At 44.4% G+C, this 125,840-nt stretch overlaps 1 protein-coding gene across 1 annotated transcript; it reads right to left on the bottom strand.

Moving 5' to 3' along the window:
* Window positions 1-4,370: 4,370 nt before the first annotated feature.
* Window positions 4,371-72,299, bottom strand: RASGEF1C (RasGEF domain family member 1C). The gene is made up of 14 exons (XM_061456983.1): window positions 72,045-72,299; window positions 31,779-31,958; window positions 30,069-30,191; window positions 27,394-27,531; window positions 22,003-22,215; window positions 19,862-19,936; window positions 16,242-16,337; window positions 15,061-15,163; window positions 14,890-14,969; window positions 14,168-14,263; window positions 8,654-8,749; window positions 7,880-8,003; window positions 5,799-5,871; window positions 4,371-5,314 (listed from the first exon to the last, which is right to left on the bottom strand). The coding sequence occupies exons 2-14, from the start codon at window positions 31,950-31,952 to the stop codon at window positions 5,290-5,292; spliced, it is 1,416 nt and encodes a 471-aa protein (XP_061312967.1). The 5' UTR covers window positions 31,953-31,958; window positions 72,045-72,299; the 3' UTR covers window positions 4,371-5,289.
* Between the last annotated feature and the right edge of the window lie 53,541 nt (window positions 72,300-125,840).

The following is a 125,840-nucleotide window of genomic DNA, read 5'->3' as shown; positions in this document are numbered from 1 at the left end:
TCTGCTGCCATGCTGTGAAATATGAAAGTTAACAACCATCAAGGTATTTCTCATAATTTTAAGTACTTATTTTTCCATGTTGCTTAGATCTTAAAATCTCTGTGATCCAGGTAACAAATTCTTCACTGTTTCAACTTCTCTAGAGGATTAAAAGAATTTTCTTGTAATAATCTTGTTGGATGGGTAGGGAAGCAGGCTCTGCCCCAGGTGAACTTCCTACCTTACAAAAGGGATGTATCCCAGCATCAGAAAACTAAGACTCACAGGCTCAGATATGAATTTGCACGTCAGCTTTGTACAGGATTTCTGCATCCTGCTGTTAGTGTACGTGCTGCCATACAGACAACAGATATATGTGCGCCACAGTTCAGTAATGCCCTGCACCAACTACTGAGGTAATTTCACTCCACCAATAGTGTTAAAAAGAACAAAAGAAAAGAAAGTCTTCAGCTCACAGCTTCAAGCAGTGACAAAGGGGCTTTTCCCTGTCACTCCATTCTAATCCCATTCTGCAATTACAACAATAGAAATAATCAGTTCATAATCAAAGAGGGTTTAATTTCCAATGAAAGAGACATCTGAGACAGAAAGGCTAATTTCTACCAGTCTAAAAAGACAAAAAGGTTCTTAGAGTCAGACAGTCAAATTTTGCTTACAGACGTGAATGAATACATTGGATCAGATTTAGTCCTTGAATTTGCTGCTGAAACTTCAACAGCATCAAAGAAAGCTTTTGCTAAGGCTGGATTTTCACCCTACTCAGTGCACCTGCCCATCTGAGAGTTGCACCTGCCTCAAAAGAAAGGCCAGGGACTATACCAGTTGTCAGTGCAAATTAATCCCTATGAATAACTTAAAACTGTAGTTAATAATTGCAGGACTGCTCCGAAGCCCATAAAAATCAACTGGTGCTTTTCCTCTGGCACATCGCTGTGCTTGGGATCAGTCTTATTTGATGGAACACAGCCATTGTTAGGCCAGACACGATTAACTCTATAACATCTTTACAATGATATGCATAACTGTCTTTTCTACTAACGTGTCTTTTTACTGATAACCCCAGTTACATATTCAGTAATCTAAGCTCTGTTCTAAACTGGATTTACAGTCATGTGGAAACCAGTGCTCATGTGCTTTAAGAAAAGGTGTGTAAATTATTGCAATAAACCATGACAAAGTAACCAAGGTTATCAGTAAGGGACTAACTTGATTTGAAGTGAGCGATTATCTTATCACCGCTGACCACATCACAAAACATTTGCAAGCTGAGAAAAATATCTCTATGCTTAAATTGCTTCTTATTTGAAGTGCTTGAGCAGCTGTGTTCACACTTTGATAAGTGCCATCACTGCAGTGGCTGGGATCACAGTTTGCTTCCAGACCTCCATGTTCTCTATCCACACAGCGAACTTCCAGCCAGCTGCATGACAGGATTGTGTTCACAGCCTAACAGAGGGAATAATGACAGGCTAAACTTGGTGTACTTCTGGTGCACGGCATTCTCGTGTGCTAGATTTACTCTAAGAGGTTTTTGCCCTCAAAATTCCATCACGTCCACTTTTAATTAAGTAATGTGATTGATGCTGATATGAAAATGAGGGCAAGATTGTATGAAGAAGTGTCTTTTGAAAGGCATTGAGCAAGTTCATCTACTGACTTCAACACAACCTGAAGGCACACAATTCCCTCATTGTTCTTCACCAGGCTTTTTATCTAGACCCATGTTGCAGAATGGCACACTCTAGAAATGAAAAAATCAGACTTTTGCTACCACTCTGATTACACTAAAGTAGGAGCAGAAGTGATTTCATGTATTTGGGTCTTTTAAAATACTTCTGTGCACACAGAAGCTAAGTTAATGCTTCTGAAGGACTCTGTCATATATTCACATCTTACTAGCTTAGGGTTTTGGTACTAACACTACAGACCTATAGGTTCAGTTCTGCTCAGCTCTCTGTGCAGGATTAGTTTAAGCAGCTGTCAACAAGGAGAGTCCACTGAAAAAAAGTGGAATTAGGAAGCTATGACATTACCAGTAGTAACTTGTCTAGATGTTAGTGACTACATACTTTATGGTGCTTGGTTTGAAGTGATACTGCTTTCTTTTCAGCACAGTAGGAGTTCTTTGCACATTTATAGCCAGAAAACACTAATCATTGGGGTGCTTTTCCTCATTGTTCTGTAATGTTAATACATTTTTGGAAGAAGTCTGTTCCCCAAATTATCCTTCTTTGTTCTCAGTTGTACTCACACTTTAAAACCTGTTGGTGAAGCAAGGCTCTAACCACCCTCCTGTCCGGAACTGTACACCCTAGTTAGGCCAACTATGAATTACAAAACCAACTGACAGCTATAACTTTAGGCTTACACTGTATTTGTATCAATAGGATTGTAGCTGTGAAATTGTGTGAAGACAAGCTATGATTCCTAAAGCCTGTTTTTTTAGGAGTGCTGTCTTCTCATTTGAAGTTGCTCTGTACGCTCACATCCAAGTCAGTTTACAATGAGCAGCCAGTGTCTCTGGAAATACTACACATCAGTATCACACACCTCCTTAAAGCAATAACAGATTTGATAGTCCCCAAATGATGTTTAGCACCTCTGAAAAAAAGACCTTTTAAATATGTGACTACATAAAGGTTTAAATGTAATTTAGTGCTTCTGACAGTCCCACTAAGCCCTTAATATGCACCTAAATCTGATCTTTATGCTTCCACTTTAAGCACTGAGGTTTGAAAGTTTTGGACTATGAAAGTGGTTTAGTTTGCAACAGTGATAAACTTTGTGAGACCTAATTTAACTCCTCCTTACGAAATTGCCCGAATTAATGGAAACTGCCCAAGAATGTAAAGTATTATCTGGAGCAATTACATTTTGATTCATCCTCAGGTGTTACAATCTCAGCTGTACCAGAATCTACTGACACATTAGAAAAGGAGTGAGGATTTGCATTTTAAAAAGCAGGTCTGAAGAAAGGGTCCATCCCCCTACATTGGGTTTCCGGTGAGTAAACCAACATTTCCACTATGAAGTCACACTGTGCCTGTTAAAAAGGATGCAGATGTTAATAAGAAAATGACCATTTAGCAAACACACTTAATGTTGTCTATATATTTATGGTTATTGCTCTGGATTTGGTTGGAATTTGACAGGCTTTTAATGGCATCATTTTGGAAATGGTTTTGCTTGAAGGAATGGCTCTGTAGTATAGATCATGTATAGCTCTCAGCTCATGTGCAAAAATTAACAAACACCATATTAACAGTGCCACTGGAATAGTGATCATTCCCTGGCTAGAATGATGCTGAACCATCCTTACACTTAGTTCTTCCATACAAGGCTCCAATAAACACAGGACATTTTTATGTTCCGCCTGCTTGAATTCATGCTCTGATAGACCTATACAAGAAGGAGAACTGAAATCCTGTCTGTGCAAATCTAGACGCCATCCTGTTCATCTCAGTAATTACAAGAGCAGTGGATTCCAAGTGGCCATGGCCCAGACTGCACAGGTTTTCACAGATCATAACCCAACCTAAGAACTGCACTGCAGCCACTACAAACCTTTAGTGTATCACCTAGAGCATGTCTGAGGCTGCTGCAGTCCTGATCATCTCAATTGTCAGAGCTGCCCTCAGAAATGCCTCACGTTTCAACAGCTCAGGCACGTATAACTCCTGAGGCCTGGCAGAGGGCAGGAACTGTTCCAGTTTTCTGTCTTAAAGACATAGCCAGGTTTTGTGAGTAGCCTGATTTCTCAAAACACTGCAGCCATTTGGAATCACTCTGTATTGAAGTGAACTATTACCAGTCACTAAGAAAGGGTTACATCCTCCTGTTGTAGACAGAGAAAGACTGGAGCATCTGAAAAGGCCAGTATCAAGTCAGTAATAAAATGCAAAGTTCAGTATTATCTGGCATTTAGGTTTCATTTAAGCTTTCTGAAGTCTTTTCTGGGGCAGGTAGGAACAGTCCTTCCACGTACAAACAGTCTACTGTTAGGCCTTAGTTTTGAATCCAATATCCATATAATTCATTATCATTTAATAGATATTACAGTAGCACCTTGATTATTGTACAACTTTAAACACAAGATGTAATCCCTACTTTGTATTATCTGTAAGGAAATGGTGAACATGGTTTAGATCCTAAATATAAGAGAGAAAAACAGTTACCTACTCATGAATGACAAATTCTTTAGTGTATTCATTCTAGTCTGAAACCCTTTGTCTTCTTAAAGCATACCATGTAGTTCCCAAATTCAGAGCAATTATCCCCCCCCCCATCCTCTTAGTATCACTTTGCAGAATAAAGAGCACTGAATTAATTGGAACCTGACAGAGTTTTTTCAAATGGTAATGCCATCTATCTAAGTGTGGTAGAACCCTCTAAAAGATGTAACTTCACATCAACAAAATTAGAGAATACACTAAGTACATTAAATAGGGGTACGTTGAGTCCAGACTAATTTGCTTCTTCAGTTCAGCTTTAGATTCAGTGGGGGGGGCATGTCTTTAAGCAAAACCATCTACACTCTGCACCCTCCTCAGATCTGCCAAGATTCACAGTAAGAAAAGCAACAACAGTGGTGGGAAGAATAACTAAGCAATAGTCATACTTCGGATTGTCCTCTGTTAACACTCACGACTGGCCCATGCTGCTGTGGTCTGTGTATGACATACACACGTACGTATGAGTGAGCGATGTCAGTTTTCATCCGCTGGAAGCTTATACCTGTAGCAGTCAGTGCTTTGTTCAACAAGGCCAGGGGACTGCTAATGTAAGATTAAGTTCGTTCTTCATTCAGCAATTAACCAGATTGCTGCTGTGTCTGTGTTTGATTTAATTTTACAATCCTCAGAGGGTTTAAAGAGCTGCAGTCTGAAGCACCTGCTTCTGAAATATTCACGTGTGGTTTTTGCTCTCCTTTTGACACACGTTCCTGTTCTCTTTTGCAGTACCACAGTTCTCCACACTCCTGATTTCCTTACGTTTTCCTTCAGAGGCAAAAGTTACAGCGATCCTGACGCGGTTTGGGCACAGCCACATATAGTCTGTTTGTCCTTCCTCTCTCTGTCTTGTAGTTAGAAAAGCGTCATTGTGCACACAGTTCTGTCGATTGCGGTGGATGAAGCCAGTTCATCCATCATGTCAGGCAGTCAAAAAACCCAACAAAAAAACTCAAACAAAAAAAAATTGTCTAAATCCCAAACAGGCATCTTTGGAATCAGTAGTGCAAAACGTTTGTGGATTTCTTTCCCTTGACCTACTGCAATAATCTCTCAATCTTCAAGTCTTCCCTAAAATAGTGGATCTGTAAATTTAAAACATAAGAACAGTGAAAAAAGGCAAATATAAAGGTGGGTGTTTGGGTTTTTACATCACTGTCTTAAGATTCTCGCTTACACCAAACCATTACATGTCTCTTATTAAGTTGTAAACTGTAGGAAGATCCAGTTAACCCAGGGCATTTTTCATCTACACAAGGCTTCTTTTGCCTGGGTACATACTATATAAATCATAGAACAGTTAGGGTTAGAAAGGACCGTAAGATCATTTAGTTTCAATCCGCATGCCATGGAGAGGCAGTGCACGTGTGGAGGGTATTCTTTCAGATGTGGATAGTTTGTGATTACAATTAGTTTTTATCAGTGCAGCCTCAGCTCTGAAGAATGGTCTTAAATGGAAGAGACCTCCATCAGAGGTTACATTTTAAATGCCAGCACTTTACAAGCTTTGTCTATCAGAGCAGCATTTTGGAGGTACTTCAGAAGTGAGCTGATAAAGTAAGTGGTTACCTTAACGATTTCCACCTGTCTTTTTCCGTCTGGTTTTCCGGGCTTTCACTTTCATAGGAAGCCAGATACAAACCTGGGAGAGGTAGATATGTGTTATTCCAACAGCAGCAGTAACCCCCTACCTCTCTGCATCGTTATATGTCCTGTATTGTACCCAATAGCATGAGAGACTAAAACTTCATGGTCTACCAGGTAGCTGGTAATCAGTAGGACACCAATGGTGAGCTCACACATCTACCTTTGGAAAGCTGTTTGGTTAATTTTGATGGAGCAGTAAAGGACCTCAGAGTTAAAATATGTTAGCATGACCTTCCTATAACAATATTAAACAGTTAAACGATCTCTGGGTTTGCATATAGAGATACAGGCCTACCTACTCCATCACAGCACTGCTACCAGAGTGGTATATGAACATTAAAAAAGAGAGGCAGTGGGAGCTGACAGCTAAATAAATAAACTTTAAAATAAGGGTATTCCCAACACTTAACACAACTTTATCTTCCTCTATCTTTTTAAAGCTTATAGGGATACGCTATCTTAAATGGATACGAAACACCTTCAAGGCAAGAATGAGTTACAGAAACCAGAGAAGAAACACAGTAGAAGAAAATAAACAGGTCTTTTACAGTGGAAAACTTTGCACTGTAGGATGCATTTCATGACACCGAGGTGTGTCTAGGCTGTAGAGTCTCCTCTGCAAAAGCTGCTGGTGCATTAGTATCTCACCGTCTTCACAGATTTTGTTTTATGTAAGCTGTGATTTGCATCCACATGCATTTCCTCATTTGGCTGTTGATGCTTTATTCTTTAATGCTGGAACCATCTGAGAACTCAAGTCTGTGCTCCAGTTAATCGCATTTTAATATGCAGGTGTTGTCCCACCATTCTGCCACACTGTGACAAGCATAGTACGGCTGCATTTCACATACCACTGCTGCAGCTCTAATACGTTCTCCCACCTACTACTCAGGGCAGGTCTTTCTGCTCTGCACTTCCCATGGGTAGCAGGGGAGGCCTCCTGTGGCTTCTGCAAAAGGCGTCTCATGAAAGCACTATGAATATGGGGGAGGGAAAATCTGCAAGCAATTAGTGGGCTGAGGTCACCCTTTTTTGGTCCAGCAGCCTGAAAGCTGTACTTTTATCCCTAACTTTCGCTTTCTGTCCCTTTAGAGCCTAAACCAAATGCCTCCATCCTATCTCCTTCCGATACCCACTGCTTTAATCACATTAATTATTCTATTTTGGCAGTCCTTCTTAGGATTTCGGTAGGATTTTTGAAGCAGTATTTTGTGTTCTGAAGTAGTCTGTGAAATAAAAGCTGTCTTGGTCTGATTAACTTGGATTAGTACAGAAAACTGCCTAAGGAACCACGACAAAATAAACCCTACGCAAGTATAGCTGATGGGAATACAGCTACAGACAATTCAGTGCGTGACAATGTACCAAGAGGCAACTGAGACAAACCAATATGAAATGACACCGTCTGACATGCTGGATACGAAATTGAAGAGGACAGATAAATAGAAAAAGACAATCAGAGAAATAACTTCAGAACAGGGGTTTTGAAGCTGAAATTAATTCCTAGAAAAGATTTTTCTTAAAACTGCTTTTCTGTAGATAACATTTCTGTGCTGTAGAGAAAGAGGTCAGCAGGACTGCCGTCACCCTGGGCTGTGCTCACTGAAGAGATGACAGCCTTGGTTTGCAGAAGAGATTAGTTCTGGCTCCATCAATCACTGAACAAGCAGCTAAGGGACAGCTGACATTCACAGCAGTCCACACTGGGGTTGTGTGGCCTCTTTTCATGATTACAAAAATAGGGCTACAATGGCAGCTTCCTAGACAGTGCCTTATAGAGAACTTATGGACAAAAGGAAAGCAATCAGGGAGAAGCTTCATGAGCTGGAAGGTTGTATTTGCAAAACCACATTGATAGACTGTGCATAAACAAGCTGCATGACAGGAAAGCTAGGAAAGAACCAGGGCTGGTCAGTAAGAGAGATCAAAGCATTGATCAGGGTATGGATAAGCACTGGTGAAGAGACGTATTTTCAGTGATTAGAGACTGTAGAGAGTCTTACCATCCTCAGTGAAAATGGGAGCAGTATGCAAGTAGTGGATGATGTTCGGGTCTTGTTCGAAGGGACATTCCACTTGCTTCCATGTTATAAATTCTCCTACTTGCTTAGCCAGTTCCAGAAATTTCTGTAAACATAAACCCATTCCACTTAGATCCAGTAAAATTATCTCACTCAAACAACTCCATCCGAGCAGAAGATTGGGATCCAGGATCCCTCATGCCAAGTAGAAGGTTACTATGAGAAAAGAGCCTTTTATGGTTTAGATGGGTACATTTTCACAGTTCATTTACAGGGGAAAGAGAGAGGAAAGGGTGCCCTACGTTTCTTCTTCTAAGCCATTTCAGTTTGCACTTCAATGAAAATGTATCCATGAACAAAGCTCTGGGTTATACATGTGTACTTCAGAATAGAGGACTTAAACTTTGATGGAAAAGGAAGGAGCAGAAATAGATATACATTACATAAAGTAGAATGACTCCAACGCCTCACAACTCTTTAGGCCTTCTAACAGTTCTATTTTAAGGTGCTTCATGCATTACTCATTCTCACAATGCCAACACTGGAGGAGCAAGTTAGAATGATCTGCTTGTAATGTTTATGTAAAATATACATATTAATTCCTTTAAAAGCATCCTGGGATTGGTTTAACTTTCACACAGTCACTTGAGATCATCTCTTTTGGCATCTTTTGTTGGTCTGCACTGAAATTGCACGCAAATGGTCTCAGGTAGTGCTATCAGAATGGGATAGATAAAGGCGGTTTTGAGAGCTTACTTCGAAGTTGACATGTCCATTTGGAAGGCGATTAGCACATCCTTCATTCAAAAAATAAATGTCTTTGATCAAGAGGCTGAAGAAGGGGATCACAATCTGTGAAGAGAAATGACAGAACTGTTATCTTTCCAGTTCAGTATTTTCTCTGCATGAAAGAAGAACTCAATCAGGAGAGAGGAGAAAAAAAGAAATATTAACTTTTTGGTGTGCTACACACTTAAAAAGGAGAACAGTGAGGGGCAAGCAAAAGAGCAGTGGGGTACAGAGACACTTTCAGCCAGCAGGAGAACATACGTTGAAATGAACACAAACTGAGCACAACATTCACTGAGCAGAATAAGACTAAGAAAATACCAATAACCCAGTTTATCATCAACAGCATCACTGCCTGATGACAAGGCCAGACAGCAAAGAGCAAAATAAAATTACAGAACTCTTCCCTTCTTTGTTGGGCCTTTATAAGCAAAGATGTTGAATACACAAATGGAGCGATTTAAAGACAGAATAATTGCCTGGTGATTGAGGACTTGTCTACAAGCAGTTAACCAGGAGCTGTTTCGTTTTCAACAGCTCCACACACGGGTACCTCTTGATGCATATAATTTCCTTCCTGGTGCCGGATTAGTACAACCTGCCTCTCCAAATTAACCTGCAGACAGCGGGACTGAAAATATTAAGTTAGTTGACAGGAAACTGCCAACAGTAGCCAGAGAGATCAATGTAGTGCTTCAGATAAGCCCTGGGCATCATCCGGGGCAAAGTGGCATATAGCAGTGATCCAAGCCTTCTCTCTAACCCGTAAGTCACATCATAATTTGATAAGGGAAATGTGTTCTTCTAGGTAGGACTCTTGAAATTACTGGAATTACAGCAAGGATAAATTTGGTGCCCAATGTTCTACAGCAAAAGGCAGTAACCACACTCCTGAAGTGCATCCCCAGCACTTCAGCAGAGGTGCAGAGAGCAAAACTGCCTCTGGGTCCTTACATGTCACAAGGGGAGAAACACAACACAAAGGACCAGTCCATCACAAAGCTGATCCCCAGGGTTCTGGGATTTCCCACAGCTTTTCTGGACAACCTGCGCCAGCAGCTCACCACCCTCACAGTAGTCATGTTCTTTTCCATCTAATGCTGTACATCCGCTGGAATAGGATATGAAATGGACATAGACCAGGATTGGCGGCTGTTATTTTCCAGTCTATAGCCTTCAGAATGCAGCAGTGAGTGTGAGCATGTCATAGATGCAAAAATACTTACGGAGGCAAAGAGTCTGCAAGCTGCTACCATATCTTGCTGGGAAAATGGAAGCCAATTTCTGTTTAAGCTAAAATAGGACATGCAGTAAGCTGCTACAGATCTGCATCTCTGCTGGCTTTTTGTGGGACGACCACTGATACACTCTACAATGTCAATGCAATAGCCATAAAAAAGCCTGGACTGACACTCCAAGAGCCACTGGCATTATCCTGATAGATCCCATTGATATAAGAGTGGAAACAAAGCACAGCATAACCTCCTAAAATGCTGAGCACTCCTGTCAGGGTGAGGTGGAGCAACTTCTAGTCAAACTGAGCTAAGTGTGTTTCAGGATTCATTTTTATATCATCCAAACTAGATCCATCAACCTAAGGTAAAGAATACAAATCAGTCTGTGTGGTTTATTTCCTACCATTAAGGTTGCTAACTCTGTAACCAGTGTGGTCTTACAGGGTTGAAAGATACAGAGAGCTGAAGGCAGACACTGGTCCCCAGCTAGAAATCATTGCCAGGTTCTGTCTGCATTGCTTTTTGCAGGCAGATGTGAGCTTGTTCTGCACTGCCTGGGAGCTAGGTCACCATCATTAGTGGTACTAAACATAACCAAGAAGCCTTGCTGAGATGGAAGGTATATGGATGTGGGCTCAATGGCATGCTACAACGCCACCAGTCAGCTCAGAGCATGGGCAGAGCTTGTTCTCATCTGCATCCAAAAGGCGTCAAAGACGTACCCTAGGATACCAATTCCCTCCACACTGCCAGGGGATTTCTGTCTTTGAGTCACCATTTATTTTCCCATTTTCCCTGTATGTTTTGTTTTCCAAGGAAAAGCAGCAGAAGTGGATATAGTTACACTCTAATGCTGGCTTCAATCCAGGCACTTTGCTAGCATAAAATCTGGGTTAGTGCCAGAAACTCGGATTTCACTCCCTTTTGATTCCCCCCTCCTTGTACCATCCAACCCACCCACATGCTGAAGGACAATTGCCTCCTGCAGAAAGAAGAAAGCTAATGAGATCAGACATGTTCTTCCTCCAAGGCACCAGACGGCAACAACACACAGTACTGCACTGTACATACTCCTAACGTTTCAAAGCCAGAGATGTGTCATTAGCACAATGCAGGGTTTCCCAGTGGAATGACTTAATTTTGGAGGTGGCATAGGTCAGCTGACTGCACAGATAAAACCAGGCTTCATTCCTAACAAGTACACCCCTCTGAATTCTGCATGAAACATCAGCCCTGCTTCATTACCAGTTCTCTCGACCTGCACTTTGGCAGGTTTATTTCTGCCGCTGTACTGCATCTCTCCGCTTTGAGAGCTGCATTGCCATGCCTTTTGACAAGCCTGCTCCTGGAGAAGTAGTGAGCAGTTCTAACTATGCTGTTTACACACTGAGAGAAGGGCTGGATCTGAACACTGCGGAATGAGGTTAGGAAATCCTCCACGGGTACACCGAGATCCTTCTCCTACAACCTGAGCTGCAGTCTCCCACGAGCAATCTGAGGATGAGGATGAGTGATGAAATCAAGCAATGTTCTTTGTGCCCGAAGGCTGGTGTCACATGGGGGATTCGGGTGAATGTGTGCACAGAGGAGGGAGGATGTCCCAGGTCATTGCCTCACCCCGTCTCCCTCTGAGGATGTAATTTAGCCCCTGAGCTGTGTTTCTGTTCAAGTGCTATGCAGAGCTCAGCAGCCAAGACACCAACCCCAAGGGGAGCAGAGTTTCTGGTGAGTCTGCCAGCTAAATGTCAGCTCCTCTGAGCCCACAGGCAATTCTTCTTCCTGTGAGACGTAACCCACTGCTTATTCTGTTGGTCTGTGACAAGAGCACCTCTCCCCTTCCCAAGCAGACGGACTGAGCCCTGAAGCCTCTGTCTGTGCTTCTGGGGTGGCCACTTGTTGAGAAGAGGGGCAAAGAGGACTGGGATCCCAAACCCTTGTAAGCACAATTCAGTTTGAAGATAAATCTTTCTTCAGAGTGAGCTTTGCTGTGTGTTTGCCAAGAAACAACATTTTCTATCAAAAAAGCAATCGTGTTCTTCCAGTCTCATTCAAATGCACTAAAACAAAGAACTGCTCATCTGGCATACAAAAAGAAACAAAATTCCTCAATTCCTACAGCAAAAATTACATGATCTGCTGTATCTGACATTTTAAAATACCCACTGTGAGCAGCTACCAAATCATATGCTTGAGCATTTTCTTGAACTGATGTTATCTACACAGGGGAAACAGAATATGGGCTTTTTCTTATGTAAAATAGATCCCTTTCAATGCAATAACCTCTCTGTTCCTAGTCTTACCCAGCTAGGGGTACAGATATGATGGAGACTGATAACTTCCACAGGAAATTAAGTCAAACAATAAAGCAACTGGTTTGAATATATATGATGGATGCCGAAGAACTAAACTGCAGAAGCACCTCAGACTGGTAGATGCTCACTGCAGTGTGTGTGAGTTAAAAGGATTTCTCTGCCAGCCACACACATCCATCTCTTCTTTGCAGAGAAGTGCTTTTCAGACCAACTCAGCACACTCCCATTGCAGCTGAGTCAGCCTGCGACCAGATGCTGATCTCATTTCACTGTAAATGCCGTGAGATTCCATTAGCTTCAGCAGATTTACACAAATTTACAGGGATGTGAGATTAGCATCTGGCCTGGCTCCTCTGCTGAATGAATACTAAATTACATATTATGCTTCTTCATGTGGTATCTACTCTACCTTAGCCATGCTCTGTGCAGAGATCACCCATTTATGACTACGTGCAACTGCAATGTTAAAAACAAACCCTCTTTCATAGAATCATAGAATCATAGAATAGTTAGGGTTGGAAAAGACTTTAAGATCATCAAGTTCCAACCCCCCTGCCATGGGCAGGGACACCTCACACTAAACCGTATCACCAAAGGCTCTGTCCAGCCTGGCCTTGAACACTGCCAGGGATGGAGCATTCACAACCTCCCTGGGCAACCCATTCCAGTGCCTCACCACCCTCACAGGAAAGAATTTCCTCCTTATATCCAATCTAAACTTCCCCTGTTTAAGTTTTAACCCGTTACCCCTTGTCCTATCACTACAGTCCCTAATGAAGAGTCCCTCTCCAGCATCCCTATAGGCCCCCTTCAGATACTGGAAGGCTGCTATGAGGTCTCCACGCAGCCTTCTCTTCTCCAGGCTGAACAGCCCCAACTTTCTCAGCCTGTCTTCATACAGGAGGTGCTCCAGTCCCTGATCATCCCCGTGGTCCTCCTCTGGACTTGTTCCAACAGTTCCATGTCCTTTTTATGTTGAGGACACCAGAACAGCACACAATGCTCCAGGTGAGGTTTCATAAAACAACAACAGAAAATTGAATGGAGAAATAAGCAAATGAATAAGAAACACACTGGGGCACAAAACAGGAGGATCCTGCACTAATGTCTCATCAACCTGGTTTTTGCAGCACCAGTGACATCTCAGAAAGCTACAGATCTGCCATGAACACCGATTAAACACTTCAATTCGTGCTCACCGAGATGGCAGCAACAACCAAATGAAATGAAAATTCACAAGGATAGCATTTCACCCCACATTTGCTGCAGTGGGTTCAGACTAGACCTCAGGAATTGTGGTAGCTCAGTCATCTCTCCCTAATGTAAATGGAGAACCACCTCATCTCGGAGAGCTGTGCCCTTTGCTCTCTATCTCAAATCACAGCTGCACAATAGGGGCTTGTCTGCACAGGGGCCTGCCTGGCAGAGCTGTAAGGAAAGCACAGATTCACCTGGGCTGCCAGGCGGATGCTCCATACCAAAATAGAAGTCATTTTAGCTCGGAATACCTGTTCCATCGGGTTCATCAATCTGAACAATGTGTATTTTCCAGGGATATAGAGATTCAAGGCCACGCTGGACGGGGCTTGGAGCAAGCTGCTCTAGTGGAAGGTGTCCCTGCCTATGGCAGGGGCTTGGAACTGGATGAGCTTTAAGGTCCCTTCCAACCCAAACAATCCTGGGATTCTATGCTGTGTGTCCTGCCCTCTTTTGCTCCCCAGTACCCGAAAACAAGTCCACAAAAGCCCTGTGATCCATTTCAGAATCCTTTCAGCCACCTATTTACACTTCCAACTTCATTTAGCAATGCACAAGCCTTGCATGGGTGACCGATGGAAGGGAGGAAAGCGTTTGCATTGAGTCTCTGAGTCACCGACTCTCAGCCGCAATGCGCACCATCCATTTGGAGATAAAGGGGATGCGGTCCCACTTACCTTCTCTCTGTTGCTGTGTGCGGTGAGGGATCTGTGAGCAGCCCCCCGCAGTGCTGTTCTGTAGTTATAGAAGTTACCAGTAGGGTCCATCTGGTGCTGGATACAGGAAAGAAGACACCTTGCTTAGACAGTGACATGGGTCCTCTGAAGAGAACTTTACTTTCAGCTGTAGCAAACCCCGAGCAGAGCCTAGCCTACATCTTCAAACCCCCATATACACACCCGTGAACTAAGGATACTGGGAGACATCTACACATCATGGCTGTTTGTACCTCTGATTTTTCTACTAACAGCTTACTAAGCTTTTACATGAAGAATAAGGACTGCTCATTTTATATATGCCAAATCTTGGAATCCTCAATACATAAAAAACCTTGGGCCTTGTTCATTCAACACCCAAGGTATAGCTGGGGAGCTTTACATTCAACATTGTGCCCATGGCCAAACAAAACTGGCATCAGTGGAAGCACTATGGCTTGCATATAGTCTTGTATTTTAGTTCTGGTTTTCCTCCTGTTTGAGTGTTCTGATTCCCCTCTAGATATCAGCAGCTTCACACCTTCCTCACTATGCCTGGGAAACTTCAGCCGCAATCTGGCCTTCTGCCTGGGAATGTATCTGCAAACATCTCAGACTGGGATAACAATGTGAAAATGCACAAATGAGGAAGCCCAGAATACAATTCAAGCAGTGTATCAGCATGTTTGGTTTGGGTTTTTTACCTCAAGGATGAAAAATTTGGCTGTTTTCACTTTTGACCAAGTCTTCTTTAGCCTGGAAACTGGACTCATGTTCATTCCAGCTAAGAGGGAGAAAGAGGAAAAAAGAGCCATGGATAAGAGTCAGGTTTCCTTTTTCATCTCTGACAGCTGACAGTTAGAAGCTGTACTTACAAATGATTGCCATCAGCGAATTAAAATTCCCTATGTTAAAGCACTCTCGGGCAACATCAATGAAGAATTCAATGACTTGGGCTCGCTGTTTCTTTTTTGCAGGCTGCAAGTTAAAATAAACAAGTATCAATAATAAGCATATGCAGAATTGGAGGGTGTCTTAGGCATTTGTTCCATACATAGCATGGGTCCATCCACACACAGCTTGGGCCATCTGCTGTCAGTCACTGGCCCCATTTCTGTTCCAGCAATCCAGGGGATGCTGGTGACTGGCAGTCTCTAAAATCAAAGCTTTCATTGCAGTGACACAGAAGAAATTCACAGCAATTCCCTGGCTTGCCTCAGTTAATGTCTTAGAACTGGAACAGCAGCCAAAACAGCCCTGAAGCGGTGGCTCAGCTCCCTGCTGGCCTCAGTGAGCGCATCAGCACAGACTTTCCTAAAGGCAGGATTTCACACCCATGTCACAGCAGCATCTTTGTCGCAGAAAGACTTTGATTCACTGCATTAATCCCTATCCCCTCTTCTGGCCCTTGCAGCAACATGGCCAGGCCAAATGGTAGCTTGCATTTTAAATGTATGTTTTTATTGCAGTGGAATCACCCCACCTTTTCCAAAGATGATCTTCAAATGGCAATGCCTTTGAGTCCAGGCTGTTTATACTACTACTGTTCCTCCCTTCCACATCCTTTTCAAAGGAGAAAAATATTTTGTTCATTTTGATGGGGCCAAGTTAAACAAACGAAAAGCACTACCAAGTTAAAAAATGACCAGCGACAGTAATGGGCAGCAGGACAAAGAGCCCTGCAATGGGAATTCACACACGCAGCAGACCTTTGGGATGACAGATAACAAATACTGCTCCACTAGAATCTTTTCCAGCAAAAATCTCGCAGGATAATTTAAGGCAGTTTTTACTCTCTTTTTCCCTGCAGGGTTCATTATTCCACACTGTGCTCCTACTATGTCAATGAGCAGGGTATCCCCTGTGTGTCGCCAGCTCTGTTTTGCAATATGTGTGTCATTTATCAGGTTGGTTCTGCGGGTGCAGTATTTCTAAAGCTTGCCATCAGCTGCTGAGCTAGGTCAGAAGAAATAAATCCCCAGTCTGCCTATTAATGGAGAATCTCAAACTGGTACATCAGGCACGTGGTAAAACATGCCACACGCTTTTGACTCACCATGCAGATTTCTGTGGCCACAAGATAGCAGAGCCTATTGAACCATTTCACATAGGCCTCCAGGTTACTCGTCTTTTTCTGTTCACTGAAACAAGTCTGGAGAGGAAGAAACACACAGAAAGACATATAGCTGTGTTCCAGTTAGCTGATGGCCAAGATAAATACTGCACAAAGGTACTTATTGGCCACATGGAAGACTGTGTATTATGAGCCCCTTTCAAAGACACTGGATAGGTGGATGGCTGGCAGATGCACAGGGTCTAGCCGAGTGTCACACCACACAATTCACAGTAGGGTACAGAAACAGCCCCATTTCACCTGCAGCAAGTGTTCACTGGCAGTCTGCACTGCCCCTGGGATACTAACAGCCAGGGCACTGCAGGATTCAGACAACAAGAAGGATGTGCAGAAAAAGTAAGACAAGCAGAGTCTTCCACAGCACGCTCAGCTTGTGGTTCTGATGGCAGCTGTGGTTCTGATTCCTTCCCTTCAGTAAATGCCATCACCCACAGCCCTTTTCTGGAGGGGAGAGGCCATCATTTAGTGAAGTGAACAAGAGATAAGCAGGAGAGAACACAGTTCTATTTGCTTCTTTATGGGAAAAACATTTCCCTTACTGAGTTTTCAGGGTAATAGGGTCTCTAGTGACCACCTCTGTCCTGATGGCTGCTCTTGAACAGGTCACTTACATGCCAGAGATGCTTCACTGATAAGAGCCATTAGAAGAAGCACATTTTTCACTCTTTTTTTTTTTTATATGAAAACTTAAATAAGTTCCCATAATCAACACAGGCAATGGAAGCAAATAGTTGGCTGAACTCTTCCAGTTCCTTTGGCACCAACAGGTAATTTGACTTCAGCGGAGTGCTAGGGCAATTCACACCGCCTTAAGATGTTGCTTGGGATTATAAGAATTCAAGTCCTTTTCCCATCCCTAAATCCTTCCACTGCCCATCCAGGAGCCACTGCTCTTTGGAGTTCAGGTGATTTATTTATTAACATCCACTAGAGGGTATCAGAGAATACCGAATTTTTGGTTTATTAAGATGGTAATTTCCCGGAGCTACCATAAATAGATGCCACTACAAAGAAAATCACACTGCATAAGCACAGATCCATGCATGTCAATGGGATTACCTATATTATGTTAGTGACCTTAAGAACTGGGGCTTAGTATGATTCCCAAGGTAATTCAAAGTAAGAAAACATTCACCTGTGATTCTGTATACAGCCGTGTTTAGAAACAGAAATCACAGCACCACACTAAGGAGCAAATCTCAGCAAGCCTGAAATTCCCAGCCACCTTATGAGTAGACTACATATACAATAAAAATATGTATTTTAAAAGCATCTCAAAAGTAAATATCAGCAACCAGCATATAAATATCAAACAGTGGAAGCCCAAAGCAGCTCCAGTCTACCCACAGCAGTTGCTTTCATGTGCTCTGTGGTATTTCTTATTCCCTGCTATAACAAAAAGTACATGAAACATAGGCTTTGTTCTAAATATGGTATTTACATCTCTACACTGCTATCCCGTGCCAGGGCATAAGAACCACAGCTAATACCACAAAACTTGTTAAAATGTGCCACAGTTAAAGTTGAAGCAGACTGCTTTTTAAAGGTTAAGCTTTATAAATGGCAATGATATTTAGCACCTCCCTAGCCTCTTCCATCTGCAACTCACGCTGCTTGATAAACATTCAGAAGCGAAGCCTTTTGAAGCCCTCGTGCAAGAAAGATGTTTCATGTGATCTCCAGCTGGAGGGAATTCAAACCAGAACTGATTCCCTCTTCATGGGCTGGGGAATGATGCATTGCTTCACGTAAGGTTTGTGCCTCTATGTACAGATCCCGTATGATCCCTTGGCTATACCTTACCCTGGTGTGAAGGCTCTTCTAAATCACCACTGGGACCTCTGGTCAGTGCAGGCAGAGGGCAGAGAAAACCTCCAGACTACTTCTGCTTTCCTCAGCACTGCTGACTTCAAGCCCAGCAATCTGTTAGTGCCATTCCTTGTGTGAAAATGTAACAGCAGTTTTGCTTTAGAAGTAGATCCTCCTGGGGGAAGACGTTGCCTTGAACTTAGAAGCAATGCCGTGGTGCATCCCTGCTTTGTGCCTGTTATTATGCACTTCATTGAAGTCACAGAACTGCCACTGGGCAGCACTTCAGTGCTCGGATTTGCATCTGAAGAGCATGCATAACTGTCGAATAGCTTGTCATAGTCTGCCAAGATGATTTGCTTGGATTCCCCACCCCACCATTATTTTCAGGCTCTCTGCTTCTCATTCTAATCCTTCCTGTCCACCTCAGCTGATGTTTCCTTATGTTTCCCCTGTAACCTCAATTTCTCTTCACACCTTGGTGGTATTCTGTGCTGGCTTTGCATTTGCAATTCCAGATACAGCTACAGGCACTGTGCATACATTATTACTGAACATTTCCTTCTTCCTCTTAGCATCCCTTCTCTGTGGCTTTATGCAATTTAATTTCAGTCACTGCTGCCTCCTTCCCAGTCTTCCAAAATTCACTCAAAGTTAGTGCCTCGATTTGATCTCTTCCATTTTACTTCACAACAGATATGACAGTTGTTCACTTTCAGTCCTGTCCCTCATCTTTGCAGCAGGCTGTTCAAATCTCACCAGGGTTGGTTTGGTATTTGATGCTTCTGACACCTTTGCTCCCTTGTGGTTCCTTCCTAAAGAATGTGATCAATGCTGAGAATACTTGAAACACCATTTCTTCCTACTTTCCCCTCCCTGAAACCAACTACAGAATCTCCACAACTCCAATAAGAGAAAGAGCCCTATGTTGCAGTTCTTAACCATCCATCCATCCATCCATCCATCCATCCATCCATCCATCCATCCATCCATCCATCACCATTACAAGCTGTTCTGGTGGTCTTTGGGCAGCACTATAAACAGAGGTCTTCCTGTTATGTTCAGCATCCAGTGATGAAATTCTGCTGCTGATGTTATGATCTCAGTGGGAGCCCTTATGCAGTTCAGGGGAAGAATTTTCCACCCTCTTCCTTTGCTGATACTATGTGAAATCACAGACTCTCCCTCTCCAGCCAGGAAGTTTCCTTCCTTATTGAGGCACTCACTGAAATGCTGCTTCAAACTCCACTGGAATCAGTGGAAAGACTCCAACTGGCTTCCACAGACTTGGGATGAAGCCCTGATCAGCCACTCCATTCCCTGTGGTGCTTTGGGTTAAAAGCTATTGTGTAGACGCAGAAGACTATGTTGATTCATGACGCACTGAGTCATGACTGTGGTGTCTGGGCACACGCTATGGGCATTACATCACGTCCAGAGCCTTTACGCCTTCAACACTGGGAACAGACATTCCCTGGTTGTGCACAGCCACAAACCATCTGCCCTGAACAAAGCAGGTTAGGAGGAACAAGCCAAAAGCAGAACATCAAGGTCATGGCCAGCCTCAGCCTGGGACATACTCTCACCAGGAAGGAATGGCAAATACAGGCTGTCAGTTGGCCTGTCCCTGGCCAGCACATACCCCAGCCCCTACTGTTGTGGATCTCATCACATTGGTTCATCTGGAACAAACAGTGACCACAGGATTCACTTTGCATGCACAGAAACCATACCTTGGTGCCATCCAGAGGGTCTTTATGAACAAATGCCTGCACAAACTCCTCAGGTCCAATGTGACTTAGTCTTTCCTATTGGAAAGAGAGGGAGGAAGAAATAAGAAAGCACCCCAGAATCTTTTCTGTTTCTCTTGGTAAGACTTCCCCATTATCTGCCAGCTCTGAATGGTGTTACTGAACTGGTAAACAGCCAACTAGCACCAGACAGTAAAATTCATAAGAACAATTAAGAGTTATTTCAGCAGAAAGGAGAAAATGAAGAGAAATAAGCATCATTACTGACAAGCCATGCTAAAAGCCCCCTCCACTGCACAGAGTGGAAGGTGCTGGATGCACAGGGCTCCATCTGGGATCTGGCAAACCTCAGTTCTGTGCCTCGGTCACACAGACCTGCTGTGCTCCAGTGTTACTCAATAGCCTTGTTTCCCAGTTCTTAAAACAGCAGTAATGCTGTTATCTGGTAACCACAGCAATCTTGCTTGGCTGCACACACAATACTCTTGACCCTGCCACACCACCCATTGATGCTCAGGTGATGCCCCGGGGTGGTGGCTCTGTACCATAGGAGAAGGAAGGCATTGAAGACACATGTGCTCACATTAAAGGCATCGCTTACACTGGAGAGTGTCTCAGGCATGAACCAAACCAAGAGTAAATAAAGCATCCAGATCTCTTAGTAAAAGACAGACCACGTCCATCAGCTCCTGAAGAAACCTGTCAGTTCCAGCCACACTGGAACTTATGAGGCTTTTTAATTCTCTTAAACATGTTTATTAGGGAAAATCAGTAGGTTGTAGGCCACAGAGGCATTTCAGAGGAGGTATTTGGGAATTCCTACAACCCAAACTTGGGACACTTAAGCAGCAATAAAACAAACAATAATTTGGCTTAAGTGAAGATTTTATGACTACCCCTATGCTATTTCTCTTGAATTCTCACCTTGCCACTGATAATTGCATAGGACTCTTACCAAGAAATAACTGTTACTAATAGCAAATAGTTCTTACTAACAAGTAAGCATCAGACAGTTTCAGTGCAGAGCAGTTGGTGTACCGGATGCTGTACGTGAAAGAGAAGGTAGAGAGCACTGATTGCGGTACAGTGGGATGAAAACCTCTAGCTGCATCAGTTTTAGAAGTGCAGCAGTGCTCCACTTACAGGGAACATCCCTTGGAGACAGTTACACTGTGAAGGGGAAAAAAGGCAAGAGAAAACTCTAGGCAAAAGGACTTCTACTCTCTGCCTTAAGTTGTTTAAAGCAAAGAGAGCCAAAGTTGCATGGTCTGAAAACTAACCAAAATGAGAAAACAATCCTAAATTTGGGGTTTCTGAACTATTCCACTTCTTGATAAATAGAATACCAGCTACCTTCAGAATTCCCAAGGCTAACTTCCTTGTTTTTCCAGCCTTCCTCTCAAGGATGAACAGTGTCTACAGGAGGACAGGCAGCAGGGAATCATTACAGCATCAAGAGCTCTGCAGATGGCAGCAATGTTTTATGCTCTTCTGCAAACATCCAGGTCTACATAGAAGACCTGAACCTGGGAGAAGGGTGCATAAGGCAACAGTCTGCCCAGCACCTTGGTACTGCAATTGGAGCAATTACATCAAAGGCCTGTTTGAGAGTGGATTGCAGTCAATGAGGGAAACAGCAGGGCTTCGTGTGGGTGTATTTGGACATCCTTGTATGTCCGTGAGCAAAGTCCCAAAGGGAAGAATGAAAAACACATCAGACAATGTAGATGCTTTGTGTATCTGTAGGAATGGATTTGAACTGTTAAAAATGTCTTCCAGATTAATAGAAGGGCTCATGAACAGCCATTTGGGTAGCTCCCTCAGGCTGTGGGGCTCTGAACACTGACAGAAGTGAGAACCCTTTAAGCTTCCTGGGACTATGATTTGCATTTCTCAAATCAGCAAGCTGAAAAAGCAAAGTGACCGCTCCAGGATGCGCAGGAACACTCTGATCTCTAGCTTGCTTCCCAAGCATCTCTTAACCTGTCAAACCCTGCCTGCTGCTGCACTGCTGCTGCAGCATGGGATGTGCAGATCTCTTTTGATTGTGTCTGGAATACTTAGCAGCTGATAGCTTAAAGTAATATCTCTGCCTGCAGAAGTTGGGAACCCTTCCCACTCACCAGCTCCACATGTGTCAGCTGCTGAGCCAGAGTGTAGGGGTCACTGCAGACACTCAGGATTTCTCTCTGAATTGATGGAGGTTTACTTTTAAAGGCAACCAGCTTATCAGAGACAGCAGCACTGATCTTGACAATCCCTTCTTGCCCGTGGCTGAGTGTTGCAAGCTTCTGGTTCAGGGTTTGCAAAAGCTGATTCATCTTCTTCCAGTAGGCCTGGAGAGACAGGGAGAGAAAGAAACATAAACCACCCAAAAACCCTTGACAAAGGAGTGGTTTGATGCTGAATTTTCCCTTCTGCAAAACACTCCTAAGCCAGCAACAGGTTACTGCTTTATTTTCAAGAAGCCTACTTCAAAATAACCAGTTGGCTTAATTACAGTTCAGTGCTTGGACCACAGAAACAGACTGCAGTCAAGAGAAGAGGCAGGCAGGACTGATGGGTTGGGCTGGCACTGATACTCACGTATTCCTGCCAACATCAGGATCAGAGGAGAGGTAATACTGCAACATGAGTTACTGCAGCTTTCTGGAGCACAGCAGCATTTGGTTCTTACCCTGTATGTCAGCTACATGTGGCCAAGAACTCTACCTGTTAGTGGTGCCTGCTCAACTCTTATTTATTAGGAATAAGAAGTGTTTCGAATACTATTCTCTCCATCCTTTTGAGATGAAAGCAGCAGAAGCATGCTGCTACTTGCTACCCAGCTGGAGTGCTCTGAGCGTCGTGCAGCTTTGAGTATTTAATATCCAAAATGTTAATTGCTCTTGAAGGAAGCTCATATCATATTCCAAGCACAGCCATGCACTCAGCAGGATAATCATTACAAAGCTGCTCAGGTTCTTCTCAGAGCTGGAGCAGCTCTTTACAAACAATGAGCAAAGCCTCCGGCCTTGGAGGATGGGCAGAAAGAAATGGAGACATCTTCAACTCTTCACAACTGGTAGATGCAGACATCGTAAAATTTATGAGATAACAGAGAACTGGTGGATGGGCTCTGAAGACAAGGATCGATTGGAAATGTCCTTGGGCAACAGCCTCTCATGGAGCGTGAGGTGTAACCTGCTGCGGAACATGAGCCAGAGAAAGGAGCATCAGGCATGGCTGCAATGGGTGCTTGCTCAATTTCAAACAGCACAGTCACTTGGGAAGACAGTTTGCAGGCTGGTCCAGCTCCTCTTGCAGCACAAAGACCCGCAGTGGAGACATCCTCTGGCTGCTCACAAGTGGAATAACTCCTTGCTCCCCATCCAAACAGAATTTAGTAACGTCAAGTTGCCAGTAACATCAGTTTGTAATCCATCAGAGTGAATCCATCAGAGCTGGCAAGGAGCCCTCTTCTATTACATCTGTACTATGCAGCAGATGTACACCCTGGCACCCTCCACACAGTCCTCATCATCACAACAGGGACTTGGCTGGACTGTGCCTTCCCACAAAGACCAACACACACCTGTGTCACATCCCAAGCTGGACACAGCCCAAGTGAAGCCTTCGGAACTACTCCTGAATCCCATGGATTAGATCCAGCCTTCATCATCTTTGCAGTTTTGTAGGCTCTGGATAATCTTCAGTGTCAGGCATTACTCCTGGTTTAGGTGCTCAAGGTACCAGAAGCCAGAGTCAGTGCTCTTCTTACCTACACAGGATCCCATCTGCACAATGGGAGTAGCATCTCCTGCTACTTCAGAGTGAAGAATAACATGCTTATATCTACCCTGTTTCCATAGCACTCTGTGGCTGAAAGCCTTTATAACATCCTAAGTGCATCAACTTTTGCTGCAACACTAACTTTCATACAGCTTTCCTAGCAGAAGGTTTCATATTGCTGAGGAACTTCTCATTTCACTCAAGGAAGATGCTCTCTTGAGCTGGGCTAGAACATGGACCAGATAAGCAGGATGCAGTCAGGCTTTTTTGCCAAACAGAGCTTCCAAGTTTGAAGTGAAGCAAGTACCTAGAAGGTAGACGGGACCTGACTTGGAGAACAACACATGTTCTATTTGGAAGCAAATCACACAGGAGGAGTGAGAACTGGGTGAGAAACAGGTAAAAATAAAGGACTTAAATCATTTTACATCATTACAGTTCTAGTGTCCTCAACATAAAAAGGACATGGAACTGTTGGAACAAGTCCAGAGGAGGCCACAAGGATGATCAGGGGACTGGAGCAGCTCCTGTATGAAGACAGGCTGAGGAAGTTGGGGCTGTTCAGCCTGGAGAAGAGAAGGCTGCGTGGAGACCTCAGAGCAGCCTTCCAGTATCTGAAGGGGGCCTATAGGGATGCTGGGGAGGGACTCTTCATTAGGGACTGTAGTGACAGGACAAGGGGTAACAGGTTAAAACTGAAACAGGGGAAGTTTAGATTGGATATAAGGAGGAAATTCTTTCCTGTTAGGGTGGTGAGGCACTGGAATGGGTTGCCCAGGGAGGTTGTGAATGCTCCATCCCTGGCAGTGTTCAAGGCCAGGCTGGACAGAACCTTGGGTGATATGGTTTAGTGTGAGGTGTCCCTGCCCATGGCAGGGGGGTTGGAACTTGATGATCTTAAGGTCCTTTCCAACCCTAACTATTCTGTGATTCTGTGATTTTTTGAAAAGAAAAAGTCATTTTTTCAGTTCTTGTCTGTTCATGATGCATTTTAGCTCCAAGGAAGAGAGTCCCCTTGCCTTCTTCATGTAAATCCTCACTCAAACAGATGGTCACACTTCTGATTTACAAAGACTGTCCTGGACCCAAACTACTGACCACCATCTAAATATTTCTCTGTTTTACATCCAGGTGTGTTTGCAAACCTCAGCACAGCTTATGGAGCTCTATGAACAGAATGTTATTTTTTAGTGAAACGCAGATAGTGACATGTTTGGTATTTTGTGAACATATTTTGTAAATCTGGGGGTGGGGGGAGCAGGCATAGAACTGAAATCCAAGTTTTCTACTGAACATAAAACATTTGGCTAAGCTCCTTTTAGCTGAAAACCCAGTTCTCTTTCAGAAAGGAGTTTGGATGAGAAATCTTGGACCAGCGATGTCTATGCAATATCAAATTCCTCACTGGATGAAAAGCCAAAAAGCAGCATAAAAATTGCCTGAAAGACATGCATCTTAAGCAATCTTTCAATAAATTCTTATCAAAAGATCTAGTTTCATCCAGTTTTGTAGAAGATTTGGCACAAAAATGTGGCTATAGACGACATAAACAAAGACTCAGGTAAGCTGAAAACCTAATAAAGAATGAAATAAGAGACACTTAATAGACACAGAAGGAAATTACAGCTCTTGAAGAGACTCACTAAAAGTCAGTCGAGTGCACCCTTGCCTGGAAAGCTTTTCCGTGCATGTTGGGGGAGAAACTAAAAAACACCAGTCCTGCTTTTGCTCTTTTAAAAGCATTTCCTGCCTTTTTAAAGCTATTATCACTAAGTGAAAACAACATTGTTCATTACCTTCAACATGCTGGTAATTATCTTGCCACCAAGTGACCCCCCACTGTACAGGGGCTGCATGCTGGACTCTATCAACCAATTTCACTTCACTGCCACATTAACAGTCAAAAGCAGCATACTACTGTTTCATATTTAGAGGAAAAGCTTCGTTCTGAAGTGGGGAAGTTGCTCTGAAGACCGCAGGCCTCAGCAGGTGGCTCAGGAGCTCAAATTTTAATTAAAACTTCTAACTCTAAATGCAAATCACAGCACTTCCTAAGGAACGCTTCTCAGCATGGACCCCTTTATACGCACATCACAGAGCCTTCAGAAAGTGGACTCCACAAAGGACAGCAGAATACACTGCAGGGGAAAAAATCCTGCATTGACCTACATGGACTTGATGACCTCACAAATCTTTCAGTCTTTAATTTCTGCAATTCACAACGGGAACAACTTCCTTCCGAACCGCTACCAGGCACCGCCGCTCTTTTGTGCTGTCCCTTAAAAAAGGAGATTTGCATTTGTAGGATATGAGCTGTTTCTTGAGTTCATTATTGATTTTGCTCAGCCATAATTACTTGCAATTACAGGGCTTAGTAATATCTGAAAAACAATGATTTGAACCTAATGTAGTCTGAGGCCCCCCAGCGCCATAAAGGCTGGTGCTGGTACACAGCTATGCACATCCCAGAGCAAAGGTGTGCTCGGGTTTGCATCATTTTGTGTGCAAACAGTTGATTTTCAGCATTTATGGCTCTTCACCAGGACAGCTACTGCTCTGAAAGGGCACCTGCAAAGCCCCTGTTTTCTGCTCTTTTGGGCTGGTTCCTTCTTTCCAGTGGATATTATTTTGGTGGGGCTGTATGGGTTTCTCTCACTTTAGATGCTGAAGCACTGCAAGGCACCTTTCTTGGTGGTTGGCAGGAGCAAGCTCATTGCCTCTTCCCCTTCAGAGAGAAGTTTTACTGCTCTGGTCAGGGGAATTGAGGCCACCTCAGCTCTTTGTGAAAGTCCTTTGTGTTCCCTTCGCCCACATCCAAGCATCACACAGCTTCCCCTTCTGTCCCACGGGCTGGCCAGCCCAGCCGGCCGATCCATGCCAGCCTACAGCTACCCCAGAATGCCCTGGTGCCAGCCCGGCCTAAGAGCAGCTGCTTCCACTTCTCTCCTGTTTCATGTGGGTAGAAAGGTCCAATTTCATTTCTGTTCTGCTGCAACTCTAATTCCTTCCCTCTTCTCCCCATCCTGCTCCTTCTTAGCCTCATGGACATGTGCTTTTTGGTCTACTGCATTGCACCCATCTGTGGCCTGAAGCCAAGCCTTGATGTAGCCAATGGAACTGAATTCTTCCACATCCCATGGTTAACCTAAGAGTAATTAGAGACTCCCTATGTACTATTTGTCCTTATCCTTATTATTTTGATGGGCTTTGTGTGGTACTTTTAATGTTTCTCAATTCATTTATGGATTCACCCACCTGAACTGCAGGCAGGTCTCCCAAAGACTCCATTCGCTGTGTCCTCCTCTGCCACACATATGGCTCCCACATTTGAACACCAAGACCATACAGCAATCTAGAATGAGTTTCTGCTCAGCAGGCCACCCACTGTTGCCTCCTGCCATTTTCATGTACTCAGAGAAACTACATGTCCATAAATATTTGTTATCTTCTTTGAATGCAAGGACTGTCCCTTCTTATGTCACCATCTAAGCTAAACAGGCTGGATTCAACAGCATCCCATAGGGATCTGATGGGGATTCCAGTCACATTACTCAAATGGTGTCACTGCCATAAGCTGAGAGATGGGGCTTTCAGAGAAGCTACTGCAGGTTTTAAATGTTAAAGGAGAACAGAGTATCCAGGATGAGGCACGAAACAGATTTGGCAAAAGGAAGAAAAGGAGGAACCAAGTGGGGAAATGAATTTAACATCTCCACCCAACATCCCATGTCAGACATCCTCACCTCATCGCACGGAGCTATCCTGTGAATCATGTCTTTGAGATGGCCAATCATCCGCTCTTCCTGAAAGTCATACGGGAATGTCTCTGTCCACTCTGTCAGCAACTGTAAGATTTTGGGTCCAAATTTTCTGATCCGAGCCTGAAATGGAAACCAGGAGGATGGACAGGGATCTAAACACGTTTACCCCCTGAGGTCTCCCAGCAAATACACGTGTCATTGAATGTGGGGCCAGGCTTTCAAAGAAGGCACTTACGGTTGCACCTGCAAAACCTGCACACATGCAAACAGATCGTGTGGTGCACAAATGATACATTTTGGCATGCAAAATATACCAGAAATCAGAGGCAAGCACAACCGTCTGTTTTACATGCAGATTCAGGTATTCTGCACATGCAGTTTATGGTTGGATGGACATTTTGTTGGTGCAACCTTTAAGCCTTTTTGAAAAACATCTGTCCTGCTGATTTGAATCACACATTCTTCCCTTTTGTACTCACAACCCTCCTACACTTTCATCCCTCCCACACTTTCATCCCTCCCTGAAAACTGATTGGAATGTATTTCTTGACCAGCAAAGGGGTGGTTTTTGCTTTTTGCTGTGTGAAAAAAAACTGCTTATTGACCAGTAGCAGATGTAATGTGAGGAAGAAAAGATGGACAAAACACCAGCGTTTTAGTAAATGGGCTACTCATAATGGTGCTCTCTTCCCACTCAAGGTCATGACAACACAAGGACACCCATCACATAACACACAACTGATGCCCACTTTACTTTTGCTATAGGTTTATCTGAGGATGCAGCAGTGGGAATAGTCGGGAAGATTATGGGGCGAGGAGGGAAACATGGGGAATGGCACAATTCAAAAGACAGCCAGTGTGGCTGCTTCCAAAGCTTTCAGCCTCCATTGTCCAAGAACACGTGAAAAGGAAATTGCGTTAAACAACAAATGACATTTTTATTTACAGAAAACAGAGCCAAACAAACAGCCTTCATCTCCGTCCTATGCTCTGTAGCTAAAGTGTACCCTGTAATCAGGAAAATTTATACTCTTGAGCTCCACCGCTCTCTGCTTCTCAACCAAGGTGGTTAAAATGCGTATTTCAGCTTTCCACCAACAACAGGTTTCAATGAACCACATCTCTAAAAATAGCTGCTGTCAGCTAGCATTAGGCTCATGCTCAAAGACCAGCAGGTGGCTGCTAAAGGGAAAGCTTTATTGGAGACTACAAAGGTCTGGGGAGACATTTGCTCCAGCTGTGTAAACTGCTATTAGGAATGGAAGGAGAGGACTTTGTGCGAGTCACAGCACACAGGGGATGGGAGGTCGCTTGTGTGCAAGGTTTCAAAGTCAGCGGTGCTCTCAGGAGCACATCAGCTGTGTCTCACCAACTCTGTGTGACTCAGGCCAGGCCACATTGCAGACAGATCTTCATAACCATACAGCATTTCTCATTTCTTGCAGAGTTTAATGTGCAGCAAAACTTGTCAGTGCTCACATTTTAACCCTCCTAAACTTGTGTCTGTGGTGATAGCATCAGAGAACAGTTCATCACGCTTCAGAACAACTGTTTTGTTTGGTGCGCTTCGTGCAGGTATTTCTATTAATACCAACTGTATGAGCAACCCAAGTGTCAGATTTGTGAGCAGTCTGGCTAATTGCTCTCCACAGTTAACACATAGCTCCTGTTACTCATGCAACCAGTTGCCTGCGTAAAAACAAGCACATGTGTTGAGATGTTGATGATTCAGTATGTGATGCCAAAAACACTGTTTCAAAGCTCGAAAGGCTGATCTTGATTGAGAGTCATTTCAGAATTCTGGGGGCTTTGGAAACTTGCAACTAATGCATGTTCATCTTTCCTCCGCTGCACTGAAGGTGCATCTCCTGCTCTAGGTAATGCAGGCATAGGTCTTCATCAAGGCACTGAGGAGAGGCTGGGTGGAATCCAGCACTGAATAGGATCCTTTGGGATCCATCTCCATCGCACTGCCTGTGGGACTGCCAGAGGATGCACAAGTGTTGTTACACACTGTATCCGTCTGCACAGTCCCCAGGGCAAAACAGGATGAATGCCGACATAGCAACAGCTTGGATTTACTCACTGTGTTACCCTGACACAGCCTCACTACTGCTTTAACTCGTTCCTGGCGTGCCAGACAGCGCCGCTCTGCAGCAGGGCTGTGCGGGTAAGGACCTGTCAGTGCTGGCAGCGGGAGGTTAGGGGGTAGTTGCATGCCGTTATGTAGTGTTCAAAGTGACAGGTAAGGCCGAGAGGAAATATTACTGTACCAGAAGCAAGAAAGCAAAAGGGCAGACGCGCTAAGTACAAATGGGAGAGTGGTGTGTTGACAGCGTGTGAGGTGTACGTCCTACCTCCTTGCATCCCCAGGCTCCATCTGAGCCTTAAAGAAGTTAAGAAGGAAAGTCACCTGGGAAGACTGAGACAGGGGGAAAGGGAAAATTAGAAGAAGATTTGAAGTGACTATTGCCTGGAGCACTGCTCTTGGACATGGATACTAGGATGTCTCAATGTCAGGATCTCAGCAGCAACTGTCATCCTTTATGAGCAAGTTTCATTCAATCCAAAAGGAGGTAAACGACACACACCAGATCCCCAGCATTCTCTGCTCATTGAAAATACCTCGCATATCTCTGCTGTAAAGATAAACTAACCTTGTCCAGCACGGGGTCGTCCAGCCGCTGCTGCTCAATGCACTTGTGACAAACACGGGACAAAAGCTCATGGGGTTCAATGAAGAGTCTGGAACTCAGCAGGAATGTAAAGATATAGGCTTTCTGCAGGAGACAGACAAGCAGACCTGCTGTAAGCACCTGTACAGTGGTAATATTAGCCATAAAAACCCCAAACTCCAAGGTTTTTGCATTTCCACTGGGATAGACCTTTACGTCTAAAAGACATAAGGATTTCTGGCCCTGAAAATGGAACTGCAGGAGGCAGCAGCACCTCCTTCCTCCACAGCACTCACTTCCACTTCCAGCCTTTGGCTGCCTAAACCCTATGCAAGCATCCAGCAAAGACAGTGTGTAGGCCACTCTATGGGACTGAGTCCAGGTATAGGAGACAGCACAACCAGGAATACATGGAGGCCAGTGAAAGATATACATATAGACACTTGGGCACCTCTGTGCTGTACTGGGTTGTGAGCTGCAAGTGCCACCGGAACTCAAACCTTGCAGCTCTCACCCAGCCTGTTTTAAGGAATCTTTCATTTATTCTTCTAACTCCCCAAAATTAGTTTCTATCAGCCAAGCCATATAATATACAACCCCCCAACTGGGAAGCTGTGGGAAGCAAGACTGTTGGATCAATCCTCAGATTATTTAAGGTATTCCAGCAGTGAATTTCAAATATATGCATGAATTGTCAGCTGTTTGCATCCTCACCTCTCCTGGCACCTGAATTATCTTCTTTCCCCCAGACCCAGCCACACTCCTGAGCAGCAGGTATAATATTGCGTATCACACATTGCTTAATGAAAACCTCACAGCCTGATCTGCCCATTACCTATTTTTATGGTTTTTCTATTCTTTTAATTGATATGCTTTTTTACTACTTATTTTTAGCTGATCAGAAACTGGGGGTAATTTAAAACACGCTGTCTGCTCTGCAATGATAGCTTCCCTAGTCTTCTAAACTGCCCAAAAGTCAGTGCTACTCTGCTTTGAAATACAAGCTATTCCATAGAGATAAATTAGCACTTAAAAGTCTTCCAGTCAAACGCCATCCTGAATTCCATTGAGGATGTGCAAAAAATCCAGTGAAGTCAATGGCTTACAGGACCATAAACCTGCTTCCAGTTTAGATCCTCACACTGTTGGTGAAGAAACCCTGAATATTCACTGATTGAGCACGGATTAGGATCTGGATTACACTGACCAGTGCCTGCAAAGTTGGTGTGAATATATGAACCTATCAGAAGGAGCATCTCTGCTGTCACTGAGAGAATGCTTTGCACACACAGACAAACCTGGATGACTTCAGCAGCCACTGAAATTCAGTTCATTTAATGCGAGTTCAGACTTGAAGTTTTTGCTGCAGCCTTCATCTAAGCCTCTCTGGGATGCATTGCTATTTTTGTAGTGCTACGACTGCTGTATCGCTGATACATCACCACCACAGCTCCCCCTTGCCCCATTCTCCTATGTAAAGGCAGTATCAACTTTGGGATCTGCTTTTTCATGGGAACAATTATAGAGCAGTGCACCAGCATTTAAAGCAATGCATCCATTTACCAAGCTTTAATTGTATGCAGCTTTTAAATTAGCCCTCTTAATTAAAAATTTAACACATTTGCACTTTTGCATACAGTGCTGCCCCAATTCATCAAAATGAAACTGTTTATTACACTGTGAGTTGCTTACTTCAGGGTAGTAATCAGTGGTAGGTATCAGATGCTGGATTAGAGCATCCAGAGATGCTGAGGTAAGGTTTCCATCCTGGAAGATCAATCCTTGTTCATCTTCTTTTGAAGTATGTAGATGAGGGCTGAAGCCACATGGGGTAAACATACTGGTAGAACTCAGCGTTTGGGGCATGCCTCCCTGCAACAGAGAAACACCCGTGTGAGGGACAGGATCCATCAGATTCACAGCCACATCCACCTCCTGGTCGATCTGAAAAACACAAGCCACTAATGAGAGCTTCCAGGTCACCAAATTAACATGGTCCCTTCATTATAACCTCTTTTATTGTTGTCACTGGTAGATCATACCTGCAATGGGAAATAAACAGGACATTTTGATTTACACTTTTAGGTAGAAAGTGATGGCAGCTACTTTGGGCTTCCACCCCAAGCAAGAGCATCCGTGGTGATTCCCTGTCAGTCCCACATAGGAGGGGCAAGATACCTGGGATATGAATTCAGCAGGTTCCCAAGCAGAACAGAGCTGGTCATTTGAACCTCTGTCCCCCTGAGGATGAGGCAGGGAGGTTTTAGGGTGCCACCTAAGGGCTGCTCAGAGTGGACCTTGAGAAGCGCTCTGTGGCTCCCATGGGACAGAAGAGTCAGTGAGGAGGTAGAAGCAGGAGTAAAGTCAACTGGAGAAGGATGGAAAACTGAAGGGAGTTGGAGGGAATGGAGAACATAGGAGCTGAAGAATCGATTGGAGAGCAAGGAAAAGAGGAATGAGGAAGAGGAAGAAGGCAGACACCTGCACTGTTTTTGGAGCCTCAAGTTAGTCCTAGGTTCTATGTCCTAGATTTATACTTAGGTACTAAACGTTTGAAACAAGCATCATGGAACGGTTTGGATTGGAAGAACCTTAAAGCTCACCCAGTTCCATGAGCATGGAATGGGCATGGACACTTTCCACTAGAGCAGGTTGCTCCAAGCCCCTGTGTCCAACCTGGCCTTGAACACTGCCAGGGATGGGGCAGCCACAGCTTCCCTGGGCACCCTGTGCCAGCGCCTCAGCACTGTGTGAGGTCTCCACGCTGCCACGTGTCTGTAAGCCAGGCAGGGTGTGAAGCCCTGGGAGAGGCTGGGAGCTGGGTCCCAGCACTGTGGGAGATCAGGCTTTATGAGCAAAACTTGGGTGACTTCACCCTTCAAAGAGGAGACCATTCCCTGGTGCAGTTACTGCATCTTATCTCCTTGTGAGAGGCTCAGCAGGGCTGGGAGCACGGACTGCTGTGGGCCCTGCAATCAAACAAAGAGGAGCCCAAATGTCAAAACCAACAAATCCCTGCCTTGACTGAGAAACAAAATAGATGGCATGGGTTTTAGATTCAAGGCCAGCATAGCTAAATGTCATCCCAGACAGAATGGAAGTATCTAGTTTTAATGAATGTGCAGATATGCCTGTTAATAAGGCTCTGAGAGCAAGTAATTACTGCTTTTTGTACACAGCTCAACCTCTGTGTAGTAAATGGGAGAGACTGCCAAATCCCATTTGTTACTTCTAACACGCTCCGTGTTACGTCTTGTTTCTATGGCAATAATCCCCAAAAAGGATTGCATGTCCATATAGATCAAGAAATAAATCTCGTGGACATGTAGCTGTCCAGATGAGGAAAAGGAAAAGTTACAAGAGCTGGGAACTTACAGGACACATCTGGCTTCAGCATAAAACAGAACTCGAAGTAGTAACTTATTCAGTGCAACCCCTCACTGTCAATGCCATTTTTATTATTAAATAGGAATGTATCTAAACAGAATGTTGCCTGAAGTATTGCATCTTATTACATGAGAAATCTTGCTGAAATACACAGTAATGCTTCTTAAGAAAAAACTTACCTTTTTCTTTTGAACTGAATAAACCCAGCTGTACAAGTGTCACCGAGACATCTATCCTGGGTATTGCTAAGAAATCACATTGGATTGTTTGTTATGGAGCTTACCATCTAATCTTGGTTTTGGCAAGGCCTGTGTCATACCTGAGCTGGGTGCCTGGTTGCTACCTCACTTGCCACTGAAGATGACCTGAAAGCTTTAATTTCATGCCTTTTTGCTTCCTGTTAACTAACACTGTTATGTTCACAGCAGGATGAAGGCCAGTGGCTCAGAGAATAATAAATTCTTGCACTGCTAAGCTTGGTAATAACTAACATGAACGTCTGGCAGATGGGAATTTAGGACAGGAACTTCTCTGCTTGCAACACCTGATTCCTGTTCTGCAGAAATCAGAAATGCAGTTTCTGAAGTACCCTTTTCAAAAGTACTAAATAGAAACAAGATCTGGCTTTGAAAGAGCCCAAATATGGGATTACCTGCACTAGGCAAAGACGAGGTTATGCTGTCAATCACCTGCAGAATACAGAACAACAAGGGAAGCACTGAGAGAGGAAAACAAACAAGCAAACAACCTCAAGGAGATCTGTCTTATTGTACTGACAGTGGTTTGGGCGATGGAAAGGCAGGCGTGTAGGCAGACAGACCCTTCTCTGAAGAGCACGGTGACTGGATGAGAGACAAGATGGGAAATTCCAGTTGAACCTAAGAGAGAATCCCCCCCTGAGCACCGTGTGAAATTGGAACAGGGACCTGGAAAGGATGCTCAACTTCTATCTTGAGCAATCTGAGTGAACTTTGAAGTTAGCCGTGCTTCAAGTGGGAGCCTGGACCAGTGACCATGAGACATCCCTTCTGATTTTCTTGTGACTAATACAGGTCTTTCTCAAACTGTTGCAGTACTGCCCTATTTCTGGGCTTTTTAATATAAAACTTGGCAAGTAAAAATCAAGTCCAGCTCCTTAGATATTTGTAGAGAAGTCCATGTTGGGCACAAAACCTTTATTCCACTTTTCCTGGAAACAACAGCTTGCATGTTGTTAACTTCTAGAAAACCCGTGCCCAAAGCAGGAAAACTGAGCAGGACACAGCTTAAAGGATTGCCTTGCACATCCTTGCTTAAAGGATTTAATCATGCACATCACATGGGCCCACCAATCTGCAGGAGGAGAGGTGCAATGGTCTAGAGCATGGCTAACAGGCTGTGCCTTCCTGGTGCCAGGCTGGTGACCTGGAGCAAAGCCACAAGGGTACGTACCCCACCAGCCTCCCCAGCTCCACTGCTGCTGTTACAAACATCCCCATGGCAAGTGCAGTTAATGCTTATGTGGACATGAAATGTTCAGGAAACATTTCATGTGGTTTTCAGCAGCTTTGATGTGATAAGTGTTTTATCCTTTATCAAAAACTTAATCATGCTGTTTACTTTTGATCTTCATTTCATCTCTGCCTTCCATCTGCTCTGCCTCTCTCAAGGGGAAACAAGAGCTGGTACCATGTGAGGAATGGAGCGGGGCTGCAGACTTATCTTCCCACCCACTTAACTTTCAGATTAACAAAACAAATAAAGCCCTTCCCACTCCTGGGATGAAAGGCACAAGCTTTTGACAATCTCCCACCAGAACTACAGGAGCTAGAGAAGATGCTAAGGAAAGGTATGGAGGGTGCAGTGTCCATCTGTGCCATCAGTGTCACTCACTGTCCTGACCATGGCAGTGGGATCCTCCTTACAAGAACTCAGGATGTGCAAGTCACTGCTCAGTGAGCATGAGCAGGGGATAAATCAAGGGTACAAGGGACTTATGGTCAAGCATAATTTGTCAAGGCACAGGCTTTAACAAATATACCTAGTCTAGGCTGAGTTAGATTAGTTCTCACTCCCATCTGGGAACAGAGATGGGAGATGCCTTCCATCTGATCTCAATCCTGGAAAAGTCTTTATTGATCAAACTTACACCAAAACCAGAGTTCAAGGAAACGAAGATGGATCACACTAAAACATTTTGGAAAACATCTTAGACAATTCTTGACCAGATTTAGTAACCACACCTATTAATCATTTCTAATCTATGTGATACTGGGAAAGCTTTGCTGAAGGATTTGATCTGCTCCAAAAGCATCAAGGACTAAGGGATGGAACAGAAGGAAAATACAAAGAATCACAAGCAACAAGCATCTTCTCTAGATGGATATTGTCCCAAATGATGTAACGGACCACATAGAGCTGTGGCTCAGAGCAGACATGCAGATTTCCTCTCCTTCAATGTTTATTTGCAATACGACCAAAACCAAGGCCCTGTTTGTCCTAATTCACATACAGGTCAAAAAAAGTTACTGCTGTGATGGAGAAACAGTAGGATAGGAAAGTGGAGCCAAAAGTGATGCAGTTAAAACCACAGATGGGAGAAGAACCAACTGCCAGTCTTATTCACTGGGCTTTGGGGTCCAAGCTTTAACAAGAAATACCATCTAGGTAGCTTGGAAAAGCTCTGACTCCTAAACTGAGAAACAAATAGATACTGACTGAAGAAGCAGAAACAATTGTGCTGTGGAGCAGGCTGCACAGTGAAGTCACATTCTGAACCCTCCCCATTGACAACTTCATAGTTGCTAGGACTCAGCTGTTTGCAGATGCATTATTGGGCATGAAGACACTTTTGTTCAGAGGCCCTTCTTGTCTTTGCCTCGTGCTCTGTTTGGGTTGGGACACAGCACAAGTCCTTCAGCTGTTTCCCATGAAGCACTCTGTGCCCCATTCCCTGGGGAACAAGCCCTGCTCCATGCTCAGCCAGCACAGTCATGTGTCATCTGCCTTGGTACCTGCCCACTGCTGTCATACAAGCCTAAATACTGGTAAGTCAGCAGAAACTTCAGTAACAGATGCTCATTTTCCTTCATGCTACTTTCAGCAATCTTCCAGCTATTCATCTTTGCAGACAAAAAAAAAAAATAATCAGCAGATAACCATAATGAGTTAAAATTCAGATTTTTCTCTATTTCTTTTGTAGGGAAGGAAGAGAAAAAAAGAAGAGAAAGAATTCTAATGGTTCAGAAAGCAAAAGGAAAACCACTGCTTCCCGTTGCCAAGGCCATGCTTATAAATGTTTTTTTCAGTAAAAGTACCTGGCATGAACAAACTCAATGTATTTGATGCTGATGTAATTAGGAAACTGGCAGCAGATGTAACTTTCTTTTCACCTTTTCTTCACAGGCCATAAAACATTCAATCTACAGGGCACGAAGTTGCGTGATTGCAGAAAACTCAACCTGCCAATCTCAGTACTGTTGGAAATGGTTAAATGAGCAATATAATGAAGCGTCACAACTTAGAAACACAGAAGAATCACAAGGGAAAAGAACCATGGGACAGGAAAGATGGGCAAAACATTAAACTACAATATTCTCCAAACCCAGTAACTCCGATTACAACTCAATATGGGCTGGTTCCTTCCCTTTTCCTACCCACTCCTTGCAGCAGCTGAGGCACTTTATTGAGATTCCCATGAAGGAGATTGCAAGAGCAGCAAGTGGATTTAAGGGATTTGGGTATCTAATCAGAATTAGTTCTGATTCTATTTCCTTTCATCCCACGTGGTTCTCACCTCTTACTCATCTCCTCTCTAAATCACTCCCCTAGAGAATTCATCCCCACAGTCCTCTCGTGTGGAGCCTCCTTTGGGTATTGCAGATCAGGAGGGGAAGGAAAACAACTGATGAACGTAAACCAGCAATTGCAAGAAGCAACCCTGGGGAAAGTAAAGGGAAAGGAGAGCAGAGCAGTGGGGAGCAAGAGGACACTCTACAATGTGCTGTGTATGGCACTCCAGAGCAGTGAGGGGATGCGGACCAGGATTCCCAGGGTGCCTGAAGACCTTTTTTCTTATGTGAAATTTCTTTTGGGGGTGACAAAATTCCACTATACAAATGGCATATAAAGCACAAACCCTCTTCATAGAGTTCTTCAAGGCAAAAGTGAAACCAAAGTGACCTCTGCTGTGAAAAGCAACTACAAACACTAAAGAACTTCCAACTCCCCTGTGAAAAAGCGTTCTAATCCTAAAGAGCAATTCCTAAGATTCTGACCAGAAACAAGGCCCAGCACCTCCAAACCAGCATTTACGTTGCTGAGAATGTAAACGCAGAGAAGCCCTCAGGTCTCCATCCCCTCCCTGCCAGCACTGGGCTAAGTCATAGAGCAAAGGCTAACAACGGTCATGGCAGGCACAAAACCAAACCCATTTCCTCCTTTGCAGCACCCCTTCAAAGCAGAAGGGCCCGGTACAAGCAGCACCTGCAGCGTTAACTTCATTCCCTTACAGACATTGCAATGTGACAGGAAAAAGATTTAATTCAAACCCCACAGAAATTACTGGGCTCTGCATCTCGCATATTTACTCCAGGCTAGAACAAGAGCTTCTGTTCTCTGAGATATGCACATCGCTGCATTCAAAGCCAGCCAACAAGGAGAGGCACCAGCTGAATGTTTTCCATGGTGTCAGTAGGAATGATCACAGCTACTCTTGTAGTAGAGGTTTATAAGCTCTACTATCTTGCTCTCAAAATACTACAGTGAAAAACCAACTACACTGGCCAATTACCTCCAAATCTGATGGACATGCCTCAGAAAGAGGCCTGATTTACAGGCAAGGAGGCATTAAATCAATTACCAGCATGGTACAAGCAAGAACAAGGTCACCTTGCTGAAGGAATATTTCGTGTTTATGCTCATGTCAGGGTATTCTGTTTGATAGAGAAAAATGAAAACCTGATTATCATGAATTTGGGAGACTGGTCTAAGGCAGAATGTAAATCAGAAACGAGAAGATTTATGGCCAATTAAATTGAACTCCAATCAAAATCCCATTCAGGCAACAGTTCCCTGGGGGCTTCAATTTGTTAGTGCCACCTTTTTTTAATAACTTTCTTTTTCATGTAACATCAGCAAGAATAAAAGCCCCTCAATAACAAGCGGAGCCATGATCACGTTATTTATCTTAAAATGCCATCATTGCCTGGAATCAGAAAGCACTGAAAGGATGCACCGTAATCACTCAGGAACAACCCCCATAGAGCTGCAATGAGTATAAAGCCTTTTTTTCTTGGGCTCAGAACAATTTCTCTTTTCATTAATCTGGTTCAAGTCTGAGGTATTTCTCCTGAGTCAGAGCGAGTTGGCAATGACCCTGGCAGGAGCCTGAATGCAGCCTCTGATGGCTCAGACCCTGTTCCAATATTGCCTGTGAAGCACAGGGCCGGTGGCGTATCTGTGCCTCATCATTAATGAATTTTCAGCGTTATCAGAAGTAGAATGCCTATCACCATGTTCCAGATGCCCTTGACGGTATTCAAATGTATGCTAAAGGCAGCAGTCTGGATTTCTTTCACTTTAGGCTAGGAAATCTATTTTCTGCTCTAATGTGCCACTCTTCCCTTATGCCTCCTCCTTCTTCCTGTGTTCCTGGTAAAACCCTTAGACAATATCAAAACTATTCTGGTGTATAGGACTTTTTTCTTCCTTTTTAAAAAGAAATAACTAGCTTTTTTTTTCTTTAAGAAAAAAAAAAAACATAAATGAAACAAGGAAAATGAAAGTTCTTAAAATGGGAGTGAATTACTGAGCTTTCTGTTAAACAGAGAATTGCAGAATTTGCCCTGAGTGAACCAGGCATGGATGGAGAGGGGAATCCCGGAACAAAACCATGCAGGCAGCATTCCCAGAAATCACTGACATCAACAGGAGCCTTTTGGCTCAGTGCAGTCGTCACTGACGGGCCACTACTGTGACTGCCTGGAAATCAGTCAATGCTTGGATGTGGTGAGGAAGGAAGTTATTTAAGGATAACTAACAGTTGTCAATCTGACGGGCTGTGCGGTTTTGGGGCAGTCTGGGCTGTGGCATCATCAAACTCACACTTATAAATGAGAAACCTGCTATGGGAATTTATTTAACATCTAAATACAAGGGCACAACATCGCGACAGCCTTCAGACCTCAGCAGTTGCCTCCTCTCAGGAACAGCTTCTTCCAGGCCAAACCTAGAGGAATCAGAGCAGCTTAAAAGCAGCACGACAGAGTCTGCACCACCGACAGCTTTGCATGAAGCAAGGACGCTTCTCCCCATCTAAATGAATGCTGTCTCCACCGTATGCTGTCAGAATTACAATGGAAAGCCCGTAAATAAACCAAAAATGCAGATCTCAGTCCTCCTCTCATGACATCTTGGTGAGAACAAGCCCTGACAGGAATAAAAAAACACCTCCCACACTAAGCAAAGCAATGCTGCTATTTATGCAGAAGGAAGAAGGAAAGCTGTATATCAAACAAATAATTACAAGAGCAGCTTTATCAGTCCCTGCTGATTACTCTCAGCTCGGTTTGATGGCTCTGCCAGGGCTCCGCAGGTTGTTCGGAGAGGTGGATGTCACAACATTTTACTCACAGTTCTTTCATTTATTAGCACCTACTGCTACCTGTCTCTTAGTCAAAAATCTTGGCTTACATTTAGGAACTGCTCTCATGGAGCCTGTCAAGGAGGTTTAAAAACCCATAAATCATGTTTTTATACATATACACACACATCCGCAGACAGACTCCACACACAAATATGAATGCATAAGGATAGTTTTTGGGTGTTACATATGTACATGGAGTTATATAGAGGCACACATGCTTTTATGTAAGTGCACCCTCCCTCCCAGTATGTAAATACAGGGATTCAAATATCACTGCTCCAGTCTGGGGGGGAATCATTTCATTTAACCTGTTTTACTTCCCAAATTTACTAACTCAGTAAATGGAACAGTCTAATCTTTACCTTAGAAAACATCAATGCTTCTGAAGCGCTACATAAGCTCTGCCTATCACCAATATCAATTCATCACCACTGTTAATTACACTGTAGTCGAGCAACGCTCAGTTCCCCGATTACCACAAATGTCTCTTAGATTTTTGCTCCTAATTACCACAGTCTGCAGGCATCCCTGAGATTTATGTCCCATCACAAGACATCCTTTGCAGCAAGCACCTCTGTGCTTCAGTTTGCAGTGCCTAGCTCAGGGAACAGACAACCAAGCACCTGATTTATGGTGCTCATATCCCCTACCCTCAGCTTGCCTTCGAGAGCTGCCCACAGAATTGTGGATGGGAAAACTGAGAGGTCAGAGCTGAGCCTGTCAGTGATGGATCCAGACATGCAGGCTCCTCAGCCTAAGTATCCCCTCAGCCCTGGGCTGGAGAGGCATTGGTGATGATGCTGGAACACAGGACTTCCTTCCTACAAGGGAAGATGGACACATCTTCCATAGAAGGACTACACCAGGACATCAGGCTCCAGTCCTAGCTGTACATTTGGGTTATTTCACCGTAGCACCCCCAGAGTGCTCCAGCCTGATGAGCAGACTCCTGTGCTCTATGGCTAGGATACAGACACACCACCCTAACAGAAACGAGCTCATGAACTTCCCCTTTTGGAGTGCCATCTGCATCCGCTCCACGTCCCAGCACCCATCACTGCGGTGTGCCCCGAGGCAGGCGGGCACACACAGGCGCTTCTCGCACGAGGTGAGAAAGCAGCAGCAGCATCTGTAGCTGTCCCAACATTTAAACATATTCACGCTGGAATATGCTCAGCCCACGCGAGCTCAACCTTTGCTCGGGCAGGCAAAGAGGCTTCTGCTGACAGATGCTTTCTGGCTGCATTGAGTACTGAGAAGAAGCAAGTCTACAGCAGGAGAATAAATCCATACATCCTTCAGAATGAGAGGATTCCAGCTGCAGCCCAAGCACCATCACAGGTGAGGGTGCCGGGCTCACACAGGTCCTGCTGGGGCTCCCACACCATGCTCAGCCCGATCACCTCCTCCCCACAGGCAAGTCACCACCGAGCTGACTAATTGCTCATTAGCCAGAATTAACTCTGCAAGGCAGTTCTGTGATCACTGCTAAAAGTCTGTCATTAAAAGGGACTGCAGACATTGCAGACATTAATTCTTTGGTTCCTATCAAAGCATGAGCGATGCGATGCTCTGGCTTCCTCATTAACAATCTGCTCTTGGAGAAACATGGGAATTGCCCATTCGGAACTACCTGCTATCCATCCAGCTAACTCGCCTGCCTCTCACACTGACCACCACTGGGTGCAGCATAGAAAGGGGCAAGAAATACAACAGTCATTTGCTCACTACAGCAGCCTCTTTCTGCTCTTGAGTAATAGTAGATACAAGTTCATACTTCGAAGCACAAGATTTAATATTTACCCAAAACCTGTTATTATTGGTTATTCTCAGTGCCCCTATAAAAATTACAGCCTCCAAAAACCAGCAAGCAGAAGTCTTCCTAGAGTCATGGTCTAGGGAGCTCAGTGAAATGCACTGAATGTGTTGGAGGAGCTGACTTTAAATATTAGGGGATGAATTTCTTCTTGGCACCATTCCACTGATTTTTTTTGTTGTATAAAACCCAGGGGTGAACATGGTCCAAGATACACACAAAATGAGCTACATTCTGAACTGCACTTACCGACCTCATAACTCTTCAGCAGTTGAAATGTGGGTTACAAAGCCAATTTCCATAAAGGACACGTTCAGTCAACAGCGGGAGACTGTGCTGACGAGCTGTGTGAGCACACTACTGAGATATTTCCCACATAATCTACATTCATTCCATACTTTTTGGAAGCGCTCCTCAAAAGATGGTGTCAAGGGTGCAAATCCTATAGATCAGAGAGATACGCGACCCGTTAGAAGGCAAAAAGCTTTTTTAACTCATTATTCCGATGCTTTGAGAAGCCACAAACACACATAAGTTTCTCATCTCCCACTGACCTTGGAGGCTGCAGAGTAGCAGCTTGCTTAGCGCATAGGCAGCCCAGATGGGGACATGCACACACCCCTCCGAGGTGCTTGAAGAAGGACAAACTATACAGGGACACTGAAAATCCCAACTTTTGGCTATGGATAGGGACCAGCTCAAAAAGCTCTATTCCTTCATTCACCTTGCATGCTGCCTGAGCAACCGGGAGGTTTTTAAAGCAGCAACTACCATTGTTACGAAATTGTACTATTTTAATAATAGAACAAGCTACCTGATATGAAATCTGAATGCACACCAGAGTTGTTACCCTGTGGCTAAATGTCTCACCCTTACTTAATCTTCGGAGACTGCAGACCTGCTCAGACAGAGACATATACAACAGGACTTTAAACACTGTAGGGGAATTTCTGGTCAAATCATGCATGTACAGATATGCAAGTACTTAAGATTTCCAAAAGGAAGAGTCTAATGGCACCTGTAATCTCTCAAGCCCATAGATTTATATATGCAATTGAAGAAAACCTTTGACTTTCCACTCCACATGGGAAATGGGATGAATCGCGTGCTCAAATTAGGCATTGCCACATAGCTGGGGCCATATTCTAACCATTTTATTTCTGTTCAGTGGCCACAAACACAGCAAGCCCTTGAAATGAGCGTGACCACTCAAGAAGTAGGCTTCTGCTTCACATGGAGAAGGGGAGTCACCTCTGCTCCCCAGATACAACTGTCTGCTCACGTAAATATTTACAGCACCATTTAAATCCAGTCTCTGGTTTTTGCAATGTTTCTAGGAGTGCTAATACAAATCCCAGAAATGTGCAACGTGTCTTGAAACGTTTATTCAGCTAAATAATAATTCCAGTTCAAATAATTCTAAAGGAGCTGAGCCAGCAGCCTGTTTCAAACAATATTGACAGGAATGAGCAAACACTGATTTATACTCAAGTCAAGGCGATAACTACAAGAAACATACAGATTGTTGTCAACTGCTATAAAACAAGTCAGATTACGTGATAGGAGAGAGAGGCCTCAAAGGGTATTTTAGCACTACTTTGAAATTAAATAATGATAGAGATTAGTGGTCAAGTGTGTCTAGAACATGAACGGGCGCATGCATGGGCTCAGTCTTTGGAAACAGAACTCAGGTTGTACTCACACATTTATCGTCACAGGGGATTGAAGAAGGATGGACACGGGACAAATCGAAGATGTCCCTGCTAAATGCTTTGCTGGGATGTGCCCAGCTGCAGCTATGATGGGTGCAGGGTCTGAGAATCTGATTAAGACACAATCTGAACTCCATAAAGGAAAAACTGGAAGTGAGGAATGTAATAAAGTGCACAGTGAAACCAAGGTGTGGAGGTTGAATGCTGGTGCGTAAACCATACTAATTACACCAGAAAATACAAGAATGGCAGAGACTCACACAAACCTGCATCAAATTCTTCAGTACTACAGCTGAGAAATCAAAATGCCATATACAAAAAGTGATGCCTCTTCCTCCTGTTGTACCACACTCTACACTTTACATGTGGTGTACAGTTATTCTCTTCTTTGGGATGGCATTTTCCAGGATGCTTTCCTTGCATTTCAAATAAGCAAATCCCCATTTCAGCAATCCCTGCTGAAATTTCACAGTAGGAATTTCCTTAGTGAGACACACAACTACTGAGAGAATCCATTTAGGAGAGAACCAGGGAGGTAACCAGCTGGAAAGCCATGATGAAGGAAAGACTACTTGTTACATCCCTGAGGGAGACGGAGGAGAGTAAAAGTTAATGGAAGGATAATCAGGAACTCTGCAGGGATATCAGTTTATAGGCCAGGAGCATATATAACCGAGACTTGTTTGCATATCAAGAGACTACAGGAGAAGGTGTGACAGCCAAATGCAGCTTATGAAAATACGACTATCCGTAAAGCTGATAGCTTCTTCGCATGTGAAAACACAATCTTAACATTCAACTTGGCAAGTGAAGGCTAAATAACATCAATACATCTCTGTTCCAGGCTGCCTGTACAGTGAAATTCCTTATGCCAGTGTTTTCAGCAGGCATGCCTGGGACTCAGAGAAACAGGCTGGGGTTTTAGGGATTTCAGGGATCCCTGCTTTAAATAGCCATAAAAATGAAATAGTCAGGCTTTAAAAACAATGCGGTGGAACTGGGTGCCTGTTAATGGTCGCTGAAATAAAAACAACTCAAATTGCTCAAAATCACCCTGTTATGCTACAAGAACAGGACAAGATGCAACGCAGCTTTAGACAGAGCTCTGGGTATTTAAGTTCTTTGAAAAGTTTTAATAGCTTAAACTGCACAGAAGCTGCAGAGTCCAAAAGCATGGCTGTAACAGCTATTTCCCTACCCTGCAAACACCAAGAGCAGTGTGTGTCTACAGACATGTCACCTCACCTGGAGACCTCCCCATACCTCAGCAGGGCCAAGAGTCCCTGTCAATACTTGCATGGGAGCCCTTTGGGGACATCTGAGGGTTTTGCCCATATCTCAGTTCCTCCCATACTGTAGTAAGCATGTTATTCCAGTATTACCTCCTAAAGAGGTATCTATGAAGATCCCCCCCCCCCCCCCCGTTCACAACAATACTCCCATTCACTTCCACTCTGCACATTTAATAATCCCCTCAGCTTCCCTGCAACTATCACTGTACTTTGGCCAGATCCATGCCCTGACCTTCCTGCCAAGGCCAGCACAAACCCTTCCTTTCCCTCCCTGCTCTGGCCTGGTTGGCAGTATCACCGCAGCCTATTGAACAGTATGAAAAGGAAGGACTACCAAAAACGTTTCATTGGGCTAAGCAATCAAACGTAGGATTTTATTATTAGAATTGTTTTGTCAAAAAGGAGGATATCGGCCAAGATTATCTGAGTCTGTTTTGTGATCAATTCAGTGAAATCTTTGATGCTGGCCAAACCCAGAAATGTGTGGGAGATTAAGTTATTTAGCCCATTATGCCTCCTTTACCATACTAATGACTAATATTATTCTTTATTGTCCAGGGCATTTAAGTGTGTGCCTGTCATTCATAAATATGTAATCGCTTTCTTGTTTATAATTTGTATTATCAGAGTGAGTATTTACATGGTTACCACATAATTACCTGGGGAGAAAAAAGGTCTATTTACATATGGTACAATTCACCAACACTTTCCAGGACTGCAGCCCATTTACCAGCCAAGTCATTTCTCAGTGGGAACTCACGTCTGAAATTCCCAAATCCTCCCCTTTTAAAGCATCCCTTTTCATGTTAACCAGCTCTCCATCCCACCCCATGGCCACACCACACACCATGAGAGGTGGAGTCAAGAGCTTCTTCCTGAGCTCAGTCTGTCTTTATCCAATGCCCATTTCTACAAAAGCCTCCAGGAGTTTCCAGCTGCCAAGCGACCCTCCCCAAGGAAAGGCTGGGGTCCAGCACCATGTCTCCATCCTCTCCAGAATCCTGTGATTTCCTCTCACATCTGCAAATCTTTGATAAGCTTCACCTTCTCCAGGCAGTTCAATGACACTTTTGATTTGCAAGTGAGTTCAGGCAGGAATTTTACCCGATGAGTAGTTTTGCTATCTGCATGCATTTCGCTATCACATCAGTACTGGCTTTCTTCCAGCCAGGAGACCTGGAAGGATCCTGAAGAGGTCTTTGTATTCAGACCAAGCCTTCTGAGTCTATGAAAAATGACATCATGGTGTGGCAAACGCGTTCTTCCTACTGTAAATTTGGTTGGTGTGCAAAGTCAAAACTGAGCTTTTCCAGACTTGTCAGCATCTTGAGCTCAGTCTTGCAGCTAAACACCACGTTGGGTTCTTTCTACTTCACGTCTCGCACATCAGCAACAATAGGAACTCAGCAATCATAGAATAGTTAGGGTTGGAAAGGACCTTCAGATCATCTAGTTCCAACCCCCCTGAGCTGGCATTTTTGGTGATGACTCACGGAGCTGATTAAAATACAATTGCTTTCCCAGAGTTGGGCTGGCTCAAAGTGGCAGCAAACGTATCAAAGAGGTGTCTCGTAATTCCCCACCCTTTGTTCAGGAAATTAAACACACACAGAGAAGAGACGGATGCAGTAATGGAGTGTGTATTCTACCCTCGCTTGTAACCGGTCCAACTCTTAACTAATGGGGCTTAATGTAGCTGTAGATTATGATTCCTGATGGGTGGCTTTGCCCATGCTGAGTTATGCACTCTGAGAGGAGCAGAAACAAAACCACACACTCACCAACCGAAGCACTGAGAAGGCCTGAGTGAGCCTCTGTAAGTTAAAGTGACATTTAGTGGCATAACAGCCACATAACCTCGAGATAGAGGCTCTTAACCCATAGCAGACTTATTTCTAATGCTGTGTTTGTCACAGGTGACATGAAGTTACACACTCGCCAGAGAGCAGTGGCACACAATAGAGAAACCTCCAGCCTCTTTGAGGGCAAATATATTTGCCCTTGTCACCCAGTGAAAGATGGCAACCCCAGCCCGGCACAGATGTGCTGTAATCACACCAGCACAGTGAACCCGGGGAGGTGGAAAATTAAAGCAGCAAAGAGGCAGTGCCTACCTTTGGAATCCATTTATCTCAGGGCATGCCATAGCCCTCCTCTGCAAGACATCGCTGCTGTGCGCTGGCAACATCTCTGAAGTCAACAAATATTGACCTCTAAAACGCCAGCCAAGCTTTTCTGTATGAACGCTGGCTGTGACTCAGTGTGGGAATACATCTTCAAAAGCAAGAGGTTCAGACAGCATTCTCTTCAGTTCAAGTTGTTCTTCCTTCTTCCTTTTGTTTTTAGTTGCACCAGGAATGAGTTTTTTTGAAGCTGCTATTTTAGAGGTTTAGGTCTCAGAGAAGTTCTGCCAAGCCTGAGCAAAACACAATGTAATTTTGAAATTACAGTCTGACAAACTGCTGCTCTGAGAGAACGATCATCTTCTAAATGACTGGGCAGGCTGTCTCAAATCACTGCTTTACATGACCTAGAGAAGGGGCCACAATGATGTACAGTGGTCACTGCTCTAACTCTATGCAGGTCTTGGACTTCAAAGGCATCTGAACATCACCACATTGCTAATGAAGATCCTAGGGAAGTGCTCTGCACTGTCCTGAATTTGGTTACTGCGCTGAAACATCAGGATGGTACCAAGGCAAGTCTGCTCATGTCTTGTTACAACAGACTGATACCAAGCAGCTCTATTAAAAAGCAATAAATCATATCTTACAGATATGATTAAATCCCTTTGTGATATTTAAGTCTGAGCTGGTTTGAGCACTAGAGGATAATACATAGAGACTGAACACACAGGGAACAACAATGATCACCTGAGTCCGATGTTCTAGACAACAACCCAGATTCAAACTGGAGATGGGACTGAAAGAGCAGTGACACATGATCTCTGGGTCTCACCAGAAATGGGAGAATCATCTGCTTTCATTCCTCCAAACCCCTCTGCAGCTTTCAGACCTGTCCACAGTAAAGCAGTGCCTAGCAGAGGCGAATTAGTCTAGGATAACCCTGCAACATAGATCTTCCCCCTACACTGGAGCGATGGGCAATGGCACATCCACTCCTATTACAAAGGGCCAGGAAGCAGCTGGCTGAAACAGAATCCAATGATGCTACTCACCAAAGGAAAGTGGCTTGGAGAAAGTCCCAGACACAATGTCGTCTTTCAGCCCAAAACGAGCCCGTGCCCCGCAGTCATCCACGCTGGGTCCAGGCTGAGGGATAGCGTGTGACAGGCACCACGTTGCCGACAGTCTTGTTGGCAGGCAGTGAGCAGCTTTTTGTTGCTGGATGCAAACCCACGTCCTTCAGCTGACTGCCCAGAGGCCATCAGACACTGAACTTGCGTATCACCGTGTCTCTACGGCCAAGGCAAGCCACATCCCAAGGTGCCTCCTGCACCGTAGCTCCAGCCAAGCAACAAAAATAAGAGCTGTCTGGTGAACATTCAATCATGGCACAAGCTGATTTATCCAAGGTGGAATTCACCCCTCAATTTGCCCCAGGGGGAAGGACAAGTTCACTTTGAAGAGTTTAGAGACTTGGAAAATGCCATAAATTCATCCAGCTGGACACACTGCAGCCCAAAGCAGACACGTGTCCCCGTCCTGCAGCTTTAGCAGTCTATAGAGCTCTACTTGCTGCTGTCTGTAGCCCAGAGCATTAACACTGTACAAGATTTATGTTTAAAGCATATTAGTAACAGTTTTTAATGATGGAGGCATTTTAGCAAACAGTAAATTCTGCTGAAGCTCTGTTTGGCAGAGTTATCAATAATCCTATTAATGACAAGGTGCAATTTACAGCAAACTGGCAGTGGAAAGGAGATACAGGACTTATGTGAAACAAAGAGATAATACAATATTATTCCATTGACTGTGCTTTCTCTTAATTGCCTTGTTATGTACGCTCAGGGCGCACAATCTACCACGGATGAAGTTGTTTGTTCATAGAGCAGCACACAAGAGGGTTTAAATCCAAGATCCCTCCAGCTGCATTTCAGGATTTATTTCAAAGTTGCCTTTAATTTTTCGATTTTATACAAGTTTATCCTAATATTAGCAAGCACTCCTCTGAAAAGAAACTGCTGCGCTCGACTGTGCTACTTGCACCAGATTACGTGAGGGCTTACTGAAGCTTTGCTCGGTAAAACTGCACGCAGAGACATGATTCGCAAAGCGGAGTGCAGATCTCGTGTCCCTCTTCCCCATCCTGCAGAAGGGCTGCTGGCCCTCAGGCCAGAATCCAACTAATATTCATCTGTGCGTGTCCAAGCAACCCATGTTCGCTGTGCCAGATTCAGCGTAGTATCACCAGTAAAACCCTTGGCACGATTATGAAGTAACTCTACCACATCGAACGCCATCATTTTAATGTAACAAGCAAACTTTACCCCTAAGAATGCATCCATCCCCTTAACACATGGAAAACCACACTGGAAACTTTTGAGACTGTAGAAAGATGCATTTGGGGCTTTAAAATTATTTAAATGATGTGTTTTTGTTTTCAACATTAACTCATCCTCAGGTGTCCGTGTGGGAGGGCAGACAGATGGTTACTCAGCTGAGAAACTTGAGGCGGTTCTGCCTTTGTGCAATGGTAGCAAGCAGCAGTCTGGAAAGAAGATGGGCTTCAGACCGGGCCCAAGTCCAAATACAGGAGACGAGACCGGGGAAACGTCATTTAAGGGAACAGCTCGCATCCAGCTTTTCTGTGGTTGTACTTCAGCTTCGATTCCCAAGACTCACAGATCACAAATGGATCCGGCCATTACACCATGAACAGCTAAAAAGCCCAAGGTGCACATTTTTATACCATATATAGTGCTAAGAATGTGAGCTATGTGGGGAATGAAGATGTTGATGAATGGATTTATTTTATTTGTAGTTTTAATTATCGGGTAAATTCCATTTACCACCTAGAACGTGAATGTGTTTTATTACAATAATAAGCCTCCGGCATGGAGCCAAGACAGAGCTTCCAAGCAAGGGGGAGGGGGCATTAAGTTGTGCTGGCTGGTGTTGAAAGCACTTGACATTTCTCCATTTCATTTCCATGGTGCAACATCATAAATAAGCTCAATAAACTATTGCTTACAGCCCTGGCCAATTTGAAACCCTACCTGGCAGATTTATTTCAAGTATACCCTGTCCTCCAAAGCTGCTGGGAAACAACAACTTATCACTGCCAACCTGTTATTTCTACATCCGACACTGTCTGTAGCATCAGCAAAACCATTCCCAGTGCTGGTTTGCAGAGCTGCTGAAAGTGACTGGAGGCTGATGGTTGCCTGCACTCGTTGCTGGAGACACAGCAGATGAGCTGAGTGACACTTAGCTGTCCTGCATCGCTTGCAGGGCTGAAAATGGAGACCACACAAAAAAGGCAGAAACAGATTTGGATTTTTTCAATTCATATTCCACAGGTTTGGAGAACTAAAGGATTATTCCTTGGCACTACCTGTCCCTTGGAAACAGCAGCAAAAATCCACTGAGGTGTGTGCTCCAAGCGTGTGCTTGTTAAAATACATGCATGTGCCTGGCGTCTTCAATGCAGATGGAAGTTCTTTACTGTGAGGATGGTGAGGCCCTGGAATGGATTGCCCAAGCAAGTGGCAAATGCTCCATCCCTGGCACTGTTCAAGGCCAGGTTGGACAGAGCCTTGAGCAACACGGCCTGGGGTGAAATCCCCCTGCCCCATGGCATGGAGGTTGGAACTAAGGTCTTAAGGTCCTTTCCAACCCAAACCATTCTATGATGCTATGACTGATATTAAGAGGTCTGGGACTTGGATTTTACCAATTGGTGGAAAGCCTTACCTTAAACTGCAAATGAGACAAATGACAGTCTGCTCTGTTAGTTCAGGTACGTGGTGAAGTCAGTGAAACCAACTCAATCCTGGGATTTGATGCCTTGGTGTCAAGCAGTGCCATCGCTTCATACAGCTGTGGAGCTCACACCACAAGAAGCACTTGCAACCCTCACCTGCCTATGGGTGCTTTGACTCAGAAAGTTACTATTTCACACTCACACTGTTCCACTGCTCTGGCTGATATTTCAGCTTGCAAATCAAACCCTACCCTGCTCACCCCCTGACAAGGCTCTTTGCCACCCACCACATCTGCACACCCAGAGTCCTACAGCAGCATTTCCCTCTCACACATTCAATGCAGCAGTGCAGCCTCTGATCCCAGCTGGAGCTGCCGGGCAGAGGGAGACAGTCCAAGAGCTTTCCACATTATCCTGGCTCTCCATGAATGACTTCAAAGGAACACACAGATCCTATCTTCAGGAGATAGCTGGAAGTGTACCGCCTGCGTGGGCAAGCTTGTTCCAGACTTTCATCCTGTAACTTGCAGGATCTCCATGCAGCAGAGACAATTCAAGACCGCATCTGCCAAAGCTTCCTATACTGGGCCCACAGGATGGTCATTTCCAGCTGCCAGATGTATAAGAGAGGATGGGGCAACACCTGTAGCCTCTCCTACGGGACACAAGTGTTTATTCCAAGGTACACAGCAACCACCATTGTTTTGGTTAATAAGCATTCAAATCTTGTCCTGTTTTGAGTTCCAGGATTACTTTTACTAGTTAGTTTACACAACATACATAATTACATTTCCATGAATACAAACCCCATTTCCTGTCGTGCCTTTACATTCATATAAACAGCTCAGCAATATATAAGTGCACATCTGAAGGGTAGCAAGTCCCTAGGAGCTCTGGGTGCATCCCTATAGGAAAGAGCTTTGGCAAAGTGGGGAACAGGAGCTGCACCTGCCTTGCACAGTAAAACAACACTATTCTGAAGAAGGACATACGGGCTCCTGTGTGCAGCTGTGAGGCCCAAGGGAAGCTCCATATGCTGTTAGATTTCTACCTGCTGCTGTCAGACAGAGGTTACTGCAGAAGCTTCTGTGGATGGGGCTGGCATAGTCCCTGTTCACAGCTCTGCACAAACACAAGTGCTCTTCCACAAGTCAGGTTTCAGCAACTGCCAGGTATGCAATGAAGCTATCCATACTGATGATTTTGGGTGAATTTATGGGTTTTCACAAGCATCTTCATGTTTGACAGACTCTGGATTCCCAAACACCCTATCAGGACAGCACTGGAGAACCAGGGACAGAGAAAGGCACATCCTCCACAACTCATCCACTGCAGAACTTATCAGAGAGATCTCGGGAAGGGAAACCTAAGCCGAGCTTCACCTCCACATCCTGCTCGTGCCAGTTGGAACAGGAAGGACAGGACAGAGAGAGAACAAGCTTTTCTCCCACAGCTTCAGCTCAGAGCACTGGCAGGCTCCAGGCTGGGCTGCTGGTGCCATCCCAACTCTAGGAGCCAAACCCCTTTACTCCTCCCAGCCTGTGCCATGCCCAGGGCTGCTGGCAGAGCCTGCCTGCAGGGCGTTTCTGTTTCCTCACCTAAACCCAAGTGTGGATGAACCTCAGTTCCAGGGTGGCAAAGATAAAGATGGTGCAAGCTTCTGCCTCTCCTGGATGAAACCCTGGGTTGTGCCAACCACCGCTGCATTACGCGCATCTCAAACTGTTCCAGCTCTGCATTAGCATTCTGGAGCACAGCTTTATCCTCCTGCCTCTGAGACCAGCCCCTGCTTTACATAAATCTTTAATGAAATGCTCTGCCTCAAGCACTGATGCCTATGAACAAAAGGCAGAGTTGAAGGAAAACACAGTTTTACCTCCATAAAAACAGAGCAGTTCTACAGATAACACACGGAAATTACACTTGCTACACCTCTCAGATCCCTGGAGCACCACTAGAGAGAAGGTAGAACATCAAGACAAGAGAGGAGCTGGGAACAAGTGTTCCCAGAAGGGCATAGAGGAGAGTCAACTGTGGTACATGCTATAACACAGCAGGACCAGTCCTGTCTCCCAAGACACTGGCCTGGTCTATGCACATGCAGAAGGCTGTAAGGCTGCATGTGCCAGGTCAAAGCATCACATGCTCCCCAGCAATGAAACAGGCTTCCCACTTAACCGGGAGACTGATGTTAAAACCTCGAGATTCAAAAACACACACACAAGTCTATCAACTTTATATTCCCTCTGGGATTCCGAGCGCTTACGGTTAATGCTGTCAAGTGTTTCAAGTGCTTCTTTCATGAGTTTAGAGGCTGTAAGCGTTCATCTTCCTTCCCCACCACACACTAAGCAGAAATAAGAATAGAAACCGGGACTGTTGTGAATCAGCACTAGGAATTGTGATTTTAAGATAAAAGTAAGTACCATGAAACTAGAGATAAAATTGCAGGGGCTGTGCACAGTGCAATGAAGACAGTTATGTTCCTAATGTAAAACGGTGACCAGGAGATGTTACAAGGCCTGCAGAGCTGAGAACACAGGCTGCAATGCAAAGACATCAAGCACAGTATAACTTCATACTGTAACACTCGATTGATGTTTCTCAAAGCAGTCCACAGGAGTTAAGGCATGCATCTTCCATTAATCTTAATGGAAAATGTTTGTTTAAATCCCCAAGACTGCCTTGAAAAAGAAACATTTCAGCTTCACCATCTGGATTAGATGCCTAAATTTTCATTTTTAATATTCACATCTGCATGCAGGCCCCCATCACTTAAACATGTGCTTCAAAATGCAATAGCCAATAAGGCTACTCGTGCTCAAAATTAAGCAAACCTGTACACATCCCATCCAGCAGAGATGGGCTTGCTCACATGGGTCTGTGTTTTGCTGAACTGGTGCCTAAAACCTGCACAGAAGCTGCCATAAGGAAGTTACCATTTTGCCAACAAATACCATCGTGTTACCACGCTGCTTCTTATACATCAAGACAAAGGGCAACATCAGAGACATGCTCTGAGACAGACTGGTGTGTTGGAGGCATCAGTTACTTGTGCACATCAGTGTTCTCAGACGTATTCTGGGCTCCCAAGTCAGGGATCTGAAAAGTTAAAAAACTGGTCACAACTGAACATCTTCCATCCTTTAGTTTTGCTGAGCAGCAAGAGTCCTGGATGAGGTTTTCTGTGTCACATAAACAGCTATTGTGAGGATTAAAATAAAGCAAGAAAAACCACCAAAACAATACCTTAAAGTAACAGTAATGTGGAGGAGATCAAACCGCCTGCCTCGGCTACATTTCAAATACATAAAATACAGAGGGCTTTGGCGATTCAATACACCTCAGCTTTGGCTCACTTTGCAGGACAGCACAGGATGACCAGGGACAGAAACTACACTCAAGAGCTTGAGTTGAGTGACCAAAGATGAGCAGGGGCTGTTAAGCCCGTTGGGATGAGGCATTTGGGGAAGGATCACCATGAATATTTGGACCTAAACTCTGACTTGGGAACTGAGGTCTCTGAAAGCATGGAAGTGTTTGGATCCCATCATCTGATTCTTGCTTACTCCGATCAGCGTAAGAGCCTGACAATAAATTAGTGACTTCACGCACACAGTATTTCAGCTTTTTAAAGCCAACAAGCTATTTGTGGCTGCATTTTGAAACTCAGAACCCAGCAATAATCAAAGCTCAGCAGTTTCCATTTTCAGGCACATCCAAGGTAAGCAGTAAATAGGTAAGACAGCAGTTGGATGTTAAACATAATCTGGTGCAACCATGCACAGCGTGAAGGAGAGATGCTGCTCTCCCACCACTGCCTGTTGCTCCCCTTGCAATAGAGACAGCAACTGCCAGAGCAGCAGGGTTGAGTCTGTTCAATCTGCTGATCTAGTGGAAAATTAACACACCAAGAGGCAAAAACCCCTCCACGGACTGCTCTGCCTCTTATCAAAACTGAGCATTGCCCACAGGATGAACCCAGGGAGTCTTCTCCCTTCAGCCACACAACCCAAAAACCCAGAGCAAAGGGGAGAGAAGAGATGCACAACTCCAAAAGAGGAAAGCGACTGCCCCTTTTGGCATCAGTTCATGGGTAGGGTTAAAACCTTCAAGCCCTTCTTGGTGAGCAAGTGGCATCCAGCACATGTAGGGGAGGAGACCAAGCTATGTGTTTGGGGCTAGCCAGCAGACAGGGGCGGGTTTCAGTGTAATACACAAGCAGAGCACGCAGAGATGCACTCATGAAAATCTCAGCATGCGGCTGGCAATCTGCGTGATGCCTTCCCACAGCTGTGTTGAGGCACACTCGAACGCAGGGTGCACAGTTGGCCTCCCCTCCCTACAGCTGTAAGTCTGGACGGAGTCCTGCCAAGCACAGAGGACAGCCATTTTCCGTACCAAATCCCTCCCTGTCCCTGAAACCCTCCATGTATTTCTGCCGTTTATCTTCCTCGGGTGGCTGTCCCAGTGTGAGCTGGGTCCACATAGTCCTAGAAAGACACTCAGCTAAATCCAACTGGCACAGTCTTTTACTCAACGCACTGGTGCTGCCAGCAGACAGAAAGCAAGCTGCAGTATTTTCTGCAGCCATTTATGCATATTCTCCCTGGTAAGGTTATTACCCTGTCTCTTCTGCAGGCAAACACCTTTGGGACCCACATTTCCCCTAACCTCTGCATTAAAGAAAGACAAGGAATTGTGTGAGCAGGTACTCGGAGCCACAGCATACCCTGCAACAAGAACGGGGGTTCCTTGAACTCATTTCTGTGTGAATAACAGCATCATTTTCAGAGAAAGAAGCTCATTTTGATCCTACTGAGTAATTGCACTGATTGGAGCCACCAGTAGATTGCTCTGTGGCTCACTGATTACGCTCAATGTGAATAATTGCATTAACTAAGACTGGCTCAGGCACCACTGAAGACAAGTCAGAGCTGCCAGGAATGGCAGAAGCACTGCACCCACCTATAGAAGGGCCACTGGACCACCCCAAATGCAGGAGGGCAGTAGAAGATGCTTGTGTGGCTGCAGAGGACTGACCTCCAGAAGGTCTGCAGCTCATCAGTTCCTCCCTGCGGCTACATCTTGCTCCTGAGTGGATAGGCCACTTTATACCGTTGTCCCAGACATGAATTTAGTATGCATGACGGTGTTCCTGAGGGCAGCTCCTACACGAAGCTATGCTAAACATGCTGACAAAGGCAAGGGAAGTGACCTGGAAACGACAAAGTGAAGCAAGGCAAGGAGGAAAGATGAGGTTTGCACGGTTCCATCAATAAAGGCAATCGGCTTGCCTGCTGCGGCTGGTGCAGTGCAGGCATTGCTGGGTGTCTCTGGTTTGGGCAAAAGCTCTGCAGACCAGCAGCCAGAAGATTAATCTTGTGCTGCTCAGAAGTGGAGGGAGCTACACACTGAAGGGGAAAAAAGCTGCTTTAGTTTTTCATCACGTAGAATATTACGTCAAACGGCGGAGACGCGCGGTCCTGAGCACAGCGACAGCTTCCTGGCAGCAGGCACGGAGCTGCCACACAATTCTCAGCAGCATAAACTGTAATTCTCAAAGCTGAAGTTCCTTTTCTCATATGAAGCAGCAGCAGAAAAAAATCACTTTTAATATTCAGGGGAAAAAGATCAATTGTAAAAACCTAAAGAGCTGCTTTTTGTGACCGCTGATGTTTTAAACGCCATGAGAGAGAAGAAACTTCCCTTAAATAGGTGCCAGTTAATTAATGAGATTTGGTAAATGAGTGCATTTCCTGCGCCACAAACTACAGGCTTCCACTTCCAAAGTACATTATGTTAAATTGGACAAAGGCCCGTTACTCTGGAATAAAAGATTGCCCACTGGAGGGTTTGCAGTAAAATAATTATTCCAAGAATATCTTCATCCAGGAATACAAGCAGTGTATTTGCAAGTGAAGAACAAGCAACCCTTAAATATAATAAGATCTCCTAAGGGAATTAGTACAGTCAAAGATTTAGCACTTAGTAGCCAAAGGGAACGTGGTATCTGGGCCTACTGGTTTATACAAGAGCTCAGGAGACAGAGGGATGAGCTGCCTCTTGTGCATACTCTGTAGTACTCAGTCACACACTGGCTCTGTGCCCTGCACTATACCATGCAGACTTCATGTCTCAGCCTGTCTCGGTACCCAAGGACCACAGGGTACTTTAATTTAAACGGTGAACTACAGTGTGAGCTGGGTTGTCTGGAGTTAGCCGAGCATTTGGGCACCACGCTGCATTGTGGGGTATGGACAGGACAGGGTAAACAACCCTTAGCACTCTGCAGAAATCCATGGTGGAATTAGGCATTATCATTAAGTGGGTGAGTGCATGGCTTGGGCACAAGATAGTGGTGAAGACGACAAATAGGATGTATGCTCCACTTCACACTGGAGGGCAGAGACATAGGAGCTTTCCAGACAGCCTAAACTCAATGAGAGATGCCAGGAGTGTCACTAACAGAGAATAATTCTGTCACTAAGACAGAAGAGAGACCAGTCACAGGACCAGTCTGGTTTATAAGGACTCTCCCTGGCTCAACCTGTACCACTCTCAAAGCCACCTCCTCCAAATTCCTCCCTTGCCTACAAAAAGCTTTATGCCAGCAGAGCTGTCAGTCCAGATGAAGGGATGCTCAAATATTCACTGGGGGCTCTAAGGCAGGAAAGTCATTTGGGATAGGCACCATCCCAATCACACACTCCAGGTGTCCATTCCCCAGGCCACCAAATGATAATCCTTAGCAGACTGTGTGCTACTGACATAGAAAGACTATTCAGTTCTCTGAATAGTTCTCTGCAATAATGAGCATCAACCTTACCTCCTCAGGAACACCCCTCAGCTCTCTCCCTGCAAACAGCCCAAGTCAACTCACCAGGATGCCCGACTCCTGACTTTCGTTACGGTAAATTAGTCACAGCAGAAGTGTCACTTTAGCATATAAAATTCCCTGCCATTATATTTTCATATCATGCTTTTCCTTCTCTTACACCTGTGGAGTTTTAGCCCACACTAGTTTCATCACCTTCAGACTGTGCTGTTCCTACAGAGGACACTCCTCAGCTTACTGGAACACAGAACAAAACTCACTTGAACCCTCTCTAGACCTTCAGAAAGAAGCACTAACATTAACTTCTTACAGCACTTTCAGTGATATTTCCCATTCCCCAAAATAAATTTCTTTTTCCTACCAGAAGACCCAACTATGCACAGACTTCACCTTCACTGTAGTCGATATATTGATACAGAAGTGAATGCCTTGTAGTACATCTTTGTTACTGCTTTAATATCCTGCCTTTTCCCTATGGCTGTCTGAACTAAATCCATTCTAAACCTTAACTGTATTTCTGTCCAGTGATTTCCAATTCAAAGCCTTTGTATTGCCAATTGCACATAGGCATGCACAACCCTACATGTGCATCTTGTCTTATTACTTTAAGCAACACTTGAATCCTTTTTACATTCTCTTCAAGGCCTTTTACTCTTTTCTCCAAAATGCTATTCAGGTGACCAACTAACCTCACTGAAATATCACTGTTGCTTAATGCTCTTACAGAAGACCATATAACAGAACTATGCATTCACCTTCCATATGCAGATACAAAGTCCTGGCTTGCCTATCAGCATGGTTTTGCTCACTTACGTAGGGATGAAAACACTTTGTTATTCACAACTCCTCTTACACATGCCTGTTTTGGTAGTTCCAAGCAGGAGTGCTGAGCTATGCCATAAGAATCATCACTTTTTCTTCTGCAATCTATTTACATGGACAGTGCTATCAGTTACCATAGATTTTGCATGCTAACAGGGTGACTAGAACACCAGCAGGACAGCAGATAGCTCTCCTATAGGAGATCATACCCCTCATCTCCTATGACCTGTCACCCCTGCAATGGTAGCAGGGAGGAGCTTTCCAGGCCTGGTTTTATGCTCTCAGCCACCCCGAGGTGTGGACATGGGCATCAGATTAAGCTGTCACAGGCAGGATATGGCTGAAGTCTACAAAGGGCTTATCCTTCCCACAGCTTGTGCCAAAATAGCTGGGGAAACAACATGGAGACTCAAGCACTGGGATGCTCCCCAGAAACTCAATTTACAGTCAGCCTTCAGAAGGTATTGGTATACCTATGAAGTCTGGAGGACCATACTGGTTCTCAGCTGTAGGTGATAAAAGGAAGACAAGAGAAGCAGCAGTCCCTTCCACAAGCCCTGGCTGCTTGGGTATCTGCTGGTAGCAAGCATTTGACTTCTCAGTCTGGGTGGTTTTTAAATTGGAGTCACTTTCAGCATCCTGTTTGGAAAAACCATTTCTTAATGTGCTTTTGTCCATTGGGATAAACGCATCATTTCTGTGCTCTGGTTAAAAATTGAGACTTTTTCCTGTTTAAAGGAACTGGAATTTGTATGCTGCATAAAACTACATAAAAATACACTTTTCCTATTGTGAGCGTGAATAAAGAGAAAGAAATCTTCCTACACAAGCACGCCAGAACAGATGCTCAAGCGGCATAATAAGCATTTTAAAATAGTTTGGGAAAGAAAAGAAAGACAAAATTTGAAGTTAATATTCCTCATGGAATGAGATTAAAGATATTATTTTACAACCTACTTGAAGCATCATATCAATTTTCATCTGCACTAACAAAAATAAATTAGAATCTGATCTTCCATACATTAAAATTACCATTTCATGCAGCAGTCAATGTTTCCGAGATGTATGTGCCCTTTGGAACTCCTGCCACAAATAGAGCTGGATTTAGGGACTCCTGCACGAGCAAATTTATGACATCAATTCTTTCCAAAGGAGGATATTGTCATGTACAAAATGCAATGTGGACAGCTGGGGAAAAGCATCCAGCACTGAATAAAGACTCTCAGCTTTCAAGAGGAAAATAATTAGAACCAAACAACTAAGGAAATAGTCATGTTGCATGACACCAACTGTTGGGTGACCAGCAGAGCCCTGTTTGGAGCACGCTCATCACCCAGACAGTTAATAATTCACAAGCAGTGCCCCCATCCGCAGCTCAGCCTCTCACAAGGATGCTCATTTGCAGAGCAGGATACAACTTGCTGTTAGGCAGGAGAAGTTCAATAGTAATCAACCAAAAGAGCCCCCACTTTGTGCTGCTGCCTGCAGAACAAATCACCTGCCTGTGGGTTCTGACAGTCCCGTCACCTGCTGTTTCATGAGAGCTGTACCTAGAGACACACAGTGCACTGCAGCAGCACTGCCAGCCCTCAGCCATGGGGAGGGAGTTCAGAGCCCGAGTCCAAAGCTGGGAAACTGCAACCATTATCTGAGCGATTCAGATAGAAACCGCTGGAAAGACAGAAGGTTCAATCTCAAATTTGCATCCAGCAACTTATCCTCGTAGGTTTTCTTCGTATCAATTCACTGTTAAAAAAGAGCCACATGAAAAAGGATAATTGAAGCAAACAGTTGCACATTGGGAGATTTACTCCAAATCCTCCCAGGGAGCCTGCAGCAGGCTTGCAAGTGCATGGCTTTTCTTTTGCAACCCAGGACAGCAATACATCTAACTGTGCTAAAGTGAAATTGTCAGGTGCACTGATTTAAGGAGATAATACAGTGAAGGCTCAGGGACTAGATACAATCATAAATAGATGCAGGCAGAAGCTGCTTCTTTGCTCTTTACTATCAGTTGTATTGGATGGGAAAGGCATAACACAACTGCCTTGAAGGAAAGAGTGGCTGGGGTAGCCTTCTCCTCACCTGCTCATGGCATACACTCATGACCCAAGTCCAAACCCAGCTCGTCCCTATCGCCTTTGCTTTTCTGGCTTAGAAAAACCCAGCTCTGGTCACCAGTGCAAACAGCGACATTCAGGTGTGTGAGGCACCACGTGTATAAGGGTTCAATCTCCTCCAGCCAACAGTGGCAGGTGAAAGACTCAGTTGCTGAAGAGGTCAAAAACAACCTTTCTTATGTTCTTCTGTGTCTACATTTCTACTACTGAGCTCTGCAGTAAGTCATGGCAACACACAAATGATGAGAAGCTCAGTAAAGCCATGGGTGGGAAATGCCTATGTACAGCAGAGACCAAATAACTACATAAGCTGTCAAAGAAACCCACTTCCCCATCTCCGGAAGCCATGCAGAGAAGGTCTTCATAGCCATCTGCTTGCTCCCTGTAAGCACTCGGATCCACAGGTCCCACTGCAAAAACAAATCCAGCAACTGGAAAGCCCCAAGGCCATCCTTCTAGTAGCACACAGGCTGAAGTCTGCTACCCCAGTGTTGGTGACGCTTGGTCACACACGTTTCTCTCCCTCTGTTGCTTGCAAACATCCTCTTTAAGACATAGCTATGTCAAATAGTCCTGTCACCATTTTCCAAATAACTCATATGAATGTCTTGCATTTGTCAAGTGGTACCATAAAACATGGGGCTGCACACACCACAAACACTGACAGATTTCATTAATACAGTCCAGTAGCAGCATGTGGAGAATATTTCTGTTGGTGTTCATTATTTTTTATGAAAGGTAAACGACCCCTTTGGGGAAAGGGTAACTTGTGCTGACAGCATCTTTACTTTTAGGGGAAAAAAGAGCAGTGGGGGAAGGATCAGAGGCTTTGCAAATCTAAGTCATGGTACAAATTTCTCTGGTCCTGTGGCAGGAAAAACCATTCTGTTCCTCCCAAGATTTTACTGTCAATCATTTTATAAGCTGGTCTTGCTAAACTGGTTACCTGAGTAATCAATAGAAATAATAAGATACACACAAATAAAATCCAGATATTGACCGAGTCTCAAAACACAAGTTCCCATGATTGAAAGTCACTTCCTTAATATACTTTCCTATTTTAAGGGCAAATACTTCTAAATGAGGTAGTGAGTGATTCTGCTCCTCACTGCAGGGCTAACGCTAACCAAAGTTAGCTAGCTGCACGCACATTGGTCTGCTACAGCATTCTCAAACCCAGGAAGCAGTAAGATTTCAGAGGTTTAAGTCTCATTAAGTCTTCTTAATTGTTGTTTTACTAATTGGGGTGGAGTAGTTTTGCCATTACTTTAGCTGTTGATGAACAATTAAGTAGACTGTGGCATTAATTCCTTCTTGACCTGCTGAGGAAAGCCACACACACGAGTGCAAGCTCCCCAGGAGACAAGCAAACTGCACCTCAATGGGAACAAACACCATGTTCCTTACTCTGCTCCTTATTCAGAGGGTGAACCATTTGCACACTCATGCCCATTGGCTTCCCATACCTTTGCAATAGAGGACTGAGACTTGTCTTCAAGCTGCAGAGGTCTGCACTGAAGAGAGTTTCTGCTGTCACCATGATGGAAGATGGGGAGAGCAGATCTCTTTTTCCCTTTGCAAATGAACAGCATCTGCTCCCCAGATCATGAAGCACCCTGAGCACTGATGGGACAGATCAGAACCCTCCATCCCTGCCCACCATTGGGAGCCTTCCCAAGCAAGGACAAAGGCGCAGCATAGCTGAAAGGAAGAGCAATGCACAACTCAAGGGGCTGGTCTGGCTTTCGGAGTGTCGGCACTTAACTTGTGCTCTGCTACATCACACAGCAGCCTCTGGGCAAGTCCCACAATCTCGCTGTCCCTCTGTTTCCGTCTATCAAAAGTGGATAAAGGCCTGTCTCTTAACATGAAGGACTCCTTGATAAATTATCACCAGGCACCCCACCCAGCAAGTGGGAAAATAAAGGGCATGGATTTACCTAAAAATCCTCCAGTTACAAAACTGCTACCAGAAAACTCTACAAATCGAGACCTTGGAACCTCATTAATTAAATCAATGGGAATTCTATCATTAATTTATAAGAAAGCTCAAACCTAACAGGAAATTGTTTATATTGACCAGCATACAAACCCCTTCCATGGAGCCGCTCAGCAGTACCTCCCTATCGAACAGCCCTTGCAGCCCAGCTGCATTTTGCATCTCTGCTGCTCCGTTTGTCATCTCAATGCACCATTTGTTCCTCAGAACACAGATCATCTTACACAAAGCAGTTGTCACGTTTCTTCCTAGGCCCTACCATCTCAAGCACTTTACACATTCCTCTCCACATGTGCTCATAAAAATCACTTGCCATAAGAGTTTTTAAATGGGGCTGGTCAAAACACCAAGATTGAAGGTGTGCAAGACAGAACCTCAGATTCCTTGTGCTACTTGCTGAAACACTCATACACACAAGCCTTATACAATAGGCTTTTCTTTCCCCAACATATCACCGAGATATTTGGACGTGGCTTGGAAAGGAGAAGAATCCTGCTGGGAGGGGAGCAGAGAGAGACACAACAATCTTAAAAGGAAACTTCATGCATATAAAAGCCTACAAGAAGTAAACCCTGGCTATCCACAACAGAAACTACTAGGAAGTGATCTAAAGCAGTTTGGAAATACTGTTACAGTGTTCGGTTGAACACCTCCTTTACAATACACACATTTGGCAGGCTATTTATAGTCCAAGGGGAAAAGCTCCCGATTCCCCCTATCCAAGCACAGCAGGCCACAGTCTGTTTGCAGCAAAGGCCATAAATTTTGAGCAACTCCAATAGACACTAACAAGTCACTGGATTTATCTCAATTTAACTGATTTCAGTAAACTTAAAACAGCCATACTCAAGACAAGGACTCTCAATCTCAAAGGCACTCAAGCCCCTACTAGACTTGCTACTGTGTAGATAGCAATTGCCGATTTATTGGCTGCAAAAGACTGTGGATCACGTATTAGTATTTGCTAATATCTCTGCTTAAATTGGCCTCTAATGGTCCAACCTTACTTGCATTAATGAGAACGGAACAACACCTATTTTCATTAATGGAGTTAAATGAAGTTGTAGCAGTTAGCATCTGACCAGGATAAAGGAAAACATTTGGACCAATTCATCTTACTGGCTGCTTTTTATCCGATATGAACATTTCAAATCTAGGGCTGCAGAGAAATCTTACTGCTGTTTCAAAACAGAAACAAACCAAGGTGTTGAGAAGTGGAAATCCACCTCTCATTCACTTGGGTCCAATTCAGAAGTAACCCTGACGGAGCCAGGGCAGCTTCAGGAACATAAATACAAAGTGACAGGGAAATCCAGCCTACTATTAACATCCCATATTTCATGGTTCTTTCTATTTCACAGTAATACACCATGTTAAGCTGCTTATTAGATGGGCACATTCTCCTAACCGCATCGAGACTTGTATTTTATGTTGTGCTCACCACCAGTCCTCACTGCCCTTTAATCATAATTCTGCTGTCGTTTGCGGTTCCACTTTGGAAGATACTCGCTTTAATACACAAGCTGGATTGCTGTTAGAAGAGAGGCATACGAGTAATGCCTCGAAAGGGACTTGTTCATAACCATCCCTGTTTATACAAACCTCTTGCGCATTTCCTAACAATCTATACTCCAAAATACTTCTGTTGGCTTACATGATGCCGTGGCCCATGCTTCCAAGCCCCACAGCACACCAATTCATATCTAACGACCTTCCTGAAATGACCTAATGACAGCTAATAACTGTGCCATAAAGAACAAAAAGGTTGTTGCACAAAAGGTCTTCGTGGAATGAAAAAAAGACCAGATTTTTATTAGCAGAATCACTAACGGACACATGGTTTTCATCCGATGGATTTATTTTTGGGAAATGCCTCGTATCAAATAATGAAGTTATCCTAGAAAACAAAAACAAACCCAAACCTGCGATTTCAAAAGGCACACTGCAGCCTGGCAGCTTATGAATGAAATGCTGCGTAGGTGTTTATGTACATTTATACTTTACTACACCACATTAAGATACAAGACAACTGCAGACAACAAGCTGATGCTCTCCCAGCTGTGTACACTATGGAATAATACCTTCTAGCAGGGCTTAGCCAGCCTCGCTTGGGAGACCAAAGGATCCAAATCATCTCCAGCAAGCTGAGTAAGAAACAGCAGCGACTCTGCCTTTATAAAGTTTGTGTTGCTGGTGTTTTAGAGCCATACACACAGAACATCTGAAACGCTGTTTAACACATGCACATGCCAGGAACAAAAGCACAAATCCTGTCCCTGATGCATAGAACAAGTATTCAAGGCTTGTGCTGGCAGTTCCCCATGGATCCCGAGAGGAACAGAAATCTCTCCTCTAGGTCTTGGCACAGCAGCAGCCATGAGAGGATGCTGACCTTGTTCTCCAGCAGTGCTCGGAGATGGGGAGCACTAATTGCACCTCTCCCTCCATCTCCTCATGTTGGAGGACAGAAAATGCCAAGGACACTGCTCCTCAGCATGGCTTATTGCCTGGTTCTTACATCTTGCCAGTGGTTCATCTACACCGACATTCACCCCCAGGTCCTGAAAGAGAAAGGTCCCATCTCACCTTCCTCTATGCCTTACCCTGCTTTCATCCTGCACCCCAAACTTGTATAAAATCACTGCTAATCTCACAGAGGCAGACATCCACATCTGACAGCTCATGTAGGACCAAAGAGCCAAGTACTCAACGTGGCAGTAAGAAAACAGCTAAATAGCTAACAGCCTGCAGTCTTAATCTGCAAATGCCCAGGCTCTTTAGGGAGGTTCTGCAGAGTTTCAGTTCCATGAACGAGATGACAGATTTGAATGAAGTGATGGAAAAGACTGGAAGATCTCAACAGCCACCTTTGCTCTCTGCAGACCCATTGGAACATAGCATCCTGCCTGTGTTCCAGCTTCAGAACAGCTAAAATCCCACTGAGCCCTGATGCTTTCAGAGGGTACCTTCTCCAGCCCAGAGGGCACAGCATGGGACTGTGTGAAGATGTTCCTGAGGTCTCTTCTCTTGCCTGACTTCTATATCCCTGTATGATCCTCATTCTGATACCCTTTCCTGAGCTCTAGCACCACAGAAAGCATCAGGCCTTTTGCCAGCACCAATGTGGAATGTTGCAGCTTCTTACACTTGTGGCTTCCTCTTCTAACCTGCTTTAACTTGTAGAAGATACATGGAATATGAGCCCAAACCCAGGTGACCAGGCTGTACACGCTACGTGATGCTTATACACATGCATTGGAACTGACTTTATGTACACATTCAAAATTGCTGTGATCAGGAAATGAGCCATGAAATGTGTAAGCGACGGCACATTAATAATCTGCTTTATAGCTTACATTAGAATCTTTGGAATTTCACAGCCAGACTTTTAAATAGGTCAAAAATGTGGTAATCACACTTAATGATCGCGCTGCGATATGCACTGCATCAGAGCCAGGAGTGAGGAAACCTGAGCAGAATGGATATGGACTCCTGGCACATTCAAAAAGCATTTAATGAACCTCAAGCACAAAACACAGAGCCCAGGCCAGAAGGGGTTTTTTTTTTGCTTTAGTCCAGAAATGAGTTGCGTGATTCCATAGGATCACAGAGCTCCAGTGCGGTGCCTCCATACCTTCCTTTTAGCTAGCCCTGCGGATTAGAAAAGGATTTGGTCACTTACAAGTAGTGAGCACTTAGTGGTGAAAAGAAAGCCTTCCCCAGCTGAGGAGCGTGGTTTATTACTGTACTCACCCATGCACGTTTCACCCCAAGTAGGCAGAGTTAAAACACTTTCCTGGGTAGCAGCATCCTGATTGCTTTTAAAGAGCAAGAATCGACAGACCCATCACTGTGCCCCATTTGGGGCAGACATAACCATCCAGGCTCCAAACCAGCCGAGCCCGTCACAGTTTTTCTAGGTTTAGATACATGCTTATATTCTCTTTGCACCAACCTGACTTTAGGTGCAATAAACCTGATGGGAAAAGCGTGGAAAGAATGAGGATTTAGGAAAAACAGCTGCTGCTAATTAATCCTGCCCTGCCACTCTGCTGAGGCATAACCAGAAAGGTAAACCAAGGAAAAAATAAACCAGTTCTACTCTATGAAAACAAAGTCAATGTTTGTCTACTGTGAAAGCACAAAGTCAGCAGGGGAGACTGCTTGGAAGCTTATAAGAAAGCAGAGAGAAATGTTTTTTTCCCAGTTTCTTTTTTCCTCCAGTCAAACTTGGCTGCTTCTAAAAAACAAAGCAAGGCAAAAGATGAAAGGGCTTCTTTTCTGAAGCCAAAGATGAAGAATACAAAGAATATTAATGACTAACAGGTCTGTCTGTGAACGCCATGAGCTTAGCTGCAGTAGGGACAAAAAGGAAGAGCAGCACTGCTATTAACTAATGAAGTTTCTGATCTGACGAGTGGTGATGAAGGCTGATTTGGGTCATTTATGGAAAGGAGCGATAGTTCAGCAGAACACAGGTTCCCTGCGGAGGGGAAGAATTAAAAAGGAAGGATGCTGTTATATATATGCAAAAGCTCAGGGTGGTTGTGGTTCATTCACAAAGCATGTAAAGGCAATAAAATCCCAATTAGGGCTTGATGTCCCTTACACATCTGTATGCACAGGTACACCAGGCAGCTCTCCTGTGGGAAACCTGAGAATTGCTGCAGATTTGTCACTTGCCTTATATTACAAAACACTGGATTCTGAGGAACCCCATTTCCTGAAGGAAAACTTCAAAACACACATAAGCTTGCCTTTGTCAGGGTTATTGGATCCTGGCCACTGCAGCTTCCCAAGAGCTCAACATCCCGCAATGGTCCAGGAGGGTCTTTCTGACAAAGGGATGCGGGCATCTCTCACCTCCATGCTACCCCACAGGGGCACAGCCACACAAGCTCAGCACAAACCATGTTCGTCCATGTCTGATATTTGCCTGCTCTCTTTTGAGAAGTTCTTCTAATTTAAGGAGATGAAGCACAGTAAAACCAGGAAGAAAAAGAAACACAACAACTCGGAGCCAAAAGTGACACGAGACAAACTTCACATTTGGAAACTGATTCATTTGCCAGCTCATAGGCATACACACCTAGCATGTCTATATTTATATGCATGGACTCAGGCTCCCTGCTCTGTAGAGAGTATTTTTAAACCAGCAAGAAATCAAGAATCACTACATTTACAGGAGAGAAGATGGCAGAATCCCCTTTCTCTAAGCTCCAACCACTCAGGTTACAGGAGTCTTGACACAGCAGCTCTCCTCATAGCATCCAACAAGATTGAGAGCCAGGCAGGTATTATCTCTGAGATTCCTTCTCTTAACAGGCCACTGCTCACTCCTGCAGACAGACTGTATTTTGGATTGGAGTCTGATCCAGCAGATGATACAAGAAGCCTTTGTGTAGGGATGGGAATCTGGGGAGCATGCTGATGGCGTGAAAGATGGCAACGTTTAACCAAGTGCTGCCAGAGAGCTGTGCTGCTGCCCCTGCCTTATGGGGCTGAGAATTAAAAGCTGCAAGTTCAATGCCCAGCTTTGTCCACAACCCAGTGGTCTCAGCAGATCACCAAACTCCCTCAACGTCTCCTTCTGGAAAACGGGATAAGGACACGTCTCAGCAGCATCACAAAGGTTCGTTAATGCTTGTAAGCACTTTGTAGATAAGGAACATCAAGACAGCAGTTAGCTGAGGGATTTGGGGCACAGACAGGCATAAATCCAAAGTACTCATATCATATACTCTTTTTAGACAAGCACAGCAGCAGATCAGCTCCCTGCATTTAGTAGTCTGTGGGCTCCATCCTCTCAACATACTGAGCACTCTGCCTTTGATCCAAAAAATGAGTCCAGGGAGAATATTCACATGTTCAATGTTAATCATATGCTTAAATCCTCTGAATCTATAAAGAGGGTAAAAGAGAAAAGCGTTCCCCAGCTCCAAAACAAACACCAGTTCCTAGAATTTATATTTAGGACATGAGCAAACATTTGAGCAGCGAAGGAAAGGCCTTCACTACACACCTGCGAAGCTTTTGCATCCCTGAGGAAGCCTGCAGGTGGGAAACGTGTCCAGAGTGAGTTTGCTTAAACAAGACATTTCTGACAAAACCAATGCGATGCTGTTAGAAGGAAGAACCCCAGAGCTGGTGAACAACGAGTCCACAGGCAGAGCAGTCCTTGAGCAAGTACATGAGAAAAAGGAGTAAATGCAGTTTGCTAAGGAACTCACTGCACAGATTTAAACTTATGATTATTAATTCATTCACTGCCATTAATTCCTTCATTTAAGCGTCTACTGTGAGAGAAAAGGCGTTCCTCAGAGCACAGGCACTGCCATCCAGTCCTCACAAGCAGCACGTGCCATCAGCATCACATGGAAAGCATCTTCTCCTAACTGTATCGGAGAGCCACACCACTGAGCAAAAGTCATTGAGTCCCCCTTAAACCCTTGTCCATTTTAAGCACACACGGCTCTCATCTTAGCTGTCCAAAACATTTAACTCCATCTACATCCAGCTAAACTCCTGGCCTAGCTGATGGCTTAAGGCTACAAGACCTAAGCTATCTGGCCCAGTGTCCAGAAGTCCCTGCTCTTGCCTCAGCCCCACCTTGACTCATTTCCTGCAAGTACATCAAATTGCTGGAGCAAGAACACTTCCCTTGCTCAGGTGAGCTCAGAAGGGCAAGAGCAGGGACCTGCATGAGGCTGCACTGAGCTCCATGGGGTCCCACCACACTGCAGAGCAGAGCACTTCAAGCTACATCCATGACTGCAGCGTGGATGTATCCCTGACCAGATCAGCATCTGCAGCGCAAATAACCAGCTTCCAGAGATGAGTTCCAAACCCTTGTTAAACAAGCACGTATAGCAAGAAAAGCCTCAGGCAACTGAAGGACGACTATCCAGAGCTTCATTGCTTTAGCAGATCCATAAACATTACCCAGCTTACTCACAGCAACATCATGCTTCACCAGCAACATGAAAAGGACGGATCACTCTCACACCAGTGTGAATAGCCCAAGATGCTAAATAAGGCTGCTAACTATTGCTGAAGATTATTATTAAAGAACCCTTTAAGACTGTTGTCTCCAAATATGATTAAATAACACTTCAAACCCTTTCAGCTGAGCATCATTAGGTGGAGGTGACTTGAAGCTATAACAAATGTTTTCTCCTGAAGTAATGGCTTTCTAAGAATGGAGCTGTATTTTAATGGAATGCACCACTTTTAAGTGAATAAACCAGAAGGAGCTGTATCAGCTGCACCTCGCAAAGGGTTAACAAAGCAATTATTTTCCTTGGTTGGCTGAATTACAGCTATACAAAATGCCAAGGAGGCAGAATTGTATTCCTACCTTCACCCGCAGTAAACCAAGAACCACAAGGGATGGAATTACATTACAGGGTGAAGCTGCAAGTGGTCCAAGGGAAGGTTTGTTTCTCCACCTCCTTTGCACACTCTCTGCAGTCCCAAGGTTTGTAGCTACTACAGAACAACACAAAGCTCACCACTATTGCAACTCATTAGCAAGAGCTGGCAGACCCCCCTGCTTGGGAAACCCTCTGGAGAGGACTGAATGCCCCAGCAGACACCACTGTGACTTTCTCATCATTTTCCTGGAGGAAGCCACACTGTCCCTCACAGTGGGGTAAGCTACAAGGCATAAACCCAAGTCTGTGCAGTCTTGGAGCATCTCTGACAAGTTAAGACCTTTTAGGCATCTCTGGTGCCTTTGCTGTGTTCAGTGCCTCCACAAACATGACAGAGGACAGCTCTAACAGCCTTCAGTGCCAGGTACCTTTCTCTGGCTACAGCTTTGACTCCTCCTTTTCTCTACCATTTCTTTGCTGTAATCTATAAAGACCCAGAGGGTAACAAATAAATGTTACTCCCCATCCTCATCCCTTTAGTCACTCACCCTTCCCCACCCTGCATAGGCAGTTCACTCCTCCTCCTACCCTAACAAAATGAAGGCTATTTAGAGTGTCCTGGAAAGCAGAGCACAGGAAGGTGCATCTTCCAGTGCCAAGGAAGGCAGAGACACCTCTAGGCAGGACGTACCCTTGGCTCCGCCACAGAGCACAGGCAATCCACAGCAGGTGCTGAACCTGGGTGAGGACTGCTTGAATACACCTATTGTGCTATATTGGTTTGACAGCAATTATTACATTCCAGTCTAATTTCCTTCTGATCTACAGCTCTAGCTCCTGAATGACTCCCATTAAGTCAATTACTAATGTGGTGGCACTCTGGATGTTTGCCTTAAATACGAAGCCCAGGAAGCTACTAAACCAACGACTTATTTTTTTCTATGAAACACATGCCCAGGAAATTTCTTCTGCGAACAGAAGCGTCAGGATTTTAGGTTTCAACAACAACACAAGATGTGCCGCCACCACCACCACCATACTTGGAAAACCCAGCAGCAGGGAGCTGTACTAAAGGACCATCAAGTCTACAGAATACAATCCAAGCGCAAATGGTTCCTCATCTGCACTTCACTTTCCCCCTCATCTCCCCGTTTCATGCTGTGCAGGAGCATTGCTGAGGACCAGTACCCAGCGTGGGTCCTCACAGAAGCCACCAGAACACCCCAAGCTATACAGTGTCACCCAGGAACACCCTGGGTAGCAAAGCCAATACTGATGGACAGGGTCTGCGCAGCTGCTCCCATGTCCTCTTAATCAGGCACCACGGTCACACTGATACTGTAAGCACATCTTTGACATAACATAGCATGACGATTTCTTCAGAGACACAGAAATGCAGAGCATACAAATAAACCTGAACGCTGAAACCATTTCATTGTTCATAAGAATATGCACATTGCACCTGTTACAACCAAGGGCACTGCCTGTGCCTCGGAGCTGGTTATTTCAGCTTCTAACAAGCCTGTCTGTCTGGGAGAGCTGTTAAATTCCAGGAGTAAATAAAGCGCAACAACATCATTTTACAGCAAGAAATCATTAAGGAATACACAGAGAAAGGTCTTTACAGCCAAGGTAAGGAAAACAGCCCTCAAAGTGGCGTTTTCCTCCAGCTCCATACAGCCGCTGAGTCAGTCGGAATCAAATTTAGCCGAAACAAAATAACTCCAGGACTGATACCGGGGAAGTCCTCCCCCGGAACAAACGTTTGGGAGCCCAGCCGCAGCCCCCCAGCCCAGCCCTCCCAGCGCAGAGCAACGCAGGGCGCTCCCCGCGACCCTTCCAGCCCCATCCCGCAGGAGGGACCGGCGGGCAGAGGCGACGCTCCCACCGCCCCGCAGGGAGCAGGTGGCGGAGCCGCTTCCCGCAGCCCAGCCCCGGCGCGACACGCGTGGGGAAGCGGGGGGATTTTACATGGAAAGAGGGAAGCGGAGGAGCGCGGGGAGGGAGGCGGCATCCCGGGCTGCGGCAGCGCGGGGCGGGCAGGGTGCGGGGGGAAGGGACCGGGACCGCGACCGGGACCGGACTCACCGAGCTACGCGCGGCTGCTGCCCCCGCTGCCGTCCATGGGGGCGGCGGGGGGACGGGAGCCCGCTGCGGGCGAGAGCAGCCCCAGGATCCGCCGCATCTGCCCGCGCTGCCGCCGCCGCCGCGGAGGACGAGGAGGAGGAGGAGGAAGAGGAGACCGCACCGCACCGCACCGCCCCGGAGCCCCGGCGCAGCCCGGCCGCAGAGCGCCGCCTGCCCGCCGCGCCCGGGAGGGACCGGCAGGGGACCGGGAGGGGCAGGTGCAGGCTCCCGGGGCGGTGCAGCTGCCGGAGCGGTGAGAGGGGGGGCGAGGGGAGGCTGGAAGCGCCTGTGCGTAACGTGGCCGGGCGCGAATCCGCCCCGCGAGGGCTTTTAATGAAGTACAGATGTTCCCTAATACAATTATATCGTCCTCGGCCTCGTAATTGGCTTTGGCAGTCGGGCTGATTGAAATCCCCCCATCCCGCTTGCTCCGTGGCTGCAGGGGGATGGGGCTACCTCGTGAAATAAGAGGGACCCCCAATGTACCCAGAACCCTGCTCCCGTGACCGCTGAGTTTAGAGGCCTGGGATTTCAACGGAAGCTTTTGGCTCACAGCAGGTGAAAATAAGGGGCAACATTTATTTACATCCTAGACTGGATCCCTTATCGGAAGAGAGGACAGAACATGCTAGTTGTTCAGGCTGGAGAAGAGAAAGGCTCCAGGGAGGCTTTACTGCAGCCTTTCAGTACCTAAAGGGGCTAACAAGAAATCTGGAGAGGGACTTTTATAAGAGAATGTAGTGATAGAACAGGGGTGAATGGCTTTAAACTGACAGAGGAGAGGTTTAGATTAGATATTAGGAAGGCATTCTTCACTGTAAGGGTGGTAAGACACTGGTAAGCTGTGGCTGCCCCATCCCTGGCAGTGTTCAAGGCCAGGCTGGACACAGGGGCTTGGAGCAACCTGCTCTAGTGGAAGGTGCCCCTGACCATGGCAGGGGGTGAGAACTGGATGAGTTTTAAGGTCCCTTCCAATCCCAACCAGTCTATGATGAAAGATTATCACAGATGTTAGAGAAAGGCCAACCTATTGAACAGGAGCACAGCACCGTCACCATATCTGTGCTCTCAATGGGCCTGGTTAAAACACTCCTGTTCTCCCCAGCTTGGTTTGTCTTTAGAGAAATTGCCAATGAGGGCATGCTAATACAAGCCAGATGTGTGGGTGTTCTATGCATGTATGTGGGGAAAACGGATCAAGCCCACAAGTTCATCTTGCAGAGGACAGGCAGCCAACACAAGCTGGTGATTTCTAGTCCCTGCAAGCCCCAGACCAGAGTTCTTTCGCCCGATGACTCAAAGCTGAAACATGGCCGTGCCATGCCTGCTGACACTCGGGCACTATGAGCAGTGTAAATACTGCAGATAAGCAGGATTAGGGAATTCTCCTAGCCCAGGGTTGCGGAGGGGAGCGGCAGGCAGCCTGCACATCTCTACCTCTCTCCATACGTCAGCCCAGGCAGTGTCTGAGGGGTTGGGCATTCCTGCATGTTAACACAAAAAGCAGGTTGGAAGTGAGCTTCCCCATCCCCAAAAGAGCCCGTCCTCCTGCTCCCCTTGCACAGTCCGTGATCTCAGTAAACAGCTTCTATTGATGTCTTCTTGTTCTAAGTGAAGGCAAGTGACCACAGAACCTCCAAGCAATGACCCCAAACCCACAATGATAAGTCACATTCCCATTTCATGTTTACCAAGATGACACCTGTGGACTGAGAATTGTTCTGTGCCTATGCAAAGGGTAAAAGCTCTGCCCAGAGACCGCAGCTACATCAGCATTAATGCTGGCCTCCAAGCCAGTCCCCGTGCAGGTTTTTCCTCTGGAACAAACTAGCCCTCCAGCCAAGCAAGCTCAGCTCCGAGAGGGTGGCTCTGCAGGTCCAGCTTAGAGACAGCTAGAGACATGCTGACACAGCCTCCAGCCCTCAGCACAGGGATCTCTGCCTTCCCTCAGCAGGAGCAGTAAAATGCTCCTTGTTTTTGCAACTGTGCTGTGAGGGACACAAGCAGACTGTGCCATTCACAAGCTGTGTGTGGCACAGAGCACCCTTGGCTTGCCTTTGGTTGGGCACCTTTGGGGTTTTGCTCTGAAGACAGGGAAGCCTACACGATCACAGAGATAAAAGTGACACTGTGTCTTCCAGTCATTATTTTTCGTATGCCTGCTTTCTATTCTTGATTCAGTTTGGATCCCCAGAGAGCAAAGACACAGGGAAGGTGAAACATCAGAGGAAGCTGTGTATATTCCCTGAGCACAGATGCTGCTGCAGTGATGGCTTAGGAGGCAGGGCAGGGATGAAGAAGCTAACACCGTCCTTTTCTCCAGCTTCACTTCAGCCATGGTACAATCTTAGAAGGATATAAATCATAGAATCATAGAATAGTTAGGGTTGGAAAGGACCTTAAGATCATCCAGTTCCAACCCCCCTGCCATGGGCAGGGACACCTCACACTAAACCATCTCACCCAAGGCTTCATCCAACCTGGCCTTGAACACTGCCAGGGATGGAGCATTCACAACCACCCTGGGCAACCCATTCCAGTGCCTCACCACTCTCACAGGAAAGAATTTCCTCCTTAGATCCAATCTGAACTTCCCCTGTTTAAGTTTTAACCCATTACCCCTTGTCCTGTCACTACAGTCCCTAATGAAGAGTCCCTCCCCAGCATCCCTATAGGCCCCCTGGGAAACACAAAACCTGGAACAACATGGCTTGAACCTTGAGACAGCCTCACTCTGCAATTCCTCTCTTAAGATCTTTTCTCTAAATGTCAACATTTTTTTTTTTTATTTTAAAGACCTATCATAATTACAGGCTCTGGCTCAGACTTCCCGATCTTCCTCTAAAACCAGCACAGAAATAACTGCAGGGAATTACCTAGTTTAGTTTTCCCTTAAGGACAGATGATGCAGGAAAATGTTCACCCTAAGATGGGGGAGTCCTCTAGTTTGTAAGCTCTTGAGTGAAGGTACAAGTAGATTCACACACTCACCTTATTAGCCACACCCTTGTTCTTTTTGTGCTTCATGTACCTTTCAGCAGGAGTCTTCTCCTCCCAGTTCTACACACCAGTAGTTTTCAGCTCATTGACTCAGGTTTTGTACCATCTTCCCAGGTGTGAGATTTCCAAGGATCAGCTTTACCAGAAAGGGTATACTTACTCCTCTCTGACCTCTGTTATATTTCCCATAGAATCATAGAATAGCCTGGGTTGGAAAGGACCTTAAGATCATCAAGTTCCAACCCCCCTGCCATGGGCAGGGACACCTCACACTAAACCATCTCACCCAAGGCTCTGTCCAGCCTGGCCTTGAACACTGCCAGGGATGGAGCATTCACAACCTCCCTGGGCAACCCATTCCAGTGCCTCACCACCCTCACAGGAAAGAATTTCCTCCTTATATCCAATCTAATCCACCCTCCACTTGTTATTAAAGGTAGATGGTTCAGAGATAGCTTCAACTTGTTCCTTAGATGTACCAGGGAAACCTTGAGGCTTTGCCCATTTTAGTGTACCTTTTGTTCCTGTGCCCCTCTGCAAGCAGGTACTTGTTGTTTCCTGAAGCTGTTCTCCTGGAAGTAGAAAACAGGGAAGCTTACTGTAGAACTCAACCAATAACAGGTCAATCGTTGATTCCGTTCTTTATTTCACTCCATTTTAAGAATGAATGCTTTCTTAGAAGAAACAAGGTAACTGTTTGATCCTGAGCAAATAAGAACGCCTTTGCCCCCTGGTATAAAGCACCTGTCCAACATCCTATTAACTTTGCTAATTGCATTAAGCATCCTGCAGTGCTGAGCAGTCATCAGCTGCTAATTCCCACATCACTGTAGTTTAGTTGACTGCTAAATAAGAAATATTCATAGCAGGAAAAGGGGAAAAAAAAAGTCATTTTAGCCCCACAGTAGCAACCAAGTGATCACAAGGTTCTGAATTCCGATCATCTCCTAGCAGTGAACATATTTTATGAACTACTAGCAGATGATGTTAGGACTCACGCAATAAACATGACACGCTTCTGAGCTGTATGGGTACAAGTGAGATTGATTGATACATCTTACATGTTCAGACATTTATACAAACAAGAAAAATTAGCTTTCCATATGTGAATATTTTATGCAGATTTTTTATGCAGATCGTTTGTATCTGCCCTTTCATTTTGTTACCTGTAGTATTACATATGAACATAATAATAATCTCAATTTACATACACAAATTACTAGAAGGTCTGGATCTGACACATCAGGGAGTAATTTCTGGCTGGAAACATTAACAGTGCGATAACTATATGAAATGAAATAAGCACTTCTCAAAGGAAAAATGCATTGTTATGAAAACTGGGATTGGTATAGCCTCAAACAGAAATGGAGCCTGCGAAAAAGAGTTAATCAGAAGTTCTCTCCTGCTTCACTGCTCTTTCTTGTTTCTTTCCTCCTTTCCCCGGCAATGGTTTCCTCATGACAAGCATCCACTTTTTTAAGAAGCACAAGGGCCTTTTGAATATGGATTTGAGAGAGGAATGTTATTTCTGCCTTTTCTTATTTGATCACTGGGGAACCTATTCTACAGCCAACCAGAAGCAGCAGAAACAAAGAAAAAAAGGCAGTCAAGGTATTGCTAATCGTATTAATTGATATGTGTTGTTTATAATGAGCATATTTAAACGTTCATTTCCTTTCCTCAAGAAAGACCATATCTCTCCAGGACCCTCACTGTGTCCATTGTCTTTGTGACAGACAGTAGAAATAGATACCAATTACTCAGCTGTTATTTACTAAGTACTCCAAAGTACTTTGATGCAGCAGCATTGTAAATTCTCAGCAGCAGCTAATTGTCTCATTTTAATTCATTTTTAATGAGACACCTGAGAGAATGAAGAAGCATCACAAAACCACAGAAACCCAAGGATGTTACGGAGTTGGTCTCCCAGTTCCTCCTTATTTCCACCTTCCTACAAAAGGACCTTTTGGCATTGACACACAAAGGTGCAGCCCATTAGCTTTACACAGCATCATCCTCTGCCACATCATAACCCATCTCCGACGGGCAAGGGAAGACGATGGTAGAATCTATAAACACCATGGAAGGAATCCAAATAGAAGAGGTCTCCAGTCCTTTGACATTCCACTTCTTCATCACTTCTGTCTTTCTAAGTGACCAAGCCACTTTTCCTATGTTGCCAGCAGGCTGTAGAAGGAAAGATAGGGTTCTTGCTCATCAGCAATTGAAATGTAGATGTGATTCTCAAATAGATAGGAAAAAAAGGTGGCAAGGGGATTTATTTTCTTCATTAACAGCTGACTCACTCCATACTTTTCTGTGCAAGGAAAGGTGTCCCCTGACAGCCACCAGCTGGTTTCCTTCATTAAGACAGATAACGCACCCTCTTGATTCTCACTCGTGTTGCTCAGTATTATATACTGCGCTGCCTTCAACATACACATTTTACTGCCTCGACAGGGAGTTGATTCCCGCAATACAGAACTGCAGAAATCTCTATCAGCAATTGGCTTCAGTAAGTCATTGACACAGCCTCCCGCTGGTCCCTGCTGCTGCAGTGGCTGGAGGAGCCCCCTCCAATGTGCACAAGGAGCTCATAGATCAAACCCAGCACTGTGAATTGCACCCAGGAGAAAGAGCACTGGGCATTGAGGAATAGTCGTAGTATGTTCTTAGTTTAATTAGAAAGGTGGCACATTGCCTACACTGTCACTGAAGGATTTATCAAAACTCAAGAGGCGCACCCTGTAAGCCCTGTCATTTCACTGCCTCAGATATTCCCCTCTCCATTTTGGCAAGTATCTGTGCTCCTCTGTTAGTTTTGTGGTATTTCTTACCAGGTGAGGCATGTCAGCAGTCATAGGGCGGATTCACAGCCACCACAGGAGTTACCATTCCAAGAGCAACATCTCCATTTGCCCCCAGCAACAATGGCTGGAGCCCCTCAGGGTGGGAGAACGCCTCATCCTTTCCCCTCATCTGACATGGCAATCTCTGTTGTTAGCTCTGACATCTCCATGAGAATCTGGCAAGTGGTCAGGTCTATAGGAAGACCTAGTTGCAGTAGTAGCTTGAGAGTAGCTGGATGCTCTCTTACACAGGGCTATGGCTGTGTACTTACAACCAGGAGTAGAAAGCAGATGTCAGCCTCTGACTGGTGCTGGCCTGCCTAGATGCCTTATCATAGAATCGTAGAATGATAGAATAGTTAGGGTTGGAAAGGACCTTAAGGTCATCCAGCTCCAGCCCCCCTGCCATGAGCAGGGACACCTCACACTAAACCATGCCACCCAAGGCTCTGTCCAACCTGGCCTTGAACACTGCCAGGGATGGAGCATTCATAACTTCCCTGGGCAACCCATTCCAGTGCCTCACCACCCTAACAGGAAAGAACTTCTTCCTTATATCCAATCTAAACTTCCTCTGTTTAAGTTTTAACCTGTTACCCCTTGTCCTATCACTACAGTCACTGGTTTCAGTGGAGGAGAACTCTGGTCTGGGTTCTTGATGCCATCTATTTTCTCCATCTATCTTTGATGCTTAACAGTATAATGACATTTAATACTACTAGTATGCCAACAGACTGGCTGCTTCTCTAGTATGTATTTTAGCTGCTTAATTCATAAAGGAGCTTGGCAGATTTGGAGTACTGAGACAAGGCGCTTGTAGATTGCAGCAGAAGAGCTCTCAAGTCTGTGGTATGGCCATGGTAGAGTGCCCAGCACAAACACTCAAAGAGTTTTATCCTTCTCAGCTGCAAAAGTCCCCTTGAATTTTACTGCTTCTGGGAAATGCCTACGGGTGAGGTGAGCTGGCTCCTTCCACACAAGGCTGCTATGCTGCTGGATTTGTTTGAAGCAAGGGGCTGAGGTTCATGTTGCGACCATAGGGTCAGGGAGAGCACCACTTTTGGGAAACAAGCATTGATGTATTGAATCTACTATTACAAGTAAAAAAAGCTACAATCCCACAGCATTTTAGAGCCCTTTGTTGATGAAAATTATTTTGACAAGACCTCCAGGAAACTTCTTTCTCACTGCAAACCCATTTTCAGGCTGTTTTTTTGCCTTTGCTGTATTTTGTCTCTTTTCCTAAGATGGATCTTTTTCACCACAGAAAAGATCCCGATTTCTTTCCAGACTTAGACAATGGTGCGGTTGAAGAGGGTGACAACAACAAGATTCTTCTCAAGCTGCCACACAAAAGACTTCAGTCAGGGTATTTACAATAAATACAGGCCCCAAGTGTGAGGGCTCCCGTTTCCTGGCAGCGCTGCTTTACGCAGTGTTTTCTCTGGAAGGAATCTATTACATCAGTGGCCTCGGGAATGTGTATTGGGATGGTTTAATCAGAGTTGAAAATCACAGTACAGAAAGGGGCTTCAGTTTTCCTGGCTGGACATAACGTACCCAATTTGGGAGCCACTAAGGAATGTCACTGATACCAGACACATTCTTTAGTTCATCTCCATCCAGTGTTGAAGTGGCTGGTGGCAGCGTTATGGCCCTGATTCAGCGAAGCGCTGAAGCACGTGCTGCACTTTAATTTCTTCAATTAGACTTAAGCATGTGCTTTGGGCTGAGGATACACCACAATACCCACAGAAATCAGGGCGCTGTTCAACAAGTGATTTGGTTTGTCCAGTAAATCCCTCTGTAGAGAAAGGCTTTGTCAAGTTCCCTGTACTCCTGTCTGTTGCTTGGATCTCCCTGTTGACTTTATTCTTACATTGCTAGGCAGTCTTTCAGGACAAAACACTTCCTCCTCATTATATATTTGTACAACATCAAGTACAAATAAAGTTGTAGTTTCCATACCTCTCATAACACCAATAATTATATCAGGAATGGATTTAAGTACAGGCTTTATTGTCCTAAGTGGAGGCTTATACTTGGAGTCCTTATTTTCTAATGTTTTCTTCCATATGTGAAATGGGTCTTTACTCAACTGGGCTTGCTTTAGATCCCCATGGGGCAAAGTGTCTGTGGTTGGAATGACATGTATTTGAAGGGAACAGTATTAAGTGAGGAGTAAAGATTAGAAGGTCTGGAAAACTTCAGAGACTCCAGCTGACATACTGAGTAATGCCAAGGTTGTAGCAAGATGACAGAAGCTGTGTTCCTGTGTGGCTTGGAAGCTATGGAAATGCGGAATGTTTGTGCAGTAAGCTAATCTGCTGATAAGAACTTAAAGCAGTGGTTAATTAGAGAGCAGGTTCAAGGGAAAGCTCAGCTGAGCCTGCAAAGTTATTGCATCAGTGTTACAGCATGGGTTTTGAAAGGAAGTACTGAATGTAGGCAGGTAACATGTAAGAGATGGCCCAGGCCCATTCTTCTCCACCAGTGTAAAACTGATTGTCAGCAGGAGCCGATACAGGCTGATAATTGTCAGGAAGTTCCTGAGAATGCTGGGATCAGCTGCTTAATTGCATGAGAGTTGGAAGGGAACGCTAAAGGTGGGTCTAAGTCATTATCCAGGGCAAGTTCTAACACTGCCGGACAAACATTTTGCTGAAGGGTCTTTCTTAGGTATCAGGTTTTTATCTGAATTCTATCGACTGCATTCCTAGGAGGCAGAAAAAGGCCTGCGAGAGCAAAGCCTCCCCAAGAGAATAGTTTGTGTTTGACTGGCAGTCATGTACTTTTTGTTTTAAATTAGATTCTTCAAAGGGGTAGGGTCAAGGGCTTTGTGTTGAAGAGATCACAGGTTACATCCTTCGCTCATCTAAACCAACTTGGCTTCATTGACTCCCTTGTTGATTTGTAGCAGCTGAGTGTGTCTACAAAAAACACCGAGCAGACACAGCATCAGCAGCACACCCATGCCTGCTCTGCAGTCCTGGAGTAACACATGATTCATACCCCAAGCACAGAAGTGGAATGCAAAAAAACCAAACAGAAGACAAGGTGAAAAGTGATTGCCTTCCCTTAATTGCAGATAGAGGGAAAAATAGCATAACGTCAAAAATTGACCATTAGATCCTTTCTGTTTTAAAACCTGTAAAACCTGAAGGCAGGCCCTTTATTGAATTCCATCTTTTGGCAGAAAAATAAATATTGTTGTAGGAATTATTGGAACATACATCTAATTAAAATCTTCAAACAGATGCACTGTTAATGTAAGCTATTAAGCTGGCCTGAAATATATAGATCATATTTAAACTGAAAGGAGGTAAATAATCCATTGCTCTGATGTGATTACCATTGGCAGAAAAGGAAGTAAAGTGGAATTATGATAAACGGCTCAGCCAATAATGGAAGCTGTGGCTGGTGTCCATGCAGGAGACACCACCCACAAGTGGTGAGTAAAGAAAGTAGTAAAATAAATGAAGCAGTGGCAAGACTGCAAGTACAAAATCTATTTCATAAGCCACAGGTTTGAATGTGGAAAGAGCTCCTTTCCCATGGCTGGAATCACGGAACACCAGGGTAGCAAAACTTGGGCTAACCTGACATTATGATTTGTTGTCATTTAACCCTGCTGTGTGACAGGCAGGTGTATGTGTGCGTACTGGGGCACAGACTGATCCCCGTTTGAGCCCTACCTGGAAGGTTTACCTTTAATTAGTTTTACCTCATTCCCATTATGCAAACATTAATTTCACACTTCCAGGTCGAGATAACAGATACTGACAAAGGAAAAATTAAAGGAAAGCTGTGTGCACAAGAATAGAAAGGGCTCAGTAGCATAGAGATGTCTCTGCAGAGCTCCCCGAGAGGCACAAAGCAGTATTGCCCCATAGGAGCAAAGTGTTTTCCTAGTGAGAACAGAAAGTGATTCTTATTTTTGCCACAGAAGACATTTAAGCTCGCTGTGATGGAGTCTGTGTGACTTGAGAACCAGCACAATAATACCGTGTCTCCAATACCATGTAGCAAAGCACAATCTATTTGCCTTTTCTAACAGAACATGCTCTGTGGGGGCATAATTTTAGAGCTCAACACTCATACATGCTCTGAAAGCTTCTATTAAGACAGAAATCTCTCAGGTAATAGAAAACTGTCTTAGGCCCATTCTCTTGCATCTCAGGCTCTCCCTGTCCATTCAGGAGTTTATAGCAAGCTCATCTTTGCAATAATAGAGGCTTTAAAGGAGATCTTAAAAGGCCAATGATTTCTAACAGGATCCCCATCCCCCTTCCTCCACTGTTGTCTCTCTTTTTCTCCCTTGTTTCTGACAATCACTGCAGGTCAGCTCTGGTAAAGAGAGATCTTGCACTGAGTTTGGAGAGGGTCGGGATTTAGTGCCATTTTGGCCTCTTATGGCAATGTGTCTCACAGCCACAGTGTCCCTTCCTGGCAAGCTCTGTTCTGAACTGACATCCCACCAACACCATCTGCAAGTGTGGGTTAATAACAATGGCTGGTCTTGACTGTAAAGTAAGCTCCCTAAACACCTCCCCAGAGCACCTCATAACCACACCAGGACTGCAGGACCAGTTGCTGCATTTCCCCAGTCTCTCCTTGTGTACCTGTGCTGCACTTTCATGCAGGCTCTGCAGATAGTGACTGCATCTGCACAATGGGGAGCCCAGCATAGCAGACCTGCTCCTACCCTTCTCTTCACTGTTTCACATCCACACTGTGAGATGGCTCCAGGTAACATTTTTTCCTAGAATGACATTTCAGAGCTCCAGACACCATGAAGAGGCTAAACTAGGAATCCTGGATCAAACCTGCACAGCACTGGAGCTGAAACCCCCTGGAAGCAATAGGCTGTTCCCAGAAGGGAACCTACTCCTGCTTTTCCCATAGGAGCAGATCACAGACATTAGGCTCTTTTACAGGAAGGTGAAGAACTAAAAGAGAACAGAAATACAGCAGGCACCTGCATTTCGTGACTTTCTGATGTAGTCATCCAGTTATAAAGTGATAGTAAACATCGTTATCTCCATGTAGGAGGTGGGTGTGAAGTGTAACTCGAAGGACACGCTCCCAAAGCCATCATTGGCTTGCTTGTTGTAGACTTTTCTAACAGAGCTGAATTAACTTCTCTAAAATGTACCACAGGGGTCTGGTTTATTTAATATCAAAGATGCTGGCCCAGACAGGTGGCAACACAGCCCTCCCTCAGCAGATGGAGAGGAACAATACAGCCCAGCTCTCTAATGCGTTTCAACGTTTCTCATTCCCAGCATTCAATTAGTCAGCAAGGTTAATCTTTAGCTAGAACTTGGTACAAGGACTGATTCTTTCTTCCTTTCTGCTGGAGTTCCCTGGAGTTCATACATCCACAATGATAGATACTGACCTGGGGAAAGCGCAAAGTTATCCCCTTGTGCCCCCCTCGTCTGAGCAGGCAACGCGAGGCTGCATTAGAACATCCCCCTGTTGCCGTGTTTCCAACTGACCCCAAGCCAAGTCCAAAACAACAACAGCCCCAGCCAAACCACCAGTGATGTTCTATTTGCACTTAAATGTCAAGCTGAGGAATTTGCTCCAGTCATGTCACTTCCTGTGCTGAAATCGAATTCCAGCAGCTGCGCTGCCGGCACCAGTCACAACTAGCTCCCTGTGCATTTCTGAGTGGCTTTATTGCAGCTCAAAGCTGTTGGGAGAGGCAGAGCAGAGCCGCTTCAGGAGAAAACAGTAAAACAGAATAAAGAGCGTTCATGCTTCACACATGAACTCATTTCTTTCTGAAGAAGAAAGAAAAAGCTGTTAAACCTCAACAGAAAAATGCCAGATTGTGAACTTTAGATCCCTTCCCAGCAGAGCGCCCTTATCTTGCCCCAGACCGGAGCGCAGGCGTGAGAGCGCAGGGCAGCAGAGATGTGATCACTCCTTTTCCTTTTGTTATGCGGAAGTTATGGGAAGACCAAGCCAGGGCAGATGATTTGTCTGCATTAGTCAGCCAAGGAACTCGTCCTCTTGCAAAACAAAACCACCACCACCAATAATGCAGGCTCTCCAAGGAACATGTCAGGGAATGCAAAAGCTGGAGACTGACAGACGAGTTGGGAGGAGGGGGGATACCTGCCTCCCATTGACATGAGCAAAATACATCAGTCATACCCAATTGTATGGCACCGTGTCAAGGTCCATGAGTGAGCTCTGAGCGAGTCTGTGCTGAGCACAGCCCCCGCTGTGTAGGGCTGGACAGTGGGGGCAGAAGCACCTCGTGTTAGTGCTGTGCTAATGCAGAAGCTGGGAAGCTCTTGTTTGTGGAGCTACCTCATCCCAAATTAGGTGAGATAACAACATCACACTTGAGTGCACAGTATAGACTTGAGCCTTTGTATCTCAAAAAGCATTTGGGGATTTAGCTTCTTTGATACTTCAGAAGAATAAGCTCTGTGAGACATTATTGGTTACATACAAATGCAAAACATCAAGCAATGGGAGAGGATTTTAAAAAGCTCTTCACAAGAATTTGTCATAGGTCCTCTAAGCAAGGAGAATAACTGGACTATGAAATAACCAGTCAATATAAAAGGATACAGAGTGGCCAAAATTCTAGTAATAGATTTTTATCTGTCAAAGACAGACAAAGTAGAAAACACCATCAGGGAAAATTAGACTGGAAATCTGTTTGGTTTGGGTGATGGATTGTGTTTCTAGAGCTGAAGCATATCCAACAGGGAATGAAGTTGTACAAAATTTGGTTAAGCAATACAGGGGCTAGACTGAAGTTGGGCAGAAGGGGAAGAACAAAGCACAGGCTGGAAAGGTTTTAAAGGCAAAGTGAATAAACGGATAGATGGATAAAACCAACACTCTGTGACTAGTGGGCAGGCAGGGCAAGATCATTTTCCAAAGTACCTTATTCTGTCACTAGATGATAAATGTAGGCATGACGTTATTTATTCCTGACAACATCCAAGACTTTACAAGTTATTTACAAAGTCCACAGCTATTTGGCAAACAGGACAGAGGGAGAAGTGTCAGCTGTAAGGGGCTCCTGCTTTGAAGACAAATAGATGAGCAGACAAAGAGTCAAGGAGAGGCTCTAGTGTTTCAGCTGCATGGCCGAGAGCCACTTCTTTGTAGCATATGGCATACACTAACAGGTTTATTTTCCCTGAGGAGGATGTATAAACTGTCTACAACTGCTCTTCACACTTGTCACTCCAAGTCAGATAATTTTTCCAAGGCATCCTGCAGAAACAGCCCCGCAGTTGAAGCTGAACAAAGAGTTTGTGGATGCCTTGCAGGGTTGTTCGGGGAGCGAAGGGCTAAGTCGGCACAACCAGAGCGTGGCAAAGAGAAGCCGACAAAGGCAGACGGGCGTGATATGAAATGAGAGCAATTAAACGAGGAGGGGCAGGGCTGGAGGGGGAGCACTGCTGGGAAGTGGAGTTAAATTGGGGTCAAGGAAGGGAAGCAGCAAGTGGCAGTGTGTCTCTGCAGCTGCCCTGGCCATGCCACGGTCCCATCCGTGCCAGTGGCCTTTGGGCTCTCCCTGCCATGCCAGGCAGTGCTGGTGAGAGAGAGGGCTGGATGGCATCTGCTGCCAGCCCCACCGAGCTGCAACCTGCCCCAAAGCCCATTAGACACCATGATTAATATGCAGAGACCAAAGCGACTGGCAAAGATAATTACACAGCAAGTCAATTGGCTGGCAAAGTTAATTATGCAGGGAGTCAAATGAGTGGCAAACCAAGTGACTGAGGCAGAATAAAGAAGCGTTTGGCAGTGACAAATGGCAAAGTAAGTTGCTCAGACAGGGGGTCAAGCGGGCTGGACACTGGATGAGCTTTCCAGCAGCAGAAACTGGCACGGTGTCAGTGAGAGCTCATTGCCCTGCAGCATCACTCCTGGCACGGCTGCTCGGGCAGGGCAGAGCCCTGGCTCCGGCGGGACTCGCACCTCGATCTGCCTGTGCTTCAATTACTTCGTAACCTCAAGTCATTTAATTTCCCTCCGCCTCCGGACTGCTCAGTGTCCCCATTGCACCACACAAGGAAGTGTTTTGCATTCTCTTCAGCCGAATATAAAGCAGACATATCGACCCGAAAGGGGGAAATATTAACTAACCCAGAAACAAATCGCATGTGCGCCCTTGCATGCACTCGCAGTGCCACCATCAGCAATAACCTCCCAGCACACGCAGGAGCCCAAAGGAAAGTAATCATTTTTCTTTTGCCAGTAGCAGTCCAAAGGGGAAAATGGGCACAGGCTCAGAGAGAGGTTTTTACTAACACATACTAACAGGCCACATCTTAACTGAAAACCAGCTGCAGTTGTTTCTCCTGACTATCAGCAATGGTGTATTTTTGGAGGGCTTAGTGAGAGAAGGTGGCACAGAGCTTTGAGATCCCTTTAGGAAAGGTTGCATCCTTGATTTCCATATATATTACATTATAAAAATAGTAAAAGCCCTGAAGTGACCTGCAAAGGGGTAAAGGGAGGCAGGTAACCGTGATCTTTTCATTCTGTACGAGGTACAACCAAACCCACAAGCGTTGAGATGCTCAAGCGTTTGGTTTTGTTCCTTGCTTGTTTCTACATCAGGTATCTCACATGAATGTCAGAGCTGGAGCCCACAGAATAACAGCACCAAAACTGAGCACTTGAAAGAAGAATGTTTAATCCTACTGTCTGCAGTAGTTTGGGGTTTGATAGTATTTACTCAATTCTGCTGGCCAGGCGGCATGGTTGGACAATGAAGGGGTTTGAGAGCACATCTATTGGGGAAGCTCAGGTATCTGTAATGCAAATCTGCGCACAAGTTCTCCAGTAAAATGAAGGAAATTAAAATCAAACTTCATAGTTGCCTACCAAGAAAGTTTTCCCAAACTATACGCAGCGTTTGCCAGATCAGTTCCATTCTTTACATGCAACATTTTCATCTCTTACTTGAGCATTTTCTTTGAAAGCAACGTAGTTCTTTTTAGGTGATTATGCTACTATGCTCATGGTTAAAAAAAGGAGGAAAGAAAAAGAAGGAAAGGCAACCTTGGAACATTAGGCAGTTTAAAACAAAGAAAAACAAACAACAATAGCAGAGAATCAATGTGGTACATGAAAAATAAGTCCTTTCTAGGTCACGCTTAAATTTGCATTAATGGCCTTCTTGTCAAATTATCTCAGGGGAGCTTGGGATTAGCATGCCAAAGAAGCATGATACAAACTACAGCAGTAATACTCGGTTTATTTACCAGACCATTTTCTCCAAAGGAACTAAATATGAGAGTTTTGAGGGATCTGACTTTCATCTTTTATAAAGGAAGCACTGTTGGGAAGGCCTGCGTAATTAGCAGCTAGTCAAATAATATATAATTCCTCCCTCTATTTACTCAGTAGCGTGTACTTTAATCATGGAAAACATTAAACTGACCTTAGCCATCTCCTTCAATAGGTGGGCTCAGGAGTTCATTTGTTCAGTTCTTGGATCAGCTCTTAAGAAAACAAATCTTACCAAGCACGCTTAAAAGTAAACACGGAGTATTCCCAAACCTGTTTTCCATCTGAAAACAGACTTGATAAATAAAATAGTGAAGGAAGAGAGTCACAAGCATTTCATGTGCCAGTACAACATGGAAGAGAGGTGAGGTCACCTAAGAGTTGTTGTTGTTGTTTTGGAGTAGCAGGGCAGTGTATTGACAAGATTTGGGAATTAACAGAGATCCTGGCTTTTATTGCTGGCTGGAGTCCCAGTGTGTGGTGTGTAACTGGTATTCCTGCTGCTTCAGCAGATAGTGTGGGATACTCACCACATCGGAGTTTTGATCCACGCACTGTATCAGCATGAAACGAGATCTCTGACTCTCCTCTTTTCTTCTTATCATGCAGCTGTACAGAAAGCATTTATTGAGGATGCTCCACATTTCAAGGGCTGTTAGCAGGTGGGCTCTGGAGGTGGTGTTACACTGCTGCCTCTTGCCCTGTGGGTCATGGTGCAACCAGTCGACTAAGTTTTTACTTAGCAAATCTGTTAAGGTTTACTACATAGCCAGCCTACTGCTTGCACAAAGGGAGCCTGGAGATAACAAATGGACTTCTGCACCCAGTGCTGAAGGGCGTGTGAGCACACAGATATAAAGGCTGCCTTGTCTAGCCTCCAAAGGGAGTATCATTCCTGCCATCAGATCTGTGCCATCAGAGCAGGGAACCGCATTAGAAAGCCTTTTCTTGAGTGCTAAATCTCACCACTGTGCCAGCAATATACCAGGCACAAGAACACTGCCGTTATCATTGCTTTAGGCTGAGAAAATTGAAACACATCTTTAGAACTAACAGTCATCTTTACAAATAGCCAAAAGCTGCCAAGTCCTGGGACCTTCTTGAAACTCCTCTGACTTTTAAAGCTACTCGACTTTGCAGCTAGGGTGGGAGTAGATAAGTCAGCCCAGGCACTGCCATGGGGAATAGACCCAACACGGCAAGAGAACAGATGTAAAACACTGTGGTTGTCAGAAACTCTGTCCTCCCACTTTATGGAGTCACTAATTGTTACAGGGGGCACAAGGTGGAGGAAAAATAATGCCCAGAGAAAATTCCAGGCAGCCAGGATAGGACATAGGAAAGCTGTTGAAAACCTGGTTTTAGAGGTTTGGCACCTGCAGTGAATACACAGCTACCTGGTTTCATCCTGGTATATTCAAATGATGATTTTCAGGAAGTCCCACGCGTTACTGTGGTTTGATCAACAGCTTTACACTGCTCAGCCGTGGCTGCTTTCATTATCTGCCACCCATCTGTACTGTTGGTATGCTTGGCTCTTTTACAGTGTTGATCATGTCTGATTTAACATGCCAGGTTACATTAACAGCTCTGAAACCCAAACGGCCACACAAGTCCTGAAAGAGTGGTTGGGCTGCTTTGCTGTTGTTACGTTCCCCTCCTCATTGTCACTATATCCAAACAGAGAAGCACTTCTGGGGGGAGACCATTGGCCACCAAACAGCCCAGGGCACAACAGCAGCCCATAAAGCCAATACTTTCTTTTAGCCTACCAGCACCTCTAAAATGAGCAGCGCTTGCCCGGTTCCCGGGCCCCCTCCCCCCTCCTCCCCACAATGAGTCATTCCAGGAATTTCTCTGCATGAGGAATTAAGAAGAGGAAAAAAAAAAATCAGCTTTTCCTCTGGCTTCCGATTTAATGAAAGGCTTAAAAGTTCAGTGAATTCAGAGGATGTAACCTCTGGGGCTCTCATGAGGAACAATGGACATAATAAGGAAATCCAATGTTTCTCATATAAGTGTATCCCTTAAAGCTGTTAGGAGTCTTAGCTTTTTTGGTAGAATCTTAAACCAGAGGCAGATTACTATGAGATTAAGTAGTCTATTAATGAGAAATCAGATTAACACCACTTTGTTAAAGCTAATTATGAGAAGAAAGGCAGCCTCTTGTTGAACTGCCAAAATATTGGATATGATTTTTTTTTCTTAGTCATTGCACCATTTTAGACCAAATGTTTTGGCAGCTTAATTAGAGGCAGGTGGTGCCATTGCCATAATTACATAGAAGTCCTCCTATTTTGTCATCATGCTTAATTAGAGCCGTGGATTCAGCATGAAAAGGAATCATCCTGCCCAACCAAATATCACAACGGTCATTATGGGAAAAGCAATGCACCTTGAGATGAGGGCTGCCTGGTTCAGAGGAAGCCAAGTATTTATTTCAGGTTTAGGGCAGTACTGCCTTGTCCGGTAGGAAACAGTTAAATTAAACTGGGACCTCTCAACTGCAAACGAAACCCAAACCCACTGCAGTCAGTGGCAACATTCCCATTGATTTAATTGGGACCAAAACCTCGCTGGCTTTCCTGAGCAGGGTAAGACCGATTTATTCAGGACGACTATGGGACAGCTCCACAAATATAACTGAGATCAGAATTTGGCTCGTTAATCTCACAGGAGTTGGGCTGGCTGCGGCCAGCTGGATTTGGCTTCAATGACATCTCAGCATCACAACCCTCAACTTGCTCTGCTTCGAAAGGGAATAACACTTTTCTCATGAGGCCCTGGTAAGACTTATGCTTGAGGGCTGTAAAGAGAGTTGTCATCTTCAATTCAAGGTCAGAATACAGAGCCTACAGCTCATTCACCTGCAAGTCAGAAAAAGAAATGTATAAAGCTTAACTGCTATTGCCACCTTCACAGATCTCTCTGGTTAAAACAACCCTGAAACTTGCATTGCACCAGCTGCTACAAACAGCAAATTCATGTCTCATGCCAGCTAAACGACCGATTTTTGCAGAGTGACAGAGCAAGTGGAGATGGCAAAGTTACAATCTGTACACTCCTAGGAGTCAAATAACCTCTCAGCCTCAGAAGGTCCTTCTGGGCTATGGAAATCGTGTCATGCCACACAAAGAAATGGCTGCTAATTCTGCATCACGTCCCAGTTTCCATCACCCCAAACTCAATTCCATTTAGATGTACCTGGGTAAGAACCCAGAATAATGCCTCTGAACACACAGCATGTACCATGGCTGATCCTAGCTGAAACAGTTCTCACAGACAGCCGTTTTCAACTCCTTTGCCCTCTTTCCTATTTCTTTATCACCCCATTTTTTACAACCACATGAATTATTTTGTGTTTTTACCCCTCAGGCTGAGCACTGTGGTCCCTGTATAGCTCCAGCGTGGGCAGCTCCCTCTGGTCTGGATATGGTGCTTTTAGCATTAGAGAGCTATTAATCAAAATCAGTGCTACAGAATGTAAGCAAGTCCTTTAAGCACCCCATTTCCCTTAAGCCTTCCCATTTATCCTTGAGATCTTACGCTGCCGATTCAGTTAGAGACAGGACTCCATTTCCCATCTGTGCTTGCTAATTTCTTGCTGATCTTAGAGGTTTTAGACCATTCAATCCGTATAGCTCTTCTACAGGGAATGGGGGCAAGCTGACATATCTCAAAGGGCAGTCAAGCAGAAATCACAGGGGGAAAATGCCCAATCCCCCATGACTCCTTGGTCATTCAGGAAGCAGTTTGAGGAAATCATCGCTGTACCGATTTAAAGGATATTTGGATTTCCCCATCTCAGACTGAGCCTGATTCTGTTTCTGCAAAAACTGATGGGAGCTCAGCTTCTTATCAGCAAAAAAAAAACAAAAACAGGGTTTTCCCAGTTCCCCTGGGCACAATGCTGTCTTAGAGATCTCTAAATAAATCCCAGCATAATCAATAATACATTTTATCCCATTTCTAATGTATGCAATGATTTTAAAACCTTGTGGTACTGTTATATTTAATACCAGTAACCTAACAAAAAGTCGTCTTATAGCTCTAGCTTCAGTCAAGTGCTTAAGATGTCACAAAGTCTTAAAAAGCGCCATCAACTCAACAGCCTGAGTAAATATATTACAGATTATCAGATTTTAGGGTGTTTTCTGTATACACAGCTAATAAATCCTGAAAGGTATTAAACCCCAATGACAAAATGAAGATGAGGCTATAGGAGACCTTATTTAAGATATTTTTGTAACTAAAACACCCAACATGTATGTTCTGACCCCTTGTGTAAACTCTGAAGCCTTCAATGAATTAAGAAAATCTCATCAAATGAATCCCTGGTTTTTCAAGTATTGAAGAAATAGAACAAGTTTGTCTGACAGCATTTACCTGAAAGAAGTGCTCAGCCAAAAATAAAAGCAAGACCAAAGGCTTGCAACCAAAACCTGCTTTGGTTTTGGTACAGGGAGAGGGCTGGGAGGACAGGATTGAGCAGTTGTCAGAATCACAGCTTGATCTGTATTTCTGCATTTCTGTTTTGGACAGACTCCAAGCTCCAAATGAAAATGCTCTGCCCTATACAGCAAGGGAGTTTTAATCCACCCCAAATTTAGCAGCAGCAGCATCTCTTCCCCCGTGGCAGTGAGTGCTTAACAGACTACCGCAGTCACTTCTGTCTTTCCTAAATCCACTGCGACAGAGAAAATCACCGTGTTTCATTTCTATTATTTTCCAAAGGAAATGGCAAGGAAGTTTCCTGAGGGAAAACTCACCACTCAGTCCCTACAAGCTGGCTGGTTCAGCAGGCAGCTGAGTAGCAGCAAAACCACTGTGAAGACTCCATCAGGAATAACAATGCCTATGAAAGGCTCAGCCTGTGCTCCCAGACACACAGGCACAACTCCACTCGGGTATTGTGCTGAGGCCAGGCTAGTTCAGGTGCTCCCTAGCTGTTGTCCGTGAATACAATCCAGGCAGCTGGATGCTTCCCTCTATATATGCATACAGCTGAACGCCTACAGCCAGCAGCAGAAATGGTGGTAAATGGGTAAAGTGAGCTTTGGGAACCTTAGCTGAGTTGGAATGAGATTATAACTCCTTTATTTTCTTCAGAGAGGAGAAAGGAAACACTGGTGCCTTGCGCAATCACAGCTGTATGGCACATTCCTAATTTTGCTTGCTTTAATTACCCAGACTTTTTAAATGAAAGGTGTTTCCTGGAAATGGAAGAACTGCAGACACGAGATTTGTCTGTAGATTTCAAGATGATGCTTATGACAGTCATAGCCAACCTAGTGAAACAGGTCAGACACTCCACGTAAAGCTCTCAGCTTGTTTGGACAACCGTACCTTTGAGATTTGTCTGTAACTGATGGAGAATCCAGATCCTCCAGAGACTCTGATCAGCCCATCTGGAACAGCATAACTCTACATTCTCACATGAGAAACTTCTCAGATACAAGTAATTTTTGCCCAACAGACATGTGGAAACCCAGCCAGCAATATGGATGGTTTTCCGTATGGAAGAAGAAAGAGCAAATTCTTTGCTTATCTCCATGAAACACTCAAGGGAACCACATCACTCTGTCTCCTGAAGTTTGGAATGCTGCCTGAAAAGCCCAAATTCACACATCAGTGAAAGTTATTTGAAACTGATTCTAAATCCATTAATTACTTTAAATGAGACAGATTCCATTAAAGAAAATAATTTTGGACCAAAACTGATTGCCTTTCTTTGGTTTGGGTTTTCATGGGTTAATCAAAACAACATCCTATTGCAGCCAACATGAGACAGATACAGTACACCTTCCCTTAGCCAGTAGTATAAGAGGCTTGTTTCCTTCCTAACACATGAAGACTTACCATGTACAATATGTTACTGGTCAAGAGAAACTATCACAATAATCTAGCAGTGCATCTATACAACATCCCACTTGGCATTCAGGGCTGATGGCCTCCGGCTAAGCTCAGCCCTGGGTCTTCAGTCCCTGCTTGGACTGCACTGGAGGAGAACCTGTCCCCAGCACTCTCACACTACTTGTAACTTACTTCTAGTTCCAATTTTAACAACTCCTGCAATGGTCTATGTGATAAATGGTTTTCCCTGGCCATTATAATACCTATGCTATGTAAGGTTGCAAAGTGTTTTTATCTGAAAACCACTCAAAGTGAAATGATCCCCATCAGTTTTATTCACTCTATGTTTTATAGAAAGAGAGAATACAAAGCCTGTATTGCTTTGGCAGTTCTTATTTCTCCCTTGCTAGCTTGAAGAAAATTGATTGTTGCCATTACACAGAACTTTGTGGGCAGGGCATGGTTATAATATCTTTGTTGTATGGAAGAGATAACCCATAACTGAATGTAATATTCTTATCATTAGTATTCACCCTTTGATCATGTACTATTGGCTTTTATGCTTGTTGATTCATGCCCCAAATAAGTAACAATAAAGAGGGCTTACTTCAACAAGCTGCCTTTATGAAGGCTTTGCAGCCATGGTGGCTATTTGTTCATTGTTACCCAGGACTGGTGTCACTGGGAACTTGTGGGAGATGTTTCAGCCATCTCCCCTGCTCTTGAAACCTGTTGCCTCCAAGAAATGCCAGCTGAAGCAGTTTCAGGTGCACTGTTTTGATTACTCATGAAGGGTATTTCTGACCATGCCCTATGAGTGGTGCTTGAAACAACCACAAAGGGAGTAAGATCTCCCTGGCGTGCTCAATCCTGGTGTTTTACTTGCTGTGAAAATGAATTAGAGACATTACTGACGATCCACTTGTGGTTTTCTAACTATTTCCATTGCTGCTAACCTGGTCTGGCTGTTCCTTCACACAAGTAACAAAAGATAACAGGACAAAATGAAGCAGGAAGGGCTCAGAGGTGTCCGATCACTAGCACAGACCCGGCCATGCCAGCATAAGCTCCTTCCCCCGACAAGCTGGTGGAGATGGGAAAGCTTCGGAGCTCTCCAAGTTTGCTGAACACGGCTGTTACTCAGCAGCCCCATTGGATTTCAGGTACGGACACCAGACCCACAGCTACAGGCTTGAGGAAGCGTGGGGTCACTTTAACAGGGTCTGCAGCCCTGAACATGACAAAGCTGCGTGTCCCATCACCAGTCCCCCAAGCTCTGTCTCTGCCTTCTTCTCATACTTTGAAGCTTTCAGCTATACTTCAAAGGCTTTGACCCCACAATCCTTAATCAAAGAAAACAAAAGGAATTTCACTAGATTAAATCAAAAGCAGATTTACAAGATTAAAGACTGTAGAATCAGGAATTCAGGTTGAAAAGGAGAAACTCTGAAGTGCTCAGCGTACAGTAAAGAAATACGGTTTTCCTTGCGTCTGGGATGGGGATTTCCAAGTAGGTGTGATGCAGGAAGGCACCCAGATCCCACTGAAATTCCTGGGAGCCTGACACCTAATTCCATTAGGGCACTTTAAAAAAATCACAGTCAAGCTTATTAATTGTCTGTGATAAAATTTAAGTGATATATTTGCCCTTCTGTTTCACAAGGCAATAACCCAATTAATGTGTGGATAAACTAGGAGGCCAAAGGGAATTGGATTATGTCTGAGGAAAACAGAGGAGCAATTAGAGTATCGCTATTATAGGAGAGATTGAATTAACATAGTAATGAAAACATTCCTCCCTGTTTGGGGAATGGGGGCTAGGTCTCCAGTTTTGTGTCTGGGGATTATAAGCATCAAGAGGCCTTTGTGATACTCAGTTGACATCCCAGGCATTATTTCATTGCACATGAGGTGGCTGCACAAGGAGACTGAACAAGAAGGGATTAAAAGAGTAAAGGTTTCTGTACCTCTTTCTGTTCCAAAGCTCCACCTTCCAGCCAACCTCAGCCTCCCCCCTCACATCCACACCCAGGGGCTGTTCTCCTGCTTCCAAACAGTACTTCAAATCTGAATCCAAGTGAATGTTTTAATTAACAGAGAACAACTTCTACCTGGAGCGATCTCATTAAACAGATGAATCCAACATTGGTCATGATTCGCCCTCAAAATTAAAATGCTGCCTCCAGGAAAACATAAGACTGTCTTACAAACCCACAGAGAACTATAACCATAAACCAAAATGCCTTAGAGTAACAGAACAGCCTGATTTTGCCTAGACTGCCAAGCCTATGGCAGGACTACAGTTCTAGTCCATGTAGTTCTAGTCCACGGGCCTATTTGACTTTACTAAGTATAAAAGTCATGAGTGGAAAACTATACACAATGGTTACTGCTGGTTTATGGCTTCTCTTCCCCTGTTCTGCAAAAGCCAGGGTCTAGTTTGTAGGTCACACAGTAATACTGGTGTGCACAATAGTGGAAAATGAATTATCACTTCGTGTAACAGACTGGCTTCTGAAATCACGATGATAATGCTTAATCATGCACTTTGCAGACTACATTCCCCAGAGTCATAAGGATGCAAAACAGTGCTGGAAATACATTAGCAAGAGAAAGAACTTCTCCCCTTCGTAGGGCTTTGTTAAAGCTGCATTTTGTATTGTCCTTTCTGGGGATGCGAGCTTAGTCCTGGGAATATTTAACAAACTGACAAGCTAACGAGTTTTGCTAATGAATAGGCTTTCAAATCTAAAGCTAGGGGTGGGTTTGTGTTAATTGAGAATTTTGATAAAGCCATTTACAATCGCCTGCTAAAAAGTACTTGCTTGCACACCAACATGGATTACTTTATTGCTCAACCGGAAAAGCAGTAGCAGAAAATTACTACTCCTAATCCACATGCCTGTGTTAGCAACACTATAGCAACCATAGAGACTAGCTGAGATCACGTGTAAACAAGCTGGCAGTATGGTGTTTTGGGGTGGTTTTTAAGGTGAAGAATACATATTATAGTGACAAGAAGCCAAGTTGCAAGCCAGTGCACCCATATGCCCTACTTGGGCAACCCAGCTTCTTGGTGTCCAGGCTCAGTTTAACATGTTAGGCGGCACATCAAAGCCAATTTTATGGACTTGTCAAGAAGATTTAGAAGCATCAGCACCAATACAGGCACTTTAAAGGCTAAGGACAATTTTCAGGTGAACAGCTTGTCCAGGGGATATGACATTGGTTCTTATATCTAAAAGATATTTTATCTCAATTAGAATGTAAGGCAGGAAGGCTCTGTGATGTTGTACAAGTCAGGCTGAGCGATTTAAAAGGCTTAATTCAGTCCTTAAAGTATACAACTATGATCTTCAAAGCCAGCAATACTGATTCATACAAGGCTGTTGTTTAATTCCCTGGATTTCTGGAAACCTGCCTATCGAGGTGCATGTCAGCCAAGCAATCAGGGTTTTGCAGAGTTCAGTTAAGAGTTCAGGGTATCTTCATTTGAGAGTCTGGGTTCAAGGTCATTACCAAACACCCCTTCTGACTACCGGGGTGTGACAGGGTCATAGCAGTGGGCCACCCCAGCACAGTCTGGTGCATTCGTAGGTGGTATATTCACACCAGCTGGGATGGGATAGGAGCTCAGTTCATGGAATCCCTGTCCTTGCTGCATCCCCACGTCCTGTGCAAGACTTCAGTGGCATTACTTCAGTCTGTGCTAGTAGAAACAAACTTTGAAATGCAAACAAGAGTAGAATTGAGGCAAAGTTCTTGCTTAAAATCCAAGCTAAATCTGAATAATACTTAAAGTCCAAAGCAAATATTCCCACTAAGTCCCTTCCACAGAACATGATGCATTTGTAAACAGATTTTCCCCATCTCTATGCTGTTGTGAAATGAAACATGTGCTTCTCAGGGTCCCAGAGGCTTACAGCTGAACGAATGGCCAAATCTATCGTCCACAAATATTTTTACGTCCCTTTCAGTGTTAAACTCTTAAACCTGCGCTCCTCCTTTTGTGAGGGTGGGGAGGCACTGGAATGGGTTGCCCAAGGAAGCAGTAAATGCTCCATCCCTGGCAGCGTGCAAGGCCAGGTTGGACAGAGCCTTGGGTGACATGGTTTAGTGTGAGGTGTCCCTGCCCATGGCAGGGGGGTTGGAACTGGATGATCTTAGGGTCCTTTCCAACCGAAACCAGTCTGGGATGCTATGCAGCATGGACTCACCCTCTACCCAAGCCAGCAAGCACCGTGACAAAGATACTGCTCTGGCTTTAGAGGTAGATGGCATTGCCCTTATTTAAAGCTGATTTGATCCCATAGGTTACAGCATTTGAGAACACTGCAGGGGGTGCATGTTATTAAAAAGCAGAAGGACAAGGAGAGGCCGTTCCTGAAGATGCTTAACCACAGCTGAGCAACGGCTATTGAGCAATATATACACAAGTTAATTATTCAGGAAAGAGAAGCCTTTATTGATGCAAGATGTCCTTATCAAAATTGGATGAAATACCAGCTGCAAACTAGCTATTTGATCACTTTATCCTGGGTTTAGCCAATCCCAGTTCCTATGAATGCATTCCTTATTCCTAAATATCCATCAAATTTTGGATCCAGTTGCTGCAGTGAGACCATTACCAGGGCAATTAGCCTGGACACAGGCACAGCAGGTCCAGTGTCCCAATGCAGACATAAAAGACTGATGCTTACAGAGGCAGCCAAACAAATTTTCTGGCTCATTTGATTCTAAAGTGTGTAACAGGAAGATCTGAAAGAACATTTATTTTTCCTCAAATTGAAATGCTTTTAATCTTCCTTGGAAAGGAAGTTTCTTCAGAGTCTTTCCTTGCTCTCTTCCTTGCCTCCCCTCAAACAGCATCCCCTCTGCAGTTCTAACAAGCTCTCAGTCTTAACACTTCATTGCATCCAAATATTTCTTAACAAGTGCCTAGAGATGAAACAGGAAGAAGGAAAATTATTATTTTCAATCCATTCTCTAGTCAAACTCTTACACTTCAACTGCACCTAGGCTGAAATTGGTTAGCAAAGTTCAGGTAAAGGATATGGAGTGAGAGTCAAAGCAGCTCTCTGAGAGACGATTCCCTGCAGTCTGGTTATTGAATGGCTAAGGAAAAAAAAATCCACATGAATATAAATATTTGTCCTTCGAAAACACTTTTTAAAAGCTATTCCTCTAAAATGGTGACATTTTTCTTTAAGTGGTTCATATTAATAATTCACTAGCACTGCAGTGATTCCAGCATTTTATTTTATGTTTGAGCTAGAGCTTTGCTTTTATTTTCAGAGGTTTAAGTCAGGCAGCATATAACTGAGATTATGTCAGCATAAAAAGACAAAGATCATTCCGTGGTTAAGGCCTTACAAATACTTAGGAGCTGTAAGTTCAATTCAGCTTCTGCTCTGGAGTACATGAGGGACCCTGGGGAAGTCATTTAAGCCATTTGCTCTCAAATGCGTATTTCCAGCATCTTTTCTGACACAATAAATACAGCTCAATACTAAACCAAACTGTTTTCAGAATAAAAGATGAAATTTCCAGGATCATTTTTGGCCACGATCTGTGGCCTTTTCATGGAGCTGAAGCCCTACTTTATTTATTCAAATTGCATGGGATTTTAGAAAGGCCGGGGCTTCTAGGGAAGTAGGAAATAGTGGCCATTCAGAAATGCATATGTCAAAAGACAGGTCACTTCCATAAAACCAATCAGATTGACAACTAGAAAATTGCCCTTCAGACTTGCACACCAGCTCCAACTATAAGTTCTTCATGCCAGAGATGAACTCTAATCACCTAATGTAGACATATATAGATATTAGCAATGGGGGATACCTGCCATTGGTCGATACCTCCACATGCTAAGCAATAGCCTGTGCCTAATGACTTCCTTAACATACAATATTTGCATTATGGATTTAGGAGGCACCTTTTGACAACAGCCGCTTCTGAAAGTCTCATTTACACTGTAAAAGCTGCTGCTTCCTGTAATAATTGGGAGGGAAGGAGGGAAACCACAGGTAAGCTGATCCGCTCCCCCAGGTGCCTGTGTACACAGCTCCTGCCAGATCAAAGCAGAGCCACGCATGGGGGCTGAGGGGAGAACTTGGCCCCTGGCACTTCACAGGGAAATACGCTGGAGCATGCCTTGTATTTAGTCAGGACCTGACATGTATCTTTGATGTGTGATAACAGTGAGGCAGGTAAAGCATAAGGGGAGCTGTAACAAGTTATAGCATAGATGGGAAAGGCAGTTACAAGCCCAGGGTAAGATGGATTGAAACAACATTTGTGCTTTTCTGGGAGAGCCCAGACATATGTCTTAGCCATGAAGTGATGTAGGTGAAGGTAGAAAAGCACAAGATCCAGAAACCTGTGGACAGTTACTATTGGAGGTAAGATGAATGACCTGAGAACTGATACAGCTGCAGTTGGTGCAGGGGATCAAGAGGAGGTGGCTGAACCACAGGCAGAAAAGCCCATTTCGTGTATACAGAGGAACAGCCCTAAAGGATAGCAGCTTCTCCATGCCAAGATAGTAGGACCACATTCGGATGGGTGTAACTCATTACTGATCAGACTTTGTAGACCTCAAGACACCAGATTGTTTTCAGTTCCACTGATGTCTGAAGGAGCAAACTGGATGTGAGCAATTTGTTATGAATTTATTTATTTGTATCACATTAGGCTTTCTCCCTGATGACAGAGGTCTGGTAAACCACTTGGACCCTGGAGGTGGTTTCTTCTTGGAAAGGGTGACAGAAAACACACAGGCTGAGTCGAACCATCATCAACATTGCACATCACATCTGAACTTTAAAGGTTTCTATCAGTCTTGTGTAACCCATCTTCTCTCTCCTTAATTTCATTCATCTTTGTGCTACTCAGGAATTAGGAAAGACAAGAAAATTCCTGCTACCAAAGCTGTAAGATACCATTTGAATAACCTTTATTAAGCTTTGATGAAGGGAACCTTTCTGCCTGGTTACACATATTTGAAATCTACCATACTGTAAAATATAACATTCATACTTATTTTCCTCTTACAGGCCCATAGCACAAGGATTTCAGAAAGGAATAAAATCACTGAGTAAATGAAATCAGTTTTCGACTCTCCATTTATTGGTTTTTTTTTAAGGAAAACGCATCCTCACTGGATCATTTAAAGCAAGGTTAAAATAAGCAGAGCACAATTGTCCAGGGGGGTCATGTTTGTGCATGCTGCATGTGTTTGAATGGCAAAAATAAGCTACAATGTAGAAACCATGATGCTGTTAGGCATCTAAGCCAAAAACAGCAAAAAGACTTGAAGATAGTCCTTTGAACCTCTTTTGTGTAAGGGAAAGAGGGAATTTAAAATGATGAAAACAATAAAAAAAAAAAAGAAATGGGAAAAACCTGTTTATGCTGCTTGCACAGATGCTTATTTCCTAAATGATTTTTTTCTGCTCCTTTTAAAGATGTGATTGATTTAATGGTCAGAAAGAATATGCCAGCTGAATGCACTTGTGAATAGCTACAAATCATCGACCTTCAGTGAGTGACCAAATGGTGGTTGAACCTTCTTAATTCTCCAAACACCACCAGCAGGTCCAATGAGTTGGCCATCGGCATCACTCGTAGGAGAGGAGGAAGGAAGACAGCTTGACAAAGTGGATGGTAAACAATAGCACCAGATCATCTCTGCCTTAGATACTGAAAGCTGAACTGTAACTTAGAGCAGATGGCAGTTATTTTCCTTCATTTTTCCTTTTTTAAATGGCGATATTCTGACAAACTCCAATTTCAGGCTCAGGGTCCTTATACAGAACAGTCCAAGGAGACTATTTCGCATGAGTATAAAACTAATTATATCCTTGGCCTTGTCCAATTAGCCTGTAAAACTCAGCTTTTAAACCACAGAATGCATTTGTCTGGAAGGAAGAGGATTTTTTGAACTAACAAGATGTCTGTCATACAGTTTTAACAAACTTCACACGAGATCATGCCAACACTTTTCTGAGCCATATGTGGATTTCTGTTGTCAGTTAAAAATCTTGAATACCCCCATGCAGAAACTACCGAATAAAGCTGTTTATACTATAGAAGTAAACAGAAACATTTTGGACGATTCTTTGCATTTCATCATCGTTACCAACCTAAGGCACTTTCAAACACATTAAAGTTTGTATTGTTCGAAAAAAAAACATCAAGTTTTATGAATAGAAACAGACATTGTGTTCAATATGATCTCTCAAGCCAGAACAGCTGTAGCTGACTACAGAGCTAGTGCTCTTCAAGCCAAGAGCCATCTTTCTGTGTTGCGATTATACAGTGCCTCACACCAGAAGTTTATCCTGAAACCAGTAACTCCTCTGATGGAGGTTTACCCTTTAGGAACAACCTGGCATAGGACTGAACAGCCCCATTTTCCGTCAAGGCAAGCTCTTGTGCCCTAGGAAGGCTGAGGATTCAAACTTGCTACCGCAGACAAATCCCCAAAGCAAGAAACTCAATGGTGTCAACTTCCTGATCTATCTCCATCATCAGAAAAACACAAGAACAAGGGCCAACATCACCGTTCACTTGCACTGAGAGCTGAAAGCCCTGATCCAGCTGCTTTGGCTGCTGCATCCCTTTAATATCTCTGGAATTCCCCAGGCGCTGCTCTCGCTTTGCAGTGGGATGAGCCTCAGCAGCTTGTTTGTACTCATCCCAATACTCAGCACACAGCGTCCTCAGCACGGATAGAGCCATCTCAGCTGTGATTAAAAGCCATCAAGAACAGCAAGCCGAAGGAATACGATTTTCTTTCCACAGTTCATCATCTGTGCTTGTTCCCCTGGGACAGCTCAGCTAACTTACAGGCTGGAGTGCTGCTGCAGAAGGCACCGTTAGCTGCAGCAGTGGGTCATTATGCCAGAATCCTGGCACAATTAGTGACAACTGCCCCTACACTTACCAAACACGAGAGTTTTTACAGTTAGTGGTGGGGTTTTAGCAGTAGCCACTGCTCTGCACCATTGCTCAACTCAGATGCGGGAGTAGAGCTCTGGAGCAGACAGCTCTGAGGTTAAGCAGAGCTGTTAAAGATCTCAGCTTGTGCTTTGTAAAACTAGAGTACTGGGATAGCATCCTGGTTGATACCTGGCTCTGCCCACTAGTGTTTTCCTCTTACCTGTTCTAACTACTCCCTGTGGTTTGTGGGGATGTGAATGGGCCTTTCCTGTGCTGGGTAATAGTTATCATCTGAGCTCTGGTCAAGGCTACAAAAAGGACCACTCTTAGTTGCCTTCTTGGGCTGGGTCTGCTGTCATGAGATGCTGCTGGAAGGCAGATGCCCTAAAAACAGAAGCACCTGAGGCCATTTGCAGGTCTCCCATTGATATTTCTTGACATTCTTGGTCACATAACTTTGTCTGCCTGCCACAGACCTCCCCACCATGTCTTCCCCTCCATCCTCAGAAACATGGCTACTATGAACTTCCAGCTTTGTGTTGACTGCATGCACCCTAACCATGTTGTAAGTGCTAGCAATACACCAAGGGGTTGACGCTACGCAACGGATGCTGCAGTAGAAAGTTGAGTCACTGTTTCAAATTCCTCTCCAACTATTAAAATCAGTCTGGATTTAATTTTTTTTAGACTCTCTGCTGACAACAACCTCCTTCATTTAAAAAAAGGAATAGAATTTTTTATCAAAAACCAACCAAAATGCAAATCATCGAATCTTTGCTATTTTGGAGAATGATAGTTATGAGTTGACAAACAGTCTACTCACCATCTGAGAGCGCTTGTCACAACACACATAAATTAACCCTCCCCCATGCACAAAGTACGGTAATCTAAAAAAGAAGAAAAAATGGATTTTCTTTTCTTCTTCTACAGCTCATGGAGAATTCTCTTCTTTGCGGAGCTGCTTGTGATGTGTTTCTGCTCAATCATGCATGCACCTTTGAAACAGCATCACAAGTTCTTCCTGACAGAAAGGAATGTGCTCCTACTCCAAGGTTACCTTTGTTCCAAATATACAATAGAAAGTAGATGCTAATGAGAAAATAAATGCACAGCACAGCCTTTGGAAATGGCACTGCTGAAGCTGTCACCTTGCCTGGAGCAATACATTCCAAGTGAGCACAGACTGTATTTTTAAGATTTATCACCTCACAGACTAACAAGCATTGATTATGCTTTTCTTTGAGTAATTGCCAATATCATTAATATGTTCAAAATTACACTTAAAAAGCAAACAGATTCTGAGCGCTTCTACAAGTGGGAATATGTATGAGGAACAAAGACTAAAATTCTCTGCCAGAGGAGAATCCTAGTAAGTCCCCAACTTCAGTTAATGCAGACAAGCTCAGGAAGGAAATATGACTCGCACTGAGGTTAAGAGCAGTACAGGTGAGGGAGAAGTCATTATGGGCCAGCCACCATCATCACCATCACCCTCACGTGAAACTCAAGCCCCTTTCAGTGGTCCCAGCCAGCATCCACTGTCCAGGGCCTCATGAGGAACCAGAGTTCAGAAGCTCTGCAAGTGCTTCAAAGCAGGAGACAGTCCGGCTTCCGCTGCTCCTTTATCTCCCAGTTGAAGAGAGTTGTGTTTTCCTATGTCAACCTAATTTAGATTGAGTTAGCTTAACCAAAAATGATTTTTGGGGCACCCTTCTCCTTCATTTGGTACAGAAAAGTCAGAATAAAATCCTCCTTCAGAACTGTTCCTGCAAGTTAATATCAGTCCTTGACCATGAGCATTTACCACTTAAATAGGCACAGCCTTCCATTGAAAGAGAAGCCAAGGGCAGGGCATAGCAGTAGCTCCCAGTCGCTCCCAGGAGCACCACAGAAAACAGTGAGTAAGCAGAAGAAAGCACGTTATTTTCTTCACCGCGTTTTAGTGATGTTTCCTGGTCTCTGCTATACTGGGGCATACCTGTAACCAGACAGCTGCATGCTTCATTTTGGCTGTCAAAGAACTGATGCTTACATAGTATGGAAGATACTGGTTAAAATACTAGATCCAGACAGCTCCTCACCTCTGGGAGAATGGAATTAACAGCATTTCCCAGGGGAAGGGCTTGCCCTGCCTTCTGTAGGCAGTTCTGGAGGCGCCCTTGGGTTAGTGAGGCAAGCATAAAAGCAGAGAGAGCCTGGGGAAGCCAACTCCATAACTCTCCCTTCCACTCTAATCAGAGGAGCCCTTTCATCTGTCTTCCTGCCCCTGCCCCTCTTCACCAGCGCTTTTCAGACCTGGATTAACATTTGTTGCACCTACCTATGTTGTATTTCTCACACCGCCACTGTATGTTTCAGCCAAGATGCTGAAACCCTATCTCAAAGAGGCAGCAAGAATGGAAAAGCTCTGAATAAGGAATGACACGTTTTCCCCTACGCAACAGTATAGATAAGAAATGAGCTGCTCATTTATCGATTGTCACCACTGTAACAATGCTAAAACTCTTTCATTTCTGAATATCATCCTTAAACATGTCCTGAACAATTAACTAGTGTAAAAAGAGCAAAATAATCAGAACCCAGGACAGATAAGAGAAATATCTTTGTGGAAGAGGAGCCTTAAGGAATGTAGTGAGTGTTAGATATCTACCATACACATTCTAAATTTAAGATCCAGAGTAATTATTATAATGCGGAACTTTCAATCACTTGTCACCCTACAGAGCTTCCCCACAGATCTGAGTTTCAGTAATGTAGTAATGACAGCATTACCACTTGTAATAGAAAGAACCATTACAGCATCATTATCAAGGAATTACTCTTGCAATTAGTAATAATTCCCACATTCACAGTCAAGTAAGTAACACTTCCCTATTAATTTCATTTCCCCTGTAAGGCTAGAGTAAGCAACTATTCTTATCTTCGTGTTTCAATATACCTGTCTGCTTCTTTGTCTCAATAGTTCCTAATCCTCTGTTTTCGAAGAGCACTGTGTCTAGTCAGATAATTTCACAGGGATCAAACTACATGATCTGTCAGGTTACTAGGCAGGTAAAAAATGAATTCCTCATGTTTGACCTGGTTCTATAATGTACTCTAAATGGAAATCATGCCCTTCAGATGCATTTACAACAGGAGAAGAATGATAACTGAGGACAGTGTAAAACATAATCCAGTTGCTTGCAATAGCTCCCTGACTACTACTTGTAAGCAGTCACTCACAGGAGTATTGCCGTTTAATTACTGGGAATACATTCCCATTCACACAGGTTGATCCAAACTGTCAAAAGAGCAGCACAAATTCAGAGTTCAGGCCCAGGCAGTGCATAGGAAGGGGTTATTTTTTTGCTTGCTCTTGTGAGCACACAAACTCCTCTTGGGAGGCTCAGGGAATGGGATCTTCCATCCTATTTTATCAGCCCCTCCATCATGGCCAGCCCCTTCAGATGGGATTTCAAGGAAGAATTTAGACCTGCAGTTTTATTGTATGTGCATAAAGTATTTCGTATTGCAATGAACCATATATATTGAGGCTCTGGGGTATATCCTTTATTAAGGCAAGAAATCTTTTTACCAATACAAGAGCAAGGATGCAGTGCAGTGCATGAGGGTTTTTCCAGGTACTTCCAGTGATGCTACTGACAGAGGTTAACTAACAGAGCTATTCTAATATTCTTTGGTTGTTTATCCTGGGCAAAAGTTTGGCAGCTCAACTTCTCCATGCAAATTTGTCCTGCATCATGCCATTCCACATCCAGCCCTATTAAAGAAACTGCTGCAGAGCTCAAAACATTGCACTGCCTGAGTACTGCAAGTACCCAAAGTGCCTGCAGCTAGTCACAGTCCCACTGCAAGCACTGAGGATCGAGGAAGGCCACAGCACTCACCCATGCTCTGTTCCTCTTGACTGACTGTGAGGAACAGCTTTTCTCCATGGCAGAACTGAGCACAGCACTCCATTGTAGCCCCTGGCTCCATTGTATAGGACCTAAGTGGGAGCCAAAATCTTACCCTGGGTATGGACACTGCATTTCTGAAATCCTTGTAAGCACACAAAGAGAACAAAACAACCAACCTTATGACACAGCGTACGTAGCACATTAGGTGGATGTACCAATCTTATGTATAATTCTATGATGTTTCCCTTCGTCCCTCAGCTTAACTCTTAGCAGAAGCCCTCCTCAGTGGGGGCTTACAGCTGCTTTATATGAAAGCTGATAAATACATTCATTGTTCTTACACAACTCCAAGGCATACAGTTTCTTAGTAAATCAGACATTCAATACACAGAGGAAGACACTGTAAAATAGTACAAGATACAGTAAGCAGTACTTGGATTACTATCAATAATTAAATAGAAACCATCAGACAGTAAATCTGCTGGTGTTCCTCATGCAGATTTTTCCCACTTCACTGATGTTACAGTCTCTTTATTTCAACTCATGTTCCCTTAGGACTTCAGAGAATCTCTCAAGCCATCACAAGAATTATTCTATCACATACTTCCATGCCATGTAATCCTTCAGATACTAATAAAATGCCAATTTATGGCTACTTCAGGTGCCTTGCCTACATAATACTTATTGTGAGCCTTTTCCAGATCCCTGCAGCTCTCATACCTTGAAATCTGCTCACACTCAGACTAAATTTATTGTCAACTAGACTGTAAACATTCAACTCTAGTGCCAAGCATAGAAGTACTATAGCTGTTATGGGCTAAGACTAGAAGAAAAGAAAAAGTCTCTCTGCAGGGAGAAATAATATCTTTCATTAATTCAATCTATACAATAGGAAAACACTGGGCAAGCTTAACAGATGCAGAGGCCAACTACAGAGTATTCTCCTTCCTGCAATCTATTCGTCTTGCATTTATAGCCACCACCACATCCCCTCCTTAGTTTTCATGAAGCGGCACAAGCCAAGCTGTTTCTCCTAAGAAAGCCTCAACTTCCTGTCTTAGGATCAGAGATTCCTTGTTCTTTATAGCAGGACCATCATCCATAGCATCCCTCTCCCAGTCTGGGATGGCAGTCTGCCACTCTGCCCTTTCAACCATTGTCTGAGAGACAGCCTAGGGCCCACCAGCAGAATTCTGCCTGGAGGAACAAGAATTTCAAGCACCCTCTGAAATGATTTTTTGTTTCATTTCTTTTTATTTGCACGCTCTTATCACAAAGGGAAACGATGACATATTTACATTAACAATTCTAATATCCGTAACAGATGTGTGTTGTCTGAGCCTGAGTGATGATTTCCATTGTTTGATACTTAAAACAACCCTGGGTGCTTTGCTTCTGGTCCCTAATAGCATTCATAATTAGAGATCCACTTCTTGCCTCTCTTGTTGTAGAAGACAATGCTTCCCAGCTATAGCACTGAAGAGAAGTTCTGGTGAAGAGACTATCACAAAAATGATTAATGCCACAAGTAGAAATCGTGTCACCTTATCACTTGCACAAATGAGTATGTAGTTTGCTTCTTAGGAAGGTCTCGTTCTTGGAGGGTTCTAACTCATTGTGCTTTTTAAAGCCCTGAGGTCAGATAAGTTTTTTGCTACAAGTGAATGGAAATAACTTGGCATTCCTCCAACCATAGTGAAATGAAAAACATCGAGACCTCTCAGAGCAATTTGTTCTAGCAGAGTGCTCAGGCTATGGGACTTGAGCACGATCCTGCAAATCAAAGCTCTTCAAACAAAGCCCTGTATTTATAGCAGATCTCCTCCTCCCAGTGTTGTTGGGATTTCAGTGCCATACAAGGACCCAACTCCTCTATTCTATGAGATGCCCTTATTCTCTGCTCCTGTGCAGGACAGCAGTGTTCATGGTAACACTCTACCCAGAATCCTGGAGCCCAGGTAGAAGGAAGAAGATGGACACTATGCTTCGGATCAGGTTTCTCACCTTAAAAACAGGGAAAGGAAGTCCACACCCAAGGGAGTGGGAAACAGTGGCCTCTATGGCCTTTGATTTCAACTCCAGAACTAGAAGCTGAACTTTCCTGACCCTAAGCCCAAGCTAATAAATGCCATTACAAAGCAGCTACGTCGTTTGCGGCCATAAGAAATCATCACCGCACTGTGACTGCTTTGTACAGCACCTAGCGCTATGGGGGGTGAAGAGGGTAGGAAGGGCTTGAGACTGTTGTCTTATTTGTGTGGCAAGTATTTTGTTTACAGAGGCAATCACTAGGCTCAGCAGGCCGAGTGTTTCATAAAGATCATAAAAGGAATTTGCCATGAATTAAAAATGAACAATCCTTAAAAATCCCATTTTCCCATTCTGCCCGCAGCGTGCAGCACAGCAAGGTAACGTTTCAAAGCAAGCCTCATCAGTTCTGACACTACATAAAATGCAGAGCCTGACCTGCTCAGCATTTACATAGCTCACTGATCAATTAGGATGCAGCACTAAACAGCAGTGCTCAGGACACAAGTATTTCTCCACCTTGGCCTTCTTTGACCTCCCTACACAGTAATGAATTTTCTCCCTGCTTGCCCTGCAGAATGGATCAAGCTTCATTATCCCACAAAAGACCAGCATTGACCCAAATTTATTAGAAAATTGAGGGACTCTCATACTAACCAAATGCCTGATGTCACATCAAAGTGAACTCACAGCAGTGTTACCTATCCCTGCAGCCAGGACTGCAGCACAAGTCAGCTCTCTCAGGCTGAAATGCACAGCAGCCTCCCAGGGAATCGATAGTCCCAAAACTGTCAGAAGTATTCCAGCTCTCCTCTGCCTGTTGTGGGGTCCCAGCATCCTCCAGAGTCAGATCCAAGCTATTGCTACAGCTTGGAAAATATTGGAAATTGTCCTAATGGAACTCATAGACAGAATGCAGCAATGCAGACGTATAGCCCAACAGCTCTGAAATGCTGACACCCTTAGAGCCACTATATAGGATGTATCAGCAATCCTTGCAGGTCTGTGAACCATCAGATCTACCCTTCTAGCCAAAGCATTAGTTTGAGTCAAACTGCATAAGATTCCAATTCATAATCTTCATTAGTGATTCTAATTCATAATCTTCATTAGTGATTCTAATTCATAATCTTCATTAGTGATTGTTTTACAGTGGAAGTAATAGAGCAGGAAAATGATGTACTCAGTACAACAAGTAGCTAACTTAAAGCAGTTATTTAAATTGATGTACTGCTCAGCTCCAGTGAAAGTTATTGTTCTGTTGTTGTCAGCTTCTTTGCTGGTGTGTACCAGTGAGTGACACCAGTGCAGGGAGTGATCCCCACCTCCATCAGATAAGAACACTTAATGATATCTGCCTGCCTGGAGGAGCTGGCTCAAAATCTGACTCCCATGGGTCATTCCAGTCTGGAGAAATAATTAATGGTGGAGCCTGATACCTTTGACACAATCCCGTTTGCTTTCAAATGATGCACAAAGCCTCGCTTCCCCTCGCACACCGGGGCTGAAGCAGCGGGAGAGAACTCCAAGCCCCTTTTTAGCCAGCAAAAAGCTGCATTCAGCAGTTTCTCAAGACTGAGCTGCCACTGCTTTTCCCTGCCTCCTTACAGAGATGATCTGATGCTGTTCTGCCAGGGCCACAGAACAGCCTCTTGTGAAGCCCCTACAACTCCTCTGACTGCTAACTTCAGCTTGTGGCTTTGGTGGATGCTTTGACAGATGAAGGGGGACACCAACCCCAAACTTGATGCCAGCTACTTCTGCAGCTTGTTTGGGAGTTTCACTCTAGCTCCTTTAGCTAAAAGGCCAATGCTTCAGTATTCCAGCTGGCTCAATGGGGCTGACACACACACAGATTGAAGGCACCCAGCTGCTTGGCACCAATATACAGCCAACTCACAAGCATGACGTGGTATGTTTTACTTCGTTGTGCTCAGCTTCGCTTTTCTCTTGAAATTAAATGCTTCAAGGTTGAAACCTTGTCACTAACTTTATTTATATATATATATATATATTTTTTTTTTATTGTCATTATATATCATCACCATCCAAGTTCCATTTTAGCCCACATGCTGAGGCAGCGTCCCACTGTTTTACTGCTTGTTCCTGAGCTATGGACTGCATCTCCAAAACATGCACACACAAAGCCAGCCCTGCACAAGCCTGCACTGCCTCTTGCAAGTTTGTTCAGGGTATTCTATTCCCCACCACCCCACTCTGCTGTATTTTGCACATGGAAGACATTCACCTTCAGACGAGCCTTTAAAAGCCCTTTTGCATCTGTTACAGGAGCCATTATCAGAAAGGTGGTGTAAATCCATGTGCTAAGAGTGAGAAATATTGATTTCCTTCTGAGGTGCATTTGTAGTTTAGCTGAAAGGCCTAATATTAAGCGATAACAAATCAAGCCATCTCACTGCTCAGGGCAGTTTGGAGAGGGTTATGTGGGCACAGGGGAAGAGCAACAAAACCAGCACTGCCTTACCCCGTGGCCAGGTTCACCCACATCAATCTCCTCAGCTCTGAGGATGTCTTCTGCCAGTTCAAGACCCTTTCTAAGCATGGCAGCTCAGCCAGCTTGTGCAACAGACGGATGTCCACCAACAGGATAGGAATACCTGAACTCCCTCATGGGCCAGTATTAGGACTGGTGGCAAAACCATCTCCTATCCCCTTAGATGGGGTAGTCTTGCTTCTTGTGCAACCCTGCTTTCTAAAGGGAATATGGGATTATGGGGATCTTTCCATAAGGGAAGCGTTTGCAGGGAACGTCTCACTCTGTGCTAAGATGGATGTGCCATGGCCTTTCAGTGAGCCACAAAAGCAAAGGGCACCAGCTCTGAGACTGGCACAAGGGAAACACTGCAGCTGCTTGCAGGCCACGAGGGAGGCAGAAACGCTGCCAGGGGCTGAAATGTATTAGGTTGTACAAACAGGGGCTTTATTCTGCTACTTCAGGAAATTAATTTCTATGGAGTTTTTCAGTTCCCCCTGCTGCTCCATGGGCCCTGTGATGGTCATTTGTCACTGCTGCCCAGAAGAAGAGCGATTTTCAGGAGGGCAATGAGGCATTTGACAAGCTTTCCAGTTAAGTGTGGAAACATCACGCACTGTCACATAATAGCACTGGAGCAGCGATGCCTCTGGGATAAGTTGTGCGGTTACATCTCTAGGTAGTGATGAAAGCTCCTTTTGTTAGGTTAAAGAAAAAGCTTGGGGAGGATATGCTCCAGAGCAGGGGAAAAACATGAATAAGCAGAAGATGACTGGACACTCGGTGGCACAGACATCGTGCAAATAAATGGATGTGGAAATCAGAAACCCCTTAATAAAATGAGTCCGATCTTGCAGCCCTCCCTCAGCCCAGACTCCCTGCAATGGTTCTGCCTTGGGTCACTTGCTGGTATTACTTTGCCAGTTTGATGAGCCTCCTCCACACGTACTCTGATTTACATGAGTGTATAGACAAACCCTGTCAATGACATTTGTTACAAACTTTCCCAAAGCCTACATTGAATTAGCTTTTTTCCCTGGGCAATCCAGGCCCCTGTGTTGAAATCCTACAGCATTTCCTCTCAGAGCAGCTGAGTCCTGCCTGACATAACCTGCAGGTATTTGTTTAATGCAAGAAACAGGCTGCAGAGGAAACGGCACCCCTTTGACCTTGTTGAGTAAAGGGATCACAAAGACCTTAAGCATGCTTTATTACAGGAGCCATTAACTGAGTAGTGACCAGTCTCCTTGCCAGTTAAAAATACTCGGACTCAGCAGCATGGAAATGTGCCTTCCTTGTCCTGTAAACCTCCTAACCTTCTGGAGTCTGCTGCTTTCCCATTTTCCCAGCTAAACTCCTCCATCATTAAACAATATTTAATTCACAGCCTGGATAGCATGCAGAGGTCAGTGGGAAGACACAAAGTAGTGTACGTTACAGTAGGGGTGAATGAGCTTAACACCTTGGCTCCAATGGAGAGTGAAGCCTAAAAGGAGGTGCAGCCTGTTTCAGTCAACACTTCCTTATCACCACTTCTTGTCTTTCTAGATGTGTCCTGCTCTTCTGGCTCTTCACACAGAAAATACTGGTGCTCAGGCAGAGCGAGCCAGTTCTGCGGTTATGTGCTAGTAACTGCATTGTATGTAGGTGTCAACCAAAGGGCAGCAAAACTTGTTCAGCCAGCATGCTGGGGACTCTGGCAGAAGGTACAAGTGACACCAGTTTTGGCTTAGTTCTGAATTACAGTTGTCATCATCACTGTTTACTAAGAAATACATGTATTTTTACTCTATCTGGCCAACTCTTTCCAATTCCAAGTGGATAAAATATAGGGCTTATTTCCATGTCGCCTTGTGCAGTTCACGATCTCATTTAGAAAAGCTCACAAATTACAGCCATTTTCCTTTCACGTTTACCCGTGCTTCCACGTGCATTGCACTAGTAAAAGGCTAAAGTCCAGGGCAAAGTTTGTGATGAACAGTGAAGTGCTGACCTCGGACATTAGAACTGTTTTCTCCAGGAGCTAAAGAAATCATAAACCTCCCTATCTCCTAACCAAAGTACCAGCTGTGTATTCCTGCAGGCTGACTTTAGAGCATCCAAAGCAAATCTTGTTTGTAGCACAGATGGGAAGAGATGCAGGGAGAAACGATGAATCTCTCATGCTGGATGCTAGACAATTCACTTACAGTTACAAGAGCCTTTGACACTGCTCTTGGAGGTTTTATAAGAGCCTGCACAAATGAACATAGAAAAAAAAGGGGATTCAGAGTGCTCATAATAACATGACCACTTTTTACTGGTATCTGCTTAATTTGGCCTGGTCCAGTTTGGTCCCCAAACATCCAATGACTCAAAGACAGCCCTGCAGTACATTCATGTACTGTACATTCAAGGTTTCAGTTTTTAATCTGCATCCTTACAAGAAACAAGAACCTGAACAATGAAAGGCAGGAATAGTATGTGTTGGACTTGATCCTATTCCCATTTATAGCAATTTAGTCTGGCTCCATTCATTTCAGCAACAACTGGATAAGGTTCAGAAACACCAGTTCAAACTGGGACGATGCTTAAGCATATACTAACTTCATGGAGCTGATACAGCAGAAGCATCAGATACAGCAGAAGCATCAGGCTTCCAGCTGAACACATCCATAAGTGTGATTGAAAGGTGAATAGCATTATGGAACTCATGAGAAGGGAATCCATCTCTCTGATCTCAGACATCTGTAGAAGTGGCACCTTTTTGCCCAGGGCTATGAGTTGTCTCAATTTTTATCTGCCTGCACTCTGTGTGAGATTTGTCACATTTCCAGCTGTTTAGAGCATCACATCTCACACTGAAATGGCCAGGAAACAAGACCATGTCTGTAATAATATAAAAGTCACTTACTCCTGAGCAAGTCATTTATCTCAGACCAGAATACCAGGGTAATAAGTGGGATTAAAGATAAAGCAGTCAAGACAAAAGGTAAATCAATCACTACATTAGGATATTTGAAGAATCATTTGCATGTACTCAAAGTATGATGCTTGCTATTAAGCAAAGCTGTAGCGGAGTCCCAAATTCATAAATATTCATACAATAACCTTTTAGCAAAACTCAGTGACTATGATGGTGGCCAAGCTACTGAATTCAATCTAATTGAAAACCTGAGAAGTAATGAAATGATTGCATGTCTGTCTCTTCATTAAATCAGTGTGCAAATTTGCATAGATTAATTTGCATCAAATTAATAGCTCCACTCTTGGCTTATAGCCAAGATAACTTAAGATCAATCTATAGTTTTAATTCAATTCTGCACTCCTAAAATGTTAGGTGTTTGGGTTTTTTTTGCTGGTTTAGAGACAGAAAATCAGAGCTGAATCTGATTTCCACCACTTCTGTCATTTGTCCTATTTCTTATGTTCTGATGATTAATTATAATAAAATGTGCACGCAATTAAAAAGGAAGAAAGAATCATGAAGTGTCAGCAATGGAGACTTGAGCTCTGGTTTACTTCTCGGGAAATAAAGGCACATGGAAAGACTTAAATCCTCAACTACATTGAGTTCACAGTGTGGTGTATGTCTGGCATTGAACAGACAACTTTGAGGTCTGTTTTATGGCCCAGAGCGTCTCCCAGTAGCAGTGGGCCCTGTGTATTTTAGCACAACTTTGCCTGTCACTCATCAGGTTCCCAACCCATCATGCCCAACCTTTCCAGAGGATGCAGCATTTGCTGTACCTATGCAACTGCTTGATCCCCACAGTGTTTAAAGTGTATTTAAACACTCTAATGTTCCATGTGCTGAGCTCTGTCAGGAAAACAATGATCCCTTCAGCCTTCAATTATTTAAAGCTAATAATAGGCACAGACAGGGCACTCATTGTCAGCTTGCTTTTATTTTTAACCTACTTTTTTTAAACAATCAGGCTTTAATTCAGGACATTTGATTAATCAAACTCAGACCATCTGCTCCAGTCCTGTCTCCTGCTGATCTGCATTGCCTGAAGTCAGTGACATGTTTCAGGGCTGCAGTCTCACACTGTCTGTTCCTCTGTCAGCTGTTTGACTGCAAATCTGCTCCTTTCACCCAGCGTGCAGCAACTGGGCTTTGTTTACTGTGATGGCCATTTACAAGAGCCGTGGTGCTAGACAATTTCTGTCAGAACACAGGACATGTGCAAAAGGCAGTTCTACAACAAACTGTTGTAGCAGCGTGAAAATACCGCGAACCAGGGAAATCACTGCAACCCAAAACCTCGTCACTGAAAAAGGAACTCTGCACAACTGAAGTAATTCTGGTAACAATGAGCGGTTTGAGCTTTCTCATAGTTTATGCTTTTTAGCAGTAATGGGTATTCTGCCTTTGTGGGGTTTTTTTCCTCTCATGTTCACAGGTAAACTCAGAAACTCAGAGCAAAGAGCTAAGCAGAATGAACTTGCACAGCTTTGGGGTTTTAAAGGAATTTTAACGGAGTTAGACCAGTTTCAGTCTAGCAGAGATTTGAGCTTAGCAGAGCATGCACTAGCACTGGATGTAGCATGAGCTGTTACTGCCTCATGTGTTTGTGTGTGTAAACACTGCACTGGTCTTCCAGATTTGGAAGGAGATAGGGAATATGGCCCTTCATCAGCTCTACCACCCAGCAGATCCATAGCAGCTTTCACTCGTGGGGATAAGGAACATGGTTAGATGGCAATAAAGGACAGGATAAGGTTCAGTCACCTTGGTTTTGGTGATGTACAGACCACCTGCAGATGGATGAACATCCTCTCTGTCAATGTCATGTTGGAGTCAATCTTAGAAGTAGGAACAGTACCTTGAGAGAATCAGCCCTCACTTAGTCATCAAAACCAGTGGGTAGATTATCAGAAAAAATCAGTACATTAGATATTGAGATCATGGTTATCTAGTTTCTAGTGGTAATTGCTGCATCAAAACACTAGTTTCCAAAAAGCCAGCCTGGTTTTCATTCTTGTCTTGCTGGTTACCTATGAGAAACTTGACTGCTGGGTTCCTGAGTTTTTGAAGATGGGACTCAGCACATATAATTGTTAAGTCAGAAAACTCTCCAAGAGATTTATTTCTGCACTATCAAAGGATCTACTGTGCTGAACACAGCACGGAATAACAGAGCCATGCCTTGCCCTAAGAACATATAGGCTAAATAAACAAGTTGAGGGAGGAAAACAGGAGCCTAGAAAGGTGAAGGTTTCAAGGGGAGTGGTAGCATTTGTGTCTTCCAGGGCAGGGACTGGTGTCCCAAAACGCAGTACTCACTTGTTTCCTTATAAGCTATTTTACCAGCACTATCTGCAGCAAAGAACACACAGAAACCTAGATCTCGCAGACTAAATGAGGAAAGCATGGAAAGGGTCTATAACCCCACCCAAGTAGTAAGAGAACCAAAAATACCCCCAAATCAACCACAGTGCCACTCACCAAAATACTCATCAGCAGAGAATATGGGTCTCTCAGTAACATTTGCCAGCCAGAAGACACAAGAGACAAGCAAAATGCACGATTTCCAAACAGGATGTCAGTTTAAATGGGCAAGCACTTTTGGCTTTGAATCTGAAGACTCAAACAAAACCATCCAGATAAAACTAACTTCTATCAATGGCCAGCTAGTGCCATGGGTAAGGCACAACTCTGCACATCCCTGGCTTTGAGCCAGCCCTTGCTGGTACCCGTAGAGTTCCATAAGGAACAGAACGCACTGCTCTTTGCAGGAATGGGACAACAGCTATCCAAATGCCTTTGATAACAAGCATCCTTCAGCGACTGAGACTAATGCAATAAAGAGAATTGAATTTTGGCATAAAAAACCCCAGAGGAATGACATGATGTATTGGCAAAATTTTAATTATATGATGCCAAAAAGGCAGCTTAAAAGAGTTAGGCCTTTATTAATCTGGTCACAGTGATGCTGCACTTCAAAACAGGCTTAACACCTGCTAATTTCATTTCAGTGCTGCTGAAGCTGAGTCAGCTCACAAAGTCTCTTCTCCATCAGGCACGTTCAGAGCACCAAAGATATTCCTTGTCTTCCTGAGAATGTTTTCCTCTTTAGTAAGGACACTAGGGAGGAAGGGGGGGGGGGGGGGAGAAAGAATGACCCCCTCCCTCCTTTAAGCCTGTAAATAGCCTGTGCAGATAGAACTGACTGAGGGGAAAGAGGATAAGAACCATCACAGTATTCATGGAAATCCCTTAGATAAGGGCTATTATATTCGCGGCACTGGTGGAAGTAAAGGAGTATTTTCCTTCCCCTTACAAATGGGGATTTGAGACAGACTGAGCAAGTTTGCAGAGTCAGAGAAGGTCAGGGAGAATCAGAATAGACCCAGTCCCTGGTTTCTGCTGCTGCATCCTCTCATGGCCCTCTACCCCCTGTTAACCGGTTATCTCCTCCTTGTTTCTCCATATACCTTTGCCCTGCCCTTTACTCTGGGGAGGACAAAACTGATCTCTGGATTGCTGCAGTGAAAGCAAGCTCCTGCTATCCAGGAAGCTTAGCTAGAAACAGGGTAAAAGCTAGCATGTAAACTCAGCAGCGCTGAAGCATCCCAGCCAGTTGTTCCTACACAAAATTATCTCAGGAAGGCAACCTTTCCAGTGGGACTGGGCAACAAAGTCGATTCCTTTCTTGTGGATAAACTGGTGAATGGGAATTGAAAGTTCCATTCATTAATCTCTGATTTTACTGGAAACCCAAGCAGCCCAGCACACAGGAGTTCGTTTCCCTACCCATTTTGCATGCATATACTTCTCAATCGCATGTCTCTTTCATGTTCTTAACACAGTATGTGCCAGTGTACATGCGTGCCATACAACACTGTCAGTGCTCTTATCCCAGGATGCATTATGTGACTTGCAGAACAACTGTGGCCCAGATGCAGAGCTGGCCTGGAGCTGCCTGGGCTCATTAGCAGAGGTACAGCATTGCTGGAACCTGACTCTATAGTTGGCCTTGCAAGACCATCCTGTCCCTGCAAGCAAGTCAGTAGTTCCTGCTCACTACTGAGAAGCCATTCTACATTAGCTCCACTGCTTACAGAGTTCCAGTTATCCATGTTCATGAAAAGTTGAGGTGTCAGTAACTTGCCAAAGGACTTGAGGCAGATTCTACATTAAAAAGCCTGTGGCAGGCCAAATTCTTTATTTTCTTATTACTTTCATCCTGTTTCAAGACGATTTCCATCTAATGATGAGAACACAGTCACATTTTTATAACAGAAGCCATTCTGCATCCTCAATGACAACATTTGCTGTCAGTGGAAATTATAATCCTGAACCTGCGCAATAGCTCAATGGTTAATAACACAGCATACACCCCATTCTCCATGATAAAAAGGTGTACTAATAGAAAGAAGCACTGCAAACCAACCATAATATACTGAAACAGGACTGACTTTACCAGGATTGGCACTTACTACAGGCTTATATGGTTCATTTCCATGGTACAAAAGACAACTATGAAGTGAGTGGAAATGTAATATGGAAGAACATAACTGGGCTTGCTGGGTAGAGACAGGTGGTCATTGATGAAAAGTACCAGTAAGAAACAAAGCTTGGATTGAGTTCTGAGTGTCACCAAGGTAAAGCAGTGTGATTGTGAGAGCAAAGAAAACACTAGATGTTTACCATCCAAAGGGCTGACTTGAAGCAAGTGTGTCAAGGGATAACGTTTTTGGATCCTGCCACAATTCTTGCCAGGCAGGTGGAATTTTAACAGTCTCATGTCTAACTGAGGTCCAGAGTTTGCAAAGTACCTGATTCTGATTAATTACTTGTTTTTCTCCAGCCCAGCACCTTTGTGCTTATCACACATTGCTTTGTTCTTCAGAAACAGTTTGCTTCTGCCCCGAGTAGAGGAACCGACTGACCTTCTCATATCAGCACCATTTCAAGCATCAAACCAAGAAACTTCCATGTTCTAGGCAAAGACCTCCACTTTGTCTTTCTGGTGCCATTCCATTCAAACGAGTTAAGTGACAGTTCTCCACCCCTGCATGAATCCCCAGTTTACACCTCTGTGAGGCACAGAGCCCAAGGCAGTCTGCCTGGCTGCCAAGCACCTGGAGTATGCGGAGGAGACACACTGGGAATAAAGTCATTTCTATGAGTGAGACATTGAGTCCTTTGTCCTGGGGCTTGCAGATGCTCTTCTACCAGCCAGGGGCCCTAAGCTAGGGAAGGGTACTTACAGCAAATACTCAGGGCATCTGAAAGACACTAGCTACTATAGACCAAGCAACACTTCACTGCCAATTGCTCCCTACAAGAAACTCTTACGCAATCACAGCAAATCTGGGGAAAGATTTACTTCTCCCCAGTGTTTTCCCACCCCAAAGTCCTGCTCTTACACCAGTATAAACCACCACAGATTACTATGAACTCTACCAAGAGAAAACTACCATAAAGACAAACCTCAATATCTTAGAAGTGCAGAGTATTGGGAAAGACGCCACAAGAAATCCCTTTCTCATTTCAGGTGTAAAGCAAGTCCTTCATAAATGTGCCTCACTGCAGTGAGAGACAGCTTACAGTGACAGTGGGATGCAGCAGACACAAAAGGCCAAGCACTTTCATACCTCAGAATCAGACATCTCTCATCCTCCATTCAACATTTGTTATTTCGAGCACTCTCTGCTCAAGAGGCGGTGAACTCTTCCAAAACTCACTAGGTACCTGTTCACCAAGAGCTGCTAAGTACTGTTATAAGCTCACTCACATCCAGAGCAATCAGTATTTCATAAGCAGTGTATCAAAGTTCAAGAAGAATAATTATGGCAAAAACCCAGTAGAAGCATAACAAAAAATTTCCAGTAACAAATGAATCATCTTGATCGTTAAATATACATATATCACCATAAATCACTAAACTTCTTATGCCCAAAAGAACCCACAAGCACTAAGTTTTACAGAGAATGATATGCAATCATAACAAAAACCAAGCATACAGGTCTGCTGTTCTTAGCAATCCATAAAGAACAAGAGAGCCTCAGCCCACATTTACCTTTCCAAGGACACAGATTTGCTTCCCAGAGCGCTCACAGGAGCATAGGAGCAAACAGTGAGAAAAGAACCCCACTTGATCTCACCCACTTCAAAAGCCACACTGCCAGTGAAAACATTCAGCCCCAAATTAGCCCCAAGACTGCTGCTTACTTGTGACTGAGAAACCACTCACGTTGCAGAAGAGCATCAAAAAAACCCATAATGCAGTAATAAGATAGGAAAACCCTGTCAAACACACATTAAGCTGCAGCCCCTTAACTAATAGCTCACTAGAGCACAGCTATGAAGCATCTGGAGGGGGTACACTGTAGGATGGAGGGGGCACTGCACAGCTGGCACTGATTCAGGGCTCTTCATCAGCTAAAAGGCTGTTCCCCATCTACCACCAGCTGCTGTGGAGGGAGATGGAGCAAACCAGGTGAGGGGCTATTTACACCTGGAGCAGCTTACCGAATTAGCAGCTCTAAGAAGCAAAACATAACCCCTCTTTAGATCCAGCAACGTGGAGAGGGGGTTTTGCTCCACAGGTGATGCTTCTGGGGTCTCTGCGTGTGTCTTGCTGTGCTATAGAGTAATTAGACAAGCTAAAACTGCGGCACAGCAGCTGACCTGATTTCCAACACCAGCTTGATCTTTGGTGTCTTGTGAACAGCAGTGCGCCAGCCTGAGCTGCAGGACAGCACAGGCGAGGCGCAGAGATAAAGCACAAGCGCTATGGCAGCCGCATGCATTCCTTTGGGAGATTTTCCTTTAGTCTCTCTAAGAAAAGATGAGATGTGAATGAGTCTCCCTTCAGTGCTGTGGATCTGCCTGGGAGGATCCCTGGAAGAAGAATGCTGATCTCTCTAGGGGAAGATTCCTATTTCCAAGTGACATTTAAAGACCACATGGCCCCTTTGTATTCTCCATACAATAGCTAAGCGATAATATTAACGCTTTGAATTTGCACTTCCCACCAGCAGTCTTAGCATCCTTGGCAAACATTTCAAGTGGGATTTTCCAGAGCAGCTGTAGGAATTGGAAGTGTAAATCACAGATCTGTAGTGCTTTAAAAGAAATTGCACTCTTTAACATTAACTTCCTCCTTGTGGTGCTTCTGTGCCTTTGGTGTTATCAGGGCCAGCATTCTCCACAGTGGTAAAAATGCGTGCCTAAAATTAGGAACCAGATTTAGGCACCTAAATCTATATCTAACTCAATAAAAGTGACTTGTTTGTTGAGGATTTCTTCATAGCATTGTTGTGTTCCAAGAGAAAATCCTTTTCTTTACAAGGTGATTTAAAATCTGCACCTTTTCAAGCCTGAGGGTGAGCTTTATCCGTCAGCAATAAGAAGAAACATCCCTAAATAAATCTGCTTTTTTGTTTCCAGAGCTACTCAAGGACACTTGGTGCCTCCATCAGCCCCTTTGCACTAACCATGACAGCTCTAAAATTAAAAGCACAAGTGGAGAAGCAAAGCTTGGTGCAGAAACCTGGAGCAAACCCAGCTAGGACTGGGTCTGTGTACAGAGCAGCAGGATGTGTTTTAAGCAGGTGGCTGTGCACTGAAAACTGAATCTATGATTTAGACCAGACAGTAGGGAAAAAATGTTCATTATGAGGGTACTGAGGCGCTGGCACAGGGTGCCCAGAGAAGCTGTGGCTGCCCCATCCCTGGCAGTGTTCAAGACCAGGTTGGACACAGCGGCTTGGAGCACCCTGCTCCAGTGGAAGGTGTCCCTGCCCGTGGCAGTTTGGAACTGGATGAGCTTTAAGGTCCCTTCCAAACCAATCTGTGATTCTATGAAGAGGTAAGAGCCTGAGCCCCAACTCTTGCAGGCTGCTGGGTTTGGGAAAGGGCTACACAAGCACCAAGTGATGCTTTAGCTTGCACCAGGTTGTCTCCCCTACCCACTGGATCCTGACCACTGAATGACTGCTCAAGAGGAAACTGCTGGTACAGGTACATGAGTTTTGGGCGCTGAGGTCTCCCTCTTAGAATGTGCTGTCAGTGCTATCACCCTGAGGGGTGTTCTGCTCTGTCTCTTCCCGCTGTTACAATACCTAAGGTCACTGTGGACATCTCTCAGCCACCACTGTGGCTGGCAGGCACAGAGCAATGCTAATTCATCACTGAATTCAGAGGCAGTGAGCTGCTGGCTTCCTGCAGTCCTCCCTGCGATGACCACAGGTACAATCTTTGCTGGAGAAATGCTGATTCACCATGTACCAGAGGCAGCGGCTGCTCTGCTGCATGTGAGCTCTGCAGATCTCAGCTCATCAGAGCTGGGAGCTGTGGTGAGAGCCAGACCTTTGTCAGGCTAATTCATATATTTTGTCAGCATGCTGGAAGGGAGCCGTTGGATGTATTTGCAGCTCATGTCAAAACACCACACGTTATTCTGATCCCAGCGCTTACGTTCTAAAACGCTTTAAATCTGCTTTCAGATTTGATAGGTTTAAATAAGAACTGTTTACATGTACAGCACCATGGCGACAGCAACATAGAAATACAGACCAGAGGGAAAACACCCACCAGTGCATCAAACTCTGTGTAGAATACACCCACCATTATCATAGCTGAATTAATCAGAAGAGTCTGGATGTCTTGTGACTACCATTTCAGTCTATAACAGAAGACATGATGATATATTCCCATGACTAACACCTTACCCATTTTAAGTTCTCTGCCCAGTTCATCGACATCCACCATATAATTAACCCCAGAGAATGTGAATCAGTCTCTTCCTCCAGCACCAGTTCTCCAACATCATCCCCCCACCATGATAAGCACATCTCTGACCACTGGTGTTACAACCCGAACTAGAGCCCAGATGAGGGGATAATGCTTTCTCATGATGTGCTATTGAGACCACCAAGGAACCCCAATCTGCTGGCTGGCCCCACTTTGCTGGCTGTTCCCATTGCTCTTTACTGAGGTCTCTTGGCCCTCATTCAGGAATAGACTCTGGTCCAGATAAACCATTCCATCAACCCTGGTCCTCTTTCTTGAAGGACTGTTGACCATGCTTTCACATGAGTGGAGCTCTCTGTACTCCAGTAACACGAACAACACAAGTACATTCACTTTATAGCATGAACATTTGCAAAATGTAAATAAATATCCTCAAGATTTTCCCAGGCATCAAAGCAAAAACTTACTTTCAGGAGAGTTCTATTTTAAAAGATGAGAAACCCAGGAAAATAAGTAAAGCAGAAAAGCATTGCTCCGCACAGACAATTTTTATTGAGCTCTGAAAGCAAATTGGCTGCTCTAGTACACTGCAATACTTTAATATTAAAGTCTGGTAAGAGGATCAAGAATGCAACATCCGTCTTTCTCCCACTACCATTTATTACCTCCGGGGCTGCAGACTACAGTTCTACTACTTGGATCTTAGCTATTGAAGTCACAGTCCCTGAGGGCTGTAAAAAGTTGCTGCTGTCAAATGTGAATCAGTCTTCTTCATAAAAATGACATGGTTTGACATGCAGGGATAATACTGTAAGGTAACTACCATGGAGGTTTCATGCTTGGATATGTTCAAAAAGATGTTTCTCTTTATCCCTGACCACAAATACTTGTTGATGGTTTTTTGTCAGCTGTTTGAAAGCCTTAAAGAACTGCTATTACTGCTGGGGTCTGCTCCTTGGCTGAACTTTTCATTAACCTTTGATCGTTCTCTGGAGCATTTTTTACTGAGAACTGAAGAGTTTCAAGTGCTACAATGCGTTTGTATGTGGAGGGGGAAGAAGAGGCGGTGGAGATTTTTATAGACATACATTACATCTTGCATAAATATAGACCCGAGCCTTATAGAACACAAACGAGTTCTTCTATTTTTAAGATCTTGCAAATTCAGATGTGAGAATAGAGAGGATTTATTGCCCCCTGTTAAATAACTTCTCATCTAGCCTGCTCAGGGAAAACAACAGGTATAGTTTAAAGGGATTTGACATCCCTGTACTGAGGGCGGTGTGGAGGTATCCTATGCAGGCACCCTGGAGACATCACGGCCTCCCTGTGGTGGTGCACAGTGGGGTCTGAATAGAGCCTGGTATGAGAAGGTGGAGGTGCTGGATGACTTCAAGCACTGCTGCAGTCTATGGGGACTTCAGTGATGCAGCAGTCTGCTGGTTAGTTTGAAAGGGCATGGAGATACCAAAGGGGCTCCCCTGCTCCCTTTGGCTCCCAGGTAGTTTATCCTCCCTCACCATGGCGAGATGTTTTTCTTTCCCATGTCTTGCCTTGCTCTGCCTGCATGATTTCACCTCCAGCAAAAGCCTGTCCTGTCCATGCTGGGCTTGCAGATAGAGAAGCTCAGGAAACAGCAGATTTGATGATGCCGCTTTCCAGCCCTAGCTGAACTTTGCAGATGCGACTGGTAATGCAAATATAACTTACCCAGGCTCTTGTTCTCTGCTGAGGTGATGAGCACCAGCAAGGCTTTGTTCCTCCACAAAATCACATGTTCTCAAACAGCTAAAGTTGCATACACACCTAAATAGCCACCAACCTGCGGTTTGGAAACCATGGGTGAGATGCACTTGCTGTGCCCTGTGGTTGGTAAGATGGGCCATGAGCTTCCCAGTGACCCTGTCTGACAGCAGCAGCACAAAACAGTGTCACAGACCTGCAGCTTTTTGGCATTAACCCCAGAACACTGGATGTGGGGTCATTTGTGGGGTGTAACAGCTCATCAGAGCACTGTGCATGCAAATACCCGTTGTGATAAGCGTTACCGTTTGTTCTGCTCCTTTGTAAGTTCCACTTAAAGTATTCTCTCCAAAGCAAACACACCCCACTAGCATTTGTTCAGGGGTGGTTTTATGCATTTATTTCTTTTCCTGTGATATCCCAGTCTTCACCAAGCCCTCCACAAGTCATTTTTAGCATCCCTCCCAACAGCCATCCTGTCTAACAGCTTGCACATGTTCACTGGTTTAAAGGGAATGGTAAATTCACAAGCTGGCAGCTGCACCGAATTTTCAGGAATGCAGAGCAGCTGTGGTCATGATTCTTCCCACTCCCTCCTGTTTTGCCAAGGCAGGTTAATTGCTTCTTCATGCAAGCTGTCACCCTGCTTCCAGAAATACTGTGGCTTCAGTGGATGCTGGGAGCTGTAGTCTTTAGGGAGGTTTGTGTTTGCAAGGAGGATGCGAGACTGCAGCTCAGCTTTGAAGGCTCCCCCAGATTTGTATTTTAGATGCTTGTGTTTTGTTTCATTCAATGGGTTTCTCTGCACCAAGGATATAAATCTGTACATGTGGCTATGAGTACAGGAGCGTAATGAATTTAAAATGCCTGAAAATAAACATGGCTCTTCTGTTCACAGCAGCTCTGCTGTTTCCAAAGAGGATTAAATAAATAACAGCATGTTACTTAATCATAGCAAAATGTGGAAGCTGAATTGATTTGGGGATTTAAGGATGTTAATTTTGTTTGGGGAAATGCCTAAAGAGAGCACTATTAGAGATGAATAAATGGTTCTGGTTTCTGGCTGGCTGCTTGAGAAATGTATAAAGGTTTCAGGTCAGGTATTTCTCTGCTTGCTGTCTTTGATTTGGGCAGTCAGTATTCAGCAGAAATGGCCATTAACAGCATCTGAAGATGCAGTTACAAGGACACATTCCCCTTCTCTGTGCCAGGAGTTGATGCTCCCCTCTGCTATGCTGAGGCATTTGATTTTAGGGTGCTGGTTTTAATCTACATGGGTCAAATTCATGGGGCAGCCCCACACACAGGTACATGTGTGGGGCTGGGGGATGGAAACTGTAGATGTGGGAAGAAACAAGTCAGGAAAGTGGGAATGTCTTAGAGAGACTTGGATGCTAGAGAAAATGCTTGAGTAACTGCAGCCAAAGATTATTTTTGATGGGAAAAGGGATCTATTTTAATGATGTATTTGATATGAAAGGGCACGGTGCTTCAGTGCGTAGCTTGCAATAAGAGGAAAGCAGAAATGACAGCTGAGGCTTCGCAATGTTAGAAATAGGCTTTCAGACTCTAAGACAAGAAAAACCAACACTGAAGGACAAATTCATGGCTAGAATAATAGACGTGTGGGTTTGGGGGGACATGCTTGAAATAAGCTTCTCTTGACAGCTTCTATATTTGTCTCCTGCTGCCTACTTTTTATGCAGCATCCCCACCCCCACAAACTCCTCTGCTCAAGGTAGAGCTGGAGGTTTAACTAATTCCTCAAAGCCCAGCTAAATTGTCTCGGGAATTATCATTGCGAGTGCACACACCGTGCTGCAGAGCAAGAGACGGACACCGCGGTACAACTTGGGCTCGTTGCGGTAGGAAGAAGAGATTGTGGGGTGCTAAGGATGTTAAGAACTAAAATACAAAGAGAGTTGCTCACAAAAGGTAGAAAAGCTTTTTTGGTCACTGGCAAAAAAAAAAAAACAACTTGAA

Source organism: Pezoporus flaviventris, unplaced genomic scaffold (assembly GCF_033815535.1).
Source record: "Pezoporus flaviventris isolate CSIRO_AGI_PZ_B2104156 unplaced genomic scaffold, CSIRO_AGI_Pfla_v1 ptg000023l, whole genome shotgun sequence".
In the NCBI taxonomy this organism is placed as follows: domain Eukaryota; kingdom Metazoa; phylum Chordata; class Aves; order Psittaciformes; family Psittacidae; genus Pezoporus; species Pezoporus flaviventris.
Note: the sequence above shows the minus strand (reverse complement) of the source record. Positions and strands in the feature narration are given on the sequence as shown.

Coding starts and splice junctions, on each gene's coding strand:
- RASGEF1C (XM_061456983.1), bottom strand. CDS start 31,952: ATGCCCCAAACGCTGAGTTCTACCAGTATGTTTACCCCATGTGGCTTC. Junction 30,192..31,778: donor CCACTGATTACTACCCTGAA/GTAAGCAACTCA, acceptor TGTCTCCTGCAG/AAAGCCTATATCTTTACATT. Junction 15,164..16,241: donor TGGCCACAGAAATCTGCATG/GTGAGTCAAAAG, acceptor TTTAACTTGCAG/CCTGCAAAAAAGAAACAGCG.